General features: G+C 41.5%; 5 protein-coding genes across 12 annotated transcripts; 2 read left to right on the top strand and 3 right to left on the bottom strand.

The window, feature by feature from the left end:
• Positions 1-29265: 29265 nt before the first annotated feature.
• ndufa8 (NADH:ubiquinone oxidoreductase subunit A8) lies at positions 29266-35996 on the bottom strand. Its single transcript, XM_070552296.1, has 4 exons — positions 35797-35996; positions 34079-34242; positions 31587-31752; positions 29266-29696 (listed from the first exon to the last, which is right to left on the bottom strand). Exons 1-4 carry the CDS (start codon positions 35842-35844, stop codon positions 29559-29561), a joined length of 516 nt encoding a protein of 171 aa, XP_070408397.1. The 5' UTR covers positions 35845-35996; the 3' UTR covers positions 29266-29558.
• A 45-nt stretch (positions 35997-36041) lies between these two features.
• morn5 (MORN repeat containing 5) lies at positions 36042-68705 on the top strand. 2 transcript variants are annotated; one of them, XM_070552294.1, is made up of 5 exons: positions 36042-36309; positions 36460-36607; positions 39147-39258; positions 39992-40114; positions 43280-44239. In XM_070552294.1, exons 1-5 carry the CDS (start codon positions 36263-36265, stop codon positions 43405-43407), a joined length of 558 nt encoding a protein of 185 aa, XP_070408395.1. In that variant the 5' UTR covers positions 36042-36262; the 3' UTR covers positions 43408-44239. The 2 variants fall into 2 exon arrangements, with proteins under 2 accessions (XP_070408395.1, XP_070408396.1); XM_070552295.1 differs by lacking the exon at positions 43280-44239 and adding an exon at positions 68565-68705 and having other exon boundaries at positions 36045-36309.
• Positions 68706-69644: 939 nt separating this feature from the next.
• lhx6a (LIM homeobox 6a) lies at positions 69645-85240 on the bottom strand. Of its 3 annotated transcripts, none has more exons than XM_070552287.1 (9): positions 82702-85240; positions 81794-81871; positions 81481-81663; positions 80008-80129; positions 73098-73315; positions 71570-71670; positions 71365-71460; positions 71054-71228; positions 69645-70965 (listed from the first exon to the last, which is right to left on the bottom strand). In XM_070552287.1, the coding sequence occupies exons 1-9, from the start codon at positions 82777-82779 to the stop codon at positions 70886-70888; spliced, it is 1131 nt and encodes a 376-aa protein (XP_070408388.1). In that variant the 5' UTR covers positions 82780-85240; the 3' UTR covers positions 69645-70885. The 3 variants fall into 3 exon arrangements, with proteins under 3 accessions (XP_070408388.1, XP_070408387.1, XP_070408389.1); XM_070552286.1 differs by having other exon boundaries at positions 73098-73318; positions 82702-83103; XM_070552288.1 differs by lacking the exon at positions 69645-70965 and having other exon boundaries at positions 71060-71208; positions 73098-73318.
• Positions 85241-85382: 142 nt separating this feature from the next.
• Positions 85383-104388, bottom strand: rbm18 (RNA binding motif protein 18). Of its 3 annotated transcripts, none has more exons than XM_070552291.1 (6): positions 104161-104377; positions 103027-103140; positions 95809-95935; positions 94972-95058; positions 87667-87767; positions 85383-85860 (listed from the first exon to the last, which is right to left on the bottom strand). In XM_070552291.1, exons 2-6 carry the CDS (start codon positions 103131-103133, stop codon positions 85677-85679), a joined length of 606 nt encoding a protein of 201 aa, XP_070408392.1. In that variant the 5' UTR covers positions 103134-103140; positions 104161-104377; the 3' UTR covers positions 85383-85676. The 3 variants fall into 3 exon arrangements, with proteins under 3 accessions (XP_070408392.1, XP_070408393.1, XP_070408394.1); XM_070552292.1 differs by having other exon boundaries at positions 94978-95058; positions 104161-104376; XM_070552293.1 differs by lacking the exons at positions 85383-85860; positions 87667-87767 and adding an exon at positions 87774-88174 and having other exon boundaries at positions 104161-104388.
• A 110-nt stretch (positions 104389-104498) lies between these two features.
• On the top strand, positions 104499-125345 carry mrrf (mitochondrial ribosome recycling factor). Of its 3 annotated transcripts, XR_011520862.1 has the most exons (8): positions 104499-104609; positions 109402-109581; positions 109724-109876; positions 115183-115301; positions 120845-120936; positions 121039-121081; positions 122031-122214; positions 124432-124560. XR_011520862.1 is itself a non-coding variant. In XM_070552289.1 (7 exons), exons 2-7 carry the CDS (start codon positions 109404-109406, stop codon positions 124754-124756), a joined length of 780 nt encoding a protein of 259 aa, XP_070408390.1. In that variant the 5' UTR covers positions 104500-104609; positions 109402-109403; the 3' UTR covers positions 124757-125345. The 3 variants fall into 3 exon arrangements, 2 of the variants coding, with proteins under 2 accessions (XP_070408391.1, XP_070408390.1); XM_070552289.1 differs by lacking the exons at positions 121039-121081; positions 122031-122214 and adding an exon at positions 124679-125345 and having other exon boundaries at positions 104500-104609; positions 124432-124591; XM_070552290.1 differs by lacking the exons at positions 122031-122214; positions 124432-124560 and having other exon boundaries at positions 121039-121195.
• The last annotated feature ends 18834 nt before the right edge of the window (positions 125346-144179 follow it).

The following is a 144179-nucleotide window of genomic DNA, read 5'->3' as shown; positions in this document are numbered from 1 at the left end:
AAATAGTTGCACTGGCACAAAGCCACTTAGCTGATTAAAGCCACCACATCAATCTTTGTGTGTATAAACATGTGAGTGATTGATACATTATTTATGCTGCCATAAAGACCTAACAGTTACCATACTTGATATGTGCAGTCTGAAACAAAGGAAACAGTGGCTTAATTAAGACAATCATATTTGTGTTGAACGTGTTGGATTGGATTATAAGGGGAAAAACAAAACTCTTTCAATCTCATCTGAAGTGTAATTTATCTTGTAATCACCACATCTGCATACAGCATTTTTCTGCTCCACTTTTTCTGTTTTGTTGTTGTGTCGTCTTTTCTTTTGGGGGTTTTGTAAGAATTGTTTTATTTGTTTTTATAAACTAATGTCTGTATGTATGGCGTTTAAATGATAGGTATATTTTTTATTAATCAATGTGCTTGTGCATCTACACATTTGCATCCAATTTGAGAAAATCAAACATTTGAGAAAGGTATTTGAGTAAATGTACTTACTGGCCTTAATATCCCTGTCTTGATTAAAGATTATGAATGTGTGGTTTGTAAGAACATGAATGTGATTTATTAGGGAGGGTGGTTTCTCATTGGGAAACCACTGGGATGAACAAACATTTTCCAAGGGTGGCCATGCCCTCCGCTGACAATCCCTTGGTGGTGCCACTGCCACTCACATTCTGATGATAGTGTGTCAATAGGTTGGCAACAAGATTGGGACATGAAATTATAGAAAAATATGTTTGTTTTGTTGGAATTGCACTGATTAGAGACATATGATATGTGCCATTACTTACGCTTACTTTAAACCTCGACTTATTCTGATGTGAACTTTTGGAGCCATCTTTAAACTGAGGACAGAAATATCTTTGGGGGCTCATCCGGGATCTGGATCTTAAACAAGAAACCTCCTTCCAGAGTCTCTTACTTATTTAAAAGTCTCTTTTTTTAATTTGACATTTATCTTTTTTTCTACTAGTACTACACATAATCGGTTAATAGGGCTGCATTTGTTACATTACTTTGTAGAGGACTTTAATTAGAAGGTCATTCAGAAAAAAGTCTTCTTTAAAAGTGATTAGTTTTTCTTAAAATCTATAAGATTAAGTTGATTCTTACACATAAATGCCAGCTGTTGGCTCACTAATGAAATTTTTGATGGCCATAAAAAAGATTTTGTTTGGATTGTCTTGTTTTTGATGTTTCATCTGGTTCTAAATCCAAGAAAATATACACACAAACATTTCACAACACCCTAAAAACTTGTTTCAACATCAAAGTATTTTAATGTTTTCTTGTTGTGAATGCTTCCCTTTCTGTCTCATTCTGCCATGGTTGTCGTTTATTATTTTTGCACATTATCTCTGTACAGAATCACTGAAACCCAAACTGAAAGTTAACGATTCCTTTTCCTTCATGCACAAAAAAAATACATAATTGATTTGACACGTCCATGTCAAATTATCATGTAGCACCTCTACCATTTCTGCCTCACTGCATATCTTTGCAATTGCAACTGGACTCTGAACACACAGAAACTCCCTTTCTCCAAATGACTGGAATAACACTATTACTCTTGCCATCATCATGTCAAAGCCTTTTTCATTGCAAGTCTGTCTCACACAGTGTGGCTGACCAGACCAACAGCTGTCAAAATTCAGAAAATAAAAGAGAAATAATACAGCTGGTTATGAAAAAAAAACTATTTGGGATACACGGTGGGGCTGCAATTGAAAAGTAAGGTGAATTCCAGAGACGTCAAGCAATGGGAATTTACGCTGGGGAGCTTCCTTGACCGGTTAAGAAAAACAAACTTTTTTTGTATTCCTGAGAGGTGTGAGTGGTATGCCAACATCGTTGTGCCTCCCTGGAGCTGAATAGAGAGAAAGTCTGCTCTGTTACCTGAAACAACAGATACCTGAGGCCACGCCCACTAAGACACTTTGACATGGGACGCAGGAGAGCGGAGAACACGCCGCAGCTCTGTGGGTGGCAAAGGAGAGGGATCACTGGACCTGACAGGAGCTATTTGACTAATCCAAAACAACAGCTGTAAGGTAGGGGTGAGGAGGCGAGGGGGTAGGATGAGGTGGAGGAAGATGGCTGTCAGTTGAGAAGGATTTGGGGGGAATAGGAGATGGAATATTAAAATAATTCCTCATGTTAGCCCTGAGGTGGGGAAAAAAACTAAACAGCAAAAAAGAACATGTTGGGCACGACAGAAGGAAAAGTGGATTGTGCTGATCTCAGATCTGAAATAAAAAGGACGAGATGACTTGTTTGAACCTACGATGCCTCCGGGTTGCATGCATTAACCTCCTCCCAGGGGGTTGTATCAGCACACACTGCGACACAGGTGAGAGTGATTACACACACACGTACACACACCAGCCTCGTCCATACGCTGGCCTTCGTTACACATCTGGTTGGATTTTGAGGGAGAAAGCAACAGCTGGGTGGTCCTCGCTCTTCCAACATGTCTGCCCCGTTAACAAGGCAGACCATCTCCCTACAGCATCTTTACACCTTAATATTTTCATCCCCACGTAGCGCTGCAACACCCACAATGGAAGGCAGGATGAGCAGAAGCAACCATGAAGTTTGAATTCTGAAGGAAGTGTTGTTCAAACATGCGATCTTTACTTCAGCACAACAAGAGTTAAACCAGGGTGCAGTGATAAAATTCAGCTGTTAAAAAGAATCTGTTCAACAGGATGTGCATTCGAGCTGATCCTTACATTGTTTCACAGCCGCTTTCTTAAGCATTCTGTATTAAATATAAGATAAGGGATATTTATCATGACTGGTAAGCCACAAAACAAAGGAATTCACAACCCCAACCTTATTTATATGATTCCTGATCACTGAGTGTGTCAGAGAGAGAGAGAGAGAGAGAGAGAGAGAGAGAGAGAGAGAGAGAGAGAGAGAGAGAGAGAGAATAGCTTTAATCATCGTTGACATGACCATGGATAAATGGAGTTTTTTTTCAATAAATCTAGCAAGGAATTAGCTCAGTTTTGATCAAATCCATACTTTTTTCTTCTGATTTCTTATTTCCATTGACATTTTTTGGGGATTCGTGCAGGTCACGTAAGGATCACCAGGGGGAGCTGAGTAGGAATGTTGTGAGAATGTTCCTAAACCTGAAGTGGAGTTCTCAGTTACTATTGTGCTTTTATTTGCATCTCATTTTAGGTGTTAAATGGTTAGTTCTGAAAACAAGGAAATACAGTTGAAACTGGAAAACTTAGAATATGTTGCAAAAGTCCATTTATTTCAGTAATTAATCTCAGACTGAGAGGCCATCTAAAGGCCCAGGAGCCCTTTACAGGTATTCTGGATTCATTAGTTGATTAGATTGTGACAATTTGAGTCTAGAATATTGAAACTTTTCACAATATTCTAATTGTCCAAGATTTTTAATGTGGGGTTATCATCAGCTGTAAGTCACAATCATCACAATTTTAACAAAGAGAGGCTGAAATATCTGGTTTTGCATGGATGAGTCTATCTTTTTTATTAGTTTCACCTATAGACCAGAAAGCAGCATGCTGGTGCAGAGCTATCCTTGGAGCATGAGGAATCTGATGGACTTTGCATCCAGACAAGGAAGTAAATGGTGAAAATGTCACTTGCCATGATCTTTTAATATCACTCAATTGTTGTTGCATTTTCTTTTTCTGTCTGAGTGAAAGTGGAAACAAATGTGTCTCCAAATGCTGCTGGAGGAACAGAACACCCAGTGGACCTCTGGAGACAGAGCCAGAGACAGAACCAGAACATCAACCACAAATAAAACAGAAAATCCATGTGAAAAAGTCTCCATCTGCTGTTTCTGCACATCTTTAGCTCTAATATAAGGCACGCTGGTTTCTATAAGCGTCTTTGTTCTTCATGTCCACTGGTGACAAATTGTTCATGAAATTGGTTTGCTGATTAAATTATCAGGTTGAAAATTTCACTTTAAATGTGTGTGTTTTAAAAGGTACCTCTCTGTGTTGCATGACTGAAAAACAAACATGAGGTTTGACTGGAGTCCAGATCTGGGTTCTATACAGCCCTCTGAGGTTACCTTGGTTCTGCTCCGGTTCTTGGCTGTGAATCCAGGTTCCTGTGGCTTCAGACAAAACCCAAACCAGGAGCTGTTTTCTGTCTTACATGACTGCTTTAAATCTCTTCCTAATGTAGGTCAAATAATTATGAAGGAATACCTTTTCTTATTTTTTCAATTCCATCCCTGCGGAGGCTGAAACATCACAGGAATTAGATTTTTTTTTTAGGTTATGAGGATGTTGTGGGAAATGAAAAGAGATTAAATGAGTAAATGTGAATATTTATGTGGTGGACAGCAGCCCATAGCAGGCCAGCATCTCTGTCAGACACTGGGTTTGCTTTTGGAAAAGGTTTAACTGTTTTTACTAAGGAGTAAAGAATAATAATATTATAAAGGAACATGACAGAAATATGTCAAGTTTTTTTTTCCATTTTAGAAGATTTTTCCTTTTAAACGCATTCTTTAAGCAACAACCATTAAAATAAAATCAAAGTTATAAATGCTTCAAATTTAAACCCTCACTCAGAACAATTTATATTAAATACGGAGGTGGACTAAACACGCCTTTATGTCTGATTGGGTCTCAGTTCCTCTGTAACCTATACGAAGCAGCTCAGTGTGTGTGTGTGTGTGTGTGTGTGTGTGTGTGTGTGTGTGCGTGCGTGCGTGCGTGCGTGCGTGCGCGTGTGTTCATGTATTCAGGACTGTACAATGAACCTAAGTGGCAACAGATGCTGCTCTGACCTCAGAGGCTTCCTGGAAACACAAATTTGTCAAAATGAAGCAGGAAAAAGAGGGAACAGCAGTTTAGGTAAATGCAACATACAGGGACACACAGACACAAACACACACACACACTCTCTCTCTCTCTCTCTCTCTCTCTCTCTCTCTCTCTCTCTCTGAGCATTTTGGATGGAAACAATGGATAATCTGAGATTTCTTTTGGTTTTCTAGGTAATTTATGCAGAAATACTCACACGAGCATAACTTTGCTCTCTCTCTCTCTCTCTCTATATATATATATATATATATATATATATATATATATATACATACAAAAACATGCATATATTACTAATTATGTTGTTATTTGGTATGGTAAATGTCCTGTGTGTATTTCCTCTGTCCTCTGATGTTCCTAAACCATAAGCCAGAATAATTAAAGAACGATTTCCTGCGTTGGAGACCCAGCTTGTAAAACAAACCACATTCTGACTGTGGCTTCACTCCGATCGAGGGCCGCTTTCACGCTGGCCAGCCTCTGAGTGATAACGCCACATGATCTGACGTGTGATTTGTTGCTTCGGTTATTCACAAGTAACCGCCTCACCCCCTCATCCATCTCTTTTTCTTGTCCTCGGCACCGGAAGTACTCACATTATCTCAGTGAGGAACAGGCGGCCTGGCTGCATGATATCACCTCTAGGAAAACAAGCAGGGGAGCGCGTGCCAGTTGCTTTCACATGTGATCAATTATTTTATGCTGAAGTTGTGCTGGGGGGACATTTTCAGCCATTAGCCTTTTAGTGCAGGGATCATACTGAGGGTAATATTGACTAAACACTGAATAAACACATTTGGCTAATAGGTCATTCAGTGCTGAAGTGGAGAAGGTGGGACTGTTGATTGGCTACAGGGTGGATGGAAGGACCATGCACTAGCAACACTTAAGTCGTTTTAAAAAACATATTTAAGGCTCAAAGGATTTGGTTTTTATTGACTATCATGCTTGTGTCACAAATCTGATGCTTAGGATTCAGTTTTTGTTTTTAACAGATTCCTAAAAGTCGTGCTGAGTTAAAAAAAAGGGTCACTTAAAAATGAACATGTGGTCCAAACAGATGAAAATACTTGAAGTTTTAAACTGTTTAAACTATTTTTAATTGCCTTTATGTTGTGGATGTTGAGTTTTTCCCAACCATTTTCAGTTGATGCAGTCTTAAGTTCCCCGTACCGATGGTTCAACAAGGAATTGATTGTTTCAGAAATCAAAATCAACTTCCTGTAAGTTTCCAGCAGGATTATCGGCTTGAGACTACCTGTCTTTAAAACTCGACTTTCATTTTTAGGCATCTAAGGTTTGTTACGTATATTATAATATTCTCCTGGGACCGTGTGTCCCTTTGAGAAAATCCAAAAGGATTCAAATGAAATGGATTAGCATGAGCTGGATGACTGAGAACCTTTTGATAAAACGTTGGCCTCTTGGAAAAAAAATCTTTCTATTTATTTTTTCAATTCATTATTTACACACTGAATTTTGATTTATAATGAATATATATATATATATATATAGTTACTGATTTTTGGAAATTTGTTTCTGTTTAATTTTATTTTGTGTTCATGAAGTCCTTTTAACATGAAACAGCTAGAAAACAAACTCACACCAAATGGAAATTAGGGTCACAGGAGGATATTTGTGATAAATCTGCTTTTATTACCGTTGTTTAAATAATAAACCAAAAAGAATTAAAAAACAACATCAACAACAACTAAAAAAACATAGAAATGTAATAATAGAATGTATGAGAATCAGATATAAAACTTATGGAATGAAGCTAAATAAGAAACAAAAATTAGCAAAAATCAAACTGAATCTAATTAATAACAAGAAGACACACACACACGCGCGCACACATACACACAGAGCTGCTCTGTATTAGTTATGCATGCACGCACCACACACACGCGCACTCACATTCACGCATGCATTCATGCACACACACACACACACACCTCCAGGCTCAGCCACAGTGAAACATAACTACTCTCCTAATTAACACAGGCTGAAGCTTTTCCTCTAATTCCAGCACCTTTAACCTCAAAATCCAACTGAGCTCCAAACCAAAAAGCCTCGACCTCAAGTTCAGTCCAGTCGCTATCTGAAAATAATCTGTCTTTTTTTCTTCATTCATATAATTTATGCGGTTTTCCCTACAGTAACTAATGTCAGAAACTTTTTTTCTTGTCTTTAAATCGTCTCCGTTTATCTTTCTTCACGGCCGATTTGCTCCCGGGTTTCCAGCTCTGTGTTGTGTCGTCAGCAGCGTGTTTATCCTTTATTTAACATATTTGTTTTTACTGTAGATATATATCCACAGAAACCCGTTTTCTCTTCCCATCAGCCAGCGAGGTTCTCCCCACCCTCTGTTTATCCTTCTGGTGGTTGTGGAGACCCGGTCCCAGAGCCCAGAGGCCCGACATGTTCTCAGGGAAAGGCCAACTCTCCACAGAGCTGATATCAAAATAGTTTAAAATGTCAATTGTCTGATAGTTCCCAGTGAGTGCAGAGAGGGCCAACGCTTCCAGATCTTCCAGAATGTAAACAGAGACATGAGGACAGAACCTGATGAGTTCTGTTGGGTTACCCAACATCGAGGTTCCTCACTTTCATTCAGTCTTCTCTCTTTTGTGCTACTTTACTTTAAAAAGTCCAAACAGTTCAAAGGACATGCCCCGTCACCGGGGCATGAGATGGAGCAGAAAAGGAGACTTGATTCAATTTACATTGTTCATGTTCAGAAACTGGGTGTGATGTTCCTCTGAGAGAAAAGATAACTACAGATTTATCTCATGGATGCAGAAGATGTTGACCACATCACCATTCGGTTTGTTGCACGTCACTTCACTTCCTGTTCTCGCTGCTTTCTGCATAAACAAGTGACCCGGTCAAAGGTGAAGTGCTCGATGTGTCATAAACACATTTAACAGTTGTTTAGATGCAATTTATGATAGAAAAATGAACTTTTTACATTTTAATTATTATTTACAAACATGAAACTTTTTGACACACGTAAATAAATAAATAAATGATGTCAGAATATATTCTATCACCTCTTTGAATCCTGTTTTGCACATCAAACGTGATCACTGTACCGCAAAAAAATATCCCAAAGCTTGTTGCAATTAAAATGTAATTAAAAAACAAAAACAACCAAGTTAAAATCATTAACCCTTTACTGTCTGCTCAACCAACTGGAGGAGCTTATCAGACGTCCCTACATTCTGCTGTTGTGTCCTTGGGCAAGACACTTAACCCAGCTTGCCTGCTGGTGGTGGTCGGAGGGACCGGTGGCGCCTGTGCTCAGCAGCCTCACCTCTGTCAGTGCGCCCCAGGGCAGCTGTGGCTACATCGTAGCTCATCACCATCAATGTGTGAATGGATGAATGATACACTGTAGTGTAAAGGGCTTTGGAGTCCTTACTCTGACAGGCGCTATACAAGTGCGGGTCATTTATCATTATTATTATCATCTCACTGAAGCATCAAATGAACCTAACATGTGATAAATAGTAAAACAAAAGTTCAAAATAACGTGGGGGTGTTAGAAGAGAAGGTGTAGCATCATTACATTGCTATATTATTAAAATTAGTCATTTACATTAAAGCCCTTATTGCCCAAATCAAAAATGCAAAAGTGGAATTTTTCACTGCTTTTTTTCTTGGTGAGGAATTTAAAGTAAAGAAGATCATCAACAGATGAATGATGATCATAATACTAAATTTAAAAAAACACACAAGAGAGAACTGGAAACCATTTTTAAAACGTTTTCCAAGAAGCGATGCACACTAAATCTCCACATCCACCTCATAAATCTCTACCCATGCTTCCTGACTTTGTGACTGTCTGATGTCCTGAATGCATCCTTAACTAATTCTGTAAATATTAAAATACTGTTTCCCGCTTTTTCTCTCACAATGATCAAACCCGAAAGGAAGTGATCCATCTACGTTTCTGTCTTTGGATTTAAATCTATTTTCTTAGACGAGACACATCACTTCACCCCTCTGCATTTTTAATAAAGTTGGAGCAACAATAAAGAGAACTCAAATATAATTGACCACATCTCTGTTTCCGCCTAACGGCGTTAATCTGGATTTCTCAGTTTGCATGAAAGAGTTCTTATTTTATTTAGGTCATATCTGCTGTTGCCTGCCAAACGTTAATTATCAGGGTCCTGAGAGTTCTCCTAAGGCAGCCACTCGGAGCATATTAAAGTTATTAGAAATGATTACTTCCCACAGGTCAGGAAAAGGTGCAGCGGATAGATCCGAAACTATAATCTGGACTGAAAAATGGAAAGAAACACCTCCGTTACGTTAAAGCAATTCAGAAAAATCATAGAGCCAAGTCAGATTTTCTTTAAACTTGTCTGTAAATATATAAATAATTAAAATAGCTTCTCTTAAGCTTTAAAATTCTTTATTCTTCTGTGTTTCACATTTGCATATGTAAATATGTGCACTAAGTGTGATTTTTAAGTGCATTTCTGATTAGTGGTTTGTTGTGTGTGTGAAAATTATAATCATGCGCATTTTTCTAAGCATCGCAGCACACATAAGGGAACACAATTTGCATAAAACATGCAGGAAAAGATTAAAGACGATGAAAATATGAGCTTCACCTGATTCAAACTCATAACTGAAGATTTCAGAGACAAATTTCCATCCATCCATTCATTGTCTGAACCCGCTTGTCCACGTAGGCTCGCGGGGGGGGGGGGGGGGGGGTGCCTATCTCCAGCGGACATTGGGCAATCAGGCGGGGTACACCCTGGACAGAGAGCCAGTCCATCGCAGGGCAACACAGAGACACACAGGACAAACAGTCATGCACACACACACTCACACCTAAGGACAATTTAGACAGACCAATCAACCTAACAGTCATGTTTTTGGACTGTGGGAGAAAGCAGGAGCACCCGGAGAGAACCCACGCATGCACAGGGAGAACATGCAAACTCCATGCAGAAAGATCCCAGGCTGGGAAGCGAACCCAGGACCTTCTTGCTGCAAGGCAACAGCTCTAACCACTGCGCCACGGAGCAGCCTAGAGACAACTTTATTAAACTGAAATATGAAAAATTTGCTCATTACCACAACAGTTTTTAAAGATTTTGCAAGGATTTTCAAAAGCCTGACATAACACACACAGCATGGCGGATTACTTCTCAAAAAGACGATGCAACTGAAAATTGTATTAATTAAAGTGCACGTCTGTGCTCTGGTTGCAGGGTTAGGGTCTGAATGAAGACTAGAACTTTCCAGCCTTTCTTTTCATTCGTATTTATTTTTCGTCTGTGTTGTTTTCTCAGGATTGCAATGCATCACTTGACATTACCCAAGCAAGTTTGAGCAGCGGCGCATCAGCTGAAAGCAATTTTGTCCAGAGCACAGCTGCCAGGCGGATAAGACTTTCCTTCTTTCGTTTACTTTGAAAAGTTCCCTTTTTTCCCCCCAACATCCAAAATACACAAGGCAGTCAAATTGCTGACATGTGTGCGAGGGGCAGTGAGACTTCTGCATTCTTTCATGCCCCACTATGCAAAAACTCCACATTGTTTATTTAAAGAACACGGAACACTTTAGCACTATTAAGAAACATGTCATCTAGTAAACTAAAGGTTTCCTCTCAGGAAAAATCCCTGTCAGTTTATTTTTCCTTTGCATAAAGTTATTTTAGTTTTGACTCACAAACTGCCTGCATTCAGAATCACTGCTGTAGCCCCGGACAGCACAGAAGTCTAACAAGCTAGGTAAATGTGGCTCACGGGGACTCCAACAGGACTATTTGATGACTAAAGTTGGTGTTAATTTCACTTTTTAAACTTCGTCATGGAAAATCCAATCTCAGGCTGGGGGTGGGGGGGGGGGGGGGGTTCTGACGAAATCACTTGAGAAGAAATGTGAGAAGCGGCAAAAACGTGAATCATAACTTCAGAAAAAACATAAACAGCAATGAAATGTGTCTTTTGCTGGCAATTAAAGACGCTTTAATGCAAGTGATTACTGTGCTTCACTGTGACACATGATGATCTAAGTGGAAAACATGGAACAAGATGAATGCACAGTCTGAAGGACAAAAAAGGGAAAACTGACATCTAAACTGGGAACGATGGTCAGGACTTGGATTCTGTGGAACAGCAGAGGAGGAGGAGGAGGAGGTCACAGAGGGATGTAAAGCGTTGTGAGTGATAGCCCACCAGGGCACCGGGAGCGGCTAATTCACCTTGACATGCGTAGGAAACTTAAACCTTTCGGAGCCCTGTGTCACACAGGAACCACCCAGAGGAGCCCTGCCACAACTGTGCTGCTCGAGTCGCTGCGTGTCCTCTTTAACTAGCTCTGTTTACATGAACACACGGTGGAAGAATGCTGCAGTATACCTCGCACAAACCGCAAGCACAACAGAGTACAGAAAACGCCAACTTCCCAGGGAATTCTATGGGAATAAGACAACGAGCAGGATTCTAACCGCTGCACGTCTGCTGATGTGTATCTGTGTGTGTGTTGGAGTGCACATACACACCTCTGTGGTCACTTTGATGCTGTTAGATGGTCTAAAACAGCCAATAATGAGGCTTGACAAGGGTGAAAACCCTCCAAGGTGGTTCTGGCTCATGCTGTCATAATGAAAATGTAAAGAAAGGCTTCAAATCTGGATTATCTGGAGATATATTTTAATTATCACTCATCTGGGAATCATAGATATTCTATGTGGTAATGCTTTAGTTTGGAGATGCGGTGTTGATGTCCAACAGGACTGATGAGCTAAGGATCCACTTTGAATTTGGGCCAATTTAGATTATAATGAGCATCTTAAAAATGGCTCCAGTCTCCTGTGTTTCACACAAGTTCGAGCAACCTTATTTTATCATCTTTACTCCTGGAATTGACCCCTGGAAACAGGGCCGGCTCTGGGAAATTTGGTGCCCAAGGCGAGAGTGCCCATTTGCGCCCCCCATCCACCCACCACACATTGGAAAAAGCAACTCCACAGTTATTCCTTAGTTACTAATTTTTATTTCAAATATTCACACAGCAACTCTTTAAAGTCTACAACCTGAAGAATAAATGTAAGCTTGAAAGATAAGTAACCTGAGAATATTACAATAACCAACAACTCAAAATGTTGTGCAAATGTCATTGGGGGGGATGCAAAATCAAAAGCAGCATTAAACTGTGCAATCAAAAGCAAAACTCAAATATCAAAGTGTCATCATAAAGAAAGTTCTACTTTCCATTTTGTTCAACTGTTGTGGCCAGTCAGCAGGATCCATGGGGCCAGCAGCTCGTACATGTTCACAGACATCTGTTGAAGCTGACGATGGTGTCTCTTCAGGCTGTTGGATTGGAGCACCGAGTCTGCTGGTGTTGGGTTCTTCTTCTGTGAGAAAATAAACACACACACACACACACACACACACACACACACACACAAAGCAACTTAACCCTCTGATGCATGAATTACTTAAGAACAGTGCCACTTTCACATTCAGTATTCCTCAGTCATGTGCAGTGATGCTTTTCATTATTTTTAATGTTTCTGGACTTTTTATTTTATTGATCTTTTTTTTAATCTGTTCAATGAAAACATGAATAAAATTATCAAAAACAGGTGGAAGTGAGCGCATCCTTGGAGAATATTTGAAAAAACTTATGTCTCACTGTCAGGTGCTCTTCAGCATCAAATAAATTGTACAAATGAGGAAGAGGAACCGGTGATCTGAGGTACTCTGAGGATTTCATTTATTAAACAAGGAAACGCCGACGCGTTTCGGTACGTCCTTCTTCAGGGCATAAACCTTTATGCCTTGAAGATGACTCACTATGTCACAAAAACTAATGTCCACCTTTTTTTTTTTTTTTTACAAATTTACAGCCTAATTGACAATAACATCTTAAGGAGACAATTTCAGATGTGTATGTTCAGATTATTTAATATTCTCAATGCTAAATCAATGCTGCACTGATTGTGCCAAAAACAAGTGTCTGGTGTGGATTTAAATAAATTAATTTTGCATATCAATATATGTGATAAGCCGTTTAATTTGAAAAAGTCCGTTTCTACTGCTGATTACAAATAGCCTAACAAGTAACTTACTCACCTGGTTCTAGATGCTGAGATTGTAGCTCAGTAAATGTGCTGCTGCTGCGTGATGGCTGGATGAAGACGCTGCAGCGTAAACAAGAAAGAGACGGTATAAGATGTCATGCTGTGTTTAGGCAGTTCTCACTCCCCGCCGGGCCCGGCGGCAGCGGGGGAGTCCCCGCCACAGCCGCGGAGGTGCCGCCCGCCCGATGTGTCGGACAAAGTTGAAAATTTGCTACACCCACACCTAACGTTCTTCTGATATGAAAATATTAAATTCATATTGTATGCGTACTTAAAACTTGAAACTAAGTTCATAAAAAGGTTGCAATCATACTCCAAAAACCAGTAAAAAATCTTACATTCTTCATCATCACAGTGAGACTCAACATTGTCTCACTGCATCTGGACACGACGATTCAAAAGTAAAATTAATTGGTTAAAGTTATGAGATACTGTATTGTGTGTGTAAACAGCTAGCGAGGGTCCATCCGTGGACCGTGCGTGGAAGGAGAGGCAGTTAGCTAAAATTGTAATGCAAAAAGTTCCTTTGCCAAATTCATAAAGTCTACATACCTCTGCTTTGGGCCCGTTTTTATTCTTCCTCCTTCCTTCGCTTTGGGAATGCTGATCCTGATGGCTTAGGTGCTCTTTTCATCGTCAAATATCAAAAGTTTAAACGCGACAACAACAGGATGTCCTTCTACAGTGCTACCCACACACGTGATCTACGGCACCCTTAACGGTCAAATGCATCGGAGCAGTGGCCCAAGCGGGAGCTCGTCATGCAGCCAGATCATTAGAATTTAAATATTGATGTTTTAATTTCATGTCATTTCAAAGGGGAATTTTGAGTATTTAGAGAGTGCATTTCATATTACAAACATAAATTTAATAAACTTTTTTATTTTTTTTATTTTGCGCCCTATCCATCAGATGGTGCCCCAGGCGGCCGCCTGTGTCGCCTGTCGGCAAAGCCGACCCTGCCTGGAAACACCAAAAGAGCAACATGCTTCCAATGACCGTGCTCTTTGCACATTTAAATAATCACAGTTAATAATTAAAATTCCATTCAAGCAGCTATGTAACAAAAACACAACAATGTAAAGGTTGAGTAAAAACAATGCAATTTGGGAGATCTGGGCTGCTCTTAAACTAGCCGTTAGCTCATCAGTCCTGAACAGAAGGCATACAGGAAATGATCAGCCACAGTCAAGGTGATTATAACTTTTACACTGAAACACAATTCAACATGTTTATTATCCAGATACCAACTGCTTACACGGTGCAGCTAACGTGTTTTACAGCTCAGTCAAGGAGAAAGTTCAAAACATCAATAACAGCAATAAAACAGAAAAGATGATAAAATAAATAAAAAATAGAACACACGTGAAACCATTGGTTTTATTTCATGCTCGGTTTGAGTTCAAAGTTAAGGATGTGCATCGGCAGGTGGACAAGGCCGCAGCCCCTATTCCCAAAATTCCACTATCTCTGCTCCGCCCCCGCCTTCCGCAGCCGCTCGCTTCCGAACTCAATTTTTACTGGTACCCGCTCTACAACGGCTCCGCTCCGGTGCGGAGACCTGAGGTGGGCAAACAGGCATGCGCGGGATTTTCGAGATCTTGCGATACAGTCCGAGCAATAAACGCGGAAGTTAGATCCAAACACCCGTTGTGTGGGAGAAGCATCGAAATGAACTGTTTAATCTGCCCATCATTTGTGTTGAGACATCAGCAGTGTTTGGATCAACAAAGTGTGACTACTTTGATAGTAGAATCTGTATTTATGGCTTATTTTTGTGCATTTAAAGTTCAGCCGCCACTGATAGTTGTTAAAAGTTGTTAAACCTGTGCATATGAAACAAAAAACGCTTTTTGTTATCGATTTATTGTGAAATAACGGACGTTGTGCTTGCTCCCTTTTCTGTTGGGCGGTTGTGATTCCTGTCCATTGACTGCGGAGGTGCTCCGGCGTCCGGCAAAAGTAGAACCAATCCTATTTTTGACGGATGGCGGAATGGCGGGCGGCACACTGCGCCGCACGGCCGCAGTGGTGGAACAGCTCTGATTGACTACAACGGGACCGTTTTTGCTGCGGAGTTCGTGCCGGAGTGTAGCGGAAGTAGTGGAATTTTGGGGTAACTCAGACCAAGTAGAGCTTCAAGCAGTTTTTGGGGATGGCCGGCAATTACCGCTGATTCACCCTGGGCTTTGCGGCCATGACCAGCCCACTGACTGACCTGACCTGAAAGGGGGCCAAGGACACCGTAGTGGACATTGGTCCTCCAGCAGGCGTTTGACTGTGGATCAAGGGGGCCCTCTGTGAAAAGCGCACGTTGTTCTTGCCTGACTTTACCCTGAATATGTCATGTTTAGATTTAGTTTCTTGACCCGAGACATGCAGAATCAAATGCGCTGAAGCCAAGTTAGTAAAACAACAAAAATGCAATAGCTGAAGAAGTGCCATCAAAAGGGGTCGAATGGGTAGAGGACGGGGTCTGGAAACATAGGTAAGTTAATCGCTGGCTGTTTTGAGTAAGAAGGATTAAGGAAGAGATGAGAGCGTACAGATCCAGACAAGATGAGGGGCTCGAGGGAGGAGTAGTCTGGTCTGGGAGGATGGCTGAGCATGAGGTTGTCCAAGAAGAAGGGACAAGCACAGGAAGGGCACAGCTGTTGGGGACAGTTGAGCGGTGGAGATCGGGTCGGTCATGTAGAGCTGGAGGTGAGACGTGGTGAGTGACGAGATCCAGATTGTTATGGAGACTGGTCGGTGAATGGCGAGAGTACCTGGAACATGCACAAGAGACTAAAAGCTTGAAACATGCAAGACTAGAAAACTAGAGGCTAGCGACAAAGCTCGGGAGAACTGGCTACAGGTACTCAACGTGAGTAATCATCTGGCGTTGTGTTGTTGTTGATCAGACCAGCTTCAGCTGGGCCCGCATCTCGGCACCGCCCACCTACAATAGAGGACTCAAGAGGCAATTGAGGAGGAACCACTCACCACAGACCATGACAGAAGACTGTCACCTCGAACAGAAGCTGGGGTTCGTGTTGTCCCAGCAGGTCTTGGGAACAGAGAGCCCAGTGTTGCACCTTAGTAGGGAGTAGGGAGCTGACGAAGGAGACGCGGTATGGCACCATCAAAAAAAGAGTGCTTTGCGATCAGGTGGACAGTCATCGCCCTCCGTTTCTACCTCCTGGGATGTCCTCTCACTCTGTTCAGACCACTCTGCAATGGTTCCACCGAATGGACACCAACACCCAGATCACCCGTTGGCACCTCACCCTTCAGCCCTACAACTTTAGGGTGGTGACCCCGGCCTGAGTGGGGCAGTGGGCATATGTGATGGTTTGTTGGAACACGCAGCTGTGGGGGAGAGAACGAGACAGGTGAGATGGCAGGAGTGGCAGCAGCAAGGAACGAGCCACAGCTGCTGCAAAGAACTAATCAGGCCCATTCTGCTCATGTTGAGCACGGCTCCTACCCCGAGAAGAAGCACAGACTGCAGGAAGACTGCAGAAAACTGTAAATAATAAAGTGATGGTGGAGCAGGTGTGTGGAGTTTGGTGTGTGTGTGTGACTACGAGGTAGCTGTCAGTGCTACAAAATATCACTGCTGTTGCCATTAACATTTAACCTGGTCACTAATATCAACAAACTGTCATTCTGGGATAGTTCTCTCCTCCCAGTTGAGCGAAAGGCAGAATTAGCTTTGCACAGATTCAGATAAACTGGTTTAGGCTAAGTTCACAACTTATCTGCATCCTTTAGTACTATAAAGAAGTTCTGCATGGTAGCTGTTATACAGAACAATCAGAACAAAATGCTGCAAAAATGGAACACAGCCGTTATTAAAATACTCTAAACATTAGAACATGGTGCAAAAGTTAATTTATGTCAGTAAACAAACTTAAAAAACTAATATATAAGTTAGACACATTACTTGCAAAGCCAGATAGCTCAAGCCTTTATTTGTTATAATAGTGATGATTATGGCTTACATCTGATGAAAACCCAACATTCAAAATCTCAGACAGTCAGAATATTGTGAAAAGGTTTAATAATGTAGACTCAAAGTGTCACAGTCTAATCAGCTAATGAATCCAGAACACCTGCAAAGGGTTCCTGAGCCTTTAGATGGTTTCTTAGTCTGAGATGAATTACTGAAATAAATGGACTTTTGCAGGATATTCAACTTCTTCCAGTTTCACCTGTACATGTGATTTACTTCATCACATCTTTTGTGAAATAGATCCATGAAAAAGTTGTGTATTTAAACAAGAGTAGAGAATCTCAACATTCTGCCTTTTCTCTTGTTGTTTTTATGTTTTAACAACTCCTCTTGACTAATTAACAAAATTTAATTCATGAATACTTTTGGTCTAAATCTCGAAAACAGCCACGTTAACAAAAGACGACACAAAGGAAAGAGTGAGTAAAGGCTGAAAGTGGCTTTATGCTTTGGTTTATCACTTTGCCATGATTTAATGTTTGGATGAAAAGAAAACAAGGGAGACAGGAAGTGTTTTTTTTTTCTTTCTGAGATGCTGAAAAAAGAGAGGAGAGGAAAAAGTAAAGGTTGTTGGCACACAGGGAGAGGCCGTCTGCGGTGGACTTGTAAATAGCCGGAGGAACAGAAGGATGGAGGAATGGAGTTATCAGCAGAGAAGTGATGAAGGTTGGGAATCTGGCCAAGATAAACACACACACACACACACACACACACACACACACACACACACACACACTAGGCAAGAGGGAGCAGCACCCACACACACACACACACACAGACACATACACTAGGCTAGAGGGCACAGCACCCACACACACACAATAGGCTGCAGGAAGCAGCACACACACATGCACACGCGCACACACACAAACACAAACATGGATAGATGGAGCAGCACACACACACACACACACACACACACACACACACTAGGCTAGAGGGAGCAGCACACACACACCTGCACGCGTGTGCACACACATGCATATGCATGCACACACACACACACACACACACACACACACACACACACACACACACACACACACACACACACACACACACTAGGCTAGAGGGAGCAGCACACACACACACACATACATGCATGCACACACACACTGTACTAGAGGGAGCAGCACACATACATGCACGAACACACATGCACACGCGCGCACACAAACACATACACACACTAGCCTACAGGGGGTAGCACACACACACACACACACACACACACACACATAGACACACACACTTTATTGCACTTGCATGAGCAAATACATGAATTTGCAAGCACTGTGTATTAATCACACACACACACACACACACCACAACTTCTTGAGTGTTAAGCTGTGTGACAACAGGCTGAGCAGTCATTCTGACATCACTTTTCATCACATCCTACATTAGTGCATTTGCTCAGATACCACAGAGTAAACACGCAGAGAAAAGAAATGGTTGCACTTTTATTTCTGTACGTGTGGAATAAACAGACTCAAGCCTTCAGTAAATCCTTCTTGGCAGAGTCATTTTAAAAGTTTGTAACCATCATAAACTTTAAAGTTCTCTGTGGTGAGTAGATTTTCTCATGAAAGATATCCCTAGCTGCTAATTACTTGAAGTTTTGTCTGTTGTTGCTGCCTGTGTGTGTGTGTGTGTGTGTGTGTGTGTGTGTGTGTGTGTGTGTGTGTGTGTGTGTGTGCGTGCGCACGCGTGCGTGCGTGCCTGCGCGCGTGTGTGTGTATGTGTATGACTTTGCCACATTAGAGTGACTTGAAGCGAAGGATTTCCTGCTCTAGCTTGTCTTCAGCTGACAAAACCCTCCACCGAGACATGGGAGTGTGCTAGATGTTGTCTCAGGAGCAGCATTCAGGAGTGATACTTCAGCATGAAAGAGCGACTGTGAAGCGTGTTGGGCTGGAATGCAAAACATAAGTCAGAAGGAACATACTGATTTAAACTGTGAGGATCTAGGGTCCTTCATGGATCTGCATCTCCTCCAAATCTATAAATCTGTTATTACACCTGAAAAGCTGTGTTTTTTAAACAGCTGTGACGTGTAGAAATGCACCAAAATTAATAAAAAAGAAAAATCGCAACTTCCTATGGCTGTTTTACTGCGGCCGACATTTAACTAAGGTGCTTAACAAGTGTGTTATTATTCATCTAAATATGTGCAAAGATCTCCCTGGGCTGCCACCTTACCATGGAGGAGGGGTTTGGGTGTTTCAATGATCCTAGGAGCTAAGTTGTCTGAGGCTTTCTGCCTCTGGTAGGGTCACCCATGGCAAACAGGTCCTAGGTGAGGGATCAGACAAAGAGCAGCCCGAAGACCTCATGATGAATTATATAAATGGAAACCGTGTTCCCTCGCCCGGACGTGGGTCACCGGGGCCCCCCTCTGGAGCCAGGCCTGGAGGTGGGGCACATTGGCGAGCGCCTGGTGGCCAGGCTTTCACCCATGGAGCCCGGCCGGGCACAGCCCGAAGAGGAAACATGGGTCCCCCTTCCTATGGGCTCACCACTCGTGGGAGGGGCCAAAGGGGTCAGGTGCAGTGTGTGATGGGTGGCAGTCGAGGGCGGGGACCTTGGCGGTCTGATCCTCGGCTACAGAAGCTGGCTCTTGGTACATGGAATGTCACCTCTCTGGTCGGGAAGGAGCCTGAGTTAGTGTGTGAGGTTGAGAGATTCCGACTAGATATAGTCGGACTCACCTCAACGCATGGCTCTGGCTCTGGAACCAGTTTCCTTGAGAGGGGCTGTACTTTCTACCACTCTGGAGTTGCTCCCACTGAGAGGTGCCGAGCAGGGTTGGGCATACTAGTTGCCCCCCATCTTGGTGCCTGTACGTTGGGGTTTACCCCAGTGAATGAGAGGATAGCCTCCCTCCGCCTACATGTGGGGGGACGGGTTCTGACTGTGGTCTGTGCTTATGCACCAAACTACAGTTCGGACCACCCACCCTTTTTGAAGACCTTGGAGGGGGTGCTGGAGAGCGCTTCTTCCGGTGACTCCCTCGTTCTGCTGGGGCACTTTAACGCTTTAACGCTCACGTGGGCAACAACAGTGAGACCTGGAGAGGTGTGGTTGGGAGGAACGCCCCCTCGATCTGAATTCGAGTGGTGTTTTGTTATTGACTTCTGTGCCAGTCATGGATTGTCCATAATGAACCCCATGTTCAGACATAAAGGTGTCCATATGTGCTCTTGGCACCAGGATACCTTAGGCCGCAGCTCGATGATCGACTTTGTTGTTGTTTCATCTGACCTGCAGCCGCATGTCTTGGACACTCGGGTGAAGAGAGGGGCGGAGCTGTCAGCTGACCACTACCTGGTGGTGAGTTAGATCAGATGGTGGGGGAGGATGCCGGTCAGACCAGGCAAGCCCAAACACATCGCGAGGGTCTGCTGAGAACGTCTGGCAGAGTCTCCTGTCAGAAGGAGCTTCAATTCCCACCTCCGACAGAACTTCCAAAATGTTCCAGGGGAGGCGGGGGACATTCAGTCTGAATGGACCCTGTTCCGTGCCTCCATTGTTGAGGCGGCCGACCGCAGCTGTGGTCACAGGATCGTCGGTGCCTGTCGTGGTGGCAACCCCCAAACCCGCTGGTGGACACCGGCGGTTGGGGATGCTGTCAAGCTGAAGAAGGAGTCCTATCAGGTCTTTTTGGCCTGTGGAACTGACGGGTACCAGCAGTTCAAGCGGAACGCGGCTCGGGTGGTCGCCAAGGCAAAAACCTGGGCATGGGAGGAGTTCGGTGAGACCATGGAGCAAGACTTCCGTACGGCTTCGAGGAGATTCTGGTCCACCATCTGGCGCCTCAGGGAGGGAAAGCAGTGCACTACCAACACCATCTATAGTGGGGACGGTGTGCTGCTGATCTCTACTCAGGACTTTGTAGATTGGTGGGCAGAATACTTTGAAGACCTCCTCAATCCCACCGACACGTCTTCCAGTGAGGAAGCAGAGTCTGGGGACTTTGGGTTGGCCTCTCAAATCTCTGGTGCTGAGGTCACTGAGGAGGTTAAAAAGCTCCTCTGTGGCAAGGCTCCGGGGATGGATGAGATCCGCCCAGAGTTCCTTAAGGCTCTGGATTTTGTGGGGCTGTGTTGGCTGACACAGCTCTGCAATATCGCGTGGACATCGGGGGCAGTCCCACTGGACTGGCAGACCAGGGTAGTGGTCCCCTTATTTAAAAAGGGGGACCGCAGGGTGTGTTCCAACTACAGGGGGATCACACTCCTGAGCCTTCCTGGTAAGGTCTATTCAGGGGTTCTGGAGAGGAGGGTCCATCAGATTGTTGAACCTCAGATTCAGGAGGAGCAATGTGGTTTTAGTCCTGGCCATGGAACACTGGGCCAGCTCTTAGCACATGGAACCTCCAGGATCCCCCTGGTGCGTGGGAATTTGCCCATCCAGTCTACATTTATTTTGTGGATTTGGAGAAGGCGTTTGACCGCGTCCCTCGGGGGGGCACTGGGGGATACTCCGGGAGTATGGGGTACCATGCCCTCTGATACGGGCTGTTAGGTCCCTGTATGACTGGTGTCAGAGCTTGGTCCGCATTGCCGGTAGTAAGTCGGGCTCGTTCCCAGTGAGAGTTGGACTCCGCCAAGGCTGCCCTTTGTCACCAATTCTGTTCATAACCTTTATGGACAGGATTTCTAGGTGCAGCCAAGGTGTGGAGGGCATCCGTTTTGGTGGCCTGAGGATCAGGTCTCTGCTTTTTGCAGATGATGTGGTCCTGTTGGCTTCATCAGAACGTGATCTTCAGCTTTCGCTGGAGCGGTTCGCAGCCGAGTGTGAAGCAGCTGGGATGAGAATCAGCTCCTCTAAATCTGAGACCATGGTCTTGATTCGGAAAAGGGTAGAATGCCTTCTCCGGGTCAGGGATGAGGTCCTGCCCCAAGTGGAGGAGTTTAAGTATCTCTGGGTCTTGTTCACGAGTGAGGGGAAACAGGAGTGTGAGATTGATAGGCAGATTGATGCTGCATCTGCAGTGATGCGGGCGTTGTACCGGTCTGATGCGATGAAGAGAGAGCTGAGTCAGAAGCTGAAGCTCTCGATTTACTGGTCGATCTGCGTTCCTACCCTCACTTGTGGTCATGAGCTTTGGGTAGTGACCGAAAAAACGAGATTGTGGATACAAGCGGCCAAAATGAGTTTTCTCCGAAGAGTGGCTGGGCTCTCCCTTAGAGATAGGGTGAGAAGCTCTGTCATTCGGGAGGGGCTGAGAGTAGACCCGCTGCTCCTCCACATCCAGATGAGCCAGTTGAGGTGGCTCGGGCATCTGGTCAGGATGCCTCCTGGACGCCCCCCTGGTGAGATTTTCCGGGCACGTCCAACCGGGAGGAGACCTAAAGGTAGACCCAGGACACGGCAGAGGGACTATGTCTCTCAGCTGGCCAGGGAACGCCTTGGGATTCCCCCGGAGGAGCTGGCCCAAGTGGCTGGGGAGAGGGAAGTCTGGGCATATCGCCTTAGGCTACTGCCCCCACGACCCGACTCTGGATAAGCGGATGGATGGATGGGTGGATGGATAGATGGATGGATTATAAATTGTGAATTTATTAGCAAAGCCTATCCCCACAACAAAAGCACATAAACAGGAATGATTGTCTAAAAACTCATAACTGGTTTACACCATAAAAAGGAGACCTGATCAGTCAAGTACAAACAAAATCCAAAAAGTGTTTGGTAACACTTGGTATGGTCCCGTGAGCTGGGTTTATAAATCATGTTTCCTCGTTCAAAGAGGAAGAGAAAACTAAACGAATAACAAAACATCTGGATCATTCAGCACCAAAAGTAGTAACGGAGACAAAATGATCCAGATTGTTATTTTTACAATATGTAAAATGAAGGTTATCAACTACATCATTTGCCCATTTGGAAGGAGTTGATCACAACAAGTATGGTGGTGGTAGTATCATGCTGTGGTACCGGTGTGTTGCACAAGCGAAATGACCTCCACCGTATTCAAACACTCCTGAAACCATCAGCCAGATGGTTGAAACTAATGATGATTGGACAATATTGGCATTAAACTGTAAAATTGTAAACATTTTTCAGCTTCGTCTCCTCCCACTCAAAATGTCAAAATATCACAGATCTGAGGTTTAGTTAGAGATATTTTAGTTTGTTTGGCACACGTGGCTTAACTTAAATTAAGTAGTTGTTATATTTCTCCCAGACAAAACTTAGAGTTTAAGTATGATCAAAGATATGTGATAGTTACTTAAAATGATTTAGTTTCTTTTTTTATTATGGGAGGACCCCAAATATATATATATTCATAACTCATAATTAGACAATATCGGTAGACTGGATATCAGTAAACGAGCTGACATCAAATGTCCCTAGTTGAAACTTCCACAGTTCAGTTTTAATTAACTTTATTTATATAGCGCCAAATCAGAACAAGTGTCATCTCAAGGCACTTCACACAGTAAACATTCCAATACAGTTCAGGTCATTAAGCCAATCAGTAAAAGTTTCCTGTATAAGGAACCCAGCATATTGCATGGAGTCACTGTCTAGTGTCAGTGACTTTACAGCAATCCTCATACTAAGCAAGCATGCAGCGACAGTGGAGAGGAAAACTCCCTTTTAACAGGAGTGGTAAGCAAAATAAAATATTTGGGGCACATTTTAAGAAGTGACCTCTGTGATGACGAGGACATTAAGAGGCAATGCAGTAAGCTGTACATGCAGGCTAACACTCTGGCACGTAACTTTGGCATGTGCTCAGATCCTGTTAAAGTGTCCCTCTTTCGTTCCTTTTGTACTCCTCTCTATACAGCCCACTTGTGGTGCAACTATAGTAAGGTAGTAATGAAGAAGCTTCAAGTGGCTTTTCAGGATGCTTTTAGAATCCTCATGAAGCTCCCTAGATGGACTTCGGCAAGTCACATGTTTGTTACGAGTAACATCCCTACTTTTCATGCGCTTCTGAGGCTCTTCATGTACAAATTCATCTGCCGACTGAGTTTGTCAGCTAACGCGGTTGTTAGAGCTCTGTCATCTTTATCTTACAGTGACACGAGGTACTCCTCAGTCCTTTTTAAACATTGGAGCAACTGCCTATACGGTTTTTAATTAGAATGTGTTTGTATTTTATTTTTATTTTTAGTTTTTATTCTTGTTATGGACATATCCCTTGTCTGAAATAAAGTTTGATTGATTGATTGAAACCTCCAGAGGATCCTGGCTCAGTGCCGTGTGTGGATGTTTCAACTCAACAGGGATTTACACTTGTACACCATGTAACATAATGTGAGTGGTTACTTTCAATCAATGATTAATAAGATGTGATATTCCATATAAATATGAGTTATCAATAGTATTGATTTTTTGCTATTTGATTTAAGATTAACCCAGTTCTTCTTGGTAGTTAAGGGGAATCACACCTTCATAATAATTTGAGACAGAGGTAAAAATAGTTTATAAAAATCTATTTAATACTATATTTCTACTACTAATGACGACACAGAACAAATTATGATGAATGATGGTTGGACAAGACAGCAGACAATGAATGAGATGATGGAATGTAAGCTTAGATCTTATAGTAAAACCTAAAGAAGTGTCTTACAAAATTGTGATGTCTTGTTTGTAAAATAAGTCTGACTGTAAGGTTTAACAAACTATCAGTTAATAAAACTATCCCACGCCAGTGTGCAGACTCTACAAACCCTTGTGTAAGGCTCCTGGTGATTCAGGAGCCAAAGAGGTCGGTACAGACAGGCTGCCGATGGAAATTACTTCTGTGGTATTTGAGGCACGTAGTTCCACCCTAAATACAAAACCTCTGGTCTGGGATACCCTCAGGGTGAATGCTGGCGGTCAGATGAAGTTTTTAAAGTTTGGCAAAAAAGGTTTGACCTTGAGGTAAAAGTAGGATGGTTCAATGCTTAATTGCTCTGCTTGGCCGGGCCGAGCAGATGGCAGAACTGAAGAGTTGGGGAAGTGAACTCTCTTTTATTAACTATTGTATATCAATTTGGACAAATCGGAATTGGACAAGTTAAAGTGGGCGTTATCAGAGACCTCAGACACCACTCCTGTCTCAAACACTTACAGAGGTTATCTCCTTTAATGTGAGGTAAAAATGTCAAAGATTCATAATAATATTATTAATGTGTGAATATCCTGATAAACAAATCATTATTCAATTCAACGTATAGACTAATCAGGTGTAATTTAAGATCTGGAATAAATCATTATAGGAATGAACATTTGTTAACTCATTATTCATCACTGTAGAGCAGGGCTATTCAAGTTCGGGCCTCGAGGGCCGGTATCCAGCACAATTTAGTGGTTTCTCTGGTCCAACACACTACATTCAGTGGTTGAGTCACCTGTGCAGCAGCTCATCAGGCTCTGCAGAAGCCTGTTAATCACCTGCTGATTGAAGTCAGGTGTGTTGAAGCGGGTTAAAACTAAAACGTGCTGGATAGCCCTGCTGTAGAGCATTCACATTATTGAAACAGTTTAGATTTAAAAACATTTTGGCCACTGTAGAAATTGATTGTAAACTTGTAACGTTAGAAGGTCATTTTCTGAGCCAAAAAATACAACTTTCTTAAAAGGGATTAGATAAAGAGTCTAGTGTCCTCTGAGGCGTCTTGGTGTCTTGTGATAAGGATAATGGTCAAGTTAAGAGATATTTATAATCGACTCCTCCTGGTGTCAGGTTGACACGATCTGTATGTTAAAGAAAGTTAGCGTCCGGTCATTTTAGTGAAATACATGACTCCAGCATGTTACATCCAACACTGGTTTCTGACTTTATAAAGCAGGCGAACATTAAGCTCCTGGATTGGTCGTCCCAAAGCCGTGACCTCAGCCATGTTGAACATTTGTGGACTGTGCTTCAAAGATGAGTCTGAATCCAGCCCAGCAGTGCATCTACTCCCATCTCCTGCATTTAATCAACTTCCAGACCACATAAGACATAGATACCCAGGTAAAGTTGGGTCCTCCCCCTTCCCTGTGATGGAACAGAAGTGTTCTTGCCAATCCAGAAGGAACCAAGGTCCATCTGAGGTCCCCGTGCCAGGGCCAAGCACTGCCGTATGCTCCCACCCTCTTGCCAGCGGCATACAAGTCAGGACCCAATCCCCCAGGCCCAGCCGATATCACCATCCGGGGAAGACCTCTCCCACACCCCTATCCACAATGCCCTCACCTCGACACCCCCCAGTGAACATACTAGGATAGGCTACAAGTCTGCGGCTATCTCAACGATTTCTGCATAACACTGTTGAAATACCAGCCAGAAAGACACCAGAAGGCCACAAATGTGGCACAAGTGTTTGGTTGGGCTGCAATGTGGTGTATGTTTCATTTCCGGAACTGCGCTGCTCTGGGTGGCTGCATGTTGGAGTAGCTCTGTTGACTATATGTAAGTTTTGCCTTTTCTCTGACTTTTTTCTTCTAGTTTCTCAAGAAAAACTGCATTTTTTTGGACAGTTTACTTTTCTATTTCTGGTGCTGTGAAGCTTGGAGGATTTTTACTGTTATTTTTTTAGCTTTTTCACTTTTTGAGCATTTGTTATGATATGTAACCATGGCAACAAGCTGGTTTACAATCGGGAGCAGCTGATTAACATTGGAAAGGATGAAATAATACCTCAACTGAAGCCACAAATCCCAAATGAGCTAAAACGCAAGAAGCGTGGGTGCAGAGCGGGAGCAAAACGGAGACAGAGAAAGAGGAAATTCAAACCATCTCTTCCATCGATCATAATGGGCAATGTGAGATTACTGGCCAACAAGATGGAGGAACTCCAAGCCCTTTCAAGGACTCAGCCAGAGTTTCGGCAGTTTCGGAACCGCTGGAGGAGATAATGCAAAGAAGGATTCTCCAGAGAATCAAGAAAATTATGGTTAACCCTGAGCATTCTCTTCACAAGACAGTCCGACAACGGAAGAGTGTCTTCAGTCAGAGGCTTCTTCAGTTTGGCTGCAACACTGACCGCTACTGGAGATCCTTCCTGCCAACAGCCATTGTAATATACAATAACTCTTTGATGACTTGATTATTATTATTATACTGAGCTACTACAGCAATCAATTTCCCTCTGGGATTATAAAGTATTTTTGAATTGAATTGAATGTTTGAGCCTGTAGTTCATGTTTTTGAAAATTAACTTAAGTTGTATTTTGTACAATCATTTCACTCTTGAAAACAAACAGTTCATATATATTTTTAAAAGCCTGAAATGAACAAGACCCAATAAGCTTTCCTGCTAAGACGAACCGTCTCAATGCAGATCTCTGCAGCTCCCGTTACAAAACACAAAGGAAATCTCTGACAGTGTGCACATGCTTGTGAGTGTTTCCAAAGAAGGGTAATCTTTTGAAGCTCTCAGATTAGTAATCCCCATGAGTGCTGCTGGCCATAGACCTAGTGGTGTTTTCTGTGCTGCAACCTGCATGGAGGTTCAAAGTCAACATGTGCAACATGAGGCGAATGATGGGACACATCAAAGTAACACTTGACGACGTGTGCTGTCTAAAGATCAGAGCCGGCTAAGTGGGATCGCCTACATAAACAAATCAAACGCACCTACGTTTTCAGAGTTTGTCCAGTGAAATGTGCCCACATGTCGAGGATTTTAATGGCCCTGATGCAGCGGATGTCTATGATCGTTTCATGGTGGTGGTGCAGATTTATTAGAGACAGATTGAAAACGTAACACATACATCTTTATTGTCTAGTTAATTAGAACAAGCGGCTGATAAATAATTTATCTCTTCATTTTGCTCTGGTAAAGAAAATTCTTGCTGCCAGTGCTCAGCACCACTTCAGACATGAATCCTGTCACAGCTGACACTAAACAACAGGAATATTAGGTTGTGTGTTAAACAGGCCGGGTTGTTAAGAGTCATTTAACATTTTGCTCTGTATTGTATTTCTTTCCTGTGCCAGAGCCCGTTTCCTGTGGTGGTGCTGTGTCAAACCCTGATGACCCTTTGGTTCCTGCAAGTCGCATGGAGCCAGGTCTGCCACGAGCCCCGGGGCCTCACTGCCAGCCACCGAGCTACCTCAGCCCCGCCCAGCTCAACGCGTTCCTCTGCCTTTTCTGGATCTCAACTTTCACTTGTCCCTCTAATGGTTCCATTAAACCAACACCTTTCTCCTTAAATGCTTCCCCCCCTTTCCTTCCCTACTTTCTTACATGCCACCTCCAGGCTAATGTAGCCCCTTCTCCTTAGTATTTCCATCTGTCCACACCTCCTCTCTTTGTCCCCCTGTCCAGGTCAGAAGAGGGTCTGTCAGACATTTCCTGAGCAAGTTGCAAATTCTGACCACACCTCGTGAGGGGATTTCAGAAACTACCGTCAGTGACATCCTGCAGAAGCACGGAGACGTGCACCCACTCCCTACTCTAATTAAAAAAAAAAAAAAGACTTCTAAGAGGTTTTATGAAGGCTTTTGTGACAGCTGAACCTGCCATATACATGATAAAAGAAAACTTGAATGAGCAGCACTGGTGTTTTATCAGCACTCCATCTAGACTAAGCAAAAACAGAGCCAGCATGTTTAAATTTATTCTGAAGGAAATCAAAGTCACTGTCAACAGATAGCTGTTAGAACTTCTGTCTGAGCCAAGATCTCCGCTGAATAAAACATAATTCAAATCATGGGACTCTTGCTCCAAAGGCAGCCTCTCTGCTGCTGAGTAGGAACTGTTACATCACAAACTGGTCACATGGTAGAAGTTACAGATCTCCCTCACCTCATGGCTAGAATTAAATATAGCTACCGCTACTAGTACAGATTTTATACTGACATGTGGGATGACACAAACATGGCCAAACATCCATTATGGCGCAGATCTCCTGTGATGTTGAACAGACTCTCTGTGGTGTGTGAGTTTGTGTGTGTTGGCACAGGCCTTCATGTTCCACAGGCCAGTGAGTCTTTAACTTGGCCTCACGTCTCCTTAGATCCAAGGTCATGAAAACGCGCTTGTGCACGCGTGCCGGCAGCAATAACACACTTCTGTGTGAATCTCTGCACACCGCCCCTCTAGTCTTCTTCCAGGCTAGGTCAGAGGCAGGAAGTGAGTAGAGAGAAAGGGAGGAAGCAGAAGCGGCTCTTGCTGGCTGCAGGTACTGACCCCAAGCCTTGACCTTTGACTCCAACCTGCATCATTCTGACATAACCGACTGACAAAACACAGACGTGCAAATGCAGCTTTAAATACCTGATACTTCAAAGGTTAGAGAAAGTATGAATGTTGATCTGTTTATGTGATGACTGAGTCACACTGAAGAAGAAAAAAGCAAAAAAAAAAAAACACAACATTATAATTTAAACCTTTATTTGACAAGAATTAAAGCGTGTGTTTTTGTTGACTTGTTACATTTACAGAAGTGGCCATCCATATACTTTCCTTTATCAAACACTTTGATAAAGTTGGAGGTACAGCTGTTAAGAGTCACGAGTCCTGTCCAAATCAAACCAAAGGATAAAGTGATAAAAGCACTCTCACTTCAGATTTAAACCCTTCATATCAACACTAAAACATAGTGTGGTGGATTTGGGACAGGAATCATGACTTTGGAGGGACTGTGGTTTCTTTCTCCTTGGAGCTGCCTCACCAGTTCCAGAAAAAGTGCCTGCTGCCATGTTTGGCAGGCTCCAGTTTGCCCTCGATGACTGGATTGGGCTCAGGACGAGGTCTAGAATGGTAGGGGTTCTCTGGGATGGCACGTGAGGTTGACACTTTGGTCACCTGTAATGTAAACAAAAACAGCTGTCAATCATACTTGTCAGCACTTATAAAACGCCTAACCATCACCATTTTAACATTTATATAAAGGTCATTTTAGATGACAACAGAAAATAGTATGTACATAGTTAACCGATTAAATTCCATTATGACATAACCGGGTATACTATGTTTGCAGATCGTGTCTATCTACCGCACTTGTGTGTAATATATTCTGGTGTCACGAGAGGATGTGAGAGCACCATTATCAAAATATGTTTACTCACAGAGATGGCGAGGTGAGCTCGTCACATGGTTCAAAATTAATTTACTCAAAGAAGCAGTCAAGAAAGTACACAGCATGGGAGCATTTTGATCTTGGTAGTGCACACACCAAAGTGCTTAGCCTGGCAGAACATGGAAATGAAGCCACATAGCAAACTGAACCAAAACCAGGGAACAGCTTATGGGCTCGACACACGGGAGGCGACATCGCCTCTCCTCCATTCATTTTCAATGAGACATGCGCGACAAAGCGATAATCGCGGGTCTCCCTCCTACTAAGAGAAACGTGAAAAACGTGTGTGAAATTTTGCGCTCGTGCACATGTCGTGCACAGGCAACACAGAGAAGCGATCCCACAAAGTTGAAATATTTTCAACTTTTCATCGCTGTCGCTCCGGCAAGGACCAATCAACGGAGGTTTCATTCACTGACCAATGAGCGGACAGGATGCTCCGTACAAACATGGAGGAGAAGTTGATTATTATTATGTTTTATAGTAAAATCAGAAGTAAGATTTCACATAACTCTAGCAGCACCTTGTGAAACATCATATCTACCACTTTATTAACTCTGAACCGCTTAAATAACCTTAATTCCCTCCAGCCTGACACAGCCAAACAAATTAACGGAACTTTCGATTTCGCCATGGAACGGAACGCGTAGACGGCTTTGCTGCTGGCCGCTGCCGCGGGTCGCCTCCCGTGTGTCAGGTAATAAAAGCGACAGCGACGAATTTCGATGATCGCGGTCGTTTGTCGCCTCCCGTGTGTCGAGCCCCTTAGTCGCCTGCCTATACGTCGCCATATTTGTTGTTTTGTTCTGTCGCATCATCCTGCCCACTAAACCAACAGACTGATTGGCAAGGCACAAGACTATTTGCGTCTGTTGAGGTTCCTATGGAACATGGCTAGACCGACATGCTGAGCAAAATCTTTTTGCTTTGGCTACTGCCCGTCTAGACATCTAGGCTAAGCAGTCTTTTACAGGTCAGCAAATTACTTAATGTATTTTTCTTTTCTTTTTCTTTTTTTTTTTTTTTTTTGCTGAGCTTAAGTAGTGTTATAGCATGAATTCTACACAAAGTTTTATAAATGATGCCCTAGATATTTTATGCAAGTGCTCAAATCCTGATACTTGTTCCATCAATCCAACAGCAGACTGGAATACTGCTTCTTTCTCTTCTGTTTCAGACAGAAACCTTGAAAATAGTTTTCAGCATTAGGGAAAGGGCGACTGGTGAGTACAATTGATTACTTAAATAATTTAGGAACAAGTGTGAAAACGTAACAACAAAAATAATCAAGTGTATAATGATCACTTAAAAAACCTTTCATTTTTTGTTTCATAAGTAAGACGGAGCTCTTTCAAGGTGATCAACTTTCAGAACAGGGTTCTTTAAACTGCCCAGCACTTATGATGATTGCTTTAACAGTATTTCAGTCTCATAGTGACATGTGCAGAAAGGTGATTAGTCACTAACAGATTCTGATGTTTGTCTTTTAAACACCATAAAACCAGACTGAAATTTTGTTGAGGGCATAGCACAGGTGCAATCAGAGCCTTCTGCACAGCAAGAATGGAGGCAATCAGCCAAAATGCTCACATTGTGAACAACTTAACGAGTCTTACCTTAGACAGCTCTCCCAGGTCAGGTCTCTTCCAGCCCAGTTTATCAAGGACACAGTTGTCAAAAGCATGCTGCTGTTTGCGGCAGTGGCGTAGTTCTAACAATTTGCTGTAATCCAGACAGGTCCAGTATTCTGTGAAAGGCTCGGCACAGTTTCCCTTGATTTGTCTGGAAAACAGAGTGAAGAAATAGAAATACCTCTCAATCAGAGCTAAATGTGTTACTAAATAGGGATGCTAGGGTCACTAGGGATGCTCCGATACGATCACGTGATTGGAAACCAAGGTTGATCACATGATTTTGAAAGGATCGGGATTGGGAGAAATAAATTGGTTTTAACGTTTTAAAACAACAAACATGACTTTTTTAATTCATCCTGAGATTTTCAAATAGAACAAAAATGGCTTAGTTTTAATTTCAATAGGTTCCTCTACATCAATATTATTTATTGTTCAATACAACACCTTAACGTCACTCAATTTATGGCAGGCAGGGACTCGGACACCAAGGTGCAGCTGTTAGCAAACAGGCTAACGCAGAGCTAACGTGCCTCCACAGGAGAGCTAAATGTCTTAAGCTTGGTGGCATTTTAAACCGAACAGTAAAGGCAGAGCAACAGACACTTGTAATGTGTCCATACTGGGCAATAAACACGCTGGAAAAGATAGAGCTCCGTAATTAACTGCCTTGACACAGACTACTTTCGCCATCGGCCTTTTCCATCAGACGTAAACAAAGCAAACCACCGGTCTCCAGTTTGCCTCTAACAGTCCCAGTTCACAGTGAAGTCAGAGTCAGCCGACAGAGAAAGCAACGACAAACTGCCAACAACCTGCAAAAGGTCAGATATTCTAGTTTTCCTGAAGCACTTGAGCTGCGCGTTGGAGCTACAGGTGTTATGCAGGGAAAAGTGACCCTGCCAGTCGAGGCTTCGCCTGCTTGTTCCATTGCTCAATACAGCTGCATATTGAGGGAGTAAACAACTTGAAATAAGAGCAAAGCTGGTACGTTTTAATATATTCATAATATAAACATGTTTTTTAATCAGTGTCCTTCCTGCACCCGTTCCCGTCCCCCCGTTCCCGCCTCCCCTTTTACCATTCCTTGTTGAAAATTTTAAATTAAAATCAGGTGGGGAGGCCTCTGTGAGAACAACAGGGGCATCTGAACTCAGCCATGTTTCAGTTAAAAATAAACACTGAAGATTAAAATCTAAAATCAGGTCATTTATAATAAAAGTTTTGTTCAGCAGAGAGCAAACATTAAAAAGAGCCATATTGACAGATGCTGGAGGTAGAGTGGCTGTGTGATTTACTGAACTTGAGAGAAGTAGCGCTGCGAGCGGCTGCGGCCCACACAGCACCAGAACCGCTCACGCTTAGCCTGGCGGGTGGGCAAGCAAAGCCTGGCTTATAAAGCGCTGAGGGAGACCCTGCATTGTGGGTGTGGAAGAGCTCTTATTTTCACTATTAAACAGCCCTGACTTCTACTGCGTACGGGGTTCGGAGACCACAAAGAGGGGGCCCGCGGGCCGCCTATTGAGGACCGCTGGCCTAGATAATCAGATACTTCCCAAAAAACCCAGACATAAAAAAAGGTTAGACCCAAATTTCCAGTGGGTACGTTGTTTTTAGTGAAACCAAGATCATATATGCATAAACGTATCAACAAAATGCAAAAAGTCCGTCACTGTTTTTAGAGTTTTGTCAATTATGAAAATTAAACTTACTTATTTAATTGTTTTACTGACTGTGTGCAAACTTTGTAAATGTTTTACACTCATGATGCCTTGAGCTATCCAGGCTAAACAAGGTACAGAAATTTACAATCAGCAAAGATAAACATCTACTTTCAGTTTGGACTAGAGTCTACTTATAAAGAATTTCCTGCTTTGATTGTACCAGAGTTGTTTATTTTCCTTTGATACTCTTGCAGCACTAGTTTTAGATTATAAGTGTCATAGTACTTGGCTAGTACATTGTCATTATTTTAACAACCCTCTGACATGAAAACATGAACATGAAACTTTTGAAATCTACCAAGTACATTTAACAACTGTCCAAGAGCAGAACTCACAATTTCAGGCCACAGTTACTTCCCACATGTCCATCACCGGAGTAAGAAATATAAAAACCTTTGACCATAATTCCCCTCTGACTAGAGTTTCTTTAGGCCTGTACTCTAACAGCTCCTGAGTTCAGCCATACTGCCTGCTGCCTTCTGAAAATGTCATTATCCCATTCGACCAACTGGGCACAGCATTTTCTGACGTGAAACTATTCATTTAAGACAAAGTTTAGAAAAGAGAAGAAAGTCCACTGATTCATTATTCTATTCAATAAAATGAGTCATGACATAAAAAACTGCCAGGCTATGCCCTCTCTACATTAAGCAGCATGTTAAAACTCCAGAAATATTGAAAATTATCTAATTAAAGACTGATACTATTTGAAAAAGTCAATATCAAAAACACAAAAAACAAATAAATGAATACCTAAAGAAGTTGACTGCACACTCATTGACCTTCCTCCCTTCCTCTAGACACTTCCTTGGGTCCTTCTCCTCCCAGCGACAGAGCATGAACTCCTTGTTGGGTTTGTCACACTGGGAGCCATAATGGTGGGCAGCAGCCTTCAGCACCGCGGATGAAACACTTACCTGGACAAAGAAAGACAAAAAAATAAATGTAAACAAATGAGTGCACCGACTGAATAACACATCACTGATAGGACTACACATTATATTAAAAAATCTAGTTGTTGCATGATAATGTGAATATCAATATCACAAAAAATGTTCATGCAAAATAAAGTTAATTTGCAAATCAGGTGGACGTCTAAATTTCTGTGGGCTCGGCTCAACTGTACATTAATATTTTGATAGCCATACATAGTTAACTAGCCAGTAAAATCAGTGTCAACTGGTCATTTCTATAATGGCATACATAATGTAGTTACTAAAGACTGAAAACCTTGTTTTATGTACAGTTTTGTACACACAGAATTTTTTATGTTTACACCTTTTCCAAATTCAAGCACTTTTCCAGGATCTTTTATTGGTGATGACTTACACATTTATGAACAGAACATATAGGCCCAAAACAATTATTCCATTCCCTTGTCCCATAAAAGTAAAAATCATTTCACTACAAGTAACTCTGGTTAAAAATTCCTTTGAAAATACTGCATGGATTTCAGATTTCAAGCACCAGTTAGAACCCTGAACATTCTTGTTGTTCTTATTAAGTAAAAAGCAATGAACACACAAACACAGTTGGGAGATCACAATTGAATTTTTTTCTTTTAGTTTGAAAGTTTACTCTTCCCATTTGCTTATTTTACAAAACACTGTTTTTGTACTTTTCGTTTGAATTATTCAACTAACAAAGAATGTTACTTTTGAGTTGTTATGAAATTGATTAATTTCCATATGTAACCTCATGTATAATACAGTCAATTACTCAAAAAGGCAAGGTAGCTTTATTTGTATAGCCTCTTACAACAGTATAAAACCGGCCAAAGTGCTTCACAGAAATTATTAAAAAAAAATAAACTTCATTTACAAAGTGCATTCATCAGTTACTTTTTAACACTTAGGAGTGATAGTATTGTGAAATATTTTGCATTATTTCCACTGGCATTACATGTCTGCAAATGGGCTTTATTTTCGTTACAAATAAAATAGTATTTGTTCCCAGACGTGTACCTTCAGATGATAAATTGGACATTACTGAAGGTGAAAAAGGACTAACTACTGCAAATGCTGATACACATAATACATTAATGTAGGCTAGATAAGGCATGGCAGCTTTATTTATATAGATCTGGGTTTTGAGAGGAGGGCTGCTAAGATGCATCATACACGTTTCAAGGACAATCCAAAAGGACACCACTGACAATATCAACCAGTCAAATAAGTGAGGGTGGTTGCCATAAGCATTTATATCCTCACTAGCATAAAACTCGAAGTATACTTAGCATAGACACTGCACGGACAAAGTCTACGTTAACGTCACTCGACCGAACATAATTCACACTCCCGTTCACTACATCGGGGATATTGTGTTTTACCGACAGAAATGACCGATGTTCGGCCCCACTGTCGTACTTTCAAACTGTTTGTCCCTGCTACAAGCGTTTGCTGCTAGCCGGTTAGCTTGCTAATTAGCTAACAAACATATCCTCTAATAGCTAAACAATAACCGCTGCTCACCTCATCCACCTTCAGCTCCTGCAGTGTGGGAATTTCCGGCGCTGGCATGACTATGTTCTTGTACGCCTAAACCATTGAAAAATACTAAATACCGTTAGCGGAAAAACAATCAATGTCCTCCTCGCCTACCGAGCAACGAGGATTGAACAGGCCGCGGAGAAGGTCAGTTAGCTTCGACTTGTTGCTATCAGGAGGCGCGCGTTCTGATGACGAAATCAAACCCGTTTTCGAAAAAAGTCGTACTATTTGTTTTTCAATGCTGTGTTGTTGAAAATAGTTTTATATAAGAAAAGACTCTTATTTGGTAAAAGGCAACAGATTTTTATTCCTACTTTTTATTGATCATTTATCGCGTTGTCATGGTAACAGAATGCTGAACCTCTCGTTATCTTGCATCGTTCTTGAGTTGTGCTAGACCTTCTAAACATCTTTAATAAAAAATATTTTTTATTTCATTTATTAGCCAATGGATATCACTGGAAGCAGTTACAAAGGAAGCACACAAAATGGCAGGTATGTACTATTTACTTTTACTATATTATCATCACTATTCGTGCCCTGAAGTTGGGTTTTACTAAAGAAAAGTTTGATTAAGACAGTTCAGGATAAAAATGAAGAACAAATAGCACAGGCAAAGCAGCATATATATCTTCACTCTCTCAGGATGGATGGAGAAGGCGAGTACACGTTTCCCACTGACACTAAATATGTGGGAGGGATGAAAGATGGGATGTTTCATGGCAAGGGAGTGCTGTTTTTTCCAAATGGAAGTAAATATGAAGCCACCTGGGAAAACGGCTTAGCTATAAAGGTGAGATCTATCTATCTATCTATCTATCTATCTATCTATCTATCTATCTATCTATCTATCTATCTATCTATCTATCTATCTATCTATCTATCTATCTATCTATCTATCTATCTATCTATCTATCTATCTATCTATCTATCATCTATCTATCTATCTATCTATCTATCTATCTATCTATCTATCTATCTATCTATCTATCTATCTATCTATCTATCTATCTATCTATCATCTATCTATCTATCTATCTATCTATCTATCTATCTATCTATCTATCTATCTATCTATCTATCTATCATCTATCTATCTATCTATCTATCTGTCATCTATCTAGCTATCTAGCTATCTATCTATCTATCTATCTATCTATCTATCTATCTATCTATCTATCTATCTATCTATCTATCTATCTATCTATCTATCGATCTATCTATCTATCTATCTATCTATCTATCTATCTATCTATCTATCTATCTATCTATCTATCTATCTATCTATCTATCTATCTATCATCTATCTATCTATCTATCTATCTATCTATCTATCTATCTATCTATCATCTATCTATCTATCTATCTATCTATCTATCTATCTATCTATCTATCTATCTATCTATCTATCTATCTATCTATCTATCTATCTATCTATCTATCTATCTATCTATCTATCTATCTATCTATCTATCTATCTATCTATCTATCTATCTAGCTATCTATCTATCTATCTATCTGTCATCTATCTAGCTATCTAGCTATCTAGCTATCTGTCTATCATCTATCTATCAATCTATCTATCTATCTATCTATCTATCTATCTATCTATCTATCTATCTATCTATCTATCTATCTATCTATCTATCTATCTATCTATCTATCTATCTATCTATCTATCTATCTATCTATCTATCTATCTATCTATCTATCTATCATCTATCTATCTATCTATCTATCTATCTATATCTATCTATCTATCTATCTATCTATCTATCTATCTATCTATCTATCTATCTATCTATCTATCTATCTATCTATCTATCTATCTATCTATCTATCTATCTATCTATCTATCTATCTGTCTGTCTGTCTGTCTGTCTGTCTGTCTGTCTGTCTGTCTGTCTGTCTGTCTGTGTGTCCTAAATTCATGCCAGCTTGCCTGCATCAACATCCACAGTTGTGTGTTTCACATTGCTTTGGCCTGTATTACGTAGTAAATCCATTCCATACTAACACCACACAGAAATCCCATAGTAACCTCCTAACACGGATGCAGCAGCCTGCAATATTGTTACATAGAAACAAAATCATGTGTATCAAATGTAATTTGATGCAGACTGAAAGAATATTTTTACTTTCCAACTGTGAAACATTTTCATGTGTATTTACTGTGTTTACAGTGGGTCTGTAGGTGTCTGAGGGCCCTGAAGCACACGGTCTACATTTTACATTCTGTCTTTATGTCTTCATTACTCTCATACTGATATAAAGATGATCAGATGGCACTTTTAATCTGAACTGTCTCTTGTCTTGATATTGTTTGTAGTATTGTTACTGTTTGTAAAATCTCAAGATGTAGTGGTGGGGTGGAGGGTCTCTAGTTCTGGACCCTCAGGGTCTTATCTGTGCCTTTTGCAGATGGTGTAGTTTTGTTAGCTTTTTCAATTAAGTAACTAAAGAGATCTCAGATACAAGCAGCTGAAACTCATAGGGTAGTCTGACTCAGCATCTGCAGGTGTCATGAGGTGGGTCTTTCATCTGATTAGGATGCCTCCTGGTTCCGTTCCTTTGAGGGTTTTCTCCCATTTCTTCACTGGGAGGCAGCTCAAGACTTTTCTGTAGGAAAAAGCTGGAGAGAGTCACTCAGGAGAGGGATCTCTTCAATGTCCCTCCTGGACCTGTTAGCTGTTTGATCCAACATTAGACAAGCAAATGAGAATGAAGGAACTGACTTCAGTCAACACCCAAAACAAAACAACAACAAACAGGCTATTTCCAGGGTTAGGATGAATCTAGCACGCAGCAGAATATTCATAAAATATGTTACCACTTTCAAAATAAAAGCTTTTCCTACTCTCTTTATTTATAATTTCATTTACAGTAAGTGTGCGTTTTTATAACAATGTAGAGTACGAATGTCTAATCACTAAAAAAAAGCTTTCCTCTGCTCTGCATTACTGTGAATATGGCTTTGGTCTACAGAGGGTTGGAGAAATCCATCTCTGAGAGACAATAGAGGGAAATATACATTCTTTGTGCTTAAAGCGTGCACCGACAACTGACACTGGAAAACCTCAGCAGCAACTTATCCCTTCAGAAGCCAGGTCTGACGTGTGCAGGATAACCTTCAGACCTCGCATACAAAAACATGTTGTAGATCTAGTTTCTATTAGAAAAGTACTCTTTTAGAAAATGTAGTCACTCTGATTTTTATCATTTTCCCTAGAACAAAAAATAAATTATGTATATTCAAAAGTATGACTAAATAATTAATTTTCTTTGTGAACTAGTAAGTATTAATAACTGTCAGTTTGTTGTTTTTTCTCAAGGGGTCATTGACATTTGCTGATGGTCTTCAGTATCGGGACAGGACTTGGGACTACTGTGATGGTTATGACAGGCGTTTCTACAGCGAGAGGTGTAATGGACTCACGGTGTCAGGTGAAAATCCTTTATTTGCACAGAATACAGGACTTTTTTGATCCAACATGCAAACGCAAACATCACTTAACTTGAAAAGCACTGAAATGTTGAACTCACACAAAAACTTGTAACTGTACCTTTAAAAGTAAACGTACTGTAACATTTTAATTGTTCAAAAAATATGAAATAAGGAAAAACTCTTGTCTAAGTATTGTAAGGGAGATGGATGCACTGATGCAGCTGTGCGTGCTTGCTGCTTGTTGTGTTAAAAATGCAAACAAAAGAACTTTCTCTAATTGGAATGCAGCCCTCTTTATTGCACCTGTGCATGTTGCGAATCCTGACCTTTTACATCAAATAATCTGAATTAAGCTTTTTCTCTTCTTTCGTCTGCACATCTGTTAGTCGTTTAGAGTTTACTTTCCTTTGCATGATTCTCGTTTTTTGTATTTCTGTGACTGATCCAAGTATTTCCAGATCTCAGTCAGTCGATTTGACTAGTTGTATGTCCATAATTATTTCTGTCTTCTTCAGGGTCTTTCTTCTTCTTGCCCATGATGGCTTTTTCTTAATTTGATAAAACATCACTTTAAATTTTCATTATGTTAATTCATTTTTTTACAAGAATGCTTACATTCATTATACCACCTTTCATTTGAATAACTTTTGATAGGCAAAATAAAAGTCTAAATTAATAAATGTAGACACAGTTGACCTGAGATTTTAACGCCCACCCCTTCTGTTTATTCAGGTGACCCTCGGATGACTGACCTACGACCCATTCCTGATGGATGTTACGACTGTGTCGATGGTTTTTGCGACCCCGACACCAGAGTCATCACTTCCTACTCTGGTGAATTCCTTAGGAATGCGGGTGAGTCAGAACTGCAGTTTAATTAAACTGAAGATGATGCAGCTTCATCCACTTAAAGCTGAGGTGCATCATTTGAAAGTTTTAAATTAACATTAAAATGCCTACATTTCCCTATCTGACCTTGTTTGATGACATAAACTAGCCAATTGTCCCTACCCTGCCCTCCACAGCAAAATGAATCATTACATGAGCCTAGCGCATTGACCAATAGAGTAATGTGTCTAAAAGAGGGAGCTGTCAGTCAACAGGATGTGACCCAATTCCCAGCATGCATTATAAGGTGACGCTTGAAGTAACAGGAAGTTAGCCATAGATCAACTAAAATAACAGCTAAGGTCACAGGTTTCTCCACTGCCTTCCACATACAGTAGCATTTTTAGTACAGTAGGGCAAATCATTTTAAAATCTGCTAGAAATGTTCAAATAAACTGCTACCAGAAACAAAATCTCACCATGCAAGTCGATGGCTGTGCAATACTTCTGGTATCTCACTGGATGTTGCTCGCATAATCGTTCCTACATTGGCGGCCCAGGAATAAGGTGGATAGCAGTTAAAAATTGAAAACCTCCCTCCCCTCTCCATGATGATGTCACGCTACGAACCACAGCTTTAATATGCACACATTTTGTATTCTGTAAAGTCAGATCTTCAAAGGCAGGTTCTATTTATTCATTGATTCATCTTCTTACCTGCATCCTTCTGCAAGTCACTCCAGCAGTCACTAAGCAGGAAGCTGGGGGCACAGGTGACCAGGCCATCACAGGACCACACCAAGAGACAGACAACCAGTCCCACACTCACTCACACTTAGTGACAATTTAGTGTCCCTATTCAGTCTAAACATGCCTGTTTTTGATACCTGGAGAAAACCCACGCATGCCTAGAGAGCATGCAAACTCCACAGAAAAGCTGCAATGCAGCCTTCTTCTGGGGGCAGAAGTAGCTCAGATGGATAGAGCAGGTTGTCCAGCAATTGGAAGGTTGTAGAAGAAGAAGAAGAAGAAGAAAATATTTTTTCTATAGCGCCTCTCAAGATAAAAATCACGAGGCGCTTCACAAAAACAAAAAATGTAAAAATAAAAAAAGAATTTATAAAATGGTTAAAAATATATATTTCAAATGAGCAAAAAATAGACAATTGTGATTAAAAAATGTAAAGAAAGAGAGAGAGTGAATAGATAAGAGGGAAATCAGTGGATCCTGAGGAAGGTGGAATAGGTGGGGAGAGCAGAACAAGGAGAGGGTGATGATGGTCACACAAAAGCCAGCTTGAACAGGTGAGTCTTCAGCTGCTTTTTAAAGGAGACCACTGAGTCCTCTGATCTCAGGCTCAGGGGGAGAGAGTTCCAGAGTCTGGGGGTCACAGCAGCAAATGATCTGTCACCTTTGGTCTTTAGCCTGGTGCTGCACAACCAGTAGGCTTTGATCACTGGACCTCAGGGACCTGCTGGGGGTGTAGGGACTAAGAAGATCACCAATGTAAGATGGTGCTTGTCCATGTAAGGCCCCATAGACCAGAACCAGGATCTTGAAATGAACTCTGAAGTTGACTGGCAGCCAATGAAGCAGGAGGAGAGGCGGGGTGATGTGGGTGTGTTTGGAGAAAATTTTTCTGCATTGGCGCTCCATTGGTGCTGTCATTAAAACAGGGAGTAGGGTTCACTGCAGGAACTGATCTGGTTCTGACAGGACATATATTATCCAGAATGGAGAGGCAGTGCTCGTTAAACTGAGAAATTAAGGAATCTGGGTCGTTATCAGAAGAACAGGGTGGATCAAAAGCAGCAGAAAAATTGCTCGCTGTGCTCTCATTAAGAAAACGAGAACTAACCAGACAGCGAGCAGGAGGTGGGGACGCAGAAACTGACAAGTTAAAGAAAATGCAATGGGGGATCAATCCCAGTTCCCAGCAGAGAATGATGCTGTTGTGTCTGATAGGTACAAACACCAGTGTCCTTGGGCAAGACACTTAACTTACATTGCCTGCTGATGGTGGTTAGAAGGACTGGTGGTGCCAGTGCTCTGCAGCCACGCCCTTGTCAGCGCACCCCAGGGCAGCTGTGGCTACATTGTGAATGTGTTGTAAAGCGCCTTCGGAGGGAGGGTTCTAGGACTCTTGAGGGCCCTTCATCAAATACAGGCCTTAACATTTTACCATTTGTTGTTACCAACTGCCCCACCTTGTGGCCAGATCTTAGTGTGCTTATAAAAAAGAAATTCGTCTTCCTGCATTTTCCTTCAAATAACATTTGACCAGATTGTCTCTATCTGTGCGTTAATCACATCCAGGCACTGAGGCCTGTTGTGTTGAGATACTTTAGAATGATTAAAGTCAGAAGTGAATATTGTTTTATTTGAAATTATGTTCACTAACGTTTGTCCAGTGAAGATCCTTTCAGTGATGGATTGGTGTGTGTCAAACCTATTTGTTTGGTGTCTCAATGAATTGTTTCCGAAATAATCATAATCAGCGACAACTGTTCTAGTAACAATGATGCTATAGTGTCCACAGAGTTTTAGGATTTGTATAAAAGATACACTGGCAGATCTGCAAAACAAGCTAGCTCAAAACATTTGTTCATGCCTCTTAAAAAATAAGTGGTTCTCAGGTTTGTATTACAGTTTTTCTCCATTGGTTTGTCTCATTTCTTGAAACAGAAATTACATTCTCATACCTTTAAGATTGTTGAGGGTCTGACCTCATGAGGAAATTACTATGCAGTGATTTTCTCCAAAATGACTGTGCTTAAATTGCTCTGAAAAGCAAATAACCACATCAGCGCCAATAAACTTCATTTCCCATGATGCTTTGCACACGGAAGCATTGGGATGATGTCACCGCCTAATACCAGAAACACGTTCTGCGCATGTGCGGGAGGCCGTGGAGCTTTTCCCGCGAACTAAGACCATAAATCTTCAGCAGAGACAAAGAAACCTCGTTCTTTTGCCCAGGATACCTGGCGGTAAGGACACGCTTGTCGAACGCTCCGACAACTTGAGCACGCGGAAGCTCTAAGTGCCCAAGTTGAGCCACGAAACCGCTACAAAGCCACTCGAACTCCATCAGGACCTGACTGGGAACGAGCGGAGCTCCATCCAGCTCTCAGAGACGCTGTAAGTTGTCAAACTCAGCACAAAAGAAACTTCGTTCTCTTTGTGTCCAGCCCGTGGAGAAACACTCGTGGAGGTAAACAACGGAGAAGGCATCAAACCGACGGATGACGCCAAACTGCGGAGAAACACGGAGAACCGTCAAATCAAAACAGTGAGGGACGCTTCACTGTTCTGGTGATCAGAAAACTCATTTCTCTCTCTCCTTTTCTTCTCCCGTTTCCTCTATAGTCCAGAATAAGCAATAAAACCGCGCTATTGCTTAAAAGTAGCTTCGTGTCTTCCTCTTTCGCTCCCAAAACACGTCCGCCGGGTCATTTTGAATAAATAAACTGCTTATTGATCATTGTTTGGTATCTTTAAATGTTTTCTGCTTGGCCACGTGGTTAAACTAAAAGATATTATTCGTGATTAATCCTTTGTGTTGTTTCATGATCCTTTGAAATGTTTTGAGTGATTTAAGGTTAAATTACTGATGATTCTAAGTGCCTTGGAAGTTAAAGTGCAAGTTGCTGTAACCGGATTACAGGATACAATAAGATAATTAAAAGAAAAAATAAACAAATGGGCCAATAATTAGGTTCGGGGAGAATTGGAGGTTGTTTAAGAATGACTGGAGTCACGGGTATAGCATGAAACGGTTTATATACTAAATTTTAATAATAATGGGAAATATAACACATAAAGATAACACACAAAAACAGATGAAAACAATCGACAATAGTAAAATGGTCGGTATGAGATTTGATCATATGAGTCACAAGTCAGCCGGCGTCAAGTCAAATCCCCACGCTTGGGGTGAAAGTCAGAGTCCGGTGGTGCGATTTTTTCCTACCACACCGTTGAGATTGTTCACTGAAGAGAGCAGTCTGCTCTTCAGTTACTTGAGATGTCCTGGTTCGTTCAGTGGTTAAGGCTCGCCATCTCCCTCGTCAGGAAGAAATCCAGTTCTCGTTCCAAGTGAGTGATCATAGGAGTCGGGATCAAACCCAAGGAAAAAAAAAAAACCCAGCCTGTAAACAACAGGACTGTTAGCGAGTTGGCATCGACCCTTCTCGTCACATCACAGCATAAAGTCTTACAGACTTAAACAAATGCTTCACTCTATTGGCATAGCCAATCATGTTTGGGTTCACAGTTCAACTAACATAACATCAATTTGATTGTCTATTAAAATAATTCTCAGTAGCTCTGGAAATATAATTACATATGACAACAATTGTTCAGCTCAATAGGCTCAGTTAGATTCTATTACTCTACACTATTCAACAAGAAATACATTCATGACAACAAGGATACATTTAGTTGTGTTTCTATACAGCATTGTGACACCTTGTATATCTGTAACACAATAAATAAATAAATAAATAAATAAATAAATAAATAAAATGTTCTATAACAAAATTCAACAAAATATAAATTCTGGTCCTTTGGTCCACCTTTGTAAAATAATTCCTCCCTAATCAGTTAGCTTTTATTTATTTTTATTTATCTATTTTTTTTTATTATTAAATGTTTGGTTAAGGGACGCATTGCTAATTCTATGGCGTTAGCTATAACGCCCCTGAGGACTTTGTACATCTAGGCCGTACCACCGTTAACTGGCGGTTTGAGCCGTTAACTCCTGGGAATCCCATATGCCCTACCGCCGTTAACTGGCGGTTTGAGCCGTTAACTCCTATATGCCCTACCACCGTTAACTGGTAGTTTGAGATGTTAACTCCTGGGATCTAACGTCTAGCAGCCCACTGCTGTCACCTCGGTTGCTGTAATTAGCTTTTTGAATTTAATAATTTACTGAATTTAATCTCATTCACTCACCAACGCGCTCCAACGGTTCCCTCCTACAGAGGATTGGTTCACTCTGTCGTCTCCACACAAATCTATAAGAATGGAATTAATTTGATAAGCTATTTAAGTTTCCTTTTTTTTTTAAGTTGCATCGTTAGCTTTTTCTCTTCTTTTTTCTTTACTCACCGCGTTGGTTCCAAGTTCCTAGCTCTTATTAGAAGGAGTCAAGTCCGCCTCTCCCTCTATCTATGCGGCACCCAAATCAGGGTTCTTCACGGCCTCGACCGTTGTTTTTTTTTCTCTCTCTCTCTCTCTCTAACCGCTCAGTCTTTGCTTTCTGTATCTGCGTGCTGCACAGCCGTTTGTCTCTCTCGCTCAGCTGCGTCGCACGGTTTTATTTCGCGGAGGCGGGACTTATTTCTCTCAGCCAATGAAATTTCAGATTCCCACCTGGACCAATAGTATACAGCTTTCCTCTTCTGTTTCTGTTAGTGATGTTCAAGATTCTTGTTTTAACCGATGTTTAATATTAAACTCGTTATTTTAGTTATTCACCCTTCCAATAATTCATTATGAAATTATCTATTAGTTAATTAGATATCTATTAATTAGTATTGTTAATTTCCTTAATTTATATTTTATATTTTATCTAAATTGAGGATGGATCATATTAGTAAGCCAATTAGTTAATACCTCATTAAGGTTCTAGCTTCTGGGTTACATCCTCCCCCATTAAATATCATGCACGTCCCTGTGCATTGTTTCTACGGGGTACACAACTTCTTGAGTAAGAGAGTCAATAAAAGCTTTATTAAGTCCTTGGAAAAGGGACCTAACTACGGTCACTAGTGGATTGCCCAATTGAGAGTAAGTTAGTCTTTGAGGAGGCTGACTACTTCGTTCAGATCTCCTGACATACATCTCTGGTTGCACAGTATCATGCTCATCCGTTTCGGTTTGATTCTCAACTGAGACAGGACGAAGTGAGCTCTCTGTTTCCGACAGAGCTGATGAGCTATTCTCTAAGACTTTGGTCTTTTCAGATGTATGTGTCTGATCGTGTATGATGGGTTCAAAACTTACATCACGTTGCTGCGACTTTAGGACACCATCCAATTGAGGTAGGTTTGTGTTAGTTTCATCCCCCGTTTCTACGTCAGGTAAGTATACTTCGTTTTTTTTCGTTTTTTCAGGTAAGTATGTTGCTGCTCCTTTCACTCTTTCAGGTAAGAATGTCGCAGTTTCACTCATTCTGTCAGGTAAGAATGTTTCGGTGTTGATGCCTTTGTCAAGTAAGGACAATTCAGCATTTTCATTACCAGCTAAGGTTGGTTCCTTGCGATCCCCTGTGTGTAAGGATAGTGTGTTTTGTTGTTGAATATTATTTACCGGTCCTGAATCTGCTATGAGTTCCCTATTTGGCAAGGTGACCGCTATTTGATAGGATGGTCGGTTTAGCACTTGTGGAAGATCAGAGTAATAAAACTCATCTACCTCTTCGTCAAGTGGCTCATCTGGGTCAGGTTCTAAGGCTGAACTCTGTCTTGTATTGGGTCTGCTAGGTTTCGTAACGCGTTCTGTTTCATTTTCTAATGAAGAGAGAAAACCACAAGGCAGTAAAAGATCTCTGTGGAGTGTTCTGTTGGGTCCTTCTCCGTTCTCTGGTTTTACAGTGTATACTGGCAAGTTTTCCATCTGTTTGAGAACTATATACACTGTTTGCTCCCATTTGTCTGCTAATTTATGCTTTTCTCTTAAGCGAAGATTTCGGACTAAAACACGATCTCCCACACCTAGTGTGGACTCACGAATGTTTCTGTCGAACCGTTCTTTGTTCTTCCTCGCTGTTTTTTGAGAGTTTTTTATGACAATGTCATAACTCTGTTCCAGATGACTCTTCAGTTCTTTAACATACTGAGAATGAGTTATAGAGGGCTTGTTCAAATGCGGTAACCCAAAGGCAATATCTATAGGCAACCGAGGCTGCCTGCCGAACATTAGCTCGTAGGGAGAGTATCCCGTCACGTCATTTTTTGTACAATTGTACGAGTGAGTAAGTGGTTTTACAAAATCGCGCCAGTGATGTTTCTCAGTGGCTTGTAAAGTTCCCAACATGCTGAGTAATGTACGATTGTACCGTTCAACGGGGTTGCCACGAGGGTGATAAGGGCTCGTTCTGACTTTACGGATACCAAGTAAAGAACAAAGTTCCTTGATTGTACGTGATTCGAAATCCCGTCCCTGATCACTATGAAGACGCTCAGGAAACCCGTAGTGGACTAAAAAATGTTCCCACAGGTTCTTCGCGACGGTGGTGGCTTTCTGATCTTTGGTTGGGATGGACACTGCATACTTTGTAAAATGGTCTGTAATCACTAAGACATCTTTAGTGTTCTTACTGTCTGGTTCTATGGAGAGAAAATCCATGCAAACTAACTCCATAGGTCTGGTGGTGGTAATACTCACCATTGGAGCAGCTTTGTCAGGGAGGGCCTTCCGACGGATACATCTTTCGCAAGTTTTAACTTTGATTTCGATATCACTAGCCATTCTTGGCCAGTAAAAACGGGACCGAATGAGATCTGTCGTACGTTCAACCCCAAGATGCCCCATATCATCATGTAGGCTTTGCATGACTGTTGAACGTAATGAATCAGGCAAGACTAACTGCAATGATGTCTCTGGTCCTAATTGGCGTCTCCGGTACAGTAAATCATTTTGAAACTCAAACCGTTTCCACTCTCTCAAAAGGTTAAGAACCACCGGGGGTTCTGCAATAGTATCAGTTGGCGGTTTATTGTCAGTCATAAGCAGCTGAATGACTCGGCCAATGGTTGGATCTTTCCTCTGCAAGGAGACAAGGTCAGCATGGTTATACTTGGGCACAGCAAAGAAACTGTCACTATTGTCTTCCAACTGGAATAGGTCTGGAATGGCCGCTGCAGACATGGCAAGTGACTGAACTAAACCACAAGGAGAATCAGTCTCATCCAAGACCATGTGCTTTTGGCATGTTGCCTTCACTGCTTCGGCTTGAAGTTGAAGCTCGACTTCTTTGACAGAGGATAAAAGATGAGATCGGAACTCATCTAGTCGTTGGCATTCCTCAGTGAATTTTGAGTTGTCTTCAGGTTTATCATGCAGCCTCCTAGACAGGCCATCCGCGTCAACGTTCTGTGTACCTGCACGGTATCTGATGTCAAAATTATAGGTGGACAACGCAGCTAGCCAACGATAGCTCGTTGCATCGAGTTTTGCCGTTGTTAAGAGGTAAGTTAACGGATTATTATCAGTAATGACAGTGAATGTGTTCCCATACAAATAGTCATGAAACTTATCTGTTAGGGCCCACTTTAAGGCTAGAAACTCCAACTTGTGCGCAGGGTACCTAGTTTCACTAGAGCTTAAACCGCGACTTGCATAAGCGATTACCTGTGTGACACCGTTTTGCACTTGGTATAGCGCTGCACCGAGTCCGGTCGTACTAGCATCTGTGCGTACTAGATATGGGAGTTTTGCGTCAGCGTAGCCAAGAACTGGCGAAGTGGTAAGTTTTTCAATAATAGTTTGAAAGGACTTCTCACAGTCTTGGCTCCAACGATTCCCAAAGGGTTCTTTGGGGTTCAAGTACTTTGATCTACATGGTGGTGTTTTAAAGTTTTTCCGTTTGGGTGGATAACCAGCCGTGAGAGATGTTAGTGGCTTGACAATATTTGAGTAATCTTTAACGAAGCGTCGGTAATAACCGGTAAATCCTAAGAAAGATTGGAGTTCCTTCAAAGTCTGAGGCTTCGGCCATGTTTTGAGTGCTTCCACCTTATCTGGATCGGTTTTTATGCCATCTCGAGATACTATATGTCCAAGATAACGCACAGATGTCTGGAAAAAACGACACTTATCTGGTGATAGCTTGAGTCCGTATTCTCTAAGCCGTTCAAGAACGTGAGAAAGTCTGGTTTCGTGTTCTTCCAAGGAGTTGGAAAAGACGATCAAGTCGTCTAGGAAAACTAACACTTCCTTCAGATTAATGTCCTTCATACACTTTTCCATAACCCGTTGGAAAGTGCTTGGAGCATTTGTTATTCCTTGTGGCATACGGTTAAATTCATAAAACCCAAACGGGCAAACAAAAGCAGTTTTAGGTTTATCCTTTTCACACATCTCTATTTGATAGTAACCTGACTTGAGGTCCATCACAGAAAACCACTGTGATCCAGCGAGAGCAGAAAAGGACTCCTCCAAGTTAGGCAGGGCATATGCGTCGCGAATGGTTTGCAGATTAAGCTTTCTATAGTCTATACATAGACGTACCTCACCATTCTTTTTCCGAACTACCACTATTGGTGAGGCAAATGGAGACTCCGACTCTCTTATTATACCGGTTTCCAAGAGGGCTTCCAAATGTTTTCTCACGGCTTCATAATCATGTGGATGGATCGGCCGAGATTTCTGTTTGAATGGGGTCTCGTCTTTTAAGTTGATGTGATGTCTTATCTGTTGTGTATGACCAAAATCAAGATCGTGGTGCGAAAACACATCGGAGTAAGTGTTAAGTTTGTTGGTGATCCTCCCTTTCCATTCTTCGGACAAGGGCGAAGTACCGAAGTCAAAACTGAGAGGAGGGTTTGAAGGTGAAGTCTGTTGCTGCGAACTACACGCCGCAAGTACTTTCTGATCACTTTTGTCAGGTTCTGGATATGGCATAACACGATCGGCTTTAACTAACTCAGCGATCACACAGTTAGTGGGTAATGTGATGTCATGGTTAGTTTCGTTTCTTAGTACAACAGGTACTTTGTATGGACCATGTGAAGGTAAGGAAATGAGGCAACAGTCTACAATTATACCCCCTGGTAGAGAACCATTGGTGGGTTGTTCAATGAGTGCATAAGGCTCATGCTTGTTTTGGCTGGGTTGCATAAACCCTTCTAGTAACAGTTTTTTATTTGCAGGGAGAACTTCTTGGGTTCTCCCTCGAAGCTTCACCACACCAACTCGTCCATATTTGCTTTGTTTTTTTCTGACTGCTAAGGCTTTTAGCACGTGTTGGTACCCATAAGAGAGTGCCTTGGAATCAGGTAAGTTATTGGCAGACAATTGCTCATACAAAGGATCGAGTGTGTTTGTGCCAATGAGTAGTGGTGTATCAGAGTTTGAGCTTATATCCGGAACCACTAACGCAAGGGTAGGTAACTCAAGTCCAGACTGATCGAGCTCTTTTGGAAATGTGACACTTATCTCTATGTATCCTAAATAAGGAACTGCTTGACCGTTTGCACCCTCGACTTCTAACAGATTACTGATGGGTTTAATTGAGAGGTCAGGTAAGTGTTCTTGGTAAAAAGAATTGGCAATGGTGGTTACCTGGGACCCTGAATCCAGTAAACAATTACATTCAACACTGTTAACTGAGACTGTAGCTGTGCATCGCCCACCCACTAATCTTTTGGGAAGTTTTGGCACTGAATGAGCATGAACTGGCTTGCAAAAAAGTCTCTCTGTCCTTTCCTTAGAGGGACTTGGTTCTACTTTAGCACCTATCTGTCCCACGATAGGAGCTTCTACCGGTTTAAAGGAGGAGACTGAGCAATTGGCTTTGACATCTCCCACTCGCGCTGCTTCTGTCTAAGAGCAAGTCTTTTAGTTGCAACTAGTGCTGGATTTGGCTCGTTGCTACAGCTAGAAGCTATGTGCCCATCTTCTCCGCACTTAAAACAGTATCCAGGCTTTGGTCTGGGCACCACTGCTGTTATCTGCTGAATCTGTTTGGGCTCATCTGGAATTTTAGTCCCCACACGGGGTTTTGACTCTTTTTGAGTTTTCTTTGCCTTTTTATCTGTGTTGTTAACCTTAAGCTGTGCAATTTGGCTCCTGAGCTCAGCGATTTGTTTGCGTAAGTCATCACAGTTATCATCTATTTCCAGTTCACAAGTGTTTTTACTCTGAGAGCATGTTGTTTGCACATTTGAATACACTCTAGTTCGTTGTGCCCCTAAGTGTTGTTTCATGCGTGCTGCTTTAGTAGCCTGTTTGTCTTCTTCAGTGCGCAGTTTGAGGAGAAGTGCTGTAAAATGAGGCGGGTTGTCTTTCTTTTGTTCGAGTTGCAGGTTTGAAATCAGCGAGCTGTCCCAACAGCCTCTGCAAAACTGCTTGAGCAGCTGCTGGTCGGCGTCACTGGAGGAAATTCCATTCCTCTGAATAACTAGGTTTAACAAGGTGTATAACCTCTGAAAGTAATCGGAAGGTTTTTCACCACTGTCCTGGTTTGTGTTTAAGAAGCGAGCAAAGAGCTCGTCGCCGTCTTCGACAGCTGCGTAAGCTGAATCGAGATGTTCAAGGTACGTTTCCGGGTCGGATTTTGGACTAAGAGCTTTAACGATGCTCGCTGCTGGGGCTGACAGACTCTCCACGATTCTTCGTACAATTTGGGACTTGGTGAGTGAAGGATCATTTATGCATAACACTACACTACTACGCCAAGTATCATAGTCAGTTTCAAAAGAAGGGTGTGGAACTCGCCCTGAGAACGGTTTTAGTCTGTATTGTGAAGTAGGCGGAGGGATAACCTCACTGCTTTTAACAATGTGTTCCACAATAACTCGCTGAACCTCAGGTGTGTTTAAAAGATTTGGTGGAATGCAAGGGTTTTGTTTTCCAGTCTCTGTAGGTGGACAATTGTCCTTTGAGTTGTTCATATAGTTAACTTCTGGTGTTAAAGGCAGGGAATATGTAACTTGGTCACTATGGAGCATTGGCTCTGGTTCAGTGACTGGTTCAGATGCATGGGTATCCCTTCCTAAAGATTCCCCAATTTTTGCCAGTTCCTCCATTAGAAGGTCTTTAAATGATTGATTGCTACGCGCAGCTATGTCCCTGAGCTCTGACAGATAGGCATCAGTGGCAGATGTGCTAGTTTCTAGACTGTACGCGCTGGCTAGGTCTTGAATATGGAAGAAAACATCTGGGTTCCTAGTACAAGGTTTGTCATAGGGTAAACATTGTTTCTTTAATTCCTTAACAGTGGCTTCATGTTGAAACTCCACAATAATCTGATCACAGTTTGGTAACTTAATGCGCCTGTTAACTGGTCCGAATCCTTCCATAAACCCAAAGACTTCGTTATCAAGGTCTGTATCAGTTAACCCACTGATTAAAACAGCATTTGAAACTTTGACCTTTTCTGTTTTCACAACTTCCATTTTAAAACACTCAAAAGTACCAATAATGCCAAAATGGCAAACCACTGTGACCTCCAGGCACTCTTATGATGTCAGTCAATGGTTAGCTAAGGTAACAACTCTACAATTCTCCTGGCTGGCTCGCCAAGTTTTATGTAACCGGATTACAGGATACAATAAGATAATTAAAAGAAAAAATAAACAAATGGGCCAATAATTAGGTTCGGGGAGAATTGGAGGTTGTTTAAGAATGACTGGAGTCACGGGTATAGCATGAAACGGTTTATATACTAAATTTTAATAATAATGGGAAATATAACACATAAAGATAACACACAAAAACAGATGAAAACAATCGACAATAGTAAAATGGTCGGTATGAGATTTGATCATATGAGTCACAAGTCAGCCGGCGTCAAGTCAAATCCCCACGCTTGGGGTGAAAGTCAGAGTCCGGTGGTGCGATTTTTTCCTACCACACCGTTGAGATTGTTCACTGAAGAGAGCAGTCTGCTCTTCAGTTACTTGAGATGTCCTGGTTCGTTCAGTGGTTAAGGCTCGCCATCTCCCTCGTCAGGAAGAAATCCAGTTCTCGTTCCAAGTGAGTGATCATAGGAGTCGGGATCAAACCCAAGGAAAAAAAAAAAACCCAGCCTGTAAACAACAGGACTGTTAGCGAGTTGGCATCGACCCTTCTCGTCACATCACAGCATAAAGTCTTACAGACTTAAACAAATGCTTCACTCTATTGGCATAGCCAATCATGTTTGGGTTCACAGTTCAACTAACATAACATCAATTTGATTGTCTATTAAAATAATTCTCAGTAGCTCTGGAAATATAATTACATATGACAACAATTGTTCAGCTCAATAGGCTCAGTTAGATTCTATTACTCTACACTATTCAACAAGAAATACATTCATGACAACAAGGATACATTTAGTTGTGTTTCTATACAGCATTGTGACACCTTGTATATCTGTAACACAATAAATAAATAAATAAATAAATAAATAAATAAATAAAATGTTCTATAACAAAATTCAACAAAATATAAATTCTGGTCCTTTGGTCCACCTTTGTAAAATAATTCCTCCCTAATCAGTTAGCTTTTATTTATTTTTATTTATCTATTTTTTTTTATTATTAAATGTTTGGTTAAGGGACGCATTGCTAATTCTATGGCGTTAGCTATAACGCCCCTGAGGACTTTGTACATCTAGGCCGTACCACCGTTAACTGGCGGTTTGAGCCGTTAACTCCTGGGAATCCCATATGCCCTACCGCCGTTAACTGGCGGTTTGAGCCGTTAACTCCTATATGCCCTACCACCGTTAACTGGTAGTTTGAGATGTTAACTCCTGGGATCTAACGTCTAGCAGCCCACTGCTGTCACCTCGGTTGCTGTAATTAGCTTTTTGAATTTAATAATTTACTGAATTTAATCTCATTCACTCACCAACGCGCTCCAACGGTTCCCTCCTACAGAGGATTGGTTCACTCTGTCGTCTCCACACAAATCTATAAGAATGGAATTAATTTGATAAGCTATTTAAGTTTCCTTTTTTTTTTAAGTTGCATCGTTAGCTTTTTCTCTTCTTTTTTCTTTACTCACCGCGTTGGTTCCAAGTTCCTAGCTCTTATTAGAAGGAGTCAAGTCCGCCTCTCCCTCTATCTATGCGGCACCCAAATCAGGGTTCTTCACGGCCTCGACCGTTGTTTTTTTTTCTCTCTCTCTCTCTCTCTAACCGCTCAGTCTTTGCTTTCTGTATCTGCGTGCTGCACAGCCGTTTGTCTCTCTCGCTCAGCTGCGTCGCACGGTTTTATTTCGCGGAGGCGGGACTTATTTCTCTCAGCCAATGAAATTTCAGATTCCCACCTGGACCAATAGTATACAGCTTTCCTCTTCTGTTTCTGTTAGTGATGTTCAAGATTCTTGTTTTAACCGATGTTTAATATTAAACTCGTTATTTTAGTTATTCACCCTTCCAATAATTCATTATGAAATTATCTATTAGTTAATTAGATATCTATTAATTAGTATTGTTAATTTCCTTAATTTATATTTTATATTTTATCTAAATTGAGGATGGATCATATTAGTAAGCCAATTAGTTAATACCTCATTAAGGTTCTAGCTTCTGGGTTACATCGCCACTCACACTTCAGCCAGACAAAGGGGTCAGCCATCTTGCATACAGACTCCATTTTAGAAACACACACACATACATACACACAAAACACCTTGAACATTATTTTGAATATACATCCTTTTATTATATCACATGGTTATTATTCATCTATGCCACTGTTTATTCATTTGACAAATTGTTAATTAAACGTTATAAAATTCAGATTTTCGTCTCCAGTAGCTTTGTTGTGTCGAAGAGAAGTCTCTGCTCCAAGGATTCTACGAACTTCAAGAAAGACTGATAAGAGTTTTGGATTCAATTTTTCCCCGGTTAAAGGGGAATGGTGCCCCGTATATCTAATAATATCTTAATTAATTAATAAATCAGTAAATATTCCCATATTTACAGAATTTATTGAAGAATCCAAAAGTAAGTTAAAGCTTATGAATTGTTCGCTCCTAATAACCCCAACAAGATCATTTGGCAAAACACTCTTACAGTTTAGCACAACACTATAGCTCACCTGCAAAAGCTCATATCTCTTCCAAAACGGTTCACTCAGGCTTCAATCTAAATCCCTTTCTCATTTAAACAGTCAGTGTCTCCAAAATGGCAAAAATCCTTCTCAATAGCTTTGGCTCATTTCTCGACACAGATCGGACATTCTCATCATTCTTGGTGCTTTTGTCAAAATAAACCTGGATAGTTGATCACAACAACATGGTTTACCTGCAAAAGCTCATATCACTCCTAAAACAGTTCACTCATGTGTCAAAACTACATTTCTTTCTAATCTGAATAGTCAGTGCCCCCAAAATGCATCATCCCTTTGGCATTGTGTGAGTACTGCCATACAAATGTTTAGATGTTTTGTCACTATGGCAGAGGACCAACAATATACAACCAAAAAGAGTAGCCTCCAAGGTTTGACATCACAGATTGGACTCACACTACCAAGGAAATTATAACCATTTTTTTATTCACACGCAAAGAAAGTTTCATACATAAGTAAAAAGAAAATGTACATTACAGTAATATGGTAAATTGTATGAACACAAAATCAAAAACAAGGACGTATTCAGTGGTCGCTGTACTCATTCTCCCTCTCTTGTCCATTGTCTTCACCCTCCTGATTATTTACACGCTGTTGTCTGTCTGGCCACATATTCTTGTCCACATCACAGCGGATACTTCCCCTTGTCCGTTTGCTTGGCCTTGTCTATCCATGTTCAGAGATCGGACTGGCGCTGGTCAAGCTCTATACATCTGTGTTGGGCAGCACACGATCATGGAAAACACCTGTGTGTGACACTCCCCGTTCGTTAGTTTAGTTTCACCTGACTGTCAATGACTGTCATCAATGTATCAAATATTCAAAGAAATTCATATATGGTATTCATGGTATTATGTTCTTGACCAATTCTGACAATTGAGCTGACAGTTGTGCATGCGAGTACTTATACAATGAAATCATGCTGACATGTTTTGGAGAGAATGATCATTAGACTGAGAATCAACTAATCAGTTTAGATCTACAAGATCTATTCATCTGGAAAATGTGCTAAATGTGGGCTAACTGTATAACTGTAGGCTACATGTACTTAATCGTTTGCAAAGATGCACTGAGACAATTGAGACATGTACTAAGGCATTAGCCATTTGATAAAATGAATGAGAAATGCCATTCTGTTGTGAACATTTGCCAAGAGGTTTGGAGGTTTGTCCATGTTATTTTGAGAATGTAATTTCTGTTTCAAGAAATGAGCCAAACCAATGGAGAAAAACTGTAAAACCTTAACCAGCGACATGACTTGGTCCAAAACCAATGATTGGCCATCCAATTGTCTATGTCTCTAAACTGCCGCGCTTTCTTGTGTCCTACATTCATTACTCATGCTCATATTTGGCAACACTGGTGTGAGAGGTTCTCTGCTCAATAATATCATAGGAGGAGAAACAGCCGGCTGCTACCACTTCAACTTTAGGACAAACTACCAGAGTCCCAAAAATAAAAACACCATTTGAAGTCACGGAAAGCAAAGATAGGATGATAGTTGACAGGGCAGGTGAGACTTCTGTGACCGTGTTTATGTTTAAAGGGGAATTAGCCAGTTTGGGCTTGCTTTTAGCACCCCCTAGTATCCACTTAGAGATTTGAAGCCAAAACCTATCTCCTCGCTGTGCGTTTGTCTTTTTAACGCCTTAATCTAACAGCTGAAACGTCTCCCAGCTTTCATTAGTGTAGTATACTGAGAGCATTATTACCCCGGTCTGACAGGGGGAGCTGTCACCTCGGAAGTGTTTAGTTGGTTGCCGGGGTTCTCCAGAGCAACAGCGGTTTAGACATGTGGATGCTGATGAAACGATGCATTAAAAGCTCGAAAGTTCTATTCAATCATGTGTGGAGCTGCTTATTTGAAAGTCAAGTTATCACATATTGGCGACGAGGATAGTGGATGGCGGCGCTGTGTACCTGATTCCAGATGGATGACGAGTAAACTGGAGGGAAGGTGAACAAAAATGAGTGCTATGTTAGGAACACTGTCAGCCTTTGATGTGAAGGAGCAGACCTGGGAAGAATACTGCGAGATTCTCGATCAATTCTTTGAAGCGAACAAGATCGGGGATGAGGAGAAGCAGAGGGCTATCCTTATTAGCGTGGTGGGACCAGCCACATGTAAGCTAATGAGGAACTTGGTGAGTCCAGCTAAACCCAGCTCCAAAACATACAGTGATTTGGTGGCAGTGATGAAACAGCACTTCAATCCTAAACCCAGCGAGATTGTCCAAAGATACAAATTTGACTCTCGGTTCCGCTAGCCTACAGAAACCATCAGCGCATTTGTGGCCGAGTTGAGACGGCTAGCACAGGATTGCAATTTTGGTACGACGTTGGAACAAATGTTTAGACATTGGCTGGTTTGCGGGATTAATGAAGATAGGATACAAAGACGTCTGTTGTCGGAGACCAACCTCACGTTCGAGAACGCGTATCAGATTGCTGTGGCTGCGGAGGCCGCAAACAGAGACATTCATGGCCTGCAGAAGCCGGCGGCGTGTAATAGCGTGGTGTCGGAGGACAAAGAAAAGAGCAGAGAGTGGAAAAGTGGAGTAAAAGAGTGCTACCGATGCAACGGTAAAAACCATAGAGCCACGGGATGCAGGTTTAAAGACGTTAAATGCCACATTTGTGGAAAAGAGGGACATATTGCTAGAGCATGTTGGTCCAAAAGAAAGAATAAGGAGGACATGCAAACCACAGCAAAGACGGCACACCAGGCGGGACACCACACGTTTGTACAAGTCACATAAGGTATGTGAGACTAACAATCCTGAAAGTGATTCTGATCAGGAAGAAGCATTAACGCTGGCATGTTTGAGGACAGACTGTTCCATTCAGAGGGTTAACCCATTCGAAGTGGAAATGGAAGTAAATAGCAAAACAGTAAAGTTTGAAATACACACTGGATGCAATGTTAGCATCATGAATGAAAACCAGTTCAGGGAAACCTGGCAAGAAGGAAGTTGGCCAGAAATAAAAGAAAGTTAACTCTCTCTTAAGTCATATATTGGAGAAAACATTTCAGTGGTGGGGGTCTTAAAGGTTGAAGTAAACTATGCGAGCCAGAAGAAAAGGTTGCCCCTAATGGTCGTGAAGGGAACAGGTCCTAGTCTTCTAGGTAGAGGGTGGCTGGAAGAATTAAAGCTCAAGTGGGATGAAATCAAGCAGGTGAAAACTGAGACTCAGGACTTACATGTAATTCTTGCAAGCCATGAGGAAGTCTTTAAAGAAGAACTAGGCATGTTAAAAGGAATGAAAGCAACGATCAGAGTGTCTGCAAATGCCTGTCCCAAATATTACAGGCTCCGCTCAGTCCCATATGCCATGAAGACTAAGGTGGAAAAAGAGATTGAAAGACTTTTGAATGATGACATCATAAAACCAGTTAAGTATTCTGAGTGGGCAGCACCTATAGTGCCTGTCCTTAAGCCGGATGGCTCCATCAGGATTTGTGGTGACTATAAGCTAACTGTGAATAATGCTTCATCACTGGAACAATACCCGATTCCCCGACTGGAAGACCTGTTTAACGCATTACCAGGAGGGAAGAAGTTTACAAAGCTAGACCTAAGTCACGCATATAAGCAGGTTGTGATGGATGAGGAGTCTAAAAGTATCTGACCATAAACACACATCGTGGACTTTTCACTTACAACAGGCTGGCCTTCGGGGTGTCATCGGCTCCAGCCATTTTCCAGAGAACGATGGAAAGCCTGTTGCAAGATCTGCCTAACATAGCAGTTTATTTGAATGACATACTGTTGACAGGGAAAGACACTACAGAGCACCTGAGAACACTGGAAGAAGTACTAAAAAGATTGAAAGAAGTAGGTCTGCGACTCCAGAGGCGTAAATGTGTCTTTCTACAGGACCAGATACAATACTTAGGTCACCAGATTGATATTGGCCTGCATTCATTTCAGAGCAAGGTTTGAGCTATTGTGGAAGCTCCATCTCCAACAACAGTAGCTGAGCTGAAGGCACATTTGGGTCTCCTGAACTACTACAATAAGTTCTTGCCTAACCTTGCCACTCGGTTGGCTCCATTACATCAACTGTTGAAGAAAAATGCTCAGTGGAGTTGGGGTAGGGAGCAGGAAGAGGCATTCACACAGTCTAAACAGCTCCTGAAATCAGCTGAAGTCTTATGCCATTACTCAGCTGACATAGAACTGGTGCTTGCTTGCGACTCATCACCCTACGAAGTGGGCGCCTTATTGTCACATGTGATGGAAGACGGAAGTGAAAAACCTTTGGGTTTCATGTCGAGGACGTTGACACCTGCCGAAAAGCATTACTCTCAGCTGGACAATTATCTTTGGAATCAAGCGTTTTCCCAAGTAAATATATGGTCGTCAGTTCACTATCAGAATGTATCACAAGCCTCTGATTTCTCTTTTCCATGAGAAGAAGCCGGTGCCACAGATGGGATCTCCTAGGTGGGCTACACTGCTGAGAGCCTATGAGTACAAGATCATACATAAACCAGGCCAAGTTCATGCAAACACGGATGCCCTAAGTTGACTGCCACTGCCACAGACTGAGGCAGAGGAGGATGACGCATGTCAAGTGCTCATGCTGGACTTGATGGATGACCCATTGATCACAACAGCCCAGTTAAAGCAGTGAACAGCAAAAGATGAAACACTGTCGCAGGTACTGTTGTGGTGCTTGCAGGGCTGGCCCAAAGAAGTGGACTCTCAGTTCAAGCCCTACAGTCAGAGAAGATTGGAGCTGAGCGTGAGAGATGGGTGTGTGTTGTGGGGAGCCAGAGTGGTTGTTCCTAGGAGGTGATGTGTATCGTTAGGAAGTATGAGGGTCTGCCCTTCATACTTCCTAACGCTACAGAGGGGAAGAGCCAACCTTTTAAAACAACTGCACCGCACACACCCGGGAATTTCTAAGATAAAAGGTTTGGCACGATCATACATGTGGCGGCCAGGAATGGATTCGGACATAGAGATTGAAGTACAATCCTGCCACACATGTCAGGAAACCAGGAAGACTCCAGCGGCAGCACCTCTCCATCCTTGGGAGTGGCCTGAGAAACCCTGGAGTAGAATGCATGTGGATTATGCCAGCCCGCACTTGGGGGAAATGTTTCTCTTGGTGGTGGACGCTCATTCAAAGTGGATTGAGGTGTATCCCTCCAACAGCTCCACCAGCCAAGTTACAATAGAGAAGCTTAGACAATGTTTCAGCACACACGGCTTGCCGTAGATGGTGGTTCCAGAATATGGCGCATGCTTTTCAAGTCAACAGTTTAAAAGGTTCATGGAACAAAATGGCGTTCAACATGTTACTTCACCACCTTTCCATTCCTCCTCTAATGGCCTGGCAGAAAGAGCTGTGCAAACGTTTAAACAGGGCCTAGCAAAAGTACAGGGGGACACTTTGGAAACAAGACTGGACAGATTCCTGTTTAACTACAGAATCACACCACAGAGTACCACTGGCTTGTCACCTGGGGAAATGCTAATGTCCAGGAAATTACGTTCCACCTTGGACCTTTTACTGCCAGATGTTAAAGCATAAGTATTAAAGAGACAAAGTAAACAGAAAGAACATCATGACATACGCTGTAAGTGGAGGAGCTTTTCTCCTGGGGACAAGGTGTACATCCAGAACTACAGCCATGGTCCGAAGTGGGTGCCTGCTGTCATTCTGCTGAACACGGGTCCTGTATCATATACCGCACAAACGGGTGATGGGCACATGATGAGATGCCACATTGACCAGATCATACAAAGGCAGGCAGGGCAGATGGGGACCTCCAGGATGGACTTGGATGGGAACGCCTGCAGCCTTCAGGTTCCGGACCAGGTGGCACTACTAACACCCCCAGGCTTGGGGTTTCCTTCTTCAGGAGGAGATGAGTTCCTGAAACCAGCTGATTCAGCTCCAGTCTGTACCCCTGCAAAGGTCAGTGGACAGAAGGAAGATCCACCGTCGAAGCTGCGCCGCTCGGAATGCAAGAAACAGACTCCTACTTATTTGAAAGACTTTGTGTGTGAGTAGGTCTTGTGAGTTCCCTCAAGAAGTGCAAGAATGCACTCTGGGTCTCACTGGAAGGCTGGTAGTCCACCCACCTTCCATAGTTGAAAAAATAAATAAATAAAACTTCTGTGTAAATAAGCTGAAGTATCTGCAAAAGATTGGTTCATGGATTATGTGATATTTTGGTTATCAGGTAAGGTTAATAATAATAATAATAATAACAAAAAAATATATAACATTGTATTGTGTTAACATGGTGGGATCTTGAGGGGGAGGGAGTGTCGTTTATTGAGAGCATTATTACCCCGGTCCGACAGGGGGAGCTGTCACCCCGCATAGGCGTCATTTTAACCGGGGACGCCGGGGACATGTCCCCGGCAAAATTTGTGATTGGCAGCTGTGTCCCCCCCACTTTCAAAAAAGCCTGCCTTTATTGTCCCCAGCAATTTTTAAACCCCACTCAAGTGTATGGTTATTGTCCCCAGCAATTCTGAAAACAAACTAACGCCCTTGTCACCCCGGAAGTGTTTAGTTGGTTGCCAGGGTTCTCCAGAGCAACGGCGGTTCAGACATGTGGATGCTGATGAAACGATGCGTTAAAGCTTGAGAGTTCTATTCAATCTTTTGTGGAGCTGCTTATTTGAAAGCCAAGTTATCACAATTAGTGTCTACATGAGTGATTCATCACCAACTTAAACAAATCAGCTGTGTTCATGATCTAAAACATGCAGCAAATGTGCTGACAGCATACTGCAGCATCAGGTATGTCAGCAAATGTTTTTAAAGCCCCAGCAGCCACCAGGCTGAAGTTGCAAGTGGAACATTCTGGAAACGGGGTGCAATAGGGGCTGGGTGACCTTTTATTAACCCCTATAAATGGTCATTTTAGGGTCATAGTGGCTCAAGAAAATGATTTTAAAATATGAAAAAGTTGCAAAGTATCCCTTTAAAGGCTGACTTGTTTTGCCATTGTAGCTTTAATGTTTTTTAAACACGGGTATTGGATAAGCATGTGGACTTGTTTATGAAAGAACATTTCTTTCAGTTCTGATCTTGTCATAACTAAAAGTTATAAAGTCAGATTGTTTTAATGTTGGAACTAAGTTAGGAATCATTTTAAAATTAATATAGTTTTAGGAATATACACTAAAACATGCATTGTATGAAATGGTTAGGCCAATGTGGGAGTGAGGAATGGTGGATGATTGTGGATTCAAACACATGGTGGGACCTGCAGACATGAATCTGAGGATGGTGGTTCTGAAATAAAATCAAATACCAGCAGAAGAAATAAGAAAGAACAACCATTTAATAATGGCTTCAGGCACAACTTTTAACATAGAATAAACCAAAACAACCACACATTCAAATGTCCTAAAACCTTTTACTGACTGTGGATCAGGAAAGACATGTTTGTGTTGCTCATTTCAATAACCAGGACTCTAAAAGCTTCCAGTGCACGGGAATGTTCTGATCAAAATAAACCCATGGAGCGATGTTAAATGGATTGCTGTGTTATCTGATTGGAGATTGCTTTCTAATGCCGTCTGACAGGTATGCTTTTTAGGCTTTTTGTAATAAAAAGTGAAAAATTGAAAACACATTTTACCACTGAATCATATTCCAGTGTTTGAAATGAATGGAGTCTGTCAGGTATCCCGAACTGAATTCCCTAATTCTGTCAAGGTCTGTTCGTCAGTCTTTAGTGCTGCAGAGAAAGCAGTGCTGGTAGGACATGGTAAAGCCAGAGTATTGTCTGAAAGCGTTAAATGAACAGTTTGATATCTCTAAAGTGGGGTTTTGTGGAGTAATTAGCTGTAGTTGGTATCTTACCTGCAGGGCACATGATCCGAGTTTTAAAAAGGATGCAAATCTCCAGAAAATCCCAAGTTCACTGAAAATTCTGATCACCATTTTATTTTCTCCTTGATGTGACTTATAGATTGTGGTCCTATAGAAAACTGGAAAAACAAATAAAGGGGGGAAAAGACTAATAGGGACTTTCCACCGGCCACAGAGTGTCCCTTCATTAAATTTAAGGTTTGAGTCTTGTTTTTGCATGTTAATCTTTGAGACCGCATCAGGCTCAACAATTCACATCGGGCCAGACAGGAAGTCAAACACAAAAGCAGTGTAAAACACCCATACTGTATATAATGAATTAACCCCTGTGCCGTCACCCATAGGTTTACGAAGAGCTGAACTGAAGCCCAATGGGTGGTTTGCACCACCACCCTCTTGGCCACACCGTGTGTCTCGTCACTCCTGGAAAATACAAAAATGGAGTGAGGCTGTGAGGGTGGGGCCGATGATTTACACCCATTAAACCCTGAGCCAATGTAGCTGCAAGCTAACTGAGCTAACCGGGAACTTTTAGCCAGAAAGCCATGGTTGAGCGACTCTTCACTGTGCCTTCCAGGCTGTAACACCTTTACCGTGAGACCGAGGCTGAGGCCTTCCCTGGAGCAAGCAGGAGGCAAGCTGCTAACGCTAGGGGCAGCAAGTAGCTCAGGAGAGTAATGTTGTCCAGTAATCAAAAGGTTGCAGGTTCAATCCTGGCTCTGACAAGGGAATGCAGAGACACTTAATCCGCTTTGCCTGCTGGTGGTGGTCAGAGGGACCAGTGCCGCCAGTGGTCAGCAGGCCTCGCCTCTCTCAGTGCACCCCAGGACAGCTGTAGCTACATCATAGCTCATCCCCAACAGCGTGTAAATGTGTGTGTGAATGACAGATTGTGTTGTAAAGCACCTTGGGGGGTCGTAAAACCCTAAAAGGGCACTATATAAATACAGGTCATTTACCATTTGGCACTGACAACTCACCTGCTACCTGTCAATCAAAAGGACACACGCCTAATAAATAATCTAAACAAAAGAATGTATTCCCTCAGAGTTGTCATGATGGTAAACTTAACCTTTTAAACCTAAGATGGTTTTCTGTGCCAGGCTCTAAACATGTTTATTTCTGCTGTGAAGTTAGCATTTTTCCATGGGAGTCAATGGGAACTTCCTCATTTTCAGGAGCCAGCCCCTAGTGGATGAGAGAGAAACAGCAAAGTATAACAAGAACTGTAAAAAAAAAAAAAAAAAAGCCCTCCTGTTAATTTATTTTTTTGATTATTTTGTCTTCATTTCGGGTGGCGGGATGTGCTCCACGTGTGGCCACAAAACACCGTCGAAGCCTGTGTGAGATCCCCCTTTTGTGTTCACAAACAAATGCTGAAGAAGAATGCTCCCGTATCCTGCATGGATTTATTTTCCAACCATGGGAGTTGAAGTCATATTTGTCAGAGTGGGTGTGAAGACTGGATTTATTGCTCGGTGGCTTCCGCCCAGGATGAGGAGCAGCAGTGATGGTGGTACACAGGGAAGACCCACCCTCCCAGTGGGGACGCTGGCTGCTGTAAGAAAGAGGAAGAAGATCCCCGTGCAGCTGTTGATGTTCGACGATAGAAAACTCAGCTAGTAAAACTTAGAATTACAGTAGAAGCAAAGGTGATGCATGGAGTTGTTTTATCACAAATTTCTTGAATTTAAAATGTGTTTGCTCCTAATTATAATGCTAGAACCGGTTATTGATGTCAGCTGAGACAAACATTTCAGGTTGAAATGAAGCCAATCAGTAAAACAATAGAATCTGTGATGAATGATTCCCTACAGGATACGGATTATTTTGGGAATAGAAGCAATGTCTTGCCATCAACACCTGCATGTTTGAGCCTAGTCGGCACAACACAGATCAAAGTTCCAAAAACTTCCTAAAACAAACAAATATTTGGATTTAGAAATCCCAGAAGGTAGTTTGAATCCACTTTCTAGCAGACGTCTAGAGTTTTTGTAAATTGTTGCAGCTGATTAAATTGTTGCTTAAGTTTGGAGGTAAAAGTGTAATTAAAAAGAACGAGGGGGTCACATCTGCACGATTAAATGTCCACCGCTGGCTGACTGGACATGCTCCGGTATTTAACAACAAACACAACCAGTGAGTTTTGTGTACCGACGTATTCTCGCTTGGCAACGGCCTGCTTCACAACTACTCATTTTAATAGTTGCACTTTCCTGTTTCTTCAGTAACATCTTAGACTGTGTGCAAAATGAGCTCCATGCTGAAAAAAGAAAACATTCCTCAGCCAAAGAAAACACAGCTAGTGACCAAAGCCCAGCTTCCTTTGTCCCCCGTCGGATCGAGGTGTTTCACAGACAGATAAAATCAGCCGGAGCTCTGGGGAGTGGAACCTACATTCTTTAAGTCTATTTCTCTTCTTTTCTCTTTTTTTATCCCATTTCTCAAACATTCGGTCATAAAATCGGGAATAACATCTTAATCCTGTGAGAGACGATCTTGAAGGTTTGGTTGGAAACAACTGGACTTTTCTTGTTTTGGTAACGCTTTACAATAAGATTCCCCTTTATTGACTTTACTTAGTGCATTATTAAGCATCAATACATAAAAGGATCCCTTAATTAACGTTCCCGATATTGTTAAAGAGACACTGTAAAGTTTTTAGCATTATTCTCTGGAAATATCCAATGAAATGTTGAAAATGAATGAAATGATGCCCAGTTGTGGAAAAACATTGGTAGCTACGTTACATACAACCATAAAAATCAGGTCTAAAATACAAATGGGAGCAGGTCTAAGTTTCTAGACAACGTCATATTAGACCCCATGTTTCCTTCTACGGGAGCCCGTGAGGACAAAACGCATTTACTGATTTGTAACAAGCGGTTACAAAACTTTCACCATTCATAAATGTTGTTTTACACATTTACCTCTTCACTCGTTGCCAGTGATGAAAGGGTCTGATGTGCTTGTCATTTTGCTGGAAGTTGAACGATCTGTCAAAGTACTCGTTTGGGATTTTCGACCCTAATGACAATCCTTTGGTTAATATCTTACTTAAACACGAAAATACTGCTTCCTTGCAATGATTTAGGTACAGTATGTGCTGTCCCCTATCACGAGGGAAAATATACACAGTCCTTAGGTTAGCACAAAGAGCCAGAGGGTTGTGTCTGCTTTGTAATGCATTGCTTAATATGCCGCGGCCTTTTTACCGTCCAAATGAAATAATCCAAAACAAAAAAGGCTGTGGGTGGCAACAGGTGGGTTTAGGATTTGCACGCACTCCAGACTTCAGTTCTTCAAAAACATATTCCATTTATTTCTTAAAAAAAACTGTCACTCATAATCATCCAGCAATCCACGAAATCCAACTTAAACCAACTAATAAAAGTCTCTGTAAAGTGGTCAAAAAATCATTAAAAACCCTCCCGTCACCTCCGGCTGACATCTGACAAACAAAAAACCCTCCTTCCCCCAGGCTTGCTCCTTATATACCTAATTAATGGGAGGGTCCAAAGGTTTACAAAGTCATTACAAACTGACAAAAGTAATTAAATAAATACATAAATCAAGTCAGGCTTATAATATGTTTCTACTGTTAAACAAAACACAAATGAATACAACTAATGGCTTTCAATCCCTCAATAAATTTGGCCACAACATAATATTAGAATTAATATTAAACGGTTGCTAATAGTTTATTTAATAGTTTATTAATGAATAATGTGGAACAAGTCAGTTTTGGTTTGCATGTAGCACCCCTTAGTGTCCATTTGTGGAACCAAAAGCATAACGAATCTCCTCGCTGTGCGGCCATCTTTTTAACGCCTTAATCTAACGGCTGAAATGTTTCCCCAGCCTTCTTTAGTGTCTACAGGAGTGATTCATCACTAAGTTAAACAAATCAGCTGTGTTCATGATCTACAACATGCATAAAACATGCTGGAACCACACTGCAGCACCAGGTATGTCAGCTCAATTTGTTTCTAAGTCGAACAGACCGGATTGATGTTGTGCCAAAAAGAGCACTCCTGCAAAAGTATGCACCCCCTGTTGAAACAGCTGCAAATTGCTTAAGTTAACAATTAAAATTGTGAGCAATGAGGCTACTTTAAATACAGAATGTGAACATGTTTCAAATCTGTGTTTCTCCTGAAAAAGTTTTGTTTTGTTTGTGAAGCAGCAAATGCAATATTCTAGCCACAAGGGGAAATAGGGGCTGGGTGGCCTTTCATTAACCTTGTAAAGGTTTTAGCACATACTGGCTCAAGAAAATGATTAAAAAATATGAAACAGCTGCAAAGTATCCCTTTAATAAATAACTTAGTAACGTTAATAAGGGGACTTTTATTGTAAAATATACCCTTATTTTCTTTGAAGACATTTCATCTCTCATTCAAGATACTTCTTCAGTGGAGAGGTGAAATGTCTTCAAGGAAAGCTAGGAAAGTCCAGTTGTTTCCAACTAAACCTTCAGGTGTGTGTGTGTGTGTGTGTGTGTGTGTGTGTGTGTGTGTGTGTGTGTGTGTGTGTGTGTGTGTGTGTGTGTGTGTGTGTGTGTGTGTGTGTGTGTGTGTGTGTGTGTGTGTGTGTGTGTGTGTGTGTGTGATTAGGTTGGAAGGAAACACTTTTCTTTCTGAGTGTATTTTGAGTATTAAGAAAAGCAGAGGTGTCGTTATCGCTTCCTCTCACCAAACAAAGATCCCTGGTGTTAGTAGACGGATGTCAGATATATTTTAAAAGGTATCTTCCTGAGAAATTTTGAATATGATTTAAAAATAACCAGTCTAATTTGTTTTACACATTCTTCTTTTTTAAAGTCCTCCTCCCTGCTGACTGCATGACGAAGGCTAAATCTAGCAGCCACCTGTGCTCTTGGTTAACTCCCACGTGAGTCAAATCCTGAGCTAAATGCTGCCAAAAGAGGACAAAATCACAGCAAATATGGAAAATGTCCCAATCTAATCATCATTAAGCTGTGGACTGGGGTTAATTGAGGTCAGTCTCAAGGCAACACATTGCCTCCAATAATTACCTGTCCCAGTTTATTTTTTTATTTTTTTATTTTGGCTATGCCACAAAGAGCGGTGGAAATGTTTTGCTGTGACAGCTGTCGCGTGGCCGATACCACGTTCAATTGACCTCCTGATCAGAGAAGGTAGAGGAGGGACAGACAGAAAAAGGAAGAAAAGAGGGGGTGTTATGTACTTGAAGTGGCTGGTGGTGTTCGCGCCCATCACTGGCAATTACACACAATCAGTGGTAGAACTGCAGAGCTCCCCCGTACAATAGGGGCCCCGCGTGCTGCGTGGAGCTGGTGGGTGAGGCCCGCAAGCGGCTCAAGTGCGTGCAGCTGCGCGCGCTCCAGAGAAAGCTTACTTCCCCTGCAATTAGCTACTCATTTCAGCTTCTAACGAGGAATAACTGGTTTATTATCAGCTCCTCTGGCGGTTGTTTCTTTAAAAAAAAAAAGAAAGAAAAGAGACAGAAAGATTGGCGTCCATTTTTGGGGCTTATTTGTTGGTGTCTGAAGTGGCTCTGAGAAGTTATTTTCAGCTAAATGTCAGGCTTATCTTGCTTTGTCTACATTTATCCCAGACTTAAACGACTCTTGAGTTTTGCAGCCTCACACATGGAGTGACCTGTGGTTTAATTATGCAGGCTCCTGATTGTTGCACGTTTTCTTTGAGCTTCTTAAGCGACTTCAACAAAACCAGCGCCACGTCTTTCTGTGCAGCCTTTACAATGGAAGCTGCAGCTTTTTGGTGTGGATTTGAAAGGAGCTTGATCAGACAGGACTGATAGGTTTCCCATCACATGTTTTTGACAGATGACTCTGAACTTGAGTGGATTGTGCAAACTTGTCGAAAAGCCTCGGATCTTCCAAACTCATATGCAGCCATTCCTGGGAAGAGCAGCGATGTTGAGTGAAAGGATCGTTTACCTGCTTGTTTTTGGTCTTGTTGCTAAACTTAGCTAAATAAAAGTCTGACTTTGTCTTTAACTTTGTTTAATTTATTAAAATAATTAAAACAAATATTATAAAATGTTTTTTCATGTATGTATTTTTGGCTCCGGAGCTCATTTTGAAGTAGAGATAAATGTCTTTCATGGCATTAACTTGAAATTCTGTGTGTGCAGATAAAAAAATAAACCTGGGAGTTTCTGTCTCAGACATTTCATTCATTTCTAATAAAGCATTTTCCACTCTCATCTATCCAGATCCATTAATGATGTCTGGCTAATTCAGTCTATTACTAATTCAGGATTTATTCATGCATTTATTCATGTGTTCATGCAACAATTTTTTGTAAATCTGGCATTTAACCGCTTCCATTACTGTAGGTCAATTCTACAGCTTACATCAACACTAGTGTGTACGAAAATAGATTTTAAAAACTCCTAAATTTAAAGTTGCAGAATATTTGTAGGCTATTAGAGTTATTTCAAACACAAGAAACAATTTTAAAAAACTCTTAGACTCTAACATACTACATTTTGATGAAACCGTATGTAAACTTACTTATATTTATCTGCTTAACTTCTTTTTACATCTTTTTGCATCATCAAATGCAGCAGGATTTTTTTGCACTAAAAGTCACATTTCCCACAGAAACATGCAGACAGAAATAGCACACACACACACACACACACACACACACACACACACAGTAACATGCAGCAGACACATGCACCTTCAGCTACAGAGCAAAACATTCATCCATGCAAAACCACAAGCATTTACAAACATTTTAAAGAGAATTTGTTAGTTTTGATGTTGACTTCTCTTCCCTTTTGAGTAAAATTTAATTATCACGTGCACTTTTCTGTAATTAAAGGATTTGATATGACAGACATGAATCATTGCATTGTTGATTCATTTTCAAAAACACACAAAGATCACACACACTCTATTTTAAAGATTTTATTACACAAAACATTGATGATCTACATTCTATCAAATAAAACTTTTGTTTCAGTTCTTGTTTTGTTTTGGGTTTTTTTTTTTTTTGTTATTATTTTTATTTTCTTGACAAAACCATTTCAGAAGGGGTAAAAGTGCTTTACAGGGATTTATTATGTCAATAAATACAGAGACTCTGAGGTGTAATCTGATCTGGTTTTCACACAAAGCCAATGGCACTGAAATACAGGCACACACTCACTACCCCACATAGAAACACACTCACACACACCTATGTACAAACCCAGTCCATTTTATCGGGTCAGTCATGTACCAAAAAGCCACCTCCCTCATCATGTGACAAGTACACACAGAGGCTAAACAAGAAACCGTATAAATTAGAATTAAGTGAAAACATAACGAATAAAGCATGTCAGATTTTTGAAGGGATATGTTGTTTGACAATAAACGGACCTAAAGCCCTTTTTTATTAAAAGACATGTAAAGGGATAGAATCAAATGCTGTTTGACAACACACAATGTTCAATACTGTCGGTTGATTTTATTTTCTGGAAAGTTCTAAGATTTAACATCTTAATAATATGTTTTAATTGTCCAAATTTTTTTTCAATTCAGAGTAAAAGGTGTATACTCTGTTAGACAAGATAAGGCACGTAACTGTTTTAAACTTACATTTTTGAGATCTTTCTGCCAAATATGTCTTTTTTTTCATTAATCTTAAATAAATCAATAGTTATTCCAAAGGTGAACCGAGTTTTGTGTGTATTTATGTTTCCTTCATGGTCGCTTTAAGAGAAAAGAGAGAGAGGAGTCTTACCTGGACGTGCCCTGTCCACCGGGCCACGTTCACAATCCCCCTTTTAAATTAATCTTCAACATTCTGACAGCACTTAAGAAGCTCGAGTCCGGCTTTGTTTATCAGTTACATCCATTTAAAGCTCCACTTGTCTTCACGTTTGACGGGGGAGGGACAGCAAAAGGTGTCCATCCTACTGTGTGAAAAAGAGACTCGGGTACGAAATGCCGTTGGAAGGTCGTGTTTGGGATAATCCTGTCCTCGTGAGGAAGTGAGCGAAACTTCTTGTGTCCTGAAAAACGCTCTCTTCTCTTCATTTGATTTTCTGCACAGCTTTCCTGGCAGGTGAGTCTTTTCTCCATGTTGTCTTGTACAATCTTTCAGTGAGGTTAGCAGATCCAGGCTGGGGAGAGGGGGTCCTGGTGGGGGACTAGCGGCTGAGGGGGAGCTGGGGCATCGACATGGCCTGGTGAGGGAGACTCTGAGAGGTCAGGACGGAAAAGGGATGACCTGGAGATAAAAGAAAAAACACATAGATTATAATTTTGCCCTTGAAAAGAAGCAGATTTTTCTTTTTTTCTCCAAAATCCAAACTTACTGTCGATGTACCCGTGCAGAGCCACCATGCGTGCTCGCTCAGGACTGCCAAAGGGGGAGTAATGCAGCTCATCGGGCAGAGACGAGGGTATCCTGGACTGAGGATGACCCTGGGGAGCCCCACTGTGCTGGGGCGTGTGCTTTTTATGTCTTGCTCTGCAGTTTTGAAACCAAACCTATGAAGATGCAGACATCATGTGGCTATACTTCACACACAAAATACCGCAGGACGATTAGCATAACTAGTTACTCTAGTGTGATTGACTGAAAATAGATAAAAAGTGAAAGAAGATAGGATCCAACGGTACTGACCTGTATAACTCTCCTGCTCAGGCCTGTCATGTCGGCTAGCTTCTGTAGCGTTTGGGCATCTGGATTGTTGTCCTGAGCAAACTGCGCCTGCATGATCTGCACATTGAGATATGCTACAATAAATTCACCAGCTGCAGAAACCACTGGAAGAAACCCCAGCATTGACTAAATCAGAAGTCCTTTATGCAAGAGAGAGACTGATCACCTGTAGCTGCTCTGCAGTGAAAGATGTCCGCGCCCTTTTGGCTGGTTTGGGTTGACTGTCTTGTTCTGTTGGAACCGCTCCCTCTAGTGTGATGCCGTTGCCTGAAAGTCACAAAGAGTTGGAGGCAAATTAGTTGAGACCTATACAAGCTCCTGGTTTTAAATAAACAGATGAAACTCAAATAATTAGAATAAGGTGGAAAAGTCAATTTGTGTCAGTAACTCAAGGTGAAACTAATACATGAAACAGACTCATTACTGGCTAAGCCAGATATTTCAGCCTTTACTTGTGATGATTTTGGTTTACAGCTGATGAAAACCCCACATTCAAAATTTGAGACAATTAGAATATTGTGAAAAAGTTCAATATTCTAGATGCAAAGGGTCACACTCTAGTCAGCTAATGAATCCAGAACACCTGCAAAGGGTTCCTGAGCCTTTAGATGTTCTCTCAGTCTAAGATGAATTACTGGCATGAATTAACTTTTGCACCATATTCTAAATTTTCCAGTTTCAACCCTAACTAAGTCACTTTACTGAATACTTCTTAATATTTGTTGATATCACACTTCTGCAACAGCAAACTAACAGCTTTAGAAATGTTCAATTTTACAAAAATAACACGTTCCATTTAAGTTTTAGAACAAATTAGAGTAATCACAACAAGTTTGAGGCAAAAGGGAATTTTTGGCTCATTTGAAGTGTGTTTTGTGCAAAAGTTTCAAATATTTATTATCATATCCAATGTTATTTCGTTCCAGAATGGCCTCTGTTTGAAGAAATAGAGTTCACATCTCATAAGATTGATTAGCTAAAAGCTAGTCTGTGCAGAACTGAGATCAGTAATGTAGCCATCTTCAAGTAAATTCTCTATCCATTTCATGGATAAACTTTTACACCACGAGTTTTCCATCACACGGGCCTTAACATGGAATCGTGTTGTTATTTACAAGCACATATCACAGATATGTGCTTGTAGAACTTCCTGATAAGCTAACATGTTTAAGTCACTTTGGACAAAAGCCAAAAACATAAACATAACACACACACAAACCACAGTTAAATTTAGGAGATTACAGACATTTTTGGATGGCAGAAATCTACTTTGATCTTTGCTTGTTTGGGACTAGCTGTTAGCTTATCCATCCTGTCTGGAGTCAGCTCTACTTTTCTGAACAAGGGTGTGCAGGAAGGGACTGGAAAGTTTTTTTTTTTAATTTTCACAAAGAAATACACTTCTAAATGTTCTCAAAAATCACATAAGAGTCTTTGTGATACATTTTCTGTATAAAATTATTAACAGTTGCTGTTATGTGCAAATTATTTTACACACATGTATGTGAATAAGCTCCATCTTTTAGAACAACAGTAAAACATTGGCCCTAAAAACGATACTGAAGAGGATATGATATCACAATTAGTGCTTTTACCTTTCTGATTAGCAATACGTAGCTGATAAAACACTGAGAGGCAACAAACTTTAATTTTGAAAAGTGTCTTGAGCAAACATCTGGAGCTTTTCCACTCACCGCTCTCGGCTGCCCGTTTCAGGTTCTCCACCATGGTGTCGTAGTGGATCCGACATAGGACCTTCTCCTCCACCAAGCCGAACTCCTCACCTGTAGACAACTGCCTCTTACACGAGTAGCACGCAAAGCAGGCCAAGTGGTATGCATTCCCCCTCGCACGGCGCACCCAGTCGCTGGCATAAATCTGTCGCCCGCAGCGGGCACACTTAGTACCAAACCTACTGTGAAGGAGAGAAGAAGAGAGCAGCACAGGCAGAAGGAGGAGGAGTAAAAACAGATGAGGCTGAAGGTCACATTCACATGAGACAATTAGCATTCAAATCGTATCTCTATCGAGCAGATAGCACAAATATACAGAAACATAAATGAAATATGTACTTTAACGTTTTGACTTGTGAGATTAAAAAAAACATGTCGAGTGTTTTTCAAATTTCTGACGTATTTGAAAGTCTTTAAGGAAGAAACCGTGGAGGATGAAACTGTCAGAAAAGAGTCCGGCTGCAATCTGAGCCATGAATGCAATCAAACCAGCACATGCAATTTCCTGACTGATTCTTGAAGACTGAAGACCCTGATGCACACACACACACACACACACACACACACACACACACACACACACACACACACACACAAAGTTGTTGTTATTGTTGTTGTTAGCCTCAAGGGCAACATGCCGATTATCACTTGAAAGTCGCTTTGGACAAAAGCGTCTGCTAAATACATAAACATAAACATAAACACACACATACACACTGATGGGAAACAAACCTTAAATATGTATGAGCTTGGCTGGTTTTTGGTTATTACATTCAGTAAATGGTGAGAGACTATGACATCATTCCCGATCACAGCCCTGCAACTGATAGTAACAGTGAGGTCATCAGTGTATAATCAAACTGAAGGGTAGGGTAGGAAAATGGGTGGGCATCTAGTAAATTACAGAAAGAGAAAGTTTGTAGGAGATGAGGTGAATTTTAAAGCAACAAGTAACAGATAATTGTGTTTGTAAGTTTGATAAATGAAGATCTGTGGTGTCTGCTCTTCCACCAATTGTACTCAGCACTGGTGTTCCACAAGGATGTGTCCCTAGTCCTCACTACTCATAGTTTGGTTGTCATACAATGAAGTTTTCAGATTACACTGCTGTTGTGGGCATGATCTCCAACAACAAGTCTATAATAGGAGGGGGCTGGAGCAGCATTTTTGGTTGGTGTAATAACCTAAACATCAGTGAGGTTCAGATGACAGAGATGGTGGAGGACAGCAGCCTCATTTGAGCCATTTTCACATCTGGCCCGGACTGTTCCAGGTATGGTGGCGTTGGTGCAGGGCCCACACAGGTAGGTTTTGATCACACATACTTCTCGGAAGTGCAGAAATCTCTGTGGGAGGCGCAAAAGATGAACAGAGATTTCCATGGTGTACCAGTAAACTAAAGGCGGCCGTGAGCAGTGTTGCTTTTGGATACTGGCTCTGATACAGACTGCTGTGTCTGTCCTTGCAGTGCACAGCTCAAGCCTCTGCAGCGCTGTTGCTCTGTGTGCGCTCCTCGCAGCTCATCTCAATGAGAGAGAGAGAGAGAGAGAGAGAGAGAGAGAGAGAGAGAGAGAGAGACAGACGGCAGTCAGAGGAAATGTTTATTCCCCAGAATCTAGAATGATAATGAATCGTGAATGTAGGAAGCCATCACTAGCTAATTCTACCCACCAATCAGAGGCTCTCCTTAATGGTAAGGGTGAATTTGAGGGTGTGTTGGGTGAGTTCAGCCTGAAACAGACCGCCTTAGGAAGAGGTCTGAAAAAACAGCCGGTTGAGTACGGATAAAACGAGTCTACACAGATGTGAACACAATATACCATACCTGGGTGGGACCGGGCCAGCCCAGATATGAAAGCGACATTAGAGCGTATCTAGTCCATCAGAGCAAAGAAAGTAAACGTTTACTATAATTACTATGGGACAACAACAGACAGTTTTTTTTACTGCATTTTAAATCAGTTTTTTTTTTCATGTGCTGCAATTAAGATAAATGCTGACTATTACAGGTCCTTTGCAGAAGTCACTGAACAGCTGATACTGAGCAGGATCCAAACAAGTACCCACTTCAGAAGAGCAAAAATATTATAAATTCCCTGTTTTACACAAGAATAAAAAGGAGCCTGAGCACTGATTTTGAGTGCACATTATGGAGTTAAATGGGGGCTTTAGGTCTGAGATGGTAAAGATTAGGTTAAGAGCCATTGTTGAGGTCAGCAGCTGCCAAATCTGGTGAAGGAGGATTGGTTTGAAAGAGTTGGGGGAAGACGTATAAACTGGCATCTTAGGCTGAAGCCTACAGCCAGATTTACGTTTTACTCCAGATGAAATTGGAGACTTTTCTCACTGGTACGTATAGCTTTTTGTTCATGCATACCAGAATTGAACACATGAGCCAAACTCAAAGAGATGTGAGTGGAAGTGGTGGAGGAGGGTGAGGGTGGGGGCAGACATCCAAGAAGGAGGTAAGTGACCGAGGCAAAGAGCTGCAGAGCCGAGGGAAGTGGCAATGTGGAGAACGTCAGCGGCAGGAGGAGAGAGCTGCATCTCCAATTGAGTGGGTTTGGCAGCGCATCAGTGCACTCAAGTCCACTCTGTCTGGGATGAAAGCATGCTATAACCCCGACATCACAAGCTCTTCTCCTCCATGAGAGCTGGGGGCTTCGTTTTTATTCAGCAGAGGACGGATCAGCTGAGTCTGATCCTCATCTCTGCTTCCTCCTAGCTTGTATTAATAAACCTCACTGAATAAAACAGCACATACAAACAAAGCAGACTTTTTTAATGGTGGGATGAAATTGCCAATAAAGCCAGAAACAAATGGACCTGGGCCACTGTGCAGATCGTTCCGGAGGACTCCAGCCCGTTTCTACAGTAAGGAGGAAAACATTGTGGAGTTGTGGCTAATGCAGCATGACAGCTTGTCAGTTTCATGCTATGAGACAGAACCCAGAAAAGCTGCAAATCATCCCTCCTTTTAACCTCCTCCTACTCTATCTACATCTCCTTCTAGCTCATACTTTCACATAAGGGGAAAAAAATGATGTTTATGTTGGATTGATTTCAATCCACAGCGCCTTTACATCATCTCACACCACAACATTCCCTTTCCCCTGAACACTCTGTTTTTGCCCTCTCTTTTTTAGCATTCTTTATACAGTTCTTTACCTGCTGCAGAAGAAATGTTTGCGGAAGTAAATTCTTCTGGATTGTTTTTGATGAGCTACAAAAATTCACAAATCTTTATTAGCCAAGTGAGTTCAGGACTCGCGTGGTTTCATAGTGCAAACGGACTTCAGTTTAGGGATTTAAAAAAGAAAGGGGATGGATACTTTACATCATTTTGACTGATTTATTAAATTTACCTGTGAAAATAAAAACATTTTTGGACATTATTTTTCTCACCTGTTTGAGTTTTTGTTTATTTTTTGGCATAAATATTATTTTTCATCACTTTATCCAAGCAGCTTTTATTTAAAAGTGCTAAATGTGTGACAGATGTCTTATTAGAATTTGAATTCACTGGCATCTTAATAAAACTAAAACCCTTCTGTCTCAGCCCTTACACGGCTTGCCTGAGTTGCTATGGAGACCCAATTAGTTAACCAGAGGTGGCTAGTTGATGATGAATAATAATTATTTGGAAAAGATTGCTTGAGAGCGCGTGCACGTAAACACGTGCACATTTGCGAGAGCGCACATGCTCGCCCTCAGAGTTCAGTACCTACACAGACTCTGGTTACAGCACCGGTGTCCCAGGGAGACCCTGATTAGTGCAGCAGTGCAACTTCCTGTGTGGCCCGCCGTTCATGGACGTGGATGATGTTTCCAGAGCCAGTCAAAAAAGGGGGGGAGGGGCTGATGAAGAAACACTTTCCCGTGTGTGTGTGTGTGTGTGTGTGTGTGTGTGTGTGTGTGTGTGTGTGTGTGTGTGTGTGTGTGTGTGTGTGTGTGTGTGTGTGTGTGTGTGTGTGTGTGTGTGATCAACCCCCAAGGCCTGACATTGGTTTGAGGGGCACAGCAGGGTCTCTATCCTGCCCCACCCCCACCCCACCCCCACCCCCACCCCCCGCCGATAAACCTGACATAGCCACCCCTACCTCCACCCCTGCACATACACGAGGGAAACCCGCTCTGATTTCCTGCTATTACGCCCCATTAAGGCAGCTGTCAGTCCCCAGCCAGATGAGAGGCTGACACAGATGAGGAAATATCTCCAGAGGGCTGAAAGCAGCCCAGAGGATCTGGACTCACCGTGATGTTTAGCCCAGTTTAAATCTGGACTAAACCCAGAATGCAGCTTATATTTACAGAACACAGCGAGTCGCTGCCCCGCAGTACACTGGCGAAAGGACTTTTGGTTACACTCAGAGTGATTTTAGTGGCGCGTATACTTTAACGGTCATATTTACCACAAAGCTTTATAAATTAAAAATGTAAAATATGTTGTAGTTTGACTTTTATCAATGAGGATCACCTGGTTTTGCGTCTGCTACGATTCATTCGTCTGTTTTTTGTTTTAGTTTTTTTTTTAAGAAAAACACGACATGAATAGTAAAGTCCTCAGGTCTTTGTTTTAAACATTAACAATTAATCAGCCTATTAAAAGAAATCCATCTAAATATAACAGAACATGGCTAAATGAGCCTGATAATCTTTGATATAATTTCATCAAAGTCCAACAATCCAACAGATCTGTTGCTTCTTTGTTATCCAGTCTGCAAAACTGCAACATATCAACTGTTAGAGTTTAAAATGCACTTACTCATCATCCTAGTGTTTTGATGACAATAAGCTGGTAAAATATGAATGCATTATTTCAGAAGCAAGCATTTGTAATGGTATTTAACCTAAACCATTAAAGATAAATTGTGTCATAGCTGGAGATTTAAGAAACCTACTGGGTCACACAGCTCTGCTGTGATGAATCATGTCTCTGTTTGATGCAGTGTGGTGAGACATTTTTAAAGTAACTAATTTGTACTTTCTGTAACACAGGTCAGAGTTTGGTTTAGAGGGTGAATGAGGTGATTATAAAAAGAGCACTGAACTCATCGTATTAAATGTGGCCAAAGGAAAACCAAATGCACAAATCTCCATTTGCTCTAGAAAATTTTAAATGATTGGCAGCTGCTGGATGTGCTTAAATAAACAGAGATATCAGTGTGTGTGTGTGTGTGTGTGTGTGTGTGTGTGTGTGTGTGTGTGTGTGTGTGTGTGTGTGTGTGTGTGTGTGTGTGTGTGTGTGTGTGTGTGTGTGTGTGTGTGTGTGTGTGTGTGTGTGTGTGTGTGTCTATACATCAAAGTGAGGACATTTTGCTGATCCTTACTTTGGGACAATGCCACAGAGCTCTACTGGTTATTTTTGGAGGTATGGTGTGAATTAAGTTTTAGTTAAGGTTAGGGTTAGGAGTAGACTGGTTATGGTTAGAGGTGGGGTTAAGATTAGGGACAATCCAGTCACTAAGATGAATGGAAGTCAATGACGGTCCTCACAACGAATGCTAGACTAGAGAGAGAGAGAGGGAGAGAGAGAGAGGGAGAGGGAGAGAGAGAGAGAGAGAGAGAGTGTGTGTGTGTGTGTGTGTGTGTGTGTGTGTGTGTGTGTGTGTGTGTGTGTGTGTGTGTGTGTGTGTGTGTGTGTGTGTGTGTGTGTGTGTGTGTGTGTGTGTGTGTGTGTGTGTGTGAAAATATGAATTATTATTCTAACAATTGAAGCAGGCTTTATCTAATGCTTCTTTTATTCTTGTATGTTGAGATTTTGTGCATTAAAAATGCAGTTTCGTGTGTAAAAGATTTAGAGCAAACATTCAACGGACCAGACTCTCGGGGCGGTCTAATTGCTGGTCTGGAGGCCTGTGGATTAGGGGTGGAGGACAACTAATTGCTGGTGATTATAAACCTCAGAGCGCTGGCCTGGTGTCGGGTTTTAATCAGTCAAACACTAACGTTAACACACATACAGAAAGAGAGGGGGGGGGGGGGTTATTTTATTTACCATCTCATGTAAAAGAACTAAAGTAACTTCAAGTGATTTTTGCAGGCAGACCAAAATTGGGTGTGTTGGGTCAATTTGTTTGTCTGCATTTGATTTTCTCCTAAGAGATCCATATTTAAAACAGATTTTTTATTATTATTATTAGTAGTAGTATTAGTATTATTATTATTTAGTAGTAGCAGTAGTAGTATGGTTATTATTGCTTCTAAATACTGTTGTGTTTTTACTTAAAAAACACATGTACACATAACATCAGTAAAAATAAACCAAAATAATCATTTGTTATCTTAGCTTTATATTAACTATAGAATAGAATAGAATAGAATAGAATAGAATAGAATAGAATAGAATAACAGAAACAGACTGAACTCAGATAACATTTTTTGTGATCACCCCGCTGGACCTTGATATGGAGTTTGGTATGGTCATATCATTCTTACAAACTAGGACTCTTCAGCTATGCAGTCTAATTAAAATGAATACACAGTGTTTCTTATACACACACAATGCAAACTGTTAAAATATTATTCATCACAACCCTCCAAGTAGGGACACAGGATATGTTCTAGGTCTCAAAAGCAGACATCTTTAGTGTCTCCAAACTTCTGATAGCCAAAACAAAACTGTGGAGCTTTCAACTCTTCAGATTTTATTTTGATACAAACTTTCAGCTTGAAAAAGCTGTTCAGATGTTCATGAAACAGCCCACATCCATCTGAAAGGACGGTGTGTGCGTGTGTGTGTGTGTGTGTGTGTGTGTGTGTGTGTGTGTGTGTGTGTGTGTGTGTGTGTGTGTGTGTGTGTGTGTGTGTGTGTGTGTGTGTGTGTGTGTGTGTGTGTTATTTTAGAATCACGACCATAAACTTACCCTACCTGAAATAATCTATTTTACAAAAGATCTCCTTGTTTTTGATGTAGCAGCTGCTGTGCTGACGTAGCGACGTTCTGCACACCGAACACTCCAGACAGCGCACGTGCCAGATCAAGTTGTTCACCTGCAGAAGGACACCAGCCGTGTCAAACGCACGCGCTAACAGCACCTTAAGGAGGCTGGTGCACAAACACAACATAACAATCAAAAGACAGATGCAGAGGATGAATATTTTGGGAATATTTTGGAAACAGGTGATGAAACAACTTTAGGTCAAAAATCAAACTGTTGATCTAATCTAAAACATGAACATCCCCATGTTTATGTTAAGAACCAAGTCTAATAAAAGTAAAATTTATGTGAATGTTTCTTTCTTGTAAATAAAGCCAACTTGTTTTTGAGATAAATATTCTAATATAGCATCTTTAGTTGAGATAACACACAAATATATGGGCAAATCTTGGATGTAGTCACTAATTCTTAATCGGAATATTATTTTACTCCTAATATTACTATAATAATAATAATAATAATAATAATAATAATAATAACGGAACATTTAAAATTTTGTTTTAATAAGATAAATAGCACATTTGAGTAATCCACCAATTCCGTTGTTTCTTGTTTTTCATAATGACAAACAATGTCCGCTGTGTTAACGTGTGGTTTCTTTTTAATTAGTATTTTTCTCTCAAAGAAAACTGGACATTGTAAAAATATTGGAAAATACAAAGTCGGGAAAAATGCAAATATATTCCCTTTAATTTTCTTTTTTTTCTTTTTTTTTTACTTTTGAATAAACGAATTGTAATAAAATACTAAACAGGTGAACAACCATGCGCACGAGCCCTTTTAAAAATTCTGAATCCGTTTATTTGACGTCCTGATATTCTCGTGAACATTCCAGAAAATATCTGATTTATTCATTAGTCACAAGTTTCCTGCGTGTTATATCTGACGGGCAGAACAAAGTGCAGTCCAATCTCAAACCGGAAGAGCTTCACACTTCCTGAAAAACACGCACGTGCGCGTTTGAATGTTTTGATTAGAAGCACGCGACGAAAACATAAAAAAGAGAGAAGCAGTAAAACAAAACAAAACACATAAACCAAAACATTCTTGTTGTGTCTAAAGTCAGCTTCCATGAGGAGATAAAAATCAGTCCAACACATACCGCGTTCTGTTTCTCGTGATAACAGTTAATAATTATTAATATTATAATAATAATCCTAATAATGATTATTGTAACTATAATAATCCAATAATAAGGAATGCTTTATGATTGAGCCATAAACGCATCTTTTTTTATTTGATTCTTTAAATACGCTATGATTTAATTTAGACTCATTTTATAGGTCCTCAATATTTTTAGAATATTACACATTTATTAACTTTATGCCCCTTAAATTATTTTTAATTTGAAGCTCAAAAATAATCCATAGTAAATTGTTCCAAATATAAGCTGAGCGTCTCACCTTGAGCAGGTATCTGTCCAGGATCTCCAGACCGCAGCTAGCGCACAGGTTCTTCCCGTTGGACGGAACCGAGCTGGTGGTGGAGATCGGTGAGCAAACAGAGGGGGTGGACGGGGTGCTGGGAGACGAGCGGGTGTCCTCCCGCTCCATGTTGGACCGCTGCGACTCTCCGTCCGAGTGAGACTGCAAGTGGACACGGGGACAGACCAAACCTCCGTTACAGCAGCGCGCGCACGACTCGTGCCGTTTACAACCAGATTAAATCCCGTAAAACGTCACGGAGGCGCACTTTAAAAGCCCAGAAGGCTCTCACCATGGGTGCTTGTGTGGAGTACACGCGGCAGCGCGGCGCTCCCGGCGTGCTCGGAGTCTGATGCTCGGCGCAGATCACCTGGAAGAAAAGCAAGCAGCAGCTCTTCACCGGGCTCCGGATCTCATCTCCAGCCCAGAAATCCTCACATTTAGAGAAAAGCTCTCGCGGGCTTTTTAAAGTCTCCCTGACAACAAAACTGATAAAGGGGCCCCCGCGACAAAATGCGCATTTTTAATGAAGCTGTTTCAATTTGGAACGATTTTTCCCCCTGCCCTTAACCCGAGCCTCTAGCAGTAATGGTATTTTCTTCGCAATCCAGGACACCAGAGTGGAGGGTGGTGGAGGTGTTGGGGGAGGGTGGGTGGGGTGGAACAACTACCTGTAATTACAAATAGCTTGAAACGCCACGGATAAGAGGGACCCGGAGTGTCAATTTCATCTGTCAATCAGAAAAAAGGCAACGGGTCATCCAAAGAATTGCAAATTTGATTTTTAATGGCTGTAATTAAAATCTAATTCTCTTCATGGCGAACTGGCAGCGCGCGCGAAAGAGGCTCGCGGAGCGCAAATCACGCTATTCATAACAGAAGAGGCGCGTGCCTACTCGGAGCAGCTGATCTCAGTACACAGGCCGTGATCCTGGTGACATCACAGGGACGCAAACGCAAACTCGCCCGCGTCTCAGAGCAGAGGAGAGGGGACGAGGAAACTTAGCGCAGTTTGGCCTGAGCGGATCACCCAAAAACCATCAGTTTCAATCGAAATTATTCGTTTTTTACAAATCTGGGGCTAGTTTTGCAACATGGACACGAGCGTAAAGCACATTTTTTTCGGCCGCAAAATAGTGCGTAAAATCCAGTTTGAGCTTGTTTTTACGCACCAATGGAAGATCTCCAAAGTACGAGTACCTGCTTTGTGGGAATTCCTTCGGACAGAATCGTATTTCCCTCTGAAAGAGGGGACAACACTTCATTTTTCCAGTACATGAACCCCCGCAGCTTCAGCCTCTCCAAACTGGGCGCATCGAATCAGAAGAAGAATCGGCGTCAAAATCTCGCACCATCCGAAGCCCTTACGGTTTCTTCAGGCGCATGGTCGGGTTTGCAGGAAGGAAACGATTCTGATTTTGTCCTTAAAACGCGTCGATCTGCGCTGCAGAACAGAAGCGGAGTTGTGCAGAGACGAGGACACAGAGCCAGATTTGGACCAGAAAGACTTCTTCCTCCCCCCTACCTCCCTCTCCCCTTTTGAGCAGGAGTCTGACTATATGTATGTCGATGGTCTGACTACAGGAAGTGAATCAAATGGAGGGGCTGGCAGCTTTTGACTCCAAGGCTTCCACTGATGGGCTGCAGAGGCGAGCTGAGCGCGAGGAGAACAGAGCCAAAGTGCGTCTGCGGCGCTGCAGTGAAAGTTTGCGTATCTTAGTAAATGAAATAAAAGTGAACTTAATTTTAAAAAGAAAGAGTGGGGTGAGGAAACCGAAAGTTCTGCAGCTGAGTGGGTAATACCTTTTATAAAGGAGCAACCACGGGACATTATTTTCTTTAATGGAGAATGGCTTTATAAAGCCAAAATGCATTATTGTATTAATGCTTATTTTTGTGCTCATTAGTTTATTTTGGAATTCAACGAATCAACTAAACACAGAAAGACAAATAGTACATTATTATTAGTTTCTATAATTATTTCAGTTTATTTCTTAGTTATAAATATAACAATATCGTTTTATTTGCACATGCATCGTGTATTTTTATTTATTTTGTTCCCGTATTTCTTCTAAATCTATAAAAACTAATTACCACGAACGTCCATCCGCTAGCATCTGGAGCAAACGCTTCCAACGCCTTTCTACAGTGGCCCGTTTTTTGCAAATGCCATTGACTTTACCAAAATACATACAAATGTAAATATTTAGATAGAAGAAAACGAATTTATTCACCTATGAATGTAAAAGGAGTTTTGCACCAACACGGATCTGTGTGTCAGGGACAACGCAAACCCACAATAATAAATAAAAACACAATCTGCATTTATCTAAAATAAAATCACTGGAGAATATTTTTATTTTATCTCAGAGAAATAGATACAAGTCATTTTGTTTAACAGAAAACTGAACAAACTGGTGATTTTAAATCCAACCAGCGGCTCGTGTGTGTCAATCAATCAATCAAAGCTTTATTTATAAAGCGCCTTCCGCGACCCTGTCGGGAAGCCCAAGGCGCTGAACATGGTACACAGAAAAGTTAAATATGATGAATAAATCGAAAATAAAAGCAATTCAAATATTACAAAAGAAAAAGGTAAAACATTCTAGAAGACAAATGGGTAACACAAGGGATAAAGAGACCAATGAAAACAGGGAAATAAAATCAACATAAAAGAGGGCCATATTCAAACACATTCAGGGAACGCTGAGCGGAGGTGGTGGGTTTTTAGGCGACTCTTAAAGACTGGCAGAGATGGGGACAGCCCAACTGAGGGTGGAAACTGGTTCCAGAGTGACGGTGCTGATAAAAAGGAGGATTTAACGGTGAACTTGTTTAAAGAGAAAGCTGCTGCATGAACTCTGTAAAACACCGGAGTCAGGCAGCATACTAAAAAAGATTGTAATGATTTTGTTTATAAACAGTGGCCAAACATCAGAGATTTAACTGAAACTCCTTCTAATTAATATGTTTCAAAATTGTCCACAAAGCACATAAACAAAGCACCTCCAAGTGACAACAAATAAAATATTTTTCTTTTTTTTGCCACAATAACCAGAAGTTTTATCTTTTACAAAGAAATGTAGATATATTTTTTGTTTCCTCCTTTAATGCAACGCAATATTCAGTATGTGTTCAATACTTGTGCTATTCAGGATGTGTCCCTTTTGCTGCATGGTCCTGGAAACCCAAGTTTGCTTTTTATTAGTCGTTTAGATTGGTTGAAGGTTACAATAATCGCTTACAGCCTTTGTGTGTTCACCTGTAATCTTATTATTCCTTTTCTCTAAGTGTATATGCTGCTGTAACGAGTGTATTTCCCCACTGTGGGATTAATCAAATCAGTTATATTCTATTTTTCATTGTCTTCAATAAATCTACAGCCAAACAGATAAAGAAAGAGCTAGAGTAATTGAAATTGCAAAAGGCTGGTTTTGCATTTTATAGGTTTAGATTATTTAATTAAATTCTAAATTTAAATAATTTATAAAACAGTTGAAGATGGAATAATTCATTAAACTCAAAGACTGTAGATAAGAATGTGCACAAAGAGTCAGAGGTCAGACAAAAAGGGTTTTATAAATCCTCAACTTAACCCGCCCACTGTCCTAATGGGTGTGACCCCGCGAGGAAAGTTGACCATTGAGCAGGGTTGACGGTTTATCCCTTGGGTCCATGTGGCAGGGGTGAGGAGTGAGCACCACCTCATCCCTACCACGTGGACCTCAAGGAATAAACCATCAACCCTGCTCAATGGTCAACTTTCCTCGCGGGGTCACCCATAAAGACAGTGGGAGGGTTAAAGGAAACACAAACACACAGCTTTTAAATTCCTAACAAATCTCATCAAATAATGCCAAAACATCCAAAAGAGAAGAAAATAACCCACAGATATTTATTCATTTAAAAACATAATCTGAAAATGAAGCAGGTTTGTCAAAAACAACAGTAAAAAAACAAAACATTTCAATTCCAGAACAACTTCAGGAACAACCTGCACAATTACCAAAGGTGAAGGAACTCTCCCTGCAGGTCGGAATCATTTAAATAAATGTGGCTTTGGGTCCACCTGCTTCAAATGTCAACATCTTCTACATGTCATGAGTTTAACCTAGAGTTAGAGCCCATCTGTGAGGAGGTGGGGGCAGAAGGAGGGGGTAGAGCTCCAGGATGGGTCATCTCCTAAACCTGCGGAAGGGCCTGCTCTGGTTACTGTGGTGTGATTTGGAGTAGGGCTCCCAGCGCTTCTTCTCAGGCGGTTTGTTGTAAACATAGGCCGACGGGCCCGAGTAGCTCTCATCTGGGTTCTCCTCCATCATCTGGAGCTTGGCCTCGATGGCTCGGATCTTGGCGCTTGTACTGGAGGAGAGGGAGAAAAGGGCAAAGAGGGGAGACGTTAACTGTGAGGGGGAGGAAGGGAGACTAGAGAGGGGGTGGGGTATCATCACTCATAACTGAAAGAATGGATGGAAAACTGAAGCAGGACTCAGAGCTTCAAGATGAGAAAGAGGGAAAATTGTAGGAAAAATTGTAGAGGTTGTAAGAGGGGAAAGTGGAAGAAATGGGAGTGAGAGGAATTTCAACAGAGAAAACAAGGACAGATGACTCCACACACTGAGCTCCACCTGGCTGTAAAGTGGTTTAACGAAACAACTACAGATTTGCTCTGATCTACACCCAGGTGCTTCTGAAGCTCTAATTCCACCTGCACAACTTCACACAAGCTACTTTAAATGAAAAACAAAATTGGCTCAGATGCTTTTAAAGGTGTGGTTCACTGAAAAACAAAATTTGAATGATTATTTCTGATTATAATCAGTCACTTTGAGTTTTTCATGTGTGCTGAACACGAAAATAGTCTCCTACACCTATCTCCTGCATTAGCTTCTGATAGAAAATAGACAGAGAAACTCTAGGATTTGAAAATCCCGACAGATCTATGTCACACCGTCATTTAAAATTCATGACTTGTGACGGGGAAGGCTGTTGTTGGTTTAGCGTCCAGGAAATAGCAGAGAACGTCTCGGCTACCAGAAGCTAAACTTTAGTATTAGCAACACCACCACACAGCAGAACTTCTCCAGTTTGTATTAACAGCAACGTTGCAAAGTAAAAGGAGTCAGTAGTAGAGCCGTGTTGCTGTTAGCCAATCAGAGATGTCCAAATATCAGGAAATAAGACTCCAAATCCTGCCGTCTGAAACTGTCCTTGGAGCTGGCAATATTCTAGAACTTTAAACTGTTGCACCAGGGCTTTCTGTACCCAGAGAACGACTTTCAAGGCATTCATTCTTACTATAGAGACCACTGCAAATGTATTGATTAAATGGCCTGGCCTGTATTTTGGCAAAGCGCCGTCTAGAGTCCTGGAACCCCCAAGGCGCTTTACAACACAGTGTCTTTCCTAAGGACACAACGACAGCAACAAACTGAGCAGGGCTCGAACCTGCAACCTTCCAATTACGGGGCGAGCACTTAACTCCTGTGCCACCATTGCCCCATTAAATGAACCACACCTTTAAAGGACTCAAATGTCAACATGTTACAGCGGTGTCGCCTCAAAAACATCTATGATGATTAAATCAGAGGAAGTTCACTTCCGACCAATCAAACGGACACATAAATTGAGCCTTTTACTGAAAAGTAAAAACAAAACTTGAACTACCCAAAAATGTCAGTGAACGTATTTAGAGCAAGAAACAGATGCTGGTGTGACCCTCAGAATGGCAAACCTGAACCTCACAATTACACTAAGTATTATTTGTTAAACAAACACAAACCGCTGACTTCTTTTGAGCAAATTAGAGAAGCACGCCACCTGAAGCAGGTCCAAAAAAATTCATCCAGCAGAACACAACAAAGAAAAGGGGAAACAATCTGAATCTAGGCAAAAAACACACATTTATTCTCAGCTGGAGTGACTTAGTTGTTAGGATGCAGAGTGGATACACGGATAGTTGTTTTTCTGTTGTTTTAAAGATTAAAAGTGAGCGGGGTTAAACCCATGTGATTTGTGTGTGTGTGTGTGTGTCTGTGAGTGAGTGAGTGAGCGAGCGAGCGAGAGAGAGAGAGAGAGAGCGAGAGCGAGAGCGAGAGCGAGAGAGAGAGAGAGAGAGAGAGAGAGAGAGAGAGAGAGAGAGAGAGAGAGAGAGAGAGAGAGGCCAACCTGAGATGGCTGGTAGCTAAGGACCCCGCCTCCGGTGATCCGCTGCAGGACGGTTCCAGGCTGGAAGGCATTGTCTTGTCGTTACGGAAACCTTCAAACCTCTGTAAACAACAAACAACACGAGGTGGAAACCAACCAAAGACGTAGATGGGAAAAGACAAAATAAAGAGACAAGAAGAATCAGAGACAGTTATGAAACACACGTAACAAAACCAAACAGTCGGTAAAATACCGTCTGTGTTCTTTACACGCTGGAACAAACTGATGACGGAAATATTATTGGAAGCTTTCTGACACAATGATAAATACAGAGTGCATCATAGCTCATTTCCACAAATATGAACACGGTGTTGATGTCGTTTGTGTGCTGAACCCTAAAAGACGATGGATGGGAAGATGGGGAGGAGCACAAAGCGGGACCAGCTGATGAGCAACAATCAACATCTGCACTCATTCCTCTCAAAACCACCTTCCAAACATCCCCACAGCAACACAGAGCTCTCGTTACCTGGGGAAAGAAAACAGACAGGAGAAAGAAACAAAACTAAACAAAATGAAACACAAAACTCTTGGGAGTGTTGTTCAAAGTATCAAACCAAATGAAGTTGCATGAAATGGAATTAAGCAAATGTTTCATATGTGGTCTAATGGCATTAATGACATGTGTGTGTAAAACAATGACCTTCCCACCAGCCAGGACCCTTCCCATCCACCTATTTCTACAGGCATGGAGCTGGAGACCAAACAGAAACTGTAAACAATGTGTGCGACGGGAAAGAAAACACTAAAGGTTTACAGATTTCTGAATCAATCTCTGGATTTTAGTTGGCAATGTTACTGTGGTGCACATTTCAAAGATCGCATCAGAACTAAAGGGAAGGGATTCTGAATAAATGCCTTAATAACTTAAACACATCTGATACTCAGATATTTGGCCCAACAATGCATCCTCTCATGTAAAACATGTTTTTGACTGCGTGTTGCTTTATGGCAGTATCAGGTAGACATCATATACATGAATACATAGATGCCCTATTGGGCGCTGGAGAGTGTAACAGCATCGCCATTGAACGAGTCTCCTCATTCTCCAACTTTATTTATTTTGCTTAATTATATTTATAATTTAATTATCATGCCATACCTTGTGTCTCATTTTGTGAAGAAGCTTGATAAAATGTCTTTTTTGGTTGGGTATGCACCTTCCTCAGTAGAAATGAATGCACTGGGGGTGAATGGAGACCCATAAAATGGCGGCTTTATCAAATGCTGAAACGCCGCTTAATGTGTTTGTTTGGGCACGCGAGTTGTGTGTTGTGAAGCGCCTTGGAGGGTAACCCTAAGAAGGTGCTATACAATACAGGCCATTTATCATTTCTATGTTTGACTAATAATAATAATAATAATAATAATAATAATAATAATAATAATAGTAGTAGTAATAATAATAATAATAATAATAATAATAATAATAATAAATCAACTTTACCTGTAAAAATCAAATTTTTATTTTTTTTTTCCAATTGTTTGATTATATATTTTGAAATAAGAATTAACAGAAAGCAGGTAAGTTTTAAGCTGATCTTCTGAATTGTAAGATTTTTGCTAATAAATTAAATTAACCAGAAGTGCTAAATATAGGCACTTCTGGTCCTTACACACTAGCATCAGCTCCACTCCTCCTGGATAAGTCGGGGAGTGTTCTTTTTAGGTAGCCTTGATTTTTCCCAAGCACAACCTGACTTCTTTTCAGCCCTCTTCTCAAGGAGGTCAGCCAGGAGCCGAACATGGCCGACACACCCACTGCTGACTGATTGACTGGCTCAAAAGCACACCTATCATTAGGGGGAGCCTCCAATTAGCAGATAGAATGAACCCACGGGAGCATCCTGCATGCATGATTCATTATCATTCTGGATGCTGTGGAGTTAACAAGCCTCCGACTGAAGCTGTATTGCTCTGTCCCTCACTGCTGTGAGGAGGCAGGCAGGCACGCACGCACACACACACAGTGCTGGCAGACACAGCAAAGCAGGATGAAATATCAGAGTCATAGTCTCCAAAAGCAAGACTCCTCAGACCGCTTTTGTTCAACAATGGAGACACTGCAGACTTCTCAGCACTATTTTGCCCCGCCCACGTGCTCCGAGATGTGCTCATGACATCACAGGCCACAGACCGCCCATGTGCTTAATCACGTCCGCATTCCTAAGGCAGTGTGGAACGAACGCAGCCAAGCCTGGGGCGGGCGGAGCGGAGTGGAGTCGATGCTAGTGTGTACGTGGCACATGATTATATGCAGCAAATTTAAAAGCATTAATTTAGGGGTGTAGGTCCAATTTAAACAAGTGTAGAGTTAATTTAACATGATATAAATCACATAAATGAGCATGAAACTGAGTGAGTGTGTATAACTCTGTTTAACTGGTACTGGCATTAACTCATTACACAATAACATCAGTGCAATGTGATATTCAGTATGTGTTCAATACTTGTGCTATTTGAATGTAGGCTACATTAGTATGGCTGTGTCCTTTGTGCTGCATAGTTCTGGAAACCTAAGTTTCCTTTTGATTTGTTGTTTTTAGTGGTTGAAGGTTACAATAATAGCTTACTGCCTTTGAGTGTTTACCTGTTATCATGTTATTATTTCCTTCTTCATTTTCTCTAAGTGTATGTGCTGCTGTAATGAGTGAACTTCCTGACTGTGGGATTAATAAAGTCTACTCTATTCTATTTTATTCTATTCTATTCTAGAATGCCCAATAACAAGGGTAGGCAACTCTGGTCCTAGAGAGCTGCTGTCAAGCATGTTTAAGAGGTTATTCTGCTTCAACACACCTGGTTTTAATCAGTAGATGATTAACAGACTTCTGCTGAGTCGGATGACCTTCTGAACAGGTGAATCGACTGTGCTAATGCAGGAAAACAACTAAAACATGCTGGAAGGCAGCTCTCCAGGACCAGGTTGGCTACTCCTGGCCTATAAGATCCTTCCCAGTTTACTGGTGAAAAATGGCTTGAGTCTCTCTGAGATTACACAGGGAACACTGGTGATTGACGAGCTGGACCACTTGAGTCATCTCAAAAATAAGAAGTCTCAGGATGGCTCTCAGGAACGAGGCTTAAGCTCTAGTGTGGTTTCGTATCTGACCAAACACTATCATCAGGGTGGTTGTGGATCATCTGGAGCTAACACCTTGCACTATAATCGGAGTTGAAACATTTTCTGTGAGATTCCTCCACCAGGCTGCGCAGTGGTTAGAGCTGTTGCCTTGCAGCAAGAAGGTCCTGGGTTCGCTTCCCAGCCTTGGATCTTTCTGCATGGAGTCTGCATGTTCTCCCTGTGCATGCGTGGGTTCTCTCCGGGTACTCCGGCTTCCTCCCACAGTCCAAAAACATGACTGTTAGGTTGATTGGTCTGTCTAAATTGTTCTTAGGTGTGAGTGTGTGCATGATTGTTTGTCCTGTGTGTCTGTGTTGCCCTGCGATGGACTGGCTCTCTGTCCAGGGTGCCAGGGTGTAGCCCGCCTGATTGCCCATTGAAAATGGATGGATGGATGGATTCCTCCACCACTGGGGTAGAGCTGGGTGCGGTGATGGCAAACGAAGCGGTTTAAGCTTTAATCATTTCATTATGACCAATAATGTTTGTATAAAGTCTTGCCAATAGTCTGAACCGGACTGGACACTAATATTGAGCATCATTTTGTAACATAAAGAAAAGTTAGTGAGTGAAATATTTGCTCATTTCCTTTTGTACACAACAGTAAAACGCGCAAATAAAAGCATGAAGAAAGATTTTTACCCAATATCATTTTTTACGACGTGAGCTTGCATTTAAAGTCACAGTTCAGATGATTTACAGTGTTTCTATGGAAAGGTTATTAAGAATAAATAAAATCTCATCTGCTGTTGATCACTCTGAGCAACCTCAGTTTAAAGAAGTAATTCATAAATCATTACACTCCCATTCTTAATCCTTAATCCAGTATGATATAGTTAATTATAACAGAAAGTACCGGAAGATCATACTTTGTTTCTACAAACAAAGGTTATAGGGACAGACTGATATTGATCGGCCAATATTAATTGACAGAAGGTGCAATCTGCAATAATTCTGCTGTGAAATAATCACTTAACAGTTTAATGTCTCAATCAAGTTGGAAGGAAGGTTATACTGAAACATATTTCATTCTCAGCCAGCTGGGGGGTTGTCAGTTTTTCTCCGGTTGAAAACAAAACAAAAGCAGGACGTATTTACTGTTTAACGGAGTTTGTGAGGTTGTCTGATCTGCCGTGAGCTAACGCTGCAGCGCCAGCATTTTTAATTAAAAACCAGCAGACAAAAAGCACCAGAATTGTTTAAAGAACCAAAGCCAGTAAAGAGGAGCAACCCAGAACTTATTTCTTGTGCCCCAAGAAGCCACGGCATCTTTTTGTTTTCCTCCAATATTGGGCAAAGAAGGTTAGATGCTAATGTTGAGCTAACAATGCGAACGGTGAATTATAAGCTAAAAATATCTCAAGCTACCTCCTTTAATGTGTCATTCAGAACTATAACAGCAAGACAGCAAACAACCCTCCTTATAAGCTGGAGGCATACTACTGTAATAAGTGCAGTAAGTGCTCCCTACCGTAAAACATCCAAGAGTGCTAACATCATATGACAATGTATTTATCTATTTATCAATTTACTGTGTATGACTCATCTGTTTGTAATATAGAATATCATGGTGCTGATCAGTAACGGACAACAGCCATGGTACTCAACGAACGGGAGTGAGTGTATTTTTGCAAAAAAAATTATAATAATAATAACTGCAGTATCCACATTTGACCACAGGATGCCAGTTTTACAGATTTCACCTTTAATAGATTTCAACTTCATCGCCTACTGGTTGAAAGTGGAATTACAACTGTTGTAAATAGGGATGTAAGAAAATATCGAAATGGCAATATATCATAATATTTTTTCCTGTGATTTTACATCGATATTCAAAAGCTGTGTATCTAATTTTTGGAAGACTTTACATGCAAACATTTGTGTATTTTCTTTTCTTTTGGTGCAATTCAAACGCTGATCGCTAGTTGGCAGCAGTGTTCAATGGGTTTTGTTTCCACCGTTGAAATGTACATCCCTCTATTATGGTTCAGATAGCTCATGTTAAACACGTTAATTATCAGTTTGGACGCTAATAACGTCTGACTGAGTGTATCACAATATATCGTGATACATTGTATCGTCTCCCTTGTATCGTGATACGTATCATATCACCAACACACATTCTTAGTAGTAAACAACCCTGTCGCAGCCTCCAATGAGTGTAAGCTGCGCTGACGTTCACTCCATTTTCAGCTCTTTGTCTAGTTCGCACTTTCTTTTGCATCACTCCAAAGACATTACTCTATTACTTTTATTTCCAGGCTACGCCATGATGCAAAAATAAATAAAGTAAATTTCTTTTTCCGCTTTTTATCTATGATCGGTGTACTGAAAATGCTAACTGCTAGCCTTTAAATGAGCTACCGACACAGTAAACTCTAACCCGACCATTGGTCCACCTCTCACTTGTGCACCAAGCTACAAAGTTTCTTAGTGCAGTTTCTGGCCAGAAGAAGACTGCAGTGAGCTGTCCCATGTGAAGCTGCTCAACGTTCTGGTTCGAGAACCACTGAAACCAGTTTGAAAACAAGTTTAAAGTGTTGAAAAATCTTTAATGTTGCTTTAAGATTTAAGGTTTGTTAAAATCAGTGTTCAAAAACTTCCTAGGTTCAGAAATGTGCGTAAGCTGTCATTATTAGTGAGATTTTAGCCTTTTAACTTCAGATTAGGCAGAAAACATTTCAATGTCAGCCATAAAAACTGACCCAAAAAATTGGCAGCACATATCGGCCAACCATGATAGACAGTTTAGCATCAGCAATAGAAAAACCCATCTGGGTCAATCTCTAGTTCAAAGAGTTGCACAGCAGGTAAGATATAACCTAGGGCTGAGCAATAAATAAAAAATGTATCGACTCTTATCAAGATAATGTTTCCCATGTCAATAAATTTGATAATTAAAAAATGAAAAGATGTGTGTAGGTTCGCAACGTTCATGTCCCTTTAAGAAGCTGTACCACCTTCAGTCACGTAAAAATGTGACTCAACCTAATACATGTGACAGCCCCATCTAGTGGACAACTTTTGTTTCTGCGCGTACCTGTAGTTATCGTCCATTTATCGTTAGAGGTGAAATTCTCAATATATCAGGATACTGATTTTAGGCCATTTCGCCCAGCCCTAATACAACCTGTTCATGAATTTAGCAGAAACCCACTTCAAAATCAGGTAAATCATCACTTTAAGACAAGAAAATTATTTTTATGTTTGCAAAAACATTAAATGGATCCATCCAGCAATCATTTCCATTTTTCCGCCATTGTTGAATTGACTCGCTCTAAACAAAGAAGCTTCATCAACAGTTGTTTTGTTTTATTAGACAACAAAATAGGATGCCATCATTGTTGTAATTACAGCATTATTTTGTTTTTGTGTTTTGCGATTCCAGACGGAAACCATTTATTCTGGTTCCAAAGGTTGTTTTGCAAGAGACATAAACACACTGTTTGCGTGACGGCTGACGGTGGCACGAGTGATGCAAGGGCACTTGTTTTTTTACTGCAAATCAGAAATGTAGGCAGATGTTTTCTTCATTAAGCACATGAAACCTGATGATGGTGAACATCAAAGGGAGCTTTGTTTCTACAGTAAAGCTTCTAAAAGTCTGATCGCGTTAAAAACTGGAGGAAACAAAACCATAGAGACTGATTTCCAAACATTCAAATGTAAGTGCAACTGGTTTAATGTGGTTAAGTTAAAATGGTGTACAAGTCTACAGATGTGAAGATGGAGCCTGTGTGTGTGTGAAAGAACGAACAGATTTAGCCGCTGGATGTGTGAACTGAGCCCAGATTTATCCAACAGCGTGTTGTCTGAGAGGCAGCAGCATTGACCTTCACCCCTCTCTACCATGTCTTTGTGCGTATGTGTTTGTAGGGCGTGATTCGTCTCTATGCAGGATTTCCCTTCACCCTTCGTCAGTGGGTTGTCTATTGTTAAGAGACAGGCAAGAGCTGTTAATGGATCTCTTTGTAAACCTGAGTGATATCAAAAGAAAAACAGATCAGACTAATTTATCATTGCTCCAAATAAAACTCAAGAATAATAAATCTAAATTTGTTTCCTCTTTTAATGCCAGTTAATTTGCGACTCTTTTTGTGGATATCATCAGTGATTGTGTAGAGGCAGAGTCTGACACTTACCCTCACCTGAGCGTGCGCCCAGCGCACCACTAGCTTCTTAGACAAAGCCAATTTCCCATTCAAACACTGGATCGCCCTCTCAGCCTCCTGCAGACAACCACACAAACACAGCAAGAGCATTAGGATGAGCGAAGGCGAGAGCGGAGGGATGAATTCCTTAAATATCACTTGATGATTGCTCCAGCATCATTAAATCATTAGTCCTCACAATTCAGATGTGGAACAGATGATAATAGATGACAATCTGATCACAGAGGGCCATAACTGGTGTGGAACTCTGTGTGGAAAAGTAGTTTTGTCTAATCAGAAGTGTAAGTGGCTTTTGCGCTAAATTACAATAATGAATTTCTCCATTTAACTGTGTCTTCGTGTAAGTGTGTGTGTGTGTGTGTGTGTGTGTGTGTGTGTGTGTGTGTGTGTGTGTGTGTGAGAGAGAGATAAACACTCGCTTCCGTTGTGTAATCCTGTTGGGAGGGCTTCATATCCCACAGATAGACACTAGCTGTGAAACTAGATGCTTATCATGATCCGCAGGCACACTCCAAAACAAATACAGCCCGACGATACCTGTGAAGCTGTGAGAGCGCCCTGGTTTTGGAATATGGTCCACGTCAGTCAGACACAAACCCAGGTCCCGACTGCTGGTGGGAGGGTCGTAAAGTTTGTTTCTGACTGTTAGAGTTCATTTAAAAGGACATGTGACAGGTAGTTGGTGAGTCAGAATTAATATGAACGGTCTTGTTGTGCTGACGAACTTAAAGACCATCTACTAAACCAAAAACAACACAATAGATAAAAGCAAAATAAGTACAGTAAATAGAAGGGATGTTCGTGTACCTCTCTGGTACTGAAGTTGACAAAGCAGTACCCCCTTGGTTGCCCCTCCAGAGGTCCAGACTTATGAAACAGGAAGTCAAACTGTTTAACTTTGCCAAACTTTTCCAACAACTTCACCAAGTGATACCTGCCAAGAGAAGAATCGTGTGAAAGAAACCACAGAGAGACTTTTATTTTATTCTTTAAGACATTTTCCCCAAACTTTATTACTAATACTACAAATATGTTTCATTTCAGCCCAAATGTCCAAAATTTTCCCCAAAAAATGACAAACATCAAGCACTGAAACACACTTTTAGAGCACAATCTTATAAAGCTGTCACAAGGATTCATTCAGTTTGTGAATCTGTCAAGTCGAGCTAATGAGAACAACAGCTTTCTCTCCTTGACACCTTCATAACAGCTGGTGTGGCTGGCCACCGACAGTAAATCTCTTATTGAGACAATGCTGAGGATACAGTAGCAGGACAATGAGGGAATAAAACAGAGGAAGCTTCAAATCCCCTCTGAGAGCCGAGCTCGGCACAAACAACCTCCACCGACGGGCTACGTGTGTGTGTGTGTGTGTGTGTGTCACTGACCATGGGTAGTCATGGAAACACGTCATTTCTTTGATAGTATAGAAAAGAGACAGAAATTCAGAATCACTATGAGAACGTGCACACAGGTTCAGTCAACAGCCAGAAGTCTGCTGAACTTGTCCAACAAATCTATGTTTTCAAACATTTGATTTTTTTTATTTTAAGTGTAGAGATGAAAGCTAAAGAAAATGTTTGTATTTGATAAAAAAAGGTATCCAAAATGTTCTGTTTCCTTAATTCATTTGTATTTATTGGCTCAAGTTTGATGCTCGTCTACATCAGCATGTTCCTGAAGTTCATAAATGGAAGCTAAGACTGCACTTGTGTGTGATTTAGGCCAATAACAGTCAACTGAGTGGCCAGTATTAACACTCAGTTACGTCAGGAACCAAGTGTTAAACAAACGACAGAGATTACAAAACACAGCTGCAGCCACATTACTAAAGGTTATGATCCATAAAAAAATTACTTTTCTTTTAGCTCTTAAACTACAGATACTCAATTATAGCCAACAGATAAACTTGTGGTTATTAAATACAATTCATTTGGGAAAGACTATGTTGAGTTCACATTTTAAGGAAACTACATGTAGATATTTACGCCAGTAGGTATCAGAGCTATGCAGAGAAAATAACTTTTACAAGAATAAATACACCACAAAAATACATAGAGCATTATATGCAAAGGAAAAGCTTAAACACACTTTTTACATGATGACCATAGTGATCATAGCATTTTTCAAATCAAGATCATACGTCAGTTGTGTTTTGCCCTTGTTCTGCCACTTTTACTTGGGTCGTATCTGTCACAGGATGTGTGTGAGTAAGAGTTAAATTATGGTTGCGAAGCAGAAGGTGACTAAACAAATCCCAATAGTTTATTCAGGGTGAAAATCAAAACTAGACGATAAACGTAATCACCTGAGCAGCTTTATTTATTTCCTTTCTCTGTATGTCCTGCACATGTGGAGAATATGACAATAAATGACTTTGACTATTTCAAACTGACCAGTTCTGATAGCTTTCCCACGGGAAGTAAACACTGCATTTACGTTGCATTTGTTCTTTCTACAAATTTTTGATCAAACAGGTATATCGTATGTTTCACTGCAGCCTTAAACTAATCAGAATAAAGTTGCATCATTAAGTAGTTAACTCCTACAGGGGCCAGAACTACTATGTTGTTCTTTTTAAATATTATTATTACATTTAATGTCCAACACTAAGAGATATGCACAAGAACAAATATGATCACTTGTGAACAAAATAAATGTTTATAAATAAAAATGTAAAAATAACTCAAACTCTGCATGATTTCAATATTCTTCTCTTTCATGACTTGATCAACATTTTTAGAGCTTCAAATACTCACAGTACAATGTTTCTCTCCGGTTATGTTCCAGGTTTTCCATCTGGGTAATGCATTTAGCAGCATTTTCCATATATTTTTGTGGAACAGAAGCAAAAGAGCCTCTAATTAAATTAATTAGAAAGTAAAAGTACGGTGAAATAGCTCAGCTGTAGCGCCAGAGAGAAAAAAGACACCTGGCAGCAAACATGATGTAATTGTAGATACTAGTGATGCACCGATATGAAATATTTGGGCTGATACCGATATCCGATATTAATATCACTGTTATGGCCGATACCCGATATTTGCCGATACAGATATACTGACATTAATGCTTCTAGAAGCTGCCGATTTAATATAGAATGAAAATTATTAAAGCTGACTTTATGTTATTATGTACACACACCACACACACATTTACGATTCTGGTGATTAATATCGTTGTCACATGACTAAACAAACACACACACATCCCTCACCCTCTGAAACAGATAAACAAATGGAAACAAGAAGGAAAAACTATCGGTTTTTAATATCGGCCCAGTTTTATTTATCGGGCCGATACGTTAAAAAATGACTAACATCGGCGGATACCGATATTGATGCCGATATATTGTGCATCCCTAACACATACCCAGAGGTGGAAAGTAACAAATTACATTTACTCACGTTACTGTAATTGAGTATCTTTTTTGTAAATTTATACTTTTTAAGTCGTTTTTAAAAGCTGTGCTTTTACTTTTACTTGAGTAAGTTTTTAAAAAAGAATTGTAATTTGCTACATTTTAAGTCATATCCGTTACTGAGTAAAAATAAATTATAGGCTTAATAAATTAAAAATATTACGTGTAGCAGCGTCGGAACGGAAAGAGACACCTGCATGAGCGCCGCGTCTAAACCGTGGGGGGGTGGGGTGGGGGGAGGGGTACACGTTAGCTCAAAGACATCAGTTCAGTTCCTCAACTCGCTGTTTACCTCCTCTCTCCCTCCTCTCCTGTGTGTTGGATCCCGCACCTTCGCGCACCGGTGTGACGTCATCAGAAATCTGCTCAGTTCCGTGTTTGAATTGTGTTTCTCTACCGCTCCGCAAGGAAGCGGCAAAATAACGTTTAGCGCTCATAACAAGCGGATTATCAGCGCTCTGCTCATAAAACAGAAGACCTGCAGGCCTCCGTGAGTTAAAACATCCTGATACTGTTAAGGTGTAAACATTGTGCTCCATCCCTGAGTTTGAACTCAGAAGTTGCTTCTTGATGCCACAGATATGTGATGATTTAGCTTGTTTCTTTATTTTACTCCAGAATAAGAGATTAAATTATTACAAAAGCAGTTCAATGTAGTTAAATTAGTCAATCAAATGATTCTAACATGCCGCTGTGTGTGTGTGTGTGTGTGTGTGTGTGTGTGTGTGTGTGTGTGTGTGTGTGTGTGTGTTTAGATTTATTTGACCTACCAAAACTTTCATTACTGAGACAATTTAAATAATATTCCATTAAAATGTTTGACTGAAAAAAAAACTAAATAAACTCAAAAAGACCTTCTTATGTATAGTCGTGTTACCCCATGGAACCGCAGAGGCCTCAGACTGACCCCAAGTGTTTTGTATAACTGTTCATGGGGAATCAAAGCTGGAGTCCTTTATTGTTTAGACGACTGTTGTTCGTACAGCCTTAAGTGGTTTGTGTGTGTGTGTGTGTGTGACCGCAAAAGTGAGTGTGTGACGTGACTGCTGGGCGTGTGTTCATGTGTATGTGAGAGAGGGACTCCCAGCTGGATGCTGCGGCTGAAGGGGAGGGGGTAAAGCGACAGGTTGTACTAAGGTCTTCCAGCCCTCTACGACACCCTGGGGGCTGTAGGCTAGCGAGGAGTTTTGCTTTTCCCAGACAACACCCTAAAACCTCCTCTGTGGAGGTGGTCCATCCTGCAGCGCTGATGAACAAAACCCTTCTACTGAAATCGATCTGGTCAGATATTCAGTAGGCGACTAGTTAATCCACAGACGGATTATTCCTGGTGATCACGGATTAAAAATGAACTTTAAAAAGAGTTTGGTACTTATTATTCAGCACAATGATAGTAAATTAAAAATTATATGGTGTTTGGAGTTATTTTAACCTGAGAAGCAACAAATACAAAGCTGTAGTAGCTTTTTTTATCAGTATTCTTTGGGGACCGATTAGACGGCAGACACTCCAAGAACATTTTTGGATGCTAGCAAGCTGAACCACAATGGACCGCTCCTCCTGGGGGCTGTAAAATCCACCGGAGGAAGAGGGGGAGAGAAGGGGGGAGGAAGGAGAGGAAAAGGGAGGGAAGGGTAAGCAAAGGGAGAGTAAAGTTCAGAAAGGGGATGTTGACAGAGAGGTGAAAGGTGTTGGAGGAGGAAGATAAGCCTAAAGGAAAAGAAGGTGAGAAGCCAGGTGGGAAAGATAGGAGAGCTACGGAGTGAAGAAGAAGAAGAAAAAGGAAGGAAGAGGGGTGATGTGTGTCGAGTCTAGAAAAAGATAACTCTAGAGGAGGAGTTATAAGCAGTACGGGCTAAAAAGGAAAACACATAAATAAATGTAAACTTTCCAGCAAAGCAGCTTCCAGAAGTTTCTTCATCTTTTCTGAACACTTTCAAGCAGCAGCATGAGTCAGCTTGGGGTCATCATCCAAGCTGAGTTCATTAATAAAACCCATGACAAACACCAGGTCCACAACTGTATGTGTAACACGAGGGCCAGGGACGGAAAACAGAGGAAGAAAGTGATGGATTACTACCAAGCAGGCAAAAGTAGAAAAGCATGAAAATGTGCTGAAAGCTCCAGTAACACCTGCTCTGCTTCTTCTCTGCATGGTGGAGTCTGAAATATAGAAGTTTAAAAACATTTATGATGCCCTGAAAACTAATAATGACCTGACATTTAAAGTAGAAACTTAAAAAGGAGGGTTTTCTGCAACCTGAGGCTCTGAAACCATCACTGCAAAAAAAAGAGCCCAGTGGCAACTCTTCACCGTCTTCCAGCTAGAAAGGGTGCAGTGAAACATGACTGACTAAACACCAACAGAATTTTATTTACATGACTGACAATACAGTAAAAGATTTAAAAAGAGCTGGTTTCTTGCAACAATAGTTTTGACCAGAGCAACAATTGCAGAACTTTTTCATGCATCTGGAAAATCAGGTTCGTTCTGAGATCTGAAACTTGCATGGACGTCCTTGGATCAGTCATGATTGTGAAAATCTGACAAATCGAGATCTGGGTGAGGGTTTGGAGTTGAGGGTGAGTGATAACGTTAGAATTTGAATTTATTTATTTGAATGGGACAATGCATATTAATGAACGTGCAAGAAGTAAATATACCAGAATCAGCAAAGTACGTTTCCATCCGTAGTCCCATGTACATAAGGCACAGACAGTGCAATTTAAAGCAAGGTAATTCAAAAAGAAAACATACAAAGAATTAAAAACAAAGATAGCTAAAATATGTAAATAACATAACTCCTTATATTTTCCATACGTGCAAAGAATCAAATTCAGACATGGGGCAAATCATTAGATTACAAGGATAAAACGACAAGAAAAACACATATTGATAAAACCAGATGATTGATGTTTGCACTGACGAATTCCGAGTAGCCATGTTTTCAACTGACTTTTAAAAGTATGGAAGACTGTTTCTTATATTAACCGGTAACTTATTCCACTCACTGCATCCCTTAATTAATAAAGTATTCTGTGAAATGTACTTTTCCTATATTTAACCTAGCAATCGCCCTGTGAGGTCGATTGGGTATTTCCGGTACTTTTTTGCCTTTTAAAGTATTCCAGTGGGGTGCCGGTGTGTTGCCTGTCAGCGATTTGTAAATGAGACAGAAGTTTTTAAAAGTCATAAAATCATTAAAGGTTAAGAAGTTATGTTTTTCTAAAATCTTGCAAATGTGATAGGATGGTGGTTTTTGGTCTGAAGTCTTTATTGCTTTTTTATATATTTGTTTAATCCCAGATAATGCATCATTTTTACAACAAAAATCCATATAATTCACTTAACCTGTTAGTCTCTGGAATTCTGAAAGGTATATTGAAAGCTCAGATGATCAGAAGAAATATGGAAAAGCACAGCTAAAAATGTATTTTAAATATAAGTAAGTTTCTAAGTAGATTTTAATATTTTGATGCTGTCTTATAGAAAAATATATATGTTTACCTGCAATAAAGCCTGAAGAGAATAAAGAAAAATGTGGTTGAGAATTTCTTAAACCAGGTCCACATTCCCCTCAGCGCTGAGTTTAGTTCACCGGGACGAACAGAGAGTTCTGCGCATTCTGTCCTGGAGCTAATTAATCTTCCCAATCAGTAACAGGGGCCACGTGCATTTCTCTTGTTTTTCCCTCCATGATGTGATGTAGTGGACTATTTCAAAAGAAGCAGAGCAGGGGAAGGGGAAGGAAACGCCTGTCTAGACGCCCACCAGAACCGCGGCTCGTACATTCTCCAGCAGCCCCCACAGGCACACAGAAAACACTCCTCACCCTGAAAAACGACCTTTGCTCCATCACAACATACATTAGAATATTCTTGTCAATCACACTCTCAGCAGCTCACACACCCTTGCACACACGCAGAAAGATGCTCGCCTGTGATGAAGTGAGACAAGCTAATGATGTTCACAGACTTTTGTATGTGTCGAAGCCTGCACCCCAACAAGCTGCCACACAAACTTCAATGGTGTATTTAAACACACACACACACACACACACACACACACACACACACACACACACACACACACACACACACACACACACACACACAAAAGCAGCTCCAGGTTGACACAAAGAGAGTAAACAGGGCAGGTGAGTGAGGAATGATGGCTGCTCCTTAGCAGAGCAGGTCTCCTCGCCTCACTGCCTCTCTTTCACACAGCCAGACCTGTCTGCTCTGTCTCAGCCAATGACACACACACACACGGTTAATTAATCATATACGCATGCACAATATGTTGCCTCTCTATGAGGTAGAACCAGGCAAATTAAAAACCAATGCCAAAGGTTCATAATGTGAACCTAATTAGAGGAACTTGAGTCAACAACTACTAAAGTCAACACCAAATGTTCTGCCTGTTTTTTTAGCAGCAATGTTTTATAATAAAAATGTTGAATAAACAATACAGTTTCATATTAATTCTGTTTAACTCTGCATGGCTTTTTGGTCAATTTTATTTTTAATAAGAATTTTATCATCCTAAAATCGTACATATGAGATGATGAAGAAACAAAGCAGTTAAAAACCTGGTTACTCACTCTGTGATTTTTGGGTCGATGTTACCAATCCACAAACGGTTCCCATCATGCACTGTGCTCTCTGAAATAATAGAGGCATTTTCCACCGTCTCTGCTGCAGACGACATATGTACTCTGTGAAAAGCAGGAAGAATAAGCTTGATTTTAAACAGAAAGAGGATGACAATTAGCCTTCTGCCTCATGTTAATGCAGAATAGACTGGCATTATGTATTCACATGTATGTGTGACTACATTGGTGATTCATGTAGGTCTAAATCTGTAACGAGAGTGATCAGTCAACAGTCAAAAAGACTGGAGGAAAGTTTTCAAGACATCCTTTCAAAAATGTATTTTAATTTATTGTTACTATACAACTTTTCCAAAAGATGTGCACTATAACTGTGTGTATATATACAAAGTTATATATATATATATCTGTGTGTGTGTGTGTGTGTGTGTGTGTGTGTGTGTGTGTGTGTGTGTGTGTGTGTGTGTGTGTGTGTGATTGATGTTCTGCTTTCACTAAAAAGAAAACGCTTAGCATAACATAAGAAAATTGATATTCCACATAAACATAATGATATGTATGAATAAATAAATAAATTCTTGCTTGATTAATACATGTTTTATAAATGAATACGTTTGTCGAATTACAAACAAGTCTAATTTCTATTGTTCACTTTAAGTTAGTTTTACACGAATTCAGTTATTTGGGAAATAAAAAGTTATAAAAACAGTAGAATAAGCCACACTAGGCGTCTGGTGCTCTACAGCTACCTGGAGCACTCAGGTGTGACGCAAATAAAAACTGACATTTCGACACCATGCACCTGACGAAGACACACATGGGGTCGAAAGATTAGTCTTTGTCTGCATCTAATAACTACTTACTCGCCTGAGTGCTCCAGCCCCCTTATTTATAAGTTATGAACACATTCAGCAGGTTTTCTTTAGTTTCACTAGGACTGGGATGACCCCGTTAAGAAAAACTCAATCTTTACAACTCAGTAAACTTACAGGCGTCATTCGTAATTTGTTGAATGAACAAAACCGCGTGAGATCGAAACATCTTTTAACGTGGAATAATTACATCAAAACAATTAAAACAACCCGTGTGTCAAAGTAGCATTAGCATTTAGCTTCACTAAATTACCTCGTTTTTTCAAACCTCTTCAACGGCGACTTGTGCGACTCAGTGCTGCAACTAATCCCACTTTCGGGATTATTAAATACGTCAAAACGTATGTGTAATCATTTTAGAGAACGATATTCCTATGAAATAACTGGCTGGATTCGTTAGCTCAAATGAAAAACATCCAATTTGCTACCACCTGTCAACAAAGGCGCAGGATGATGATGATATTTTTGTAACGTTTGAGGAGTCTGTTGAAAGCAGTCGGTTTGTAGTCTGGCATCTACCTTATGAACTTTCAACGACCAACTATCAGTATCAACGCGTAACTCCACCCACTCGGTGCAACCCGTACAAAGAAACAAACCCACTCTCCGAGAGCTCTGTCGCTTGTTGATGAAGCTTACCATCGACTGGAATATTTCCTCCTTTAGCTAGCATGTGTCGCCTGTGAGAACCTTGAGCTTGAAGTAAGTAATCGTTTTTAGTTTAATCCACAGTTTTATTGTGCCTTTGATGATTTCGTGACCTTAAATTATCAGTAATGTTTTTTTTAGACAAGTAAAAATGGTTGTTATTGACTTGCAGTTAGTTGCATTCACGGAAAAAATGCCTCCGACCTTCAGTCAACAACTAAACTGTGCTATCAGATAGTAGCCTAAAATTCATGGTTTGTTTATGCCTCGACCATTTTTCACGCGATCAATTTAATTAGATATAGGACCTGGTTGTCCTGAACGTCTATTTGGGGGAGAAATATTTAAAAGAGCATGACAGTTATTGGTTTAGTTAATAAAACAATTTCCCCCGATAATATTTTAGTGCTTGGAATTTAAAATGTTATTGTTCCTTTGGGTTTTATTTTATTAATTTTTTAGTTAATTAAAACATTTAATAAACTTATTTACCGACAAACAACAATTAGCTTAGTTCAGGCTTTCTGGTTTTTTGTTCAAAAACTGTTACTATAATTATGTTTTGGCCTTGTAACTGATGAAAAGAACATCATAATGTGTTGTAATATTGGAGAGTTGGAATCATCTATTTTTTCATCCTCCTCTGAAACATTATGGTCTTCTGAGTTTCATAATTTCTGTGAGCAGTTTGTTTGAGGACGCAGAGCCATGCACGAACACTTATCAGATACCCTTCAGTGTTCTTTTCTAAAGCAAACAGAAGGAGCATGCGGGCTGACCAGCTGGCTCCTACTGCTGGAAGAAGCAGAGGTGTGTCTGCAGCTGCTGTGAAATCTACAGGATGTGAGGCTACAGTATCCTACCGACCACCTGTGTTTCACTTTGTGTGCTTGACTTCCTCTCTAAAGAGATCTGTCACCTTCCCACATCTCTGCCCATCAGCTCTACCACAGAGTGGCAATTCATATCAGCCTGTCAGGAAACCTCCCAGCCGTGGCTGCTTGTTATGGGTTTTCACTGGCAGAAACAGAAGAGTAGCCTAAATATTTCCGTTTAGTTGTAGCTAAATTTGTGGACAGAGTCCTGAATTACCAGAAAGGATGAGGGGTATAGGTTAGGTACATTTGTAGAGCATATCTGTGACAGTTTTTGCAATATTTTAAATATCATTGCACTGAAATATCAAGATACTTTTTGTTATGATACTGAATCCATATTTTAAAGCAGTGTGTCAATTTTTATTGAGAATTTACATAAAAACATTTACTGTATTTCTTTTGTGTGGTGCTATTCAAACTCTGCCTGTAGGTGGCAGCAATTTTTACCGCCTTCATTCCGACGGAACAATGAGATCTCGCAATAACACCGGGCGTGTGTCTTGGAAGCGTCTAGCCTGAGTTTTGCAGTTAAATTCTGCCCTAAAAATTGCAAATATCTGTTTTTTTTTTTTTGTACCGCAAATTATCTAGTGGTCTGTCCTGCATCTTGATATATGGAGTTTAGCAAGATTCTTGCTAATACACACCCCTAACAATTTATTATTTTCTTTAGAAATATGTTTGTTTTGAGTAAAGATTTGACTTCTGAAATCAAAACTTTCAATATTTTTAAAACAAACAATTATTTTTCCTCAAAATAAATGCAAACCTATCAGTGAAATCTTTAGACTTCTCAAAAATATTTCCAATTTGTGTGTCTCAAAAAAGAATAAGTGCTGAAGCTCACTTGAACACTGTGAATTTTCTTACAGGTGTTGAACACTCGTTCAGGGTTTCCCTCAGCTCTTTTTAAGCGTGCTTAGGCCCCCACCAGGCCAAGCGTCTACCCCCCACCCGCAGTCACAGACGACGCTCGGTGGCGGAATGATCTGAATGCACCTCCCCACCCACCCCTGCATTCACAGTCCGCCAGGCCTAGCAAGTTTTCTGGGGGAAACCCATGAAACGCAGCTCGTTTAATCAATACATTTTCATTTGGGGGTGTGGGCAAGCTCAGATGTGCTTATTTCAGGAACTAGCAGAATGCCACATTAGAGGACGGCTTAACATGACAGGATTTGGAGCCTTACTTATTGATATTCGGACATCTCGCCTCTGATTGGATAACAGCAACACAACTCTACCACACTAACTCGGTTTGCTCTGCGACATAGATGTTTTAGCTCCACAAAAAACTCTAACCTGGAGGAGTTCTGCTATGTGGTGGCGTTGCTAATGCTAAAAGTTAGCTTCTGCTAGCTGAGATGTTCTCTGCTGTTTCCTGGACGCTAAACCCACAACAGCCTTCCCTGTGTTGAGTCAAGATGGTGAGTCCATGAATGTTAAGTGACAGTGTGACGTAGATCTGTCAGGCTTTTCAAATCTTGTAAAAATGTTGTTAAAGAGGTTTCACCATCTATTTTCTATCAAAGCTAATGCAGGACATAGGTGTTGGAGACTTTTTTCATGTTCAGCCTGCACGAAAAACGCAGAGTGACTGATTATGATCAGAAATTATCATTAAAAATGTGTTTTTCAGTGTAGATTTTCTGCTTTTTTTGGCTTCAAGTTGGAACTCCCCAAAATATCCCTGCTATATTTAGTTAATTCTTCTCTATGGGATGATTTTAATGCAGCAGAATGGCACACGTACATATAAAAGTCATAAATACTCCTCAGACTGTAAGGAATGCCAGTGAGGGAACATTTCACCACAAGCTGTCCACAGCCTCTGACTGTGACAGAATTGAGTTTCTTTCTGTGTGGGCTGAAATTTAGCAGAGGTGCTTTTATGTTTGCGTGTTCCTGCTCAGGGTCAGTGGTACAGCTGACACACACAAGACAGTTTTCACGCTGGGGTTTGATTCTTCCATAGAAAGGCAGAGCCGTGTTGTTATGTTTTTGTGAATGGGAGCGTCCTGCTCAGGAATGCCCAAACAACCACGTGTGGACGCTTTTGTGATCGTCACGGGACGAGAGGGAGAAGTGATGTGTTATTTTCACAGTCGGATAAGAGTCTCATATTTACCTAATTAAACACTTGTTGTACTTATTGTTTCATGTCAAACAGAGTTTATGTATTTTATTTAGGATATTTATTTTTCTTCCATTTTTAAATCTGAACTAATTTGCTTTTTGCTTATTTGTTTTTTCAGTGACAGAAACAATGATGTAGGAAGTAGTGATATGCTGATTAAAGAACTGCTTAAATTAATCTTTGAAAACAAATAAACAGTTATTGGGACTGTTGCAATGAGAAGATTTGGATCGATAAGCCATTTTTCTAAAGAATGTTATTTGTTTGTTTTTTCTTGTAAATTTTTAATGCAAATCCTAACAGTTTTTACCATCGGAGGTTGAATATGGAACACGGACACCAAAGCGACATCTAGTGTGTGGAGGTTGTAGTTTCAACAACAGAACAAGGTTTGCAGACGGCAGGATAACAGGTTCGCTGCTGATATGTGACATTTTTTATGAGGGTCCATCTGTTGTAGGCTTCACCTAAACTCACTCTGGTTTTTGATCTTTTATGGCTCCTGCTCTTCTGAGAAGCATAACGACATCTTCTGGGCTCCGAAGCAGCTGCTTGACTCACCGAGTCCGCCATTTTCCACAGTGCCAACCTCGCTGGTGTCAAGCAGACTGTTTGGTGCCTGCTCTGTCATTGCACCCCAGGGCAGCTGTGGCTACATTGTAGCTCTTCACCGTCAGTGTGTGTGTGTGTGTGTGAAATAGGGCTGGGCGACATGGCCTAAAATTAATATCACGATATAATGGTAACGATAAATGGACGGTAACTACAGGTGTGCTCAGACAAAAGTTCTCCACTAGATGGGGCTGTCACAATTATTACGTTGAGTCACATTTTTACATGACTCAGGTGATACAAGGCTATGAATGTTGCCAATCTACACACATTTTTTCATTATGAAATTTATTGACATGGGAAAAATTATCTCGATAAGACTCAGAAATTTCGATAATGATAAATTTTCGATTTATTGCCCAGCCCTAGTGTGAATGGATGAATGATGCACTGTGGTGTAAAGCGCTTTGGAGTCCTCTGACTCTAAAAGGTGCTATACAAGTGTGGGTCATTTATCATGGTGCCCTCTGTTGGCTGGTAGATGTAAACATAAACCCAGTGTTGTGCCTTTTAAAGTAAATCTGTGAGTCATTTTTTATTAAAATATAGCTTTTAAAGGAAATGCTGTACCTTCATTCTGCACACTTCTAAGCAAGAGGTATTATTTATTAAATAGTTCCATATTCACCCTTTATAGTTGTAAAACCTTAATTTCTTTTAACTTAAATGACCTATTCAATGTTGGTCCCCCCTACAACTCATTCGTTTTTATTATTAAATTGTAGTGAAACTCAACCCTTTGTGCTGTTAAATCTTGTAAAAATGTTGTTAAAGAGGTCGTGCTCGTGTGAAGTTCATTCATCTGTACAGTTAGTCAGCAACAGATCACACGTAAGCTCAGAGAGATGTAGAAAATGTTTTTACAGAATACAAAAGAAAGAAACTTGTTTTGGGGATAATTTTTATCCATAATATTTGTTTGAGTGATATTTTTAATGCTACTCAGCTGCCAAAGTCGATAGTCTTATTCAATGTAATTAAACCTTTAAAGTCTGATTCATCAAAGAAAAATCAGAAAGGAAAGCGGAGCTGACGGGAGTTGTTTTAGAAGATGTCGGCCTACCTCCTGCTGGCTGACCTGAGCTATTACCTCATTTCATTAAGCATTAAAACCACAGTTCATTGTTGATTTTTTAAAATAATTATGACTCATTTGCATTAAGTCTTGATCCTTCTAACATGTCCTTTACTTTAAATGTACCCTTCTGCTTGTTCACAGATATGGCTTTCAATCACTTGAGCCTGCTGAGACGGCTTCTGTGTCAGACCCTGGTGAGACCGGTCCAGTCTCCCCTCGCCGCCACCTCCAGGGTCGGCGTTAGACCTCCTCTTTGTCCCGGCACCTCTCACCTTCTTGCTCCTGCAAGCGTCAGGCTCTACGCCACCAAGAAAGCAAAAGGTCTGTCCAGAAAGTTCAGTCACTGAAGCTCAAACGTTGCTCAACTCTGATATTTTCACTGGCTCAAATGTGAGTTTGTTGATGGGATATTTGTCTTCATATGAACCTGATTTTCTCAGTTTCTTCTTGTTGATCTTCCAAGTGAAGGCAAAGGGCCAGTCAGCGAAGGTGAATATTAACTCGGCTCTGGTGGAAGACATCATCAGTCTGGATGAGGTGAAGGAGGAAATGACATCTGTTCTCGCTGGGCTCAAAGATGAGTTCACACGCAACCTCAGCATCCGAACCTCGCCAGGTAGTCACATCACGTCTCTTGGGCTTCTGCTAAAATGTCTCTTTGTGTCTTCTATCACTCTCACTTTGTTTCTTAAAAGTCCAAACTGTTGTAGCCAGCCTTGAGATTAAGCATGCATTTAGTCTGAAATGCAAAGTAATACTGAAAATAAGACGCATGTAAAGCTAATGAGGTGGTTTTATTGCAACGTTTTAATACTTAAAAATCTCTTTCTAGACCTTATGAGACATTTTAGCTCTGTGATTTTATAGACCTCACAAAGCGTCCGAGGGATTAATCTGAAGAGATCCACGTGTAGTGGTGCTCTGACCCTGCTCTGGCCTTGGTTTCCCCGACTACATCCAGGCCGTGACCTTTAGGCTCTGGGTTGTAACAAACGGGAGCAGAGCTCAGGGAGTCAGAGGTGGAGTGTTTAATGGAGGCTCCCAAAGGAGGATGCTGCCGCCAGGGTTGGACCTAAAGCTGAAAGTGTCTTCTCCTTGTTCTGCTTCTTCTACTTTCTGAAGCTCTTTTCTCACAAAATCTTAACGACAGAATGTCAGATATCTTATTTTCTTCATTAATCGACCGTTTTGAGTAGATCTCTCTGTTCGACTCCTCTTTATTGATTTATATTTATTTACCCAGTAATTTTCACCTTTATTTTGAAAATGTTGAGTTATTTACTAACTTTTGAATTTAATTTGTTATCAAACCTCAGGAAAATGTTGGTTTTCAGGCAGTTAAAGGGGATAACTCTTGGTTGTTTTTATTTTTTAATGCATTTGTGCAAATAATTTGTGAGTCGTCAGCATTTTACCTGCAGGAGATTGCTGTCTGCTTCTTTAATCTGGAAGCACAAGAAGGATTCTAGAATTTCTGAATTTTTTTTGGCATAAAACGGCCTCAATTTGACAAAAATCTTCATGTTTATTTGAAATGTTTTATTTTGGGTTGTTTACACAGCTCTGGGGGTTTTACAAAAAGGTATTTTCACAGACTCTTCTCCTTCTAGGCGTAAACAGTCTTATGCAAAAGGAACAGGATTTTTAGCTTTATTTATTAGTCTAATTATATTAAATCCTCCCTCTTTCTTAAAAATAAAAGTACACCAACAGCTGTCTGATCCAGATAAGGGTCTAACTACTCCCAACAACTCTCTGCTTCACTTCCTCTCTCTTAATCTTTCATCCGCCCCTCTTTTCTGTCCTCCCTCCTGTCCATCTGTCCGTCCTTCACTGCTGTCCTCCGTCCAGCTGCACAGTGATCTGGTGAGGCAGCAGGATTTGAAGCTGACAGCAGAGATGAGATGGTGGAATCAAATGACGTCAGCTGTCTGAATGTGTGTTTGTTTCACAAGCCCCTCATCTGGCTCTCATTAAGCCTACGAGTGTGTGGGGGGATTTGACTGTATCTATGCTGTGTGTTGCCATGAATCCATACTTGTTTGCATGTGTTTGTGTGCGTCAAACTTACAGCAGGAAGTCACTTCGATGCAAAGACGGGTGTGAGGGGGGGGATCAGTGACATTTCTACCATATTGTGCTAATCAGATGTGGGTAATGCAGACTGGAAACCAGCTCCGTTTCTACGTAAACAAGGAGTTCATATGTCAGTACTTTGGAAATCTATCTTAAATCCTGATTTTGGAGCTGGGGACAGCAGCTTAGCTTGAAGGAAGGAAACGGAGAATCGTTAAGTGTGGATCTCCTCTCAGATTAAAGTGTGGCCACCTCTAAAGGTCATTTGTTAACTTGTTACCAGACAAACGGAGTAATCCTGATACTGCTGATCTTCTGGGATTATCACCCACAACCATCTCTAGAGTTATAGAAACTGGTCTGGTTGATGCCAGAGGTGAGGGAAGAATGGACACAGACCGGTTCTAGTTGATGGAAAGGCAACGGTAGCTTAAATAACTGCTGAAACAACCAGAACAGCATCTCTGAAGCTTGAAGCAGATGGACTCCAGCAGCAGGAGACCGCACCTGGTATCACTGCTGTCAGCTAAGAACAGGAACCTGTAGATACAATTCACACAGGATCACCAGAGCTGGACCAGAGGAGACTGGAAACAGTTCCTGGTCTGATAAGTCTCAGTTTCAGCTGCAGCATTCAGATGGTCGGCTCAGAAATTGGAGCTAACCTGAAAGCATGGACCCTTCCCGCCTTGTATCAGTGGTACTGGCTGCTGCTGATGGTGTAGGGGAGATGGTCTTGATTCACTTTGGAGTCCTTAGAACTGAGCCTGGTTTAAACCCCACAGCCTACCTGAGTATTGTTGCTGACCATGTCCGTCCCTTTATGACTACATGAATCCGTCTTCTGATAGCTGCTTCCAGCAGGAGAGTGCATCATGTCACAAAGCTTGGATCATCTCTAACTGGTTTCTAGAACATGAACATGAGTTCACTGGACTCCAAAAACCTCCAGTCACCTGATCTCAGTCCAGAATCATGGCTGGAAGTGTGTTATCCTGTCATGTCAATATGAACCAGAACCTCTGAGGAATGTTTCCAACACCTTGTTGAATCCGACATGAAGAATTAAAGCAGTTCTGAAGGCAAAAGGGGTCCAACCTGGTACTAACAAAGTGCCACACTAGCATCGGCTCCACCCGCCCCAGCCTGGCCGTGTTTGTTCCACACTGCCTTAGGAATGAGGACGTGATTGAGTACATGGGCAGTGTGTGGTCTGTGATGTTATGAGCGCATCTCCGAGCACGTGGGCGGGGCAAAAGAGCGCAGAGAAGTTTGTGGTGTCTCTATTATTAAACAAAAGCGGCCTGAGCAGTCTTGCTTTTGGAGACTCTGTTATTGAGCAGCGGTGAGGGACAGAGAAAAAACGGCTTCATTCAGATGCTCCTTAACTCCACAGCATCCAGAATGATAATGAATCGCGCATGCAGGACGCACCCACAGTCTAACCCCGGCTTTCCATAGGAGCCGTCAGCAGCACGTTACTGCAGCAGCACGTCATAGCTGCTGATAGGAACCGCTGTGGTCAACAGAACCTTTTCCACTGGAGCCGTCAGCAGCGCGAGTCGGCCGCGTCTCAGGAGCAGCATGTCGCGGCCTTTACGCGCCGGTTCTATTTTCTACGCGCGACGCCTCTGAAACGGGTCAAGTTCGACATTTTTGGGGAAGGAAAGACAGGAAATCGGATGCGGAAACGGAGAGAAGCTCCCGAGATTTTCAGAATAAAGAATGTACTGCCTTCCGGTTGCTTTACTTTTAAAAAAAAGTTACTAACTGTGCGCCCCGTGAGACGTTATCACCTAGCTAGCGGTCTCCTTTGTTTTTCAGGTCCGTATTGGCGATTATAAAACGGACAGAACATAAAACACAAACCATGTTGTAGTTTTCTCCTGCTTGTTGTTGTGTTTACTGATGAAGTCACTCGTGTGACTTTGTGCTCGGTCGGTGACAGCTGCTCCCCTGCTGCTTCACGTCTCGTGGGAAGGGCCAAGCAGCAGCTTACGCGAGCAAGACGTGCTGCTGCAGTAACGTGCTGCTGACGGCCCCTGTGGAAAGCCGGGGTCATTCTATCTGCCAGTTGGAGGCTCCCCCTATTGGTACGCATGCTTTTGAGCCTGCCAATCAGTCAGCACTGGGCGTGTCGGCCATGTTTGGCTCCAGGCAGACCTCGAGAAAATTCAAGGCTACCTAAATGAGAAAACTCAACCTGGTCGAGGTGGAGTGGAGCTGATGCTGGTGTACAAGGACTTAAGTACAAAACATAACTGCTGCAAGACTAAAGTGTTCCTTTAACCCATTTTTTATTCCTTCTTTTAATGTCTGAAAGTTCCCTCTTAAGCCTCATAAACTCTAAACAGTTTTATGACCTACCAGAGCTGAGAGGAACGTTAAAACTTTATAAAGATTCTAACAACGTTCATCAATTTGAATATATTTGCTCTCAGTTGATAATGGCAGCTTTATACCTGCATTCCTAGCATTAAAACCACCCTTGTTAATGTAACAAAAACAATAGATCACATAAGAAAATCTGGCTTTATAAAATATTTTCAACAAAAAATATAAAATTCGTGTTTCAATTATTGCTAGAGTCCAGGGGAAGTTTATAAGTGGCACTACGTAATGTATACAGCAGAAAAGGTTAAAAATCTGTTTTAAAAAGTTATATAATACTCTTATTGATTTAGAATTAAGTTCAGTCTACTTAGTGATGTCTGAGAATCTGCCTGCTCTCCTGAGTTAAATATTAAGAAGGTGCAGCAGCGATGTCCAGCCTGTGTTCCATCTGTAACATCCTGCATCTGATGAGTTTGGGGTTTTATTTGCCTTTGAAATCTGATGATAAATTGATCTTTTAGAGAAAAATGACACCCCTGGCTCACCTTCCCTTCACCTCACTTCTCCACACAGCACCAGCACACCACCCCCCCTCCCAGGGCTAAAAAGAAGGGAGGGAATGATGTAAGGCAGAGGTAGAGAAGAAGGAAACGACTGCATCTGAGGTTAGCCAGATGGAGGAGAGAGGAAAAGAAGGAGAGGGAGGGACAGAAGTGCAGACATACTTTAGTTTGTCTCATAGTGGACAAGGAGATGAAGGATGGACATTTTGAACAGACTCACCTGGTGTGAGTGAGTGTGTGTGACTGGAGACCTGTCCAGGGTGTCCCCCCTTTCTCAGCTGGTGGCTGCAGGTATACATCATCTCCCTGGAGTCCTGTACAGGTGCATCTCTTAAATTTAGACACTTAGTCACCAACAGACTGTCACAAAGACACAATTTGTCCTCTATGAAAACTAAACAGGCTGACACACACACACACACACACAGGATATCATTTTAACACCAACAAAACGATTTCCAAAGAGCTGAACGTTTGACATACAGTAAACCAACAACTGAGCAAACATGCATCTCTCAGGTTCTGTTTCAAATGTTTCTGTTTTCTTCAAGGCATGACTTTTAGATATTGATCTTCCACTGGAGATGCTTGTTTAGGCCTGACATGTCTCCTCCACTTGTCCACTTCCCTCATTTTAAGCACAAATAAACCATTGCGCTGCCATCGTCAAGTCGAGGGACAGAAAATTAGAAAAAGCAACCAAAGACTGAGTAAAAAGTCTTGAGAAAGTGATTATTTTAAAAGATTACAACAAAGTCTGGCTACCTGGAAGCAAAGGAGAAAGATATTCCAGTTTCAAATGACTTTATTATGGTAAACAACCTAAAACAGACAAATAAAGCTAATATAAAAAATAAATACAGTGAAGAATGTTGTCACATGTAAATGGTGGGTGAAGTTTCTGCTCATGTACATTAATAAACACTTCCACTGATCTGTGGGTGTTTAGGGGCTCTGGATCACATAGTGGTGGCAACTCAGGATGGGAAGTTCCCCCTGAACCAGCTGGGTCAGATCTCCATGAAGTCTCCTCAGCTCATTATGATCAACATGAGCAGCTCTCCTGAAGTAAGACGATCACACACACACACACACACACACACACACACACACACACACAGTGCAGCTCCTTCCTCCTACCTGTATCTGTTCACCTCATACAGACAAGCGCTGAATAAATAAACGTTGTGAAAATAAGCCAAAGCACAGACAGATAGATGGTCCGTGCAGAAGGAAAAGTGAGCCAGAGCAGAACTAGAACCCCACATCACTCTGTAAACGAAACCCGACCTGCGTCTCTCGCTGCCCCGTGCCTCAGATGCTAATTGATTGATCACTCAAGCAGCCCCTTTGTTCTGGGGTGAAAGATAGCAATGGTGTGTATGTGCATGCCGTAGTGTGGTTATGTCTGCATGTGAGTTGTCACCGATAGGAAATGACCTCATTTTACCCCGAGGTTAGGAAGAAACAGATTATTTTTCTCTTTCTTTAAAACTTATTATTTTCCCGGTTTTGCTTTGTAGATTTTGTTTAATCGTGCAGCGGCATGCAGACTTTTGGATGGCCGAGTTTGCATCGAACATGATTTTCTGCATATCGGGTATCCAGAGCTCTTATTTCTGTTGGCAGACGGTTTCAAAGTTCAAGTTCAATTGCTTTATTTTTTATATTGATGGCAGTACACTTTGTAGTAGAAACCCCTTCAGTGAAAGGTCCTATAAAAGGGTTTCTTTGCATTCAGACGTGTTGTATGCTTTTATTTATTTTTGATAAGATGACAATATAAAGAGAGGAGCTCGTCTGTAAACAAAACTAATCACTAAGTGTTTGCCTTAGCTGAACTCAGTTTAAAGGAAACGTAAACATGACTGATTCCAACTCTTTTTATCTTTAAATGACTGAAGTTGCAGAATTTTCCTTTTTCCGATTTTTAAAACACTCTAATAAAAACAACACAAAACAAATCTCTGTTGAGATTTAACTGATTTATTAAATACAGTCAGAGAAAAGGATTGTCACACATGCTTGATATTGTTTTTCTTACCGAAATCAGATATAGTCTAACTCTTGATTTCCAAAACTGATGTAAACCAATACCAATATATGTATTATCTGTTCCTCTTCTTTCTGCTCTGGACAAATTGTGTGATGGGTGGGTCCTTGTAGTATTATAAAATGCAAATTAAACTGAAGCAAACATCTTTGCTGTGAACTAAATTTACTGTGTATCTTCGTTTCTTTTGCGGTTCTTTTTCAAACGGTTGATTTTTCCTACTCGAGTTTTTTGAGTTCCGAGGAGGAAGCAAATGCACCATTTAGCTGATAGCAACGGAAGCTAAAGTATCACGCTAACATTATCTTAAACAGATTATTTACCCGCTAGAATAGATCAAGATGATGATGCCTCACTTAGATCAAGGACCCTGTCCTTCCTCGTCAAAGAAAACGGTTAAATGGAACAGACTTGCATCACGTGACCGTGGCTTCCACGGCGGTCACGTAACGTCACGTGACACGGGAGACAACGTTATATTTTATACGTATTAGTTTCAATATAAATATATAATGAGTCTTTTACTTTTTAAATTGTGTATAGGTTTATTAAATAAAAAATATAGGCGAGTTACTACCCGCTAGCCACCGAAGCTGCAACTATTAAGCAACTAACAAACAATAGATAACTTCTTTGGATCTAAAAAAAAAACATTTTAAATTAGCTGACTTACTTTTAAACTTGAAAATTGTCCCCGAAGTAGCTGCCAGCTTCTGATCTGCTGTCCTTTTGAAAATACCGCAGTGCATTGTGGGTAATTTTTGGCCAAGGCTAGGCTACAAGACACCTCTCGTGTGTCCTTGCTCAGCTAGCTAAACGGCTAACAAACGGAAAACGCATGCCTCGGTAGAACATGAACATTGGAACCGACTGGAACACGTGTTGGTGGCTCCCGATGACGTATCTCCTAGGCAACCGGGGCGGGGCCAAGACATCAAGGCAATGTTCCTTGACATTGAGAAACACTGAGTGTGTTGGGGACCTTCGGGTCCTTTCTTTAGTCTAGTAGTGGCGCCAGTTGGCCACACAAGTGCCAGATTCTTTTTTTAGATATCAGCTTTTGAAAATAATTCGGCCGATGTCGGAAAAATTTGTATATATCGGCCGGCTGGTATATTGGTCGACCTCTAAAGTGGACCCAAACTTTCGAGGCTTTCTCTCTGCTTTCTTGGAAGTCAGAATTTCCGAGTACTGAGGGGAGATTTATACAGTGAGTTTTTTTCACATTTATATTACCCAAATTACTACTGTTTATAAGCTTGTTAAACTTTTTAGTTTGAAACGAAAAATCTGTTCAAATAACATCTTCAAGGAAACCGAGAAGCCCAGTTGACTTATCTTTCTGAACACAGTAGTACGATGCACTTCAACCCTAACCCTAACCTTCAACTAAAATTAAAAACTCGTAAAATTTTTATGACATTAAGACATTGATGACGATTCTGCTGGAACTGGAAACAAGCTATGCCGGAGGAAATGAGAGAGCGCTAACACCAGTTGTCATTTTCTTAGGTCCAAACATGTTTTGTTGTCCATGACTTCAAAAGGTGATTTTCTTTTGGGACTCAGGTAGTTTTTTCTAAAGTTGAAGTGGTAGCAGCTAAGGACACTTACCACCCCGAGTTTCTCCTCCTATGACATTATTGAGTGGAGAGCCTCTCACACCAGTGGTGTTCAGTTGCTAAATACATCAGTGTGTAATGAATGGTGGCCCCAGGTGAGTGGTGAAACTGACAACCGGATGGTCCAATCGTTGCTTTTGACCCAAAATGTGGTATTGGTGGAGGTTTTTAGACAAATGTGAGAGAGAGAACCACCTTATTATTATTACTTCTCCACAATATAATATATTTATAGCTATACTATGTTAGGGTTTTGTTAAGATACATGAAAAAAAGAATGAAGTTACTTTCATTTCCAAATTTGCCTTTGCAGCTTTAACTGTCCTCCAGGAGAAAACATTTCATACAAATTTAAAACCACAAACAGAACCAAGTATTTATGAAATCTGGAGGTTTTCAGGCTAAAATTTTCTCCGGTGAGTTTTTTCTTTCTCCTTACCAACAACCACAGACCACACAAGCTCTGACGGACACACTCCTGTTCTCACACTCTACGCTGTCAGGAGCTGCGACACCCAAACAGGGGTGAGTCGTCAGCACCGAGTCCTAATAGTCTTATAATGACGCCTATCAATTACCAGCCTCAGTGGGTCTCTATCTGTGTTTTCTGTTCATTCATTAGAGCAGCCGGGGAAGACACAAGCTAAGGACACTTACCACCCCGAGTACAGGACCGGGCACTTTAGTGTTTGTGTGCCGGTGCGTTTACTCCTTGTTTAGGCACCCAAACACACAGATGCTCACACACACACACACACACACACACACGCACAAACACATTCCTCTTCTCTGTGCTGTTTGCTTTGAAGCGGGCTGTGAGCGTTTGATGTGAAACTTCAGCGTAATTTCTTTTCCTCTCCAGCATAATAACCAGAACCTGCCCGGCTCTTTTCCAGAGAAATTCTTTTTTTTTTTTTTTTCAGTAACCGCTGCAGCGGTCATCTGAGAGAAAGAGGAGAGGAAACGGTGATGAATTTGATGCTGAGAACAATCAAACATAGCTATGGGATGGATCGATCACCCCACGCTCAAAGAGAGCAACCAGAGGCCCGCTTTCCGGATGGGTTTAAGAAACCTCATGAATTTATTTAATGCACAAAAATAAATTCCTTTAGTCTTGCTGCCATTACTTTTCCCTCGGTGGAAAAGTCCAGAAGGAGCTGTCAGGTTTGGAGAGTGGGATACGAGGGGTGGAAATAAAAGGGGGAAGTTGTGTGGCTTGAATTTCTTTGTGTAACATTCTTGCTCACTTTCAAATAGTCGACTGAGGAAATAATTATACAGTTGGACAAAAATGCCCTTATTAATATGTTGTGAGGTCACTGCTCAACGTTAACGCTCTTATTTTAAGGTTTTACCATGTTAAAGGAAAGTGAATGAGGCCGACTGGGGGCCAGAATATTCATCTAAAATGTTTTCTTTTACTTAGAAATTGTAAATAAATCATTTTTATCATTTTATATGTTTTAATTACTAGAGGTATAAATACATTTTTATAAGTTTCAGTACAGAAATAACAGAATTGGGTTAAATTTGAAACAAAATCATGATTAGAAAATACTTTACAGGTCATTTCCATCTGTGGATCATTTAGCATCTCTGGAGCACACGATGATTAATCAAAGAAACCTTCAAAATAAAATCGATTCTAGAGACCCGTGAGCTTCAAAAGCATGATCAGAGTCCCTCTGAGAGCCTCCAAGAGCCGCTGAAGTTTGTAACCAGAAAGGTTGAGCCGGTGGACTGCACCTGCATCGTCTCCCATCCAGAAAAGTAACACATCAGAGAAAAGGTGATGAGCAGAAAAAAACCACACGGACCTGTAGTCTGATTATAAACCTGCACAAGGAACTTTGGTGCAGCAGAATAAGTGGGGAATAAATATAAATGCATATGCCTCTGCAGAGGACCAATAGGATTTATGCATCACATGCTTTTAAAAACAGTTAAAACTGTTTAGAGCAAAATATGATAAACGATCAGATCATTTTTCAGGGCTAAACAGCTTTAAATCAAATTTTCGACAACACAGCTGTTGCAGTCAAAATAATTCTTTTCATAAATAACAATCATAATTTTTATTTGGAAGTTTTAGAGGATGCATGTTATTGAACCATGATCTGCTTTTAAATTAGAAAAAAAACATAAATGTCTAAAGAATTATGGAAACATTTGAAAAGCTGGTTAAACAATATTGCTTTTGCTTTGATATGGACTGATTTGCATCTGCTTTTTAATTCTTTCCAAAATAATTTACATTTATAATTAAAGTGGTCAGTTAGCATGAACAAGTGACACAGGTACCAGATGAACTGATAAACAAAATCAATGTTTGTCAAAAGTACATTGACAATTAAACCTAAAACATTAAATTAACTTGAGTTAATCTGTGAAAATTTTTATTAATAATAATAAGAAGAAACAATCTGTTCTATAGCGCCTCTCAAGATAAAAATCATGCTTCACAAAAACAAAATAATGAGACCTTCTGAGCCGTTTTAAAATAAAACAAAAGTCATGAAACACCTGGATGTGTTGACAGTGTTGAGAGGATTTCTAATGCATGAAAAGTTTGTACAGTCATATTTACATTTTAATTCTCTCTCTCTGAAAATTAATAATTGAACAAACAACCTGAAGCGCATGTTCAAGTATCAAACACAAGAAACTCTTCTTTTGGGTTGTCGGGGGTCAACTTTCTGCCCTGCAACCTCTCACAGTCCCGTCCCACGAGGCCAAGCGCTGACAGTGGCCCAAGGCACTTCCACGCTGCGTGGGATTCCCCTGACACACACACACACACACACAGCTCTTTAATTATTGCCACCTGGAGCTAAGTCACTACCTGCAGTCACAGCTTTGCTTTTCCATTCACACCAGTGCTCAAACCGTATTTTTCTGTGTGTGCGTGTGTTTGTGTTCGCTCCTGCCCCCAGGCCACGGAGGCGGCCACCCGTGCCCTGAGATTGAGCAGCATGAACCTAAACCCAGAGGTGGATGGGACCATCATCAAGGTGCCTGTTCCCAAGTGAGTTCCTCCTCTCTGACACACAAACACCCCAAGGCAAGAGAAAACTTTCCCTCTTCTCCACCTTTTTCTTCACTTTTGTTTTTCTTCTGTTGTTCCCAGGTTTTTTTCCACACTCCTTCTCGTCAGTGTTTACCTCCTCCCGGTACAGAAACAGTCAGATGTTCTGGTACTTAGGGACAGATATTTTTGGTTTTTCAAAGTGTCCCCATGAAATCTATTAAATCTTCACCACACTTGTAGCTAAAGATCACGTAAATCTGACTCCTAGTTTTTGCTTTTGCGTCTGAGTTTCACTGTAACTGACAGGTTTATTAACTTTTCTTATGGCATCATAGCGACCTTCACCGTGTTGATGGGAACGCTGGGTCATACTCCAAGAAAATCGTTCTCTCCCGTTCTCTTTTTTCCTTCGGCCAAATCAAACAATCTCACCCAAAACAATCCGTCACTCACTCACCAAGTCGCTCTGTGTAAGCATATGCGCGTGCATGTGTGTGTAGAGTGTGTTTCTTTCACATATACACAATTCCACATATCTGCCACTCTCTGTTTATCTGCATGTATGATTTTAGTGTGCACACAGCAGCAGGTGTTATTCTGGCAGAAGAGGGACACAAGAATCAGACCGCTTTCCCCCTGCAATCAGTCTCGGCACACTCCGAGCCTCCATTTGCATTTCCAAAGAGAGGGTGCTCCTTGATTGGCCCGGGAATCAGTAATTAGGTCGTATTGTTTGCAGTAAACAGACGCGGCACTTGGATTGTTTGCAAATTGTTCCCGCAGCAAAAACAAGGCGAAAAAGCCAATTATCGGCAAAAAAAAAAACGGGGGTGAGTGAGATGGGAAATGAGAGCTTTTCTGAGAAACAAATGCAAAGTGGATGCAAACTTGTTGGGATGACAGATTTGTAAAACTTTGGTTTGGAAAGAGATTTGTTGTTGAAGTCGGAACTAATTCTAACAAACAAGGACATTGGTTTTATTTCTGTGTCATGGTTTACTTTTGATTTTATTCACTCACTCACACCTAAATCTGCTTCAGTTTAACCTGTTTTAGAGATCACTTTCCTAAGAGTTCATGTTGTCATCCAGTGGTGTCCAGTCGTGCTCCTTGAGTCACTATCCTGCATGTTGAGTTGTTTCTCTGCTCCAACACACCTGGTTTGAATCAACGGGATCCACAGCCTTCTGCAGAACCTGAAGACAATCTGAACACCTCATTCAACCACTGCAACAGCTGTGTTGGAGAAGGCAAACATCTAAAACACGCAGGACGGTGAGTTTTGGTGTCCAGATCTGCACATCAACCTCTGATATTATCTAGAGTGAGAAGAAAAGGGGACTTTATGGTCTTTTAGCTTCACAGAAACCACCAAGTCTTTTTAGGAGAGCAGCCACGACCCCAGTCAGATTTTCAAGAGCTGAAGGCCAGATTTAAGGGTCCCAGTATTGGACGGGGATCAATGTTTTGTTCTTCCTCTGCTTCTGTTGGTGGGCTTCTCTTTTTCTCCTACACTCTAAAGACAGAAATGATTGATCCAAAATTACTTTGAGAACTGGACTGTGTGTGTTTACCTGTTGCTCCTTTGAAATTTCATCTTTAGCGAATGTTCTTTTTGAAGAATAAAGCCTGAATGGAGAATCTACCAAAAACTTCCTATCAGCATTGATTTCTGATATTTTGGTATTCAAATCTCAGAGTTGTGCATCTGAGGGGACAAAGCTGTCCCAAAATGGAGATCTTGGATCATAAAACTGAAGGGGCATCTAAACCAACCGTGAGCTAAGACAAATGTGTACAACATAACTAAACAAAAGAATAAATAAAGTCTGAATTAGATGACTGGAGCCTTATATTTGTAACATTATAAATTACTTATCCTTATTGCCATTGTTTAACACACCTTGTCCCCCTGGAGCCACCCCTCGTGGTCGTCAGTCATAAGGGGCCTGAATCTTCTCATACATTAGTTTATAACCTAAGCTTGGCCCCACCCACTTGGTGACATGGTTAATTTCCGTTTGATCGGTACAAGGAATTGTGGAAGGACGTGGCTGTATGACACGTCTTATTCCATATGAAAACTTGTGAATATCATTTGGCTGTTCCGGCTAATCAGAAGTGAAAGAACAAACCGTGCTGACCTCATTAAAGTAACAGTGAGCAGTTTGCTGCTCCTCTGCCCTAATGGTTGAAAGTGGAATTACAACTGTTGTAAATAGCCCTGCTGTAGCTAGTGCTAAGACTAACATTAACCAACTAATACTAAAGTAAATTACAACTAAATTTTTTTACTTACACGTCCAGTAGCAACAAAGCCAGGTCACCATGAGTCCGTGATTTTGTAGCCTCCTTTAGCTCGCTCAGATTAGTGTTGACCATGTCGATATTCGCTCTGGTTTTAGTTCTTTGCTTGTCCTCCAAAGACATTACACTCTTACTTCCCAGCTCTGCCATGATGCCAACAGAAAAAGCAAACTTCTTTTTCTTCTTCTTGTGCTTTTTATTGACAATCAGCAAACTGAAAATGCTAACTGCTAGCATAACAGCTAACAGCTGTAAAGCAGATAAAGAGCTCTCCTATAGGCCACCTACCCACTCCACAAAATAGTTAAGTGCTGTATCTGGTCAGAAGAAGAAGATGAAGAAAAAAAATATTATTTCTATAGCGCCTCTCAAGATAAAAATCACGAGGTGCTTCACAAAAACAAAAACTGTAAAAATTTAAAAAAGCATTTAGAAAATGTTTAAAAATATATTTAAAATTAGCAAAAATAGGCAATTGTGATTAAAAAAATGTTAAGAAAGAGAGAGTGGATCCTGAGGAAGGTGGAATAGGTGGGGAGAGCAGAATAAAGAGAGAGTGGTGAAGAAGGTCATACAAAAGCCAGCTTGAACAAGTGAGTCTTCAGCTGCTTTTTAAAGCCACTGAGTCCACTGATCTCAGGCTCAGGGGGAGAGAGTCCCAGAGTCTGGGGGCCACAGCAGCAACTGATCTGTCACCTTTGGTCTTTAGCCTGGTGCTGCACAACCAGTAGACTTTGATCACTGGACCTCAGGGACCTGCTGGGGGTGTAGGGACTAAGAAGATCACCAATGTAAGATGGTGCTTCTCCATGTAAGGCCCTATAGACCAGAACCAGGATCTTGAAATGAACCCTGAAGTTGACTGGCAGCCAGTGAAGCTGGAGGAGAAGCGGGGTGATGTGGGTGTGTTTGGAAGCTGCAGAGGGGCGTCGCATATGAAACTGGTCAAGTTTCTTACTCAACCTTCACTGAGATCAATGTTAAAGCTCTAGCTTCAAGTTTAAAAATCTATCTCGTGTTACTTTAAAGTGGACATATTGTTCCACGTGGTCTGATTGAAAGCTGAGCAGCAGTCTGAGAACACACAAATTATCTAACAGCATAATACCTTACATGAAGTATCGTCCTTTTTCTCCTAGTTGTTTTTTGTTTTAAGTTAAAATGTCCACCTTTTTCTTTTTGCAGAGTGACACGAGAACACCGAGAGAACCTTGCCAAGCTAGCTAAACAGTTTGGCAACAAGGCCAAAGAATCCCTTAGGAGAGTTCGCTCTAATGCCATCAGCCAGGTGAAAAAGGCTAAAGAGGGACACTCAGAGGACACAATACGACTCGTAGAGAAACAGGTGCGAGTCCTGGTAGTCGTTTAGCTTTTCATTGAAAAAAAATTGTGTTTTTAGTAAAAGTGATCTCTTCCTTTTTTTTTTTTTTAGATTCAGCAAATGTCAGAAGAGATGGCAGCAGACGTCGACAAACAGCTTGCAGCAAAGACCAAGGAGTTGTTAGGCTGACTGGAAAGAATAAAACAAACAAAATGATATTTCAGTGTTTATTATAGTATACACAACCAACAGGGGAGTGTTATTCTTTATCAGTTACGTTGTTTCTGACCGTGTTGTTTGTTCTTAGTGCCGCTGCGTACATGCACAAACAAAAATTGGAAACAACAACAAGCTTCCCTGTCACCTCCTCCTTCCCTCTTCCCATCTTCAAACAAAGAGTGAAAAGGGAAGGAATGGGGTTATAATGGGATTTGTGGGCCTCCTCCTAATCAAACTGGTTGCCACAGGGTTTGTCTGTTTATACAAAGCAAGCGCACCCGTCCGAATGTAAACTGGCTGCGGGTTTTTCCTTGGTGGCAAAAAGAGAGTGTGTGCTAGAGACTTAAATAGTCATCTGAACAGATGCCATTAGCATGATGCCAAACATTTGTTTCACATTGATTCCAGGTCTATTATAAATGCACTAGAAGCGGGGCGGAAATAAGGGGCTTTAATTTCTGTCCGTGTCTAGGATTGATAACACAGCTACTCTATTTTAAACACAGTAAAGTCAGGAAAGTATTATTGATGGACTCCATTAAAGGATCACTGCTTTGAAGCCTGTGCGTCATTTTGTTCTCTTTTGTTTTCTTTTCATTTTCTTCACTTTTGGTTTTGAAGTTGCCCCCTGCTCCATTAGTTGGAGTGATAATAGACTTTTCCTGTGCAGAGACCTACGAGGCCCATGCTGCTGGCACCACAATCATCCATTAGGAAACGAGGCTTTTAATGTTGCACTTGGCCTCTTTTGTCTTTAAATAGCTTTGGTTAAAAGAAGAAAAAAAGTCTGTTGAATGTTGCTGTGTGAGTAGTTGTTGAAACCGAGTCAATAACAAGAAACGTGGGACCGAGGAAGCAGCGACACGCACTCGGCTCTTCTGTCAGCCGCCTGCTGTTTACACCAGCGAGAGGCCTTCCGTGCCATTATGTGGTTGGTGTCATCGTCTTTATCGGGATTTGTTTTGCTCAATCCGCTACTGGTCACAGGCATCCCACAAGTCAGACAGACTTTATTTAAAGTTTGCCCACACACTTGATCTTACAGCCACACAGTCATTTGATGACTGCAACAATTGCAAGTTTGCAACTGCTAATTAAAAGTTTTTGTTGCGAGCCTTCTGACTTCCTGAAACCGAATCTAGCTTTGTTGCAGATGTCACGGTGGTCTTCTCGGGCACGCTTGGTGCTGGTAGCCGCACGGTGCTTCGTGTTGCAGAATGGAGCTTTAATACATTTTCACCAGTGTCCTGTCTCTGTCTGTTGCTGCGCTTTATAATGGTCTAAACAGACCCGAGTCGTTGGATAAACAAGAGTTTAGCAGAGGAGTGGATGGGCCGGGAACAGAGGAGGGCGGGGTGGAAATGGCAGGTTTTTGTGGCGATTCTTGGCCCACATGTCAGCAATTTGAGGGTATTGTGTACCTTGGCCAAAAACAGAGGCTCCATGATCGATGGAGGGGCCAAAATCTCCCAAGTCCCTGGTGCAGAACACAGGCGAGTACAAGGAAATTGCTTTCAGCTGATAGCTTCATTTCAGTTGACATTTATCATGTGAATTAGCCTTGTTCCTTTCAGATGTTTACTACTAGCAGCAGCGCCTTATGACATACGCATCAGAGAGAGTGTTAGGGCCGAGTTTGTCTGCAAGAGGGGAAAAGCAGCAGAGGGTGTGGAAGTTCTGCTGTGTCCTTTGGCCATAGCTCAAAAAATATACAAGACTAAATTAGTTCTGTAAACGTTTGATTTGATAGACCGGGGACTTTATTCACCGTTGGTGCCCTGAGAGGAAGATTACCAATGTTTCACACTTGAAATTTGCAGCTTTAACCCCAAACATCCTCCTTATGAAAAATGTGGGGTAAAAAGCAAATATTGTGTATTCTTAGACATTCATTTGATCACAGTTGATTCTTGCTTTTATCGTTATGACTAAAAGGGATGGAAATTGAAGAAACGCAGGCTCATTTGAAGCATATATTTGTAATTTAGTTTGCAATAGCTGCTTTTGATGTAGACTTGTGCTTTAGGGTACCACTTACCACATTTAGATGGATTTATGTCACAAAGAGATTGATGAAAATGGTGTCATCTTTCGTTGGGATCTTGCAGCAATGTCCAGTTCTGTTTTTATTTATTCTGTGGTCTATGAATATCACAGCAAATTACACCTGAAAAAGCATATGAGATTAAAGAGTGTATTTCACTGGCTGCAACGATACACAGGTGAATCAGCTAGTGTTGGCTAGTTAGCATGCTAACATTAGCTTCTCTCAGTAACAATTATGCTGCGTTCCATTTATCTCAGAAATCTGGTGTAGAAATTACATTAGACCCAATTTAAACATGTTCCTAATGAGCATAAGAAAACCAGGCTGGCCATGGTTAGCAATACCTCTAACTGCTTTTCAAACACTAGCAACTAGGCTTGCAATTATATATAGTGTGTGTGCGTGCGCGTGCGTGCGTGCGAGATAGTGATGTGAATCTCCACCACTGTGGACAATTTGATTCATATCTTGATACGCTACCAGCGATACAATACGTGAAACCCTCTGCTGATTCGATACGATACATTCCTGCTCACGATTCCTTGATTTGAAAATGATATTTGATTTGATACAATGCATGATGCGATTTGAAACGATTAAAACATTAAAAAGAATTTACAAGCCCACACCCGATTTTAAACATCATCACAATGTTTTTTCCCTCTCTGTGAAGGATGTATTTGATCCTCTGTTGTTTTCGATTAATCAATAAATTCAGTATGAAAACAAATGCACTTCATCAATCATTTTCTGATTCTGTTGGTTTAAGATTCTGTTAGGGATTTTATCAATATATTTTATCAATAAACCCATTTCCTGCAGCTAGAGAGAGACAGGAGACAATAAGGAAGCAGACAAGTGAACCAAATTGCAATCTGTGGCAGAGCAACGAGGCAACTGCACCGAATTCTGCCTCGCAAGTTTATTTTATAAGGAAAGAACAGAGGTGTGTGTGTGAATGGGAGAGAGAACATGAGGGGGAGAGAGTGCGTGTGTAAGTGGGGAGTTACAAGGTAACAAGAATGTGTGTGTGTATGTGGGAAGTTACAAGGTAACAAGTGTGTGTGTGTGTGTGTGTGTGTGTGTGTGTGTGTGTGTGTGTGTGTGTGTGTGTGTGTGTGTGTGTGTGTGTGTGTGTGAGAGAGAGAGAGAGAATGCTTCAGGCATAAGGTCATACATTTGTTAATAGGATTAAAGTAATGAAATATAAAATTTCCATAACATAATCCCTCCTGTTTATCTGAATAGGATAACCAAACAAAAAGAAAACAACTAACAAAGAACAGTTAAGTAAAATAATAAAGAATAAATTAAACAATAAAACACGATGAGGCAAACACGACTGACAATAACATCAAACAGCAGTTTACAGAGATACAAGTGAGATAATGGAAATCATGATGCAACAGTTCTACAGTGTATGGCAGTTCCTGTGAATAGATTGGGAATGGTTAGCAAAACCACATAATATACAAAAGACATCAGTAGAGTTTATTGAAACATCATATGAATTTAATTTAAAGCTTCAAGTCGCAGATGACTTTTTCTGTGATTGAGGAAAAATGAACAGTTAATATTAATTTATGCAGCTCTAACTATGGCAGAAGCTGAGGCAAATCAAGCATTCTTCATCAAGGGTTTGTCCGTGGACTGAGAGTCCCGGTTGGAGGATAGTTTGGAAGGTCAGAGTCCTCTTCCGTTGATCAGGATGGTTTCAGTGTTAAGTTGATGAGTACCTTGAAATCCAGGTCCGGAGTGCAAGAATGGAGTTCGGGATATGAGAGCGCACAGTTCAACCTCTCAATAGGAAGGCGTCAGGGTCCTTCCGTGGCATGTTGAGGTGGTTGTTCAATTGTCAGGGAGCTGATCTTGTCTCCGGAAAGTTCTTCTGATCCTTTGACCGTGAAACCAGGTTGGAGATTGGGTGCAGGTGATTGAAGCAGTTATACTATTCCAGCGTCTCTTCGTTGTTGTGTCCTGTCGTAGTTGCGTCCAGGGGGTCTTCAGCCGAGGTGGGTGCAAGTTACGTTGTCATGTAGGTATGCGGTCAGGGAGGAGCCCCAATCCATTGTCCCAGTTCCAGTTCTAGTACCCCCTTCAGATGCCGCTGTCCTAGTCGTTCCATTAGGTGCTGAGAGGCGGCTCAAGTGCAGGGCCATAAACGTGCACCAACATCAACAATGTGGTGAAACCAGCAAGCTTGAAGCAGATCTTCGTCTTCACCGGGGGTTGAGACATGAATACCTATTGCCTTTGAAACCCGGACTTCGTTGCGCTCTAATGGCGGTCAGTTGACGTTGATGAGCTTGCAGTGGGATAGATGAATCCAAGATGGCCTCCCAGCAATCTTCACAGCAGTAGGAGTGGTGAGGAGTACTTCAAATGGACCTTCTCCCTCTGGCTGCCCCAATTGTCTTGTTTCAGCACCTTCATCAGAACCCAATTTCCTGGTTTCACTACTTGTGGGCGAAAAAGCACAAGAAAATTCTGGGAGATCACTGTTGATTTTGACTCGTTTTCAGCAAAAGTTATTATTATTATTTTTTTTTTTCCGTGTCCTGTCTGGCTGTGAAGCAAACAGAATTGATGTCTGAATGCTGGTAACAAGCCTTACAGATTTACTCTCAGGTGGAGCATTAAAGCGTCTGCTTTTAATGTCACGCCTGATACTTAAAACTTTATTGTTATTGTTTTTGAATGCTTTGTAATTCCGACCAGACACGGAGACAGAGGTGAAAGAGAAAGGAAAAGAAAAGGTGGGGAGAGGGGGGGGGGGGGGGTCCACAAAAATAAACAATAATGAACAAGAGTCTGCTTCTAGACCTGCAGAGAAAGACAAAAAAAGCAAAAGAACAAAAAAAAGGGACACAACAACAATACAACAAGATCAAGCTATCACTGCGTCAACTTGATGAAGAAATATATAATCAACATTGTTTAACTGAACAATCACACGATAACAAATCACAGTGCATTAAGTGCCCACCATGGTCTTAAGACCTGTGTTTAAAGTGCCCAAGCCCATACTTTTGAAAGCACCATGTGAGTACCTGTGTGTGTACACATGCTTGCTTATGTAAGGTTTCTCTGTAGGAGCGTCCAACAGAGAGTGTGAGGGACCACAGATCCACCCCCCAAAGATGTGCAGGAGACGGGGGGAGCTCCAAGTCCCAGAGATCCAGGCGCTGCCCCAGAACACAGGAACCCCAAGGAGACTGCAACCAGAAACCAGGGATCTCTCCTCCTAACTACAACTCCCAGCACCCCTCTCGCCACCTACGTCATCACTCCCAGTCTATATACGGAAGTCTCGCCCTCTCGCCTCTACTCGGTCATTGTTTCAACGATCCGACTCATGAGATTACGGATTACCAAACTCCCTGACTATCATCGACTCAGTAAGACCCCGCAGAGTTCAAGTGTCTAAAAGCCGAGGTTATTCAGCTTCGAACTATGGTGGATCGACAGAGCTCCAAGATCGACTCCTTGACCGATCTGACTATCCAGCTATCCGTCGCCATTACCGCTCTCCAGCAACAGCCCGCCCTCTCGCGGGAGGAACCCCAGATCGGCCTCCTCGAGCGATGGGATGGCTCCAAAGGCTCCCTCGATGGCTTACTCGCCACATTGGACATGATGTTCGAGTGTCAGCCATCTCGTTACATCTCTGCTCAATCCCGGGTGGCCCTCCTGACCTCCCTGCTCACAGGCCGTGCCCAGGAGTGGGCAGCGGCCCTCTATAACAAGCGGTCTCCAGCCTGTAACGACTACGTAGCCTTTGTGGCGGAGCTTCGAAAGACATTTGCTCCTCCCACAAGTGAGCTCGGAGGCGAGACGCAACTGCTGAATCTCCGCCAGGGGAGGAATTGCGTGTGTCAATATGTCTCCAAGTTTCGCACAGTGGCCACCAAGCTCCAGTGGGGGGGTGAGGCCCTTAAGGTGGTGTTCACTGAGGGCCTGGCACCCTACATCCGTGACGAGCTACTGAGGACTTAGACGCCGTGGTGGAGCTCGTGCTGCAAATCGACCAACGTGTCCTCACGCGACCACGCTTGTCCTACTTTGCCACCCGACTTGTGAGACCCCAGGGTCCTCTGCCCGGCTCGTCTCCCTCCAGTCTGGACCCACGACCGTCGGTCAGGGAGGAACCCATGCAGATAGGTTGTCTGTCTCCCGAGGAACGAGAGCGGCGCTGGAGGGCGTGCAGGTGCGCCTACTGTGGCTCACCGGATCACCACCGAGCTGTCTGCCCCGAGCGACCGGCAAAAGAGCAAGCCAAGTAAAGGTCAGAGGCGCTTTACTCGGCTCCACACCCTCAGCCCCCATCAATCGCCAACTTCTGAGTGTCACTCTTCCTCTGGAGCCGAAGCCGGTTGTCCTCAACGCCCTCCTTGACACCGGAGCGGCCGACAACTTCGTCGACCAGGAACTCGCCAACCAACTCCGACTTCCCACCACCGAACTGGAACACACCACCTCGGTCACATCTGTGGACGGTCGCCCACGCCAACCATATCCCATCCGACGCCAGACCCAACTCCTCCGTATGAGTGTGGAAGAAAACCATGAGACCATCCGCTTCCTAGTCATTTCCGCCCCCTCCTCACCTCTCATCCTTGGACATTCTTGGTTCCGACAGCACAACCCTCACATATCCTGGTCAGCTGGCCGCCTCCTGCATTGGGGCCCACAGTGTAACAGTCATAGACACCATGCCCCGGAGATGGACTCAGCCCCCCCCCCCAGACACCGCACCTCCCAGAACCAAGGACATCCCTACCCACTATCGGGATCTACTCCACGTGTTCGACAAGAACTGGGCTGCTGCTCTGCCCCCTCATCATCCCTATGATATGGAGATTCTGCTGCAACCCGGCACCACTCCCCCGAGGGGTCGTCTGCTCTCCCTGGCCCCCTCAGAGACACGAGCCATGGAGGACTATGTGGCCGAGGCCCTCGCCCAGGGCTTCATCCGCCCATCCACCTCCCCCGGCGCTGCCAGCTTCTTCTTTGTAAAGAAGGAAGACGGTGGTCTGAGGCCCTGCATAGATTACCGAGGGCTAAACCGCATCACCATCTGGGATCGCCACCCTCGGCCTCTCGTGTCCACAGCACTCGACTCCATCTCCCAGGCACACTTTTCCACCAAGCTGGACCTGAGAAGGGCCTACAATCTGGTGAAGATTAAAGAGGGTGATGAGTGGAAGACCGCTTTCATTACACCCACTGGTCACTGGGAATATCTTGTGATGCCCTTAACAGCCCTGCAGTCTTCCAGAGGCTCATTAACAAGGTTTTCCGAGACATGCTGGGTCGCTAGGTATTCGCGTATCTCGACGACATTCTTATCTACTCCCAGACCGAGGCAGACCATGTACAGCATGTACGGGCCGTCCTCACCAGACTCCTCCAGAACAGACTATACTGCAAACCAGAGAAGTGTGCCTTTCACCAAACATCCATGTCCTTCCTGGGCTTCACGATCATCTCGGAGGACCTGGCCATGGAGCCCCAAAAACAGCACGCCGTGACCCATTGGCCCGTACCCACCAGCCTCAAGCAACTACAGAGCTTCCTGGGGTTTGCCAATTTTTACAGACGGTTCATCCGTAACTTCAGCACCTTGGCATCTCCCCTCACTGAACTGACCAAACCATCCTCCCAGTTGTCGCCCTTCCGCCTGACCACTGAGGCCACCCACGCTTTTCGGGAGCTGGCCCAACGTTTCACTACCGCTCCTGTTCTGATCCACCCCGACACTTCCAAGCCTTTTATCGTGGAGGTGGATGCTTCCGACATAGGGGCCGGCACCGTACTCTCCCAAAGACCAGCAGCTCCACCCCTGTGGGGTTTTCTCCCGAAAGTTCTCACCTACACAACAACGATACGGCGTGGGGGACCGGGAGCTTCTCGCCATCAAATGGGCCCTTGAGGAATGGAGGCAATGGTTGCTGGGAACCACCGAACCCTTCACTATCTGGACCGATCACCAAAAACTCATCCACGTACAATCAGCCAAACAAATCAACCCCTGCCAGGCCAGATGGGCTCTGTTCTTCGAGTCTTACAATTTCACTATCTCCTACCGCCCCAGTTCCAAAAATACCAAAGCAGACGCCCTCTCTCAGCAATTCACTCATTCCATCCCTTCTTCTGATCCCGTTCCCATCCTAGCCAAAACCCATTTCCTGGCCACCATACACTGGCCTTTGGAGGACTCTATCCAATCCGCCCTCCCAGCCGACACCTGCTCCCCCGGAGACGCCAACCAACCACCTCTATGTACAGTGGGGCAAATAAGTATAGTCAGCCACCGATTGTGCAAGTTCTCCCACTTAAGATGATGACAGAGGTCAGTAATTTTCATCATAGGTACACTTCAACTGTGAGAGACAGAATGTGAAAAAAAAATCCATGAATTCACATGGAATGCTTTTTATAGAATTTATTTGTAAATCAGGGTGGAAAATAAGTATTTGGTCACTTCAAACAAGGAAAATATCTGGCTCTCACAGACCTGTAACGTCTTCTTTAAGAAGCTTTTCTGTCCTCCACTCGTTACCTGTATTAATGGCACCTGTTTGAACTCATTATCTGTATAAAAGACACCTGTCCACAGCCTCAAACAGTCAGACTCCAAACTCCACTATGGCCAAGACCAAAGAGCTTTCGAAGGACACCAGGAAAAGAATTGTAGACCTGCACCAGACTGGGAAGAGTGAATCTACAATAGGCAAGCAGCTTGGTGTGAAAAAATCAACTGTGGGAGCAATTATCAGAAAATGGAAGACATACAAGACCACTGATAATCTCCCTTGATCTGGGGCTCCACGCAAGATCTCATCCCGTGGGGTCAAAATGATCATGAGAACGGTGAGCAAGAATCCCAGAACCACACGGGGGGACCTGGTGAATGACCTGCAGAGAGCTGGGACCACAGTAACAAAGGTCACCATCAGTAACACACTACAACGGCAGGGACTCAAATCCTGCAGTGCCAGACGTGTTCCGCTGCTGAAGCCAGTGCATGTCCAGGCCCGTCTGAAATTTGCCAGAGAGCACATGGATGATACAGCAGAGGATTGGGAGAATGTCATGTGGTCAGATGAAACCAAAGTAGAACTTTTTGGTATAAACTCAACTCGTCGTGTTTGGAGGAAGAAGAATACTGAGTTGCATCCCAAGAACACCATACCTACTGTGAAGCATGGGGGTGGGAACATCATGCTTTGGGGCTGTTTTTCTGCTAAGGGGACAGGACGACTGATCCGTGTTAAGGACAGAATGAATGGGGCCATGAATCGTGAGATTCTGAGCCAAAACCTCCTTCCATCAGTGAGAGCTTTGAAGATGAAACGTGGCTGGGACTTCCAACACAACAATGATCCCAAGCACACCGCCCGGGCAACAAAGGAGTGGCTCCGTAAGAAGCATTTGAAAGTCCTGGAGTGGCCTAGCTAGTCTCCAGACCTCAACCCCATAGAAAATCTGTGGAGGGAGTTGAAAGTCAGTGTTGCTGGGCGACAGCCCCAAAACATCACTCCCTTGTTGTGTTGTGGTTGTGTCATGTCTGCCCATGCCTCCAGCTACCCCTGCATTGTGTACAGACCACCTTGTGCTGCTTTGTCTTGGGTCATCCACAGCACCACCCATTAGAGCCAATTCTCAGTTGAAATGGAAATCCATCCAAACTGTATAGAGTTAAGGCAAGCTGTGCAGTTGGTACTAGTGGAAAGGTTCTGTAACGGAACTGAATCATCTGCAAATCCTGAACAAGTCTCCACTCTCCTAAGTCCATGAACACCACCAACAAGAACTGAGACATGGGGAAACTCTGGCAGATGTCGGCCCCCACTTGGATTTCAATCAAATCAAATCAAATCAAAGATACTTTATTAATCCCAGAGGGATATCCAGGACCAGGATAACCCTAAATAGCCCCCATCATCATCCAACTACTTCTCCAAGTCCACTCTGTGTGTCTTGGACAATTAAACTTCCATGAACTTCACACTCTGCAAGTGTGGGAAGTTCAGGTCAACTTTTCTACACTAAACGCACAAGAACTTCTGAACATTAGAATTTATTGTTATCTTAGACTTGTAGATTTCTGCAATTGAAAGATGCAGCTCAAAGCAAATAAGAAGCTATATAAAAGCACAAAAGCATGTTGATAGAGTCTAAACTGTGTTTACAAAATAAATGAATGCTGAAGAATTTTTGCAGTAATTACTTAACCACAGACACTGAAGTCATCTTTGAGTTTCCTGTTCTCCTCCTAATGCATCTCTAAATGTTGTTCTGTTCCAGTTTTCCACTTCAGAACAACAACATTAATATTTTAAGAATTATCCTGTGCCATTGGTGTGATGCACTACTGACTATCAAAAAAGGAGCATGAACACCATGGTATCTCCTCTTTATCCACATTGCTTCTGAATATCTCCTCTGCCTTATATGTTGAGCCGCGACCACGGAGCTGACCTCTTCAGCGTCGACAGAATTGGTCTGATCCCTCATCCACCACTCTCCTTCCCTCCTCCTCGTTCCTCTCGCCTCTCATCACCTCTGGAGAGTGAAGAGCATCAGAGTGTGAGAAGCCACCCTGAAGATCTCATCAAGGATCCAATCAGCATGTGAAATGCCCTCTCCTTTTGCGATTTGATGATGGGGCAAAGACACATCGAGAGAGCCTGCTTGGACGTAAAAATCTTCATATGCAAATTGAGCTTCAAATTTAAATTCTGCAGCAGTAGGTTCTAGGGAGAAGAAGAATATGTGCAGATTAGCCTATTAATATTTATAGATGTAATTGTTGATCTGGGAGGCACGAGACCTGCCTTTAATCCAGGTGGGTGCTCTAATGGGGGAAGTGGTCAGGCAGTTTAGGAGGAAGCTGCACATCCTAATAATCAGGTAAGCAAATTGCAGTCAACGAGAATGTTTCCTTCCGGAGTTGTTGGCATGTCAGTCATTCACAGAATTGCTCCTGTCTGGTCTGCGAGCCATTTTAACTTAATGGAACGTGTGCCGTGCGCGCACGCACACACACACACACACACACACACACACACACACACACACACACACACTCACACACATCCCATATCTCAAGCATTTAGAGAGGACCACATTGGACCCCTGGAAGGCCTCTATGCCCAAAGAGGAAGACGTTCCAATGCTCACCCTCCCTGTTTCTCAGATGTGAACAAAGCGTTCCTCAGTCTAAAGTGGTTAAACTGTCGTTTCGAATTGTCTGGACATCGTGATTACTGGCATGGGAGGAATTATATATTTAGCTTTATGTCCGTCGCCATTTCCTCCCCCCGCCCTGATCTGAAGTGACTGGGCCAGGAGTGCCTTCGATATTACTATCTCTGAGGGGTTTAAACCTTCTCCCAGGAGACCAGAGTAATCAAGGGCTGCCAGCAGGAGGGGGTGGGGTGGCTGTTGCTTCAGACTCATTATGGGATGGTGAAGGGAATGACAATGGACTTGATTTACATTTACAACTGTAAGCTTAACATGTTAAAGCCACTTCAGATGTGAATGTGTTGACTGGTCTTTTTATAATACAATATTCTAAAGTTTTTGTGTGTTTTTGCTGTATTGACTGACTTAGTGTAAATAGTTCAGTTTAGTTTTCCTTTGTTGTCTAGACTGATGTACGTTTAAGAGGTACACAGATTTTAAATGGTGTTCCTTCATGTCCAGCAAACAGCAAAACAGTAATATGAAGAAGTAAAAATAGGTAGTTAAAAGAAAGGACATGCATAGGTGTTTGTGCAATCAGCAATAGAAAAGGAGACTGTGCAAGAAAAAAGGCGAAATTGTTTAGAATTCAAGGTTGATAGTTGTCCTGCTGCAAACTTTAAAGACATTTTTGGGAAACAGATCATGTTTGGTCAAATTCATTTATTTTAGTTTTAAAAGGAAAAGTGGGCAGGGGGGTATTTTAAAGCTTTTCTTCTACTTTACTGTGGCCATGAGGTGCAACACAACAGAAAAAAAAAGGCAACTGGAGACAGTTAATTATGTTTTAAATCAAATTCAAACAGATCAGTACCAAAAAAATAGGTAATTTTACTTTTGCCTTTTATTCAGGTTGTAAATCTGCAGCTTTTGTTCAGATTTATATCAAATGCATTCTTAAACAATTTCTCTTAAAGTCTAAATCTGGCAAATAATAATAATAATAATAATAATAATAATATGGATAAAAATTAATACAAAAATACAACTAAGCTTATTTATTTATTTGTTTATTTATTTATTTATTTATTGCTTAAGTGTTTTTTTTACTTCCCCTTTTTTCAGTTCAAAAGTTTTGGTTTCACCCTACCCCAACCCTTAGTTTAAAAAAATTATATCTTTTTGGGGTTTATTTATTTATTTCAAAAGTTTCTCAGATTTTTTTTTTTCTTTTCATTTAGTTTTTTTATAGTTTTTTCTTTAAATGTTAGTTATTCTTTTTTTCTGATTTTTTCCCTCCCCTAATGTTTTATGCAGTGTTTCTTGTAGGTTGTGTTGAGTGTTTGAGTTGAAATGTTTTCTTGCTAAAATCAAAACAAACAAAAATATTTTTACTTTAATATAAATAAAGAGGGATCAACTGAAATGTTAAAAAACAGAAATTGAAAATGTATCAATTTGCAATAAAAACAAAGAACATGAGTAAAATGGTTTCATGTTGTATTTAAATACAAAAAACACTTAGTATCATTTCTGTAACACATCGGTAAAACCATTTGTCTTATTATTGGTGAATCCCAGCTACCCAGACTCTCATCCATCCTCTCAGAGACGGGTTCATCACCAACAGCATCATTGCTCAGTCATAAATAAAAGTGACCTTTTGAAAGCAACTGGACAGGAAGTCTGTTAATCTGCAATCCAACCCAACCCTGGTTCAGTGAAAACCGGCTCAGCTTCGCCAGTCGAAGCCTGAGGAAGGAAGTGAAGGGCTCAGGAAGCGGCATTCAGAGCTTTCACCAGTCATATCCATCACAGAGCACAGTGATGGAAGCATGTGTGTGTATGTGTGTGTGTGTGTGTCCCTGTTTCAGCGGTCGTATCCATCACAGGACTCTGTCTCCAGGCCCGGGTAAAGAGACTTTGAGGGTCATTAGAGGGGCTGGGCTGCAGGCTGCAGTGCTGCACTTTAACTAAACATCTTTTCCATAAAATAAATGCTTCCAGGTTACTGCGGGTCCCGGGGAACCTGGTCGCCTCTCGCTTTTGGCTGCCACTCATCTGATCCCAATTACCAGACTCACAGGGTCAATGCCAGTCAAGAGTTTACGGATAGAAACTGGAGTTGGTTAGAGGAGGAACATGAACCACCCAGGCCAAGTGTGGCATCTTCTAGAGTCGATAGTATCTTTGTTTAGTCCTATTTGACTTCATGCAGCATGAATAAAAAGTAGCAAAGTGTATTGAATTAAATCTTCTTAATCAGTCTGACCACGAAGCTACTGTTTTATACAGCTACATGTGTTCCTTATGCTGTAGCTTGTTCCGCTACAATGTAAAATTACATTAAAACATTTTTATTCAAACTGTCCAATCAAATGTTACTTTCTGTAACTTCCCATATCGGGTCCTTTTGTGTGTTCTTATTGTAAGAGAACAAAAATATCTAGTTTTATGTCTCATTAATTCACATTTTTGGATTCATGTGTCAGCGCTTTATATCATACCTGCAGTAGACAGCAGGAAGAGCAGATTCAAGAAAATCAGGGAGAACGTCTCAATTTTCTTCCAGCTATTTAAAAAAATAAAAATTTCTAAGATTTTCTGCCAGGACTGAACCATATGATGTGGATCTATCTGGCATTCATTTCTAGTCTGGTTGTTCCCAGCACATCATGGAAAGAGAGTGATGCTCCAACAATATTCTTTGTTGGCTTCCTCTCATCCAACACGGCCGTTAGCATCTCAGGCCAGCATTAGAATGGAATAGAATAGAATAGAATAGAATAGAATAGAATAGAATAGAATAGAATTAATTGATCCCACAGTGGGGAAATTCTCTTGTTACAGCAGCACACACACTTAGAGAAAAGGAGGAAGAAAAACAATAAGATTACAGATAAATGCACAAGGGCCTTAAACTATTATTGTAACCTTCAACCACTAAAAACAACAAATAAAAAGGAAACTTGTGATTCCAGAACCATGCAGCAGAATGGACGCAGACATACTTTTGTTCATCCGGTGTTGCACAGGTATCGAACACATACTGAATATTGCGTTGATGTTATTGTGTAACAGGATAATGCCAGTACCAGTTAAACTGGGGAGTTATACACTTTCACTGCAGAGGGGACGAATGACCCACAGTAGCATTTTTTGCATCTCAGATGTCTTACACTGGCTCAGAAGGAGCTGTCCATGGTCTCCACAGTGGGATGCAGTGGGTGGGCAGCTCGTCCTAGCATTGTTCTGTTGTTAGCGTCACTGCCACCAGCATGCTGACGTTGAAGTGGTTTGAAACATGCAGATGTAAGCAGGTGTTGCTTCTCATCTTTTATGATACCTTTAGCGTGTTAGCTTTTCTCGCAACGAACCACTGCTCCCTCACCTTTTACTCAGAAAGCAGCTCAGACTCAGCTCTGACTTTTTGGTTAATTATTATTATTATTATGTTTATTTATTTAGCAGACGCTTTTATCCAAAGCGACTTACAATTTATAACCTATAGGGCATGTTGTGATCTGTGGGGGAAACTGGAGTACCCGTAGGAAACCCACGCATGCATGGGGAGAACACGCAACTCCATGCAGAAAGGCCGCAGCCGAGTTTCGAACCTGCGACCTTCGTGCTGCGAGGCACCAGTGCTAACAACTGTGCCACCATGTTACCTTTGACCACCCAAGCTGCCTTTATCCAACAACAAGGTAGATTAAAATTTAATAATGTGTCCTTCTGAAAGAAAGAGTTAGAAATAGAGTTGGACTTCAGTTCAGACTTATTACTGAATTTGAATCAGAATTTAAATTGGAGTTAGAATTTGAACATTTTTTTACGTGTCGTTGTGCAATAGGTTTTTTATCTCGTTTGGTCACTGACACAAAGAGACGAGATGCCACCAAGGATCCATTTTATCACTTAATATTTAAATGCACTTTGATTTGATTTCCCTATTTGACACAAAGACTTGCTTGAATCTGAGTCAGGTTTCAATGTTTTCATTAGATTTTTTTGAATGATTCGATGAATTTCCCTTTTTAAATTTAACCCTTTGATGCATGAATTATGAAATCTTCAACCATGATTTTTAAACAGTTTTTTTCATTCGTCTTTAGGTGTGAATGAAACAAATTTCAACAAATATTTTTTGTAACATTTAATAATTTACAAATAATTTATTACATGTTCACCTCAGTGGACAGCGTGCATTCTGAGCATGAAATATGTTGGCTTGACTTACTGAAGTCCAAAATGGAGGGGCTCACATAAAGTCTTCAACAGCTGTGCTTAGTAGCAAAAATAAATAAATAACAATTTTGAGTTCCTGTCCACTGTAGTGACCATTATGCAACAAATGGTTCATTTCTCCCTTTAATTTTGCGTCTCTTCTTTTGCACTCCCTCATCTCTTTTTGTTCTTCACCCTGCCACCTAAGCATCTCTTACAAAGGCAGACATGCAATAACATAAGAACATAATGCAAAGTTATAACATATCTACAACTAGAAAACACCAGCAGACTTTCAAGAGAAAGCCACTTTCAGCATGTTTCTGAGTAAAAATTGTAAATGACTACTGTCTTGATGAGTGGTTGTCAGCTCAGCAGCGCTGAAGGTTAGTAAACCTATTTCTCCCAACAGAGGCTGTTCAGAAAGCAATCTACAAGTGGGAGAGTAATTAGTTACAACTTATACACTGGAAAAAAAAAGAAAGCAAATATTCGCTGAAATATCCCTTTAATAACTTCCTAAAAAGCATCTGATCACATTTTGGTTTCTTTTGTTTTTAAAACATAATTTGTGAATAATCGGCATATTTCATTTCTATCAAATGTGTGAGGGTAACCCAATCTCTGTGCAGGAAAAACGTCGATCACGAACGCTTGTGTGTGTTTTAGTGCAAGCAGAGTGTGCATTTACATCCATACATTATTGAATAATTGCTTCCTGATGCTCCCCTCTTGTCTTGAATATTAATTACCAATTGATGAAACTTTGTTGGTCTGAGAGGTTGACATTGAGGGAGGAAATGGGGGGCCGGGCATTTGGGGGATCAAGCTATTTGATGGGGGTTAAATCTCGTGTGTGTGTGTGTGTGTGTGTGTGTGTGTGTGTGTGTGTGTGTGTGTGTGTGTGTGTGTGTGTGTGTGTGTGTGTGTGGTTTGTGGGCACGGGTGAAACATCAACAGCATTTGGGAGTTTAGTTTCAGGGGAAGCCATTCTTCTTTGGCTGAAGTGATGATAAATATTTTGGAGCTGCAGCGAGATAAAACAAGCCTCTAATAGATTTATCAGGTTTTTAAAGAAAAATAGCCTTAATCAGAAGGGAAGTATGTAAAGAGAGTGATTAAGATCTACCTAAAACTCGACCAAGACTGATTTATTTTTTCATGTGTTTGAGATGATTATTAAGTCCACGAGCTCCATCAGCTTACCTATGAAATCCCATTTTAATGTTGAGTTCTCTTGAGAGTAAATGTAACTTTAACCACTAGATGATACTGGATTTTCTCATATTTGGTATGCACTCCCTCTCACCATAGGAGAGTCTTCAACAGTCTCAGTTTTCAAGTCTAGACTGAAGACTCACTTTTATGATTTGGCTTTTGGACAGTGATCTCTTTAATGCTTAGTTTTATTATTTAGAGCTGTTGTTTTTATCGTCAGGACTGTTCTGATTGTTGGTGTGCTGGCTTTATTGCTTATTCTTACAGTTGGTTTTACCTATTTATTGAATTGTTTTTAATTGTCTGTTCCTGACTTATTTTATTGAAATTGTTTATTCAGTTCATTCTGACTGTCTGTAAGGCGCTTTGTTCAGCTCCCATGCTGTGATTTAAAATGTGCTGCACAAATAAAATGGTATGGTATGGATTTGAACCAATAAAACCCACCATAGACCACCATGTTACTCAATTGATAGTGAAAAGAACCTTGTTTTCTGTTAGAGGAATAAAATTAATATTTTTGTTTTATAACCCTTTTTATTCCCACAAAATTATCTTACCCCATTTAATTTGAAGGAAAGGTTGATGTGTAAGAATGAAGATGGCACCATCTAGTGGGTGTATAGGGATATTTTATTTATTTATTTATTTATTTATTACCTTCTTTCAAACATCCTTACTTTATTGGTAAATATGACCTGACAAGATAATGGAACAAAAACTAATACAGCATATAAAAAAACAATAAAAAGAGCGTATAAGAGCAAATAAATATAAATAAATCAAATAAAGAGCAGGCATTGGAAATCTAAGTCTAGATCTGGAAAATGCATATAGAAGAATCAATGGGGAAAAAAAGTGGAAATATCATTGAATGTGTGTAAATAAATGTGATCCAAGTGGAAAACATAAAACTTCACAATTTTATTTACTAAAGCAATTTTTTGTAGCCTTTTAAATAAGGAAATCATATCTAAATAATACTTGTTTTGTTGATTTGAGTTTATACAAGGCAAGGCAAGGCAGCTTTATCTGTAAAGCACATTTCATACACAGAGGCAATTCAATGTGCTTTCCTGGAGCAAGAACATAAAACATTAAAATCAATGTGGCAACATTAAAACAGCTGATTTCAAAATCAATTTTAAAATACCCAAATTAAATTAGATTAAATAAATGGTATAAAAAGGCAAAGTTAAAGAGTGAGCTGTTACAGTGCAGAAGGTGCAGCATAAGACAATTGTTTCTATGGCTGATAGACATAAACATAAAGGTTTTCAATTTTGATTTAAAAGTTTCTAGAGTTGGAATGTAGCTAAAAGCAGCTTCACCCTGTTTGGTTCTGACCCGAGGTTCTACCAGCTGACTGTTTCCTATGGATCTCAGAGCCCTGCTGTATAGCCTATACCGGAAGGAGATCAGACATGTATTCTGGCCCACATGCCATTGAGTGATTATAAACTAGTAGAAGCACTTTGAAATGGATTCTGTAGTTTACTGGTAGCCATGACTTAAGAACAGGAGTGATGTGCTGGGTTCTCTTAGTTCTTGTTAAGACTCTAGCAGCAGCATTCTGAATGAGCTGCAGTTGCTTCAGCACCTCCAAATCTGAGACCATGGTTCTCGACCGGAAAAGGGTGGCTTGCCACCTCCGGGTCGGGGGAGAGGTCCTACCTCAAGTGGAGGAGTTTAAGTATCTCGGGGTCTTGTTCACGAGTGAGGGTAGGAGGGATCGGGAGATCGACAGGCGGATTGGTTCGGCGTCTGCAGTGATGCGGACGCTGAGCCGATCTGTCGTGGGGAAGAGGGAGCTGAGCCAGAAAGCCAGGCTCTCGATTTACCGGTCGATCTACGTCCCAATCCTCACCTATGGTCATGAGCTTTGGGTAATGACCGAAAGAACGAGATCGCGGATACAAGCGGCCGAAATGAGTTTCCTCCGTGGGGTGGCCGGGCTCAGCCTTAGAGATAGGGTGAGGAGCTCGGACATTCGGGAGGGACTCGGAGTAGAACCGCTGCTCCTCCGGATCGAAAGGAGCCAGTTGAGGTGGTTTGGGCATCTGGTCAGGATGCCTCCTGGACGCCTCCCCGGGGAGGTGTTTCGGGCATGTCCTGCCGGCAGAAGGCCCCCGGGTCGACCCAGGACACGTTGGAGAGGTTACATCTCCAATCTGGTCCGGGAACGCCTTGGGGTCCTGCCGGAGGAGCTGGTGGACAAGGCCGGGGAGAGGACGGCCTGGAGCTCCCTAGGTGGGATGCTGCCCCCGCGACCCGGACCCGGATAAGCGGAGGAAGACGAAGACGAAGATGAAGAAGTTTCTAGAGTTGGAATGTAGCTAAAAGCAGCTTCACCCTGTTTGGTTCTGACCCGAGGTTCTACCAGCTGACTGTTTCCTATGGATCTCAGAGCCCTGCTGTATAGCCTATACCGGAAGGAGATCAGACATGTATTCTGGCCCACATGCCATTGAGTGATTATAAACTAGTAGAAGCACTTTGAAATGGATTCTGTAGTTTACTGGTAGCCATGACTTAAGAACAGGAGTGATGTGCTGGGTTCTCTTAGTTCTTGTTAAGACTCTAGCAGCAGCATTCTGAATGAGCTGCAGTTGCTTCAAAGCTTTTTTGGGAAGACCAGACAAAAGACCATTGCAATAGTCCAGCCTGCTGGAGATGAACACATGAATGAGTTTCTCTAGGTCTTGTCTG

The sequence above is a fragment of the Nothobranchius furzeri genome, chromosome 6 (genome assembly GCF_043380555.1).
Source record: "Nothobranchius furzeri strain GRZ-AD chromosome 6, NfurGRZ-RIMD1, whole genome shotgun sequence".
Lineage (NCBI taxonomy): Eukaryota > Metazoa > Chordata > Actinopteri > Cyprinodontiformes > Nothobranchiidae > Nothobranchius > Nothobranchius furzeri.
Note: the sequence above shows the minus strand (reverse complement) of the source record. Positions and strands in the feature narration are given on the sequence as shown.

Coding starts and splice junctions, on each gene's coding strand:
- ndufa8 (XM_070552296.1), bottom strand. CDS start 35,844: ATGCCAGCGCCGGAAATTCCCACACTGCAGGAGCTGAAGGTGGATGAG. Junction 31,753..34,078: donor TGTGCAGTCAACTTCTTTAG/GTATTCATTTAT, acceptor TCTGTTTTCCAG/ACAAATCAAGGGAAACTGTG. Junction 29,697..31,586: donor ACCTGGGAGAGCTGTCTAAG/GTAAGACTCGTT, acceptor TTTACATTACAG/GTGACCAAAGTGTCAACCTC.
- morn5 (XM_070552294.1), top strand. CDS start 36,263: ATGGATATCACTGGAAGCAGTTACAAAGGAAGCACACAAAATGGCAG. Junction 36,310..36,459: donor GGAAGCACACAAAATGGCAG/GTATGTACTATT, acceptor TCACTCTCTCAG/GATGGATGGAGAAGGCGAGT. Junction 39,259..39,991: donor TAATGGACTCACGGTGTCAG/GTGAAAATCCTT, acceptor CTGTTTATTCAG/GTGACCCTCGGATGACTGAC.
- lhx6a (XM_070552286.1), bottom strand. CDS start 82,779: ATGTACTGGAAAAATGAAGTGTTGTCCCCTCTTTCAGAGGGAAATACG. Junction 80,130..81,480: donor TGGACAGATACCTGCTCAAG/GTGAGACGCTCA, acceptor GTCCTTCTGCAG/GTGAACAACTTGATCTGGCA. Junction 71,461..71,569: donor TCACTGCAGAGCAGCTACAG/GTGATCAGTCTC, acceptor CTCAATGTGCAG/ATCATGCAGGCGCAGTTTGC.
- rbm18 (XM_070552291.1), bottom strand. CDS start 103,133: ATGTCGTCTGCAGCAGAGACGGTGGAAAATGCCTCTATTATTTCAGAG. Junction 95,936..103,026: donor ATCGACCCAAAAATCACAGA/GTGAGTAACCAG, acceptor TTCTCTTGGCAG/GTATCACTTGGTGAAGTTGT. Junction 85,861..87,666: donor TTAGCTACCAGCCATCTCAG/GTTGGCCTCTCT, acceptor CCTCTCCTCCAG/TACAAGCGCCAAGATCCGAG.
- mrrf (XM_070552289.1), top strand. CDS start 109,404: ATGGCTTTCAATCACTTGAGCCTGCTGAGACGGCTTCTGTGTCAGACC. Junction 109,877..115,182: donor CAGCATCCGAACCTCGCCAG/GTAGTCACATCA, acceptor GTGGGTGTTTAG/GGGCTCTGGATCACATAGTG. Junction 124,592..124,678: donor TACGACTCGTAGAGAAACAG/GTGCGAGTCCTG, acceptor TTTTTTTTTTAG/ATTCAGCAAATGTCAGAAGA.